General features: G+C 43.5%; 3 protein-coding genes across 8 annotated transcripts in view; 2 read left to right on the top strand and 1 right to left on the bottom strand.

The window, feature by feature from the left end:
* The window catches only part of LOC121576528 (receptor-type tyrosine-protein phosphatase S), a 391,473-nt gene extending 380,347 nt beyond the window's left edge, over positions 1–11,126 (top strand). For all 6 annotated transcript variants that reach the window (XM_041889743.2, XM_041889739.2, XM_041889745.2 and 3 more), the window contains 3 exons: positions 724–878; positions 6,629–6,764; positions 7,006–11,126. In XM_041889743.2, coding sequence (XP_041745677.2) covers positions 724–878; positions 6,629–6,764; positions 7,006–7,074 — 360 coding nt within the window. In that variant the 3' untranslated portion in view covers positions 7,075–11,126. The remainder of the gene's footprint in view (positions 1–723; positions 879–6,628; positions 6,765–7,005) is intronic.
* A 45,984-nt stretch (positions 11,127–57,110) lies between these two features.
* LOC121577251 (thromboxane A2 receptor-like) lies at positions 57,111–72,433 on the top strand. The gene is made up of 3 exons (XM_041891015.2): positions 57,111–57,194; positions 62,577–63,455; positions 71,363–72,433. The coding sequence occupies exons 2-3, from the start codon at positions 62,670–62,672 to the stop codon at positions 71,681–71,683; spliced, it is 1,107 nt and encodes a 368-aa protein (XP_041746949.1). The 5' UTR covers positions 57,111–57,194; positions 62,577–62,669; the 3' UTR covers positions 71,684–72,433.
* Positions 72,434–77,914: 5,481 nt separating this feature from the next.
* LOC121577436 (PDZ domain-containing protein GIPC3-like) lies at positions 77,915–119,455 on the bottom strand. The gene is made up of 6 exons (XM_041891188.2): positions 119,165–119,455; positions 116,174–116,359; positions 114,985–115,165; positions 85,394–85,503; positions 82,001–82,082; positions 77,915–80,165 (listed from the first exon to the last, which is right to left on the bottom strand). The coding sequence occupies exons 1-6, from the start codon at positions 119,453–119,455 to the stop codon at positions 80,014–80,016; spliced, it is 1,002 nt and encodes a 333-aa protein (XP_041747122.2). The 3' UTR covers positions 77,915–80,013.
* Between the last annotated feature and the right edge of the window lie 4,775 nt (positions 119,456–124,230).

Here is a 124,230-nt window from a genome sequence, read left to right as displayed (position 1 = left end):
CTCCTCCTTCACTCCACTCATCCGTCAGGTCCCTCCATCGATCAGTCCTCTGTCCAGGATTACCTCATTTAACACGGTGTCCAGAAGAAGACGCTTGTCACGCCAGACTCCCTATTGATTTCCTCTAACCGGAACTTAGTCCACAGGACAAACTACAAGCTAAAACGGATTGAGAGAGTAGAGGGAGGGAGGGGGAGAGAGGGAGAGAGAGAGAGAGAGAGAGAGAGAGAGAGAGAGAGAGAGAGAGAGAGAGAGAGAGAGAGAGAGAGAGAGAGAGAGAGAGAGAGAGAGAGAGAGAGAGAGAGAGAGAGAGAGAGAGAGAGAGAGAGAGAGAGAGAGAGAGAGAGAGAGAGAGAGAGAGAGAGAGGACTGTCAGAGAGTTTGAGAAAGAAAGGGAGAAATAGTGATAGCCTGTCAGATGGATGTCAGGGGAGACAGGTCATTGTATTGTTGTATGAGAGTGAAGTTGAACTGGTCTGTTGTTGTTGTTGTTGTTGAGCGTTCTATCAGACATAGATTGGGACCTGGCAGTTCGCTGACCTCACATCAGTTTCTCTCTGCAGTGTGTAATGAAACTGTTATTGTTTCTCAATGTTGATTTTTATTGACCCATCTTTCTCTTCTTTTTCCTCTCCCTCTCTCTTCTTCTGTTGCCATCCGTCCTCCCTTACCTCTCTCTTCCTCTTTCCATCCGTTCTTTTTCCTCTCCTTCCACACCCTCAGGATGGGCAGTCCAGGACAGTGCGGCAGTTCCAGTTCACTGATTGGCCGGAGCAGGGGGTGCCCAAGTCAGGGGAGGGATTCATAGACTTCATAGGCCAGGTGCACAAAACCAAGGAGCAGTTTGGCCAGGATGGACCCATCTCTGTCCACTGCAGGTGAGGACCTTCTGTGTGTGTGTGTGTGTGTGTGTGTATACGTGCATGCCCACCATGTGTGTGTTCTCAACAATGTTGATGGGTGTGAGACATTGTTGCTTGTGCTCCTTATAATTCAAACTGACACCATTGTATGTAGCTAACAATGTCAGCATGTAACCCAGTATCCTGAGTCTGTAGGTCTGGGTAAAAGTGTGTAGGCGTCCGGCTCCCAGACTGATACCTTGTGATGTTAAGGGGATTACAACCAGCCTCCCACAGTGCTGGTCTTAATGTTCTCCACAGACATGATGCATGTTTCTCTCGCTCTCTCTCTCTTTCACCCTATCACTCTCTCTCTTTCTCTCTCTTTCTCTCCCCCCTCACCCCCTCTCTCTCACTCTCTCTCTCTTCCCTCTCTCTCTCTCCCCCTCTCTCTCTCTTCTCTCTCTCTCCCCCTCTCTCTCTTCTCTCTCTCTCCCCCTCTCCCCCTTCTCTCTCTCCCCCCTCTCTCTTCTCCCCCCTCTCTTCTCCCCCCACCCCCCCACCCCCCACCCCCTCCCCCCACTCTCTTCTCCCCCCCCCCCCCCCCCACCCTCCCCCACCCCCACCCCCCCCTCCCCCACCACCCCCCTCTCTCCTTACTGCCACTGCAGTGGCCTGGTGTTACAACACCATAGGCTCAGCTCATTCATAATTGATCACTCTGAGAGGCAGCCTCCTGGCATTTGTAAAGGGGAAGCCATTTTTGTTTTATGATTCCCCCCGTGATACATATTTTTTCAAGGTAACCTTTGTCATTATTTTGTCAAGCCATATTCATAATCAGCTAATATATTTGTTTGGCTAGCACCGAAAAAGGAATAGGTGCTTATTGGAGTAATGTTGGCACCAGGGCACCACTGAACTGTGTTAGTTAGTATGTTGATGGTTGAAGACAAGAAGTCCCTCAACGCTGCTTTACTTTCTAAATGTCATTATTATTTTTGAAACACCATGTCGTCACTATCCTGTTCTCAGATCTGTTTGTACTGTATAGCCAACTCCTGTGGTCGCATTAACAGATCTGGGACCAGGCTAGCCAAACACCAGATCTACCAATATAGACATTGTTTTGATGTCACCAGACTTTCACCACCAGACTCCCGTTGGGAAAGTATGATTTCACCACCATACTCCCATTGGGAAAGTATGATATCCCCACCAGACATTGACTATAACCTTTAAGAGCTCGGTCATCTCGGTTAACCCATAACTAAAGTATTGCGTAATTGTTCAGATGCTTGATTAAGTTCTGGGTCCATACGTGTTAATAGAAGAGATAGAACTACGATCGGAACCGGAACGAAGAGCTCCACTCCCCAAGTTACGGGCAAGTCTATGGGCCAAATGTCCCCTCCCCTTCTGAAATTTGAAAGATGCTAACACCTGCAAAATCGTGATTTGTCTAAATAACCAGTGAGGAAAAACCCAAAGCACCAGAACTAATGCTGCTCATTACCTCACGCAGCCCGATGTATCATGACAGCTCTACAGTACCATTTATGTTTACGTAGTCTGTCAACAAGAGATTAAGAGAGAGGGCTGTGTCTAAGGAAGCTTTAATAAAGCAGAGTTATTCTCTCTCTCTCTCTCTCTCTCTCTCTCTCTCTCTCTCTCTCTCTCTCTCTCTCTCTCTCTCTCTCTCTCTCTCTCTCTCTCTCTCTCTCTCTCTCTCTCTCTCTCTCTCTCTCTCTCTCTCTCTCTCTCTCTCTCTCTCTCTCTCTCTCTCTCTCTCTCTCTCTCTCTCTCTCTCTCTCTCTCTCTCTCTCTCTCTCTCTCTCTCTCTCTCTCTCTCTCTCTCTCTCTCTCTCTCTCTCTCTCTCTCTCTCTCTCTCTCTCTCTCTCTCTCTCTCTCTCTCTCTCTCTCTCTCTCTCTCTCTCTCTCTCTCTCTCTCTCTCTCTCTCTCTCTCTCTCTCTCTCTCTCTCTCAAATTAGTGTCAAAAGTTGAACATTTTAGCTAACCCTTTTCCTAACCTTAACCTAATTCTTCTAACCTGCTACTGCACGTTAATTCTCCTAACCTGCTGTGTAAGTTCTCCTAACCTGCTACGAAAACGTTTATTCAGAAAAAAGCTGTATCCCATCTAGTCAAAACCCCATGTGACAAGCTGTGACCAGCTCACAGGGAATAGCTTTCTGGTGTGGAGGGGTTGGAGGGGTGGAGGCATAGAAGGGGGGTGGGGTGGAAGGGTTGTTGAGAGGACTGAAGAGGGACAGACTTTGCAGTGACACAAGGAGGTGAGGAGGCAAGGACTCTGTAGGGCTGCTCAACTCTTTGTCCTTCGTTCCAGAAGTCCATAGGCGTGTTTTTTTAGTGTTGGGGTTTTGTCATTGGTCTTTATTTTGGCCAACCTACTGTCAAAAGTTTTCCAGGTAGTCAATAGTTATCTTTGGCGAAATGAAAAAGTAACCTTTCAACTCCAGTCCACTCCCACCTTTTGCAACCCCTGTCTTCTCCTCTTCCGTCTCTGTCAGAAACTGTCATGGGGTGGGTAGGAGAAAAATTAATACATCTGTTGTCAGATCAATTATTGTTCCATTGGTGAAGTGGAAGTCATTTCACACCAAAGCAGCTTATGTAGACAGCCCTCAAGTATTTCAGGATCAGACTTAAGACTCACCCTATTTCGGGGGACTGTTGCAGGGAAAGGTTTGCAATGGGGACTTAATGAGGCGGAGTTTGTGTGTGTGTGTGTGTGTGTGTGTGTGTGTGTGTGTGTGTGTGCGTTCACGTGTGTTCGAGATTTTGTACGTTCATGCGCGTGTATTCATTTTGTGTTGTGTCAGCGCGTGGGTGGGCATCAAAGTGAATTGTGGACATGCATCACATCAAGATTACCTCTGACATGATCATCTTAGTCAGGTGTTACATTGTGTAGCGACGGCACATGATGACTGGTATCCAGGGGCAGGATAAATAACAACCTTGATGATTATAGCTGGTATCCAGGGGCAGGATAAATAACAACCTTGATGATGATAGCTGGTATCCAGGGGCAGGATAAATAACAACCTTGATGATGATAGCTGGTATCCAGGGGCAGGATAAATAACAACCTTGGTGATGATAACTGGTATCCAGGGGCAGGATAAATAACAACCTTGGTGATGATATACTGGTATCCAGGGGCAGGATAAATAACAACCTTGGTGATGATAGCTGGTATCCAGGGGCAGGATAAATAACAACCTTGGTGATGATGACTGGTATCCAGGGGCAGGATAAATAACAACCTTGGTGATGATAGCTGGTATCCAGGGGCAGGATAAATAACAACCTTGGTGATGATAGCTGGTATCCAGGGGCAGGATAAATAACAACCTTGGTGATGATAACTGGTATCCAGGGGCAGGATAAATAACAACCTTGATGATGATAACTGGTATCCAGGGGCAGGATAAATAACAACCTTGGTGATGATAGCTGGTATCCAGGGGCAGGATAAATAACAACCTTGGTGATGATAGCTGGTATCCAGGGGCAGGATAAATAACAACCTTGGTGATGATAGCTGGTATCCAGGGGCAGGATAAATAACAACCTTGATGATTATAGCTGGTATCCAGGGGCAGGATAAATAACAACCTTGATGATGATAGCTGGTATCCAGGGGCAGGATAAATAACAACCTTGGTGATGATAACTGGTATCCAGGGGCAGGATAAATAACAACCTTGGTGATGATAACTGGTATCCAGGGGCAGGATAAATAACAACCTTGGTGATGATAGCTGGTATCCAGGGGCAGGATAAATAACAACCTTGGTGATGATAGCTGGTATCCAGGGGCAGGATAAATAACAACCTTGGTGATGATAGCTGGTATCCAGGGGCAGGATAAATAACAACCTTGGTGACGATAACTGGTAATCAGGGGCAGGATAAATAACAACCTTGGTGATGATAACTGGTATCCAGGGGCAGGATAAATAACAACCTTGGTGATGATAACTGGTATCCAGGGGCAGGATAAATAACAACCTTGATGATGATAGCTGGTATCCAGGGGCAGGATAAATAACAACCTTGATGATGATGACTGGGATCCAGGGGCAGGATAAATAACAACCTTGATGATGATAGCTGGTATCCAGGGGCAGGATAAATAACAGCCTTGATGATGATAGCTGGTATCCAGGGGCAGGATAAATAACAACCTTGTCATAAAAATGTAAATAACAGAATGGACACATGATAGCTTGTACTAGAAATTGATGTCTCCAGACACAGACAGATTGATTAATAAGTCTAGCCCTAGACTAAGAAGTATGTTCAATGGAGATTCTCCATTCATTCATACTTCTCAGTCCAGGACATAGGCTTCATCTGTGCCCGGGAACCGGCCCATATACACTACCTGTCAAAGGTTTGGACACACCTACTCATTCAAGGGTTGTTCTTTATTTTTACTATTTTCTACATTGTAGAATAATAGTGAAGACATCAAAACTATGAAATAACACATATGGAATCATGTAGTAACCAAAAAAGTGTTCAACAAATTTTAGATTCTTTAAAGTAGCCACCCTTTGCCTTGATGACAGCTTTGCACACTCTTGGCATTCTCTCAACCAGCTTCACCTGTAATGCTTTTCCAACAGTCTTGAAGGAGTTCCCACATATGCTGAGCACTTGTTGGCTGCTTTTCCTTCACTCTGCGGTCAAACTCATCCTAAACCATCTCAATTGGGTTGAGGTTGGGTGATTATGTAGGCCAGGTCATCTGATGCAGCACTTCATCACTCTCCTTCTTGGTCAAATAGCCCTTACACAGCCTGGAGGTGTGTTGGGTCATTGTCCTGTTGAAAACAAATGATATTCCCACTAAGCGCATACTAGATGGCATGACGTATCGCTGTAGAATGCTGTGGTAGCCATGCTGCTTAAGTGTGCCGTGCCTTAAATCACCAACAGTGTCACCATCAAAGCACCCCCCACACCATCACACCTCCTCCTCCATGCTTCACGGTGGGAACCACACATGCGGAGATCATCCGTTCACCTACTCTGTGTCTCACAAAGACACAGCGGTTGGAACCAAAAATCTCAAATTTGGACTCATCAGACCACAGGACAGATTTCCACTGGTCTAATGTCCATTGCTCGTTTTTCTTTTTCCAAGCAAGTCTCTTCTTCTTATTGGTGTCCTTTAGTAGTGGTTTCTTTACAGCAATTCGACCATGAAGGCCTGATTCATGCAGTCTCCTCTGAACAGTTGATGTTGAGATGTGTCTGTTACTTGGGCTGCAATCTGAGGTGCAGTTAACTCTAATGAACTTATCCTCTGCAGCAGAGGTAACTCTGGGTCTTCCATTCCTGTGGCAGTCCTCATGAGAGCCAGTTTCATCATAGCGCTTGATAGTTTTTGCGACTGCACTTGAAGAAACTTTAAAAGTTATTGAAATTTTCCGGATTGACTGAGTAGGTGTGTCCAAACTTTTGACTGGTACTGTACTTCAGACATCTTTCCAAATGGACGCCTGATAGAGCTGTTTGCATGAATGTTGGACTTCAACTGTTATAAAAAATATAATAATAATCATTATAATAATAATAATTTCGTGGGTGCTTATATTTGTTACATTTCACACATGAACAAGTGTGTAGTAATATGCATGTGTGAATTGGAAATGTATTTTTTGCATATCCCAACATATCCCAACATATCCCAACATATCCCAACATATCCCGGCATATCCCCTGAGACTGGTGTGTGTGTGTTTCCAGTGCGGGGGTTGGCCGGACCGGTGTCTTCACCACGCTCAGCATCGTGCTGGAGAGGATGCGCTACGAAGGCGTGGTAGACATCTTTCAGACGGTCAAGATGCTGCGGACACAGAGGCCGGCCATGGTCCAGACAGAGGTGAGAGGTCACTCCGGCCCCACAGGCCTTCATGGATGTTGTAGGTTTTGTGTTGAACATGTAGTTTAGCCATGAGTGCGACGAATACGCATCAGCATTGTGTTGGCGTTGGTACTGGCTGTAAGTCTTAGAGCTGCTGCTAAGTTTGGCTTGTAGTACTATATTGAACAGTGAATTATCTCCTGTTTGCTGCTGAAAAACGTGTTTTTCATGTTTAATGTTATTTATTTTGTCTATGCAGGATGAATATCAGTTTTGCTACCAGGCGGGTCTGGAGTACCTAGGAAGCTTTGATCACTATGCAACGTAAAAATCCATCTCGTCCCCGAATCCTGTGTCCCCCTCAACAGTCTCCTGAGCCATAGAAATGACAACAACAACAATAACAGCAGCCAGAAAACTAAATTCAACCAACAGAAAAGCAAACTAATTGTAGATTATTATTTTTTTAACACCAACAAGAGTGCAATTCCAATTGGACCCAATGGACTTTGATGCCGGTGAGGAAACCGTAAATGATTCCATCAGCAGAAATAACTGACGCCCTCACTCGGAAAAAAGGAAACAAAAGTGGTGGCTCAAGCTGTGGGGTGGGAATAATCAAAGTGTCGGACTGCTAACCTTACCTCATGTGTTCAGATGTGGAGGTGGACATTGTAAACATTTCGTGGACATCTATAAAAAAAAAAAAAGAACTACGTTACAAACAATACAAAGATAACAGTGAATTAAGGAAAAAACGACTAGGCGAACTTGACTGAGGTAAAAAAGGGATTGCTAAAAACTGAGAAAATGGTGGAGTGAATGTAGCTTAGATGGGGGAAGCGTTCGCCTTTTTTACCATGTAAGGGCAGAGGTTCAGAGTTCCTAGTTGTTTATAAACACTTCTGATGGCAAAACTGTGGTTGCCTGTGTACACAGATGATTGTCCCCAAAACGTCGGACACCTCTGATGAGACAAACACACTGAGTTAACGGTAAGGTACTGGCAAGAGAAGTCAACCCCCATTCGGTACCCCCTACCACACTCATCCTTCTCTCTAAGTAAGATAACTTCTACTGCCCATAGTTCTGTTACAACCTTTGAAACTCAACTCCCAACTCGACACGTGTCCATCATACATACAAAGGGCACCCCTATATCCCTTCAACTCTTTGGGCTAAGAGGAGCTTCTGCAGTACAGAATATTCTGGGGGAAAAGTGATGACGGCGTCTTAAAGTGACTGCCAGCAGTGGATTTCGTCAAATACCAATTCAATCAACTTACCTGCTTCAGCTTCTCCAGCACTTAATGTGCGGTGCGTTTTTTGTTGTTGTTGTGCTGTTGAGGACAAACCCCAACATGTTTATACAGTAACCACTGATATAGCTCTCTTAGCCTCAGTCACCATGGAAACTGGGTAAAAGACAGCTCTTGCAAGACCAGATAAATGACAACGAAGTTCCTTTACTTTTTACTGTCACTCTTTGTTCAGGACTAGTTTTTACTGGTGCGGTTCCCAACATTTTGAACGAGTGGAATCACCACATGAGAACTTGACATGGTGAATGGCGGCAACTGGGCTCTCTCTGCAAACGTGTACAGTGACCAACAACCCATTGTAATCATTTACTTGTATTTCTGGGGGGGGTTCTGTCAATACCAAACCTGCTGCTTATTCTCCTGTATGCTGTAAGTGTGACTCTGATATGCGATGACAATGGAGGTGTCTGGGCTGGCGGTGGCAGTTTGCGCTCAGTCGGCTGCGACTGAAAGCGCATCCACACGTTATTGGTTCACCCCCCTCCCTCATCAACTCCTCTCAGCCTCCTCTGTACTCACCGTCTCACTCGACATTCATGTCCCAAGCTTGACAGAGAGAGAGACTAGTCCTCTACTAACAGTGGAAGGACAGTGGTTCAAAGTTGTGAGGAACTGAGTTGATAACCCAGAGAAAAGCTCCTGTCTTTTCTCTTCCAGCTATAGGCCAAAGGTCACTTTGGATGACTGGCCAAGGGCCACTGTGGATTACTGGGGAAGATGTGGCCATGTTGTATTTGAATGTCGTGATGTGAAAGTTATGTCCACGATACAAATGACTTTCACATTACTAAACTTGAAACCTAAACAATAGCAGGGCCGATTCTACGCACTATGTACACGTGTCTGATAAAAACAAGCCCTCAAAGCCCACCATTTTCTTTTTTCTCAGAGGTCTGTGCTTTGGTATACCCAGGAGCTTTTACAATGGATTTTGTGAAGGTGTTTTTGATTGGTATGTACACTAACAGAGTGATGAAAGGAACTGTTTGTAGTCTTTCTTATTTCCAAAAAGCCTTACAGTTATTGTAACATTATGGAAACATTAATGTTGTATTATTGGTGACTGTTGTTATTTTACTTTACATAGCTGACTTTTTATTGTAGTTTTAGTTTCGTTTTTTAACAGAGATATTGTATCGCATTTTTTTTAATTAGCAGGAAAAAAATAAATGCTTATTTGTTCGTATTACGTTAAAAGACATTCTATTTTTTCACTATAGAAATGTTATGTATAACACATGTTTGTGTGTGTGCCTATGTAGGTATATAAGCACACATACATATATATTTAAATGCAGAATATAAAGATGTATCCAAATGTATTTTGTTCTGTTTCTTATTTTTATTTAATTTTTTAGCACCCATAAACTTAGAATTGCTCATGTAAAATTATGACGGATTTTTTTTTTTTTGTAACCATAAACTTAACCTTGGGAAATATTGTGTTTTTCTCTGGAAACAATGAGGTGAGGTGTCTGGCCGGGCGTCGCTCCTACAACCCTTTTTAATTCCTGCCACTTGGTAGACGTGTGCCGATAAGGTGACGGTGTCTTTAATTGTTGTTGAAATTACTATTATCATTAGCTAACAATAGTCATAAGTATTCGTTTGACTATTATTTTCATAAGTAGTAGATTAAATAGTCTACAAAGCTTTCAATTAGAGGAAAGTTATTACTAATTGCAGAAGGTACTGTACTTTTTGACCATGTACAGACCATCCTCTCCCTCTTTCTCAAAGTCAATTTTTTCCCCCTCTTTATTTTGTCTTTCTTTTCAGACACAACATGATCATCCCTTTGTTAGATATCAACTATGATCTCGAATATAACACCTGTAAATAAACAAATATATAGAGTATATGTATTTGTATAATTTGACCCTCATCGCTCTCTTACTTCAAATCAAAGACTGAACTACAAAGATAAGGTTTCTGCTCATTGCAAACTTCCTGGTGTAAAGTGTACTTTCTCCCTTTGTAACATTTGTAGTCCACTCTGCTCTCTGTTCTTAAGTCCCCTCTTTCTTTGTCATATCTGCCATGTTAGCAATATCCCCTGCTAGCCACCCACAGCTAACTCTGTTATGAGACAGGTCAGTGAGGACCGACCTATAACCTTTGCCTCAGCACAGGCTTCTTGCAACCAAAATGGAGCCTGCTCTCTGGCCCCAAAGTGAACAGGGCTTCCTTCTCCAGAGATGGGACATGATGGCAACCAAAGGACTATTCCTTTCCTAAACAAAAAGCTCTATCCTTCCATCCCAAAAAAAAGAAGAATTGCTAGTTCCCAACAGCCTAAAAAGCCAAGAAGTGGACTGTCCATTGGCAGTCATAGAGAGAAACAGGAGATCGTTTTGCTACTTAGCAGCTGGCCATAGTGCAATGACACAGCCATTAGGAGCAAAGTACTACAGTACCACTGACCCTGAATCATGGTATGATGTAAGAGGGTGTTTCCTGCTCTCACATTATAAGAACCTAGTACCATAGTGTGTTCATTCTTTATTTTATTTTATATATTTTGTTACGGGATGCAGAATGAATCAGGACTGAATGAGAAGGAGCCGTGTGACGCAAAGACCAGGAAGAAGGAAGACGAAACAACAAAAGACTCATTTCCAGCATTTCCTTTTCAAGTGGGAATCGCAAACCGTTTCATATGAACAAAATCTTGAAATGAGGACTTTTTTTGTGACTGAATTCAAAGACTGGTTAAGGGCCCATGCCAAAAACCAAGACCGTGGACGTCTTTGGAAGTTTGTGCGATGTGTTACTCTTTGACCAGACTTTTGACAACAACGGCAGCCAAATCTACTGGAATATTCCACAGAGGGGGGAAATTAACAAAAGAGAAAAATTACTACAAAAGATTAGAACCTATATGTACAACAGCCAACAAAAAGATAAAGAACCCTAAAATCAATCTAAATAGTTTTTCTTTGTATGAGGGCCAAGTACTATCGCTTTCAAACTGTTACTTCTAACTAAAACAATAATTCGTTTAAAACCACTGTGTATGTAGATATGTTGACTTTGTATTAAAGAAATGTTGTCTGAATGCCGTTTTATTAATCTCTGCCCAATTATTACCCAGGTTAAAGTACAGTGAATTAGACCATCTGTGTTTTTTATTTAACCTTTATTTAACCAGGTAAGCCAGTTGAGAACAAGTTCTCATTTACAACTGCGACCTGGCCAAGATAAAGCAAAGCAGTGCGATAAAAACAACAACAACAACACAGAGTTACATATGGGGTAAACAAAATATAAAGTCAAAAATACAACAGAAAATATATATACAGTGTATGCGAATGTAGTAAATTATGGAGGTAAGGCAATACATAGGCCATAGTGCAAAATAGTTACAATTTCGTATTAACACTGGAATGATAGATGTGCAAAAGACGATGTGCAAATAGAGATACTGGGGTGCAAATTAGCAAAATAAATAACAATATGGGGATGAGGTAGTTGGATGGGCTAATTACAGATGGGCTGTGTACAGGTGCAGTGATCGGTAAGCTGCTCTGACAACTGACGCCTAAAGTTAGTGAGGGAGATAAGAGTCTCCAGCTTCAGAGATTTTTGCAGTTCGTTCCAGTCATTGGCAGCAGAGAACTGGAAGGAATGGCGGCCAAAGGAGGTGTTGGCTTTGGGGATGACCAGTGAGATATACCTGCTGGAGCGCAGACTACGGGTGGGTGTTGCTATGGTGACCAGTGAGCTAAGATAAGACTGGGATTTTCCTAGGAGTGATTTATAGATGACCTGGAGCCAGTGGGTTTGGCGATGAATATGTAGTGAGGGCCAGCCAACAAGAGCGTACAGGTCACAATGGTGGGTATTATATGGGGCTTTGGTGACAAAACGGATGGCACTGTGATAGACTACATCCAATTTGCTGAGTAGAGTGTTGGAGGCTATTTTGTAAATTACATCGCCGAACTCAAGGATCGGTAGGATAGTCAGTTTTACGAGGGCATGTTTGGCAGCATGAGTGAAGGAGGCTTTGTTGCGAAATAGGAAGCAGATTCTAGATCTAACTTTTGATTGGGCGGCAGGTAGCTTAGTGGGTAAGAGCGTTGTGCCAGTAACCAAAAGGTCGCTGGTTCTAATCCCCGAGCCGACTATGTGAAAAATCTGTCGATGTGCCCTTAAGCAAGGCACTTAACCCTAATTGCTCCTGTAAGTCGCTCTGGATAAGAGCGTCTGCTAAATGACTAAAATGTAAAATGATTGGAGATGCTTAATGTGAGTCTGGAAGGAGAGTTTACAGTCTAACCAGATACCTAGGTATTTGTAGTTGTCCACATACTCTAGGTCAGACCCGCCGAGAGTAGTGATTCTAGTCGGGTGGGTGGGTGCAAGCAGCGTTCGGTTGAAGAGCATGCATTTAGTTTTACTAGTGTTTTAGAGCAGTTGGAGGCTACGGAAGGAGTGTATGGCGTTGAAGCTCGTTTGGAGGTTTGTTAACACAGTGTCCAATGAAGGGCCAGATGTATACAAAATGGTGTCGTCCGCATAGAGGTGGACCAGAGCGTCACCAGCAGCAAGAGCAACATCATTGATATACACAGAGAATAGAGTCTGCCCGAGAATTTAACCCTGTGGCACCCCCATAGAGACTGCCAGAGGTCCAGACAACAGGCCCTCCGATTTGACACATTGAACTCTATCTGAGAAGTAGTTGGTGAACCAGGCGAGGCAGTCATTTGAGAAACCAAGGCTATTTAGTCTGACAATAAGAATGCAGTGGTTGACAGAGTCGAAAGCCTTGGCCAGGTCGATGAAGACGGCTGCGCAGTACTGTCTTTTATCGATCGCAGTTCTAATATCGTTTAGGACCTTGAGCGTGGCTGAGGTGCACCCATGACCAGCTCGGAAACCGGATTGCATAGTGGATAAGGGACGGTGGGATTCGAAATGGTCGGTGATCTGTTTGTTAACTTGGCTTTCAAAAACTTTCGAAAGGCAGGGCAGGATGGATATAGGTCTGTAACAGTTTGGATCTAGAGTGTCACCCCTTTTGAAGAGGGGGATGACCGCAGCAGCTTTCCAATCTCTGCGGATCTCAGACGTTACGAAAGAGAGGTTGAACAGGCTAGTAATAGGGGTTGCAACAATTTCGGCGGCTAATTTGAGAAAGAAAGGATTGTCTAGCCCAGCTGATTTGTAGGGGTCCAGATTTTTCAGCTCTTTCAGAACATCAGCTGTCTGAATTTGTGTAAAGGAGAAGCGGGGGGGGCATGGGCAAGTTGCAGCGGAGGGTGCAGAGCTGGTGGCCGGGGTAGTGGTAGCCAGGTGGAAAGAATGGCCAGCCATAGCAAAATGCCTGTTGAAATTCTTGATTATTGTAGATTTATCGGTGGTGACAGTGTTTCCTAGCCTCAGTGCAGTGGGCAGTTGGGAGGAGGTGCTCTTATTCTCCATGGACTTTACAGTGTCCCAAAACTTTTGGAGTTAGTGCTACAGGATGCAAATTTCTGTTTGAAAAAGCTAGCCTTTGCTTTCCTAACTGATTGTGTATATTGGTTTCTGACTTCCCTGAAAAGTTGCATATCGCGGGGGCTGTTCGATGCTAATGCAGTACGCCACAGGATGTTTTTGTGCTGGTCAAGGGCAGTCAAGTCTGAGGAGAACCAGGGGCTATATCTGTTCTTAGTTATACATTTTTTGAATGGGCATGCTTATTTAAGATTGAGAGGAAAGCACTTTTAAAGAACAACCAGGCATCCTCTACTGACGGAATGAGGTCAATATCCATCCATGATACAAGGGCCAGGTCAATTATAAAGGCCTGCTCGCTAAAGTGTTTTAGGGAGCGTTTGACAGTGATGAGGGGTGGTTGTTTGACCGCGGACCCGTTACGGATGCAGGCAATAAGGCAGTGATCGCTGAGATCCTGGTTGAAGACAGCGGAGGTGTATTTAGAGGGTAAATTTGTCAGGATGATATCTGGTAGGTTTGTTGATAATTTGTGAGATTGAGGGCATCTAGTTTAGATTGTAGGTTGGCCAGGGTGTTAAGCATATCCCAGTTTAGGTCACCAAGCAGTACGAACTCTGAGGATAGATGGGGGGCAATCAGTTCACATATGTTGTCCAGGGCACAGCTCGGGCTGAGGGGGGTCTGTAGCAAGCGGCAACATTGAGAGACTTATTTCTGGAAAGGTGGATTTTTAGAAGAACTAGCTCAAACTGTTTGGGCACAGACCTGGATAGTATGATAGAGCTCTGCAGGCTTTCTCTACAGTAGATTGCATCCCCACCCCCTTTGGCAGTTCTATCGAGACGGAAAATGTTGTAGTTGGGGATGGACATTTCTGAATTTTTGGTGGCCTTCCTAAGCCAGAATTCAGACACTGCTAGAACATCAGGGTTGGCGGAGTGTGCTAACGCAGTGAATAACTCAAAATTAGGGTGGAGGCTTCGGATGGTAACGTGCAAGAAACCAAGGCTTTTACGGTTACAGAAGTCAACAAATGATAACGCCTGTGAAGTAGGAGTGATACTGGGGGCTACGGGGCCTGGGTTAGCCTCTACATCACCAGAGGAACAGAGGAGGAGTAGAATAAGGATATGGCTAAAGGCTTTAAGAACTGGTGTTCTAGTGCGTTGGGTACAGAGAAAAAAAGGGGCAGATTTCCGGGCGTTGTAGAAAAGATTCAGGGCATTATGTACAGACAAGGATATGAGTACAGTGGAGGTAAACCTATGCGTTGGGTAACAATTAAAGAGATAGCATCACTGGAGGCACCGATTGAGTCGGTCTCCGCATGTATGGGGGGTGGGACAGAGGAGCTGTCTAAGGCAGGTTGAGCTGGGCTGGGGGATCTACAGTTAATAGTACAATAAGAAATAACCGAAACAGCAATAAGCAAGGCATATTGACATGGGAGAGAGGCATAAAGCAATCACAGGTGTTTTTCGAGAGAGCTGAGACAACAGCTGGTAATGGCGACAAAGTTTGGGCTGAGGCTAAACATAAACAGGATGCGGTACCGTATAAAGGAACAGTCCAGCAGGCATCAGCTGTATAGCTGAGTTATCATAAGGTCCGGTGAACAGCAATAGGAGAGTTCGGAGGTAGTTCGGGGGCTGCTACAGCACTGGCGAGCAAGAGGCCCGGCTTGCGTGTGCTAGCGGGCTGGGGCTAGCAGATGGATCTTCGTGGTCGACGTCGTAACGGGAAGCCTGTTGAACCCACATCAGACGATTTCGTCGGCAAACCAGTCGTGTTGGATCGGCGGGGCTCCGTGTCAACACTAGGAGGTCCCGTCCGGTTGACAGAGAGGTAGATAGCCGGGAGATGGGCCTGGCTCGAGGCTAGCTCAAGGCTAACTGGTGCTTGCTAAGGGGCAATGGTAATTAGCCAACGACAACAGCCATTTGGTTGCAGCTAGCTGGTTGTGATGATCCGGCGCTAGGGTCCAGTGATTCCGGCAGAAAATCCAATATGCTCTGGGTCGATAGCACGCTGTGCAGACTGGCCGACAAATTGTCCAGGCTAGAGCTAGAGCTGGCTGGTGGGTAGTGCAGGCCACGGACAATGGTGAAGATGCTAACAGTGGCTAATAGCAAGTAGCCATTCGGTTGCAGCTAGACTAGTTTCAGCTTAAGGTTCTTGATAAAAGTTATAAAGAAATAATAGAATCATTTCCACGTTGGGTGAGGCGGGTTGCAGGAAAGTATATTTAGTTAAAGAATGAAAAGTAAAATTGAGAAATATATACAAAATAGACAAAAAACTAAATAAACTGGCTATTTACACAAGGACACAGAAAAAAACACGACCGCACTGCTACGCCATCTTGGATCTGAATGCCATTCAAGCCAATCAGAAATGAGTATTCAACAATGCCATGGTATAAATAGATTTACAATGTGAACACCCATTACATTTGAAAACCCCACTTTTAAGTGTAAAATTGACCACTTAATGGTAATTTAAATCAATTAGTCTCCATACAGATCCATAATTATCCTGTAAATCACTTGGTTTTGTGTTTTCCAAATATTTGCTCATGTCCTAATTTAGAAACAGAGAAGTTGATATAGTGCCTTCAGAAATGATTCATACCCCCTGACTTTTTCCACATTTTGTTGTGTTACAGCCTGAATTTTAAATCGATTAAATTGAGAATGTTTGTGTCACTTGCCTACACACAATACCACATAACGTCAAAGTGTAATTATGTTTTTAGAAATTGTTTGAAATTATTTAAAAAGAAAAGCTGAAATGTCTCTAGTAAATAAGTATTCAACCCCTTCATTATGGCAAGTCTAAATAAATTCAGGAGGAAAAATGTGCTTAACAAGTCACATAATAAGTTGCATGGACTCACTCTGTGTGTAATAATCATGTTTAACATGAATGGCTACCTCATCTCTGTACCCCACACACACAATTATCTGTAAGGTCCCTCAGTCGAGCAGTGAATTACAAACACAGATTCAACCACAAAGACCAGGGATGTTTTCCAATGCCTCACAAAGAAGGGCACCTATTGGTAGATGGGTAACAATTTAAAAAAGCAGACATTGAATATGCCTTTGAGCATGGTGAAGTTATTAATTACACTTTGGATGGTGTATCAATACACCCAGTCACTACAAAGCTACAGGCGTCCTTCCTAACTCAGTTGACGGAGATGATGTAACCGCTCAGGGATTTCACCATGAGGCCAACGGTGACTTTAAAGAGTTTAATGGCTGTGATAGGAGAAAACTGAGGATGGATCAACAACATTGTAGTTACTCCCCAATACTAACCTAATTGACAGAGTGAAACGAAGGAAGCCTGTACAGAATAAAAATATTCCAAAACATGCATCCTGTTTGCAATAAGGAATTAAAGTAAAACTGCCAAAAATGTGGCAAAGAAATGAACTTAAGATCCTGAATACAAAGCATTATGTTTGGGGCAAATCCAATACAACATATCACTGAGTACCACTCTTGTGGGTATGCTTGTTATGCGCATGCTTGTCATCAGCAAGGACTAGGGAGTTGTTTTTGGGATTGAAAATAAACAGAATAGAGCTAAGCACAGGCAAAATTCTAGAGGAACACCTGGTTCGGTCTGCTTTCCAACAGACACTGGGAGACAAATTCACCTTTCAGCAGGACAGTAACCCAAAACACGAGGCCAAATATACACTGGATTTGCTTACCAAGAGTGGCCTAGTTACAGTTTTGACTTAAATCGGCTTGAAAATGTATGGCAAGACTTGAAAATGGCTGTCTAGCAATGATCAACAACCAACTTGACAGAGCTTGAATAATTCTAAATAGAATAATGTGCAAATATTGTACAATCCAGTTGTGCAAAGCTCTTAGAGTCTTACCCAGAAAGACTCACAGCTGTAATCGCTGCCGAAGGTGATTCTAACATGTATTGACTTAGGGGGTTGAATACTTATGTAATCAAGATATATTAGTGTTTTATTTTTCATGAATTTTTTACTAATGTTTCTTCCACTTTGACATTACAGACTATTTTATGTAAATCGTTGACAAAAAAAGACAATAAATCCATTTTAATCCCACCTTGTAACACAACAAATTGTGGAAGAGGTCAAGGGGTGGGAATACTTTCTGAAGGCACTGTATACAGTATATACAGTGAGCTCCAAAAGTGTTGGGAAAGTGACACATTTTTTGATGTTTTGGCTCTGTACTCCAGCACTTTCGATTTGAAATGATACAATGACAATGAGGTTAAAGTGCAGACTGTATAAAAACATATTCCTTAAAGTACTAATAATACTGTCCTCAATACAACAAAGAAATACCAAAAGATGTAATATTTCTTCCTTGAAACATTTTATTGAATTACTGTAGAATTCGATTCATTCATATGGAGGACTGCTCCTTCTAAGGAGTACTAAAATGGCGTCCGGTGGCTTCAAAGCCTCTCATTAACCATTACATAGCATCAGCAATCCAGGGTTTATATACATCACTGGTTGTGCCCCAATGCAAATGACGGTGTGTCAGTGAGTTTCATTATAAGATGACAGATATAAGATCTATTTTAACAAGTCATGATGACAGCATTCACACAAAAATGACCTTTTATGAAAAAATGAAAATGTCCGTCAAGACTGAAATGTTTAACTGTTTTAATGATTCATTCAGGAAATACTATAGGCCTTCTTGTAATAAGACATGGTAATCAGTTATGCCTGTCATAAGAAAGATCAGTCTGTTGGAACACGGAGTATGTTAATCCAACATTATTGTTAGAGAAATCTCCTAGAGAAGTATAATACAGTCAATATAATACAGTTAATATGACACACCACTTCAAGTATAATGTTAAGTAATTGTCTTATTCAACAGAAGTGGCTGCTGAAGTCAATGACAAGCCCAGAGACAGCCGAGCTAGGAAAGTAATAATAATAATAATATGCCATTTAGCAGACGCTTTTATCCAAAGCGACTTACAGTCATGCGTGCATACATTTTTTGTGTATGGGTGGTCCCGGGGATCGAACCCACTACCTTGGCGTTACAAGCGCCGTGCTCTACCAGCTGAGCTACAGAGGACCAAGTAGGATGGTAATTACGCAGCGGTTCAAACGAAAGCTTGTTAGGACCCAAATGATCAAAGAATCGATGTGACAAAAGCGGGAGAAATGTGTAATAAATTGGATTATCCACAGCCCCGTGGCCGAGCTCTCTGTTGCAAATGACAAATCAATCCAATTAGGCCTGGGAAAAAGGACCAACCGGAAAAGGTCTCGTGTCGTGCAATTTTTTTGTGAGGTTATCTATTTGCCAAGGCTTTTAGAATGCTGCATTATGGGGTTTTCTCTGTAGTAGGCCTATGTGGTAGCATGATATTCAGAATTGTAAAAAAAATAAAATAACTTGCCATTAGATGTTCATGTATGATCACCTTTATTGGCAGAATTGTATTAATTTGACAGCCCGGTCTCATAGACTAGACATAACATAGTAAATGTCAATCCTGGACACTCAAATTAGTATGATATGTTACAATAAGACAGCTGGTTACTAATGGCAAAAACGAAAAGGAGGGTGGTTGGTCGAGATAGAATGCGAACATCTAGCAACCCAAAGATTGTGAGTTCAAATGTCATCACGGGCAGCTTTAGCATTTGAGATAATTAGCAACTTTTCAACTTCTTACTACTTTCTAGCTACTTTGCAACTACTTAGCATGTTAGCTAACCTTAACCTTAACCCTTTTAGCTAACCCTTCCCCTAACCCTAACCATAACCCTTTAACATAACTCCTAAACTTAAACCTAACCCCTAACCCCTAGCCTAGCTAACCTTTGCCAGCTAGCTAGCGTAAGCCACCTAGCTAGAATTCGTAACATATCATATGTTTTGTAAATCCGTAACATATAGTACATTTGCAAATTCGTAACATATTATACATTTTGCAAATTCGTAACATATAATACGAATTGTAATTCATAACATCTCATATTAAATGGGTGATGGACATCCACAAATTAATACATACTGTACGAAACGTAACATTTCATACTAAATGGCTGGTACACTTTACGTACATAATAATACAAAATGCGCTGAGACAATGTTGAATTTGATGTAGATTTTGAACTAAATCAAATCATTTGACAGGGCCACACTGCCACTGGTGCTCAAATTCGACTGAAAACAAAGTGATGGTGGTGGTCATTGCAGTAAAGTGAAAAATCTATAGCTCAACGATATCAACATTTCACCTCTGGTTGTTGTCAGTTTATTTATTTATTTCTTTTTATTTCTTTTTTACACAGTTTGATGGAGAGTGTGACTGTCCTTAACATGAGGGATGGGACGTTAACTTTCATTCCATAGGCTACATGTGGTAAATTGTCTCATACTGTGCATAATCATATTACTCCTATAGACTGTGGAGAGACAATCCTAAAGTAAAACAGATCGCTATTGGATGATATACTTAAAACGTTTTGTGGCTTGAAATCACCTAATGTCAGAGGGCATTTGTTTTATAACCTGGTAGTTTTGATTGTTATGTGGTTCCCACATAATGTTTAATATGTGAAGCAAGCGATTAGCTATCTCTCACTAGATCTCTCATGCATCAGTAACATCAGCAAGGGGGAAACTCATCAGCGGCCTTTAACATGAGAAGAGCTCTCTCACATCCACATGGCTTTGCTGCCATCTCCTGGATATACTATAGAATAGACTTGCATCATTCTGACTTACGTTCCCAACAGTACTGTTGAAATCCCTATGATATTTACATTTCTTACTGAACAGATGGTAAATCAGATTTGGTTATGTTAGTCTGCAAAGACTGAAGACGCATTATGTAAGAAATTACACATTTAAGGACATTATTGTACAGTGCATTGTGATAGACCATCACCATTATATTAATTGATAAGACAGTAGTCTGTAGTCAGAAACTTTCATTGAATGTATGGCTACGTATCTATACTGAACAAAAATATAAACGCAACATGTAAAGTGTTGGTCCCATGTTTCATGAGCTGAAATAAAAGATCCCAGCAATCTTCCATACTCATAAAAAGCTTATTTCTCTCAAATGTTGTGCTCAAATGTGTTTACATCCCTGTTAGTGAGCATTTCTCCTTTGCCAAGATAATCCAGCCACCTGACAGGCGTGGATCAAGAAACTGATTAAAACAGCATGATCATTACACAGGTGCACCTTGTGCTGGGGACAATAAAAGGCCATTCTAAAATGTGCAGTTTTGTCACACAACACAATAACACAGATGTCTCAAGTTTTGATGGAGCGTGTAATTGGCATGCTGACTGCAGGAATGTCCACCAGAGCTGTTGTCAGAGAATTGAATGTTCATTTCTCTACCATAAGCCATAATGTCGTTTTAGAGAATTTGGAAGTACGTCCAACCAGCCTCAAAACCGCAGACCACGTGTAACCACACCAGCCCAGGACCTCCACATCTGGCTTCTTCACTTACGGGATCATCTGAGACCAGCCACCCAGACAGCTGATGAAAATGATGAGTATTTCTGTCTGTAATAAAGCCCTTTTGTGTGGAAAAACTAATTCTGACTGGCTGGGCCTGGCTCCCAAGTGGGTGGGCCTATGAGTGTGTCCGAGTGTCTCCCAGCAGTTAAGGGAAGAGCAGTTTGTCTGTCTCCCAGCAGTTAAGGGAAGAGCAGTTTGTCTGTCTCCCAGCAGTTAAGGGGAAGAGCAGTTTGTCTGTCCCCAGCAGTCAAGGGCAACAAAATGAATCTGTATCTTCTCCATGTCAGTACTGTTTATGTATCCTTGCTGCTGCTTGCTGCATCAATCTGTCTCCTCCTCCTCCTCCCTCCCTCCCTCATCCCTCCTTCCTCTGTCTGTGTCCAGGCTCAGCGACGCAACTGACTGATGGCTCCCATTAAAGTTGAATTATGTTAGAGAGAGAGGGCCATCGGTATCTCTCTCTCTCTCTCTCTCTCTCTCTCTCTGTACCCCTCTCTCTCTACCCCTCTACCTCTACCTCTCTACCTCTCTCTCTACCTCTCACTCTCTCTCTCTCTACCTCTCTCTCTCTCTCTACCTCTCTACCGCTCTTTCTCCCCTCAACACCTCTCAATAGACTGAGGCTTTCCCTACCTCTCAGTGTACACTCTCTCCTTTCCCTCCCCTGCTCTTGATGTGTGAGAATAATAGTAACTGCATTAGTGTTGTCTCAAGTGTGAGTGTATATTTCCAGTGCTACTATATAACTTAACAACCTGAAGTACAGTGTGTGTATATATATGCAGTACCAGTCAAAAGTGTGGACACACCTACTCATTCAAGGATTTTTATTTCTTTTTACTATTTTTGACATTGTGGAATAATAGCGAAGACATCAAAACTATGAAATAACACATGTAACCAAAAAGTGCTAAACAAATGAAAATATATTTTATATTTGAGATTCTTCAAAGTAACCACCCTTTTCCTTGATGACAGCTTTGCACACTCTTGGCATTCTCTCAACCAGCTTCATGAGGTAGTCACCTGGAATGAATTTCACTTAACAGGTGTGCCTTCTTAAAAGTTAATTTGTGGAATTTCTTTCCTTCTTAATGCGTTTGAGCCAATCAGGGCTATACAGAAGTGCAGTTGCAAAAACCATCAAGCGCTATGATGAAACTGGCTCTCATGAGGACCGCCACAGGAATGGAATACCCAGAGTTACCTCTGCTGCAGAGGATAAGTTCATTAGAGTTACCAGCCTCAGATATTGCAGCCCAAATAAACGCTTCACAGAGTTCTAGTCATAGACACATCTCAACATCAACTGTTCAGAGGTGACTGTGTGAATCAGGCCTTCATGGTCAAATTGCTGCAAAGAAACCACTACTAAAGGACACCAATAAGAATAAGAGACCTGCTTGGGCCATGAAACACGAGCAATGGACATTAGATCAGTGGAAATTTGTCCTTCGGTCTGGAGTCCAAATTTGAGATATTTGGTTCCAACCGCCATGTCTTTGTGAGATGCATCTTGGGTGAACAGATCAAATCAAATCAAATTGTATTTGCCACATGCACCGAATACAACAGGTGTAGACATTACAGTGAAGTGCTTACAAGCCCTTAAACAATAATGCAGTTTTAAGAAAAATAAAAAAAGTTAAGTAAAAAATAGATAAATAAAAAGAGCAAATAATTAAAGAGCAGCAGTAAAATAAAATAACAGTAGGGAGGTTATATACAGGGGGGTACTGGTACAGAGTCTATGTGCGGGGGCACCGGTTAGTAGAGGTAATTGAGGTAATATGTACATGTGGGTAGAGTTAAAGTGACTATGCATAAATAGTAAACAGAGTAGCAGCAGCGTAAAAAGAGGGGGTGGGGGTGAGGTGAGATGGGGTGAGGGTGCAATGCAAATAATCCGGGTAGCCATGATTAGCGGTTAAGAAGCCATTTCGACCTAGACTTGGCGCTCCGGTACCGCTTGCCGTACAGTAGCAGAGAGAACAGACTATGACTAGGGTGGCTGGAGAATTTTTAGGGCCTTCCTCTGACACCGCCTGGTATAGAGGTCCTGGATGGCAGGAAGCTTGGCCCCAGTGATGTACTTGGCCGTACGCACTACCCTCTGTAGTGCCTTGAAGTCGGAGGCTGAGCAGTTGCCATACCAGGCGGTGATGCAACCAGTCAGGATGCTCTCGATGGTGCAGCTGTATAACTTTTTGAGGATCTGAGGACCCATGCCAAATCTTTTCAGTCTCCTGAGGGGGAATAGGCTTTGTCGTGTTCTCTTCACGACTGTCTTGGTGTGTTTGGACCATGATAGTTAGTTGGTAATGTGGACACCAAGGAACTTGAAGCTCTCAACCTGTTCCACTACAGCCCCGTCAATGAGAATGGGGGCATGCTCAGTCCTCTTTTTTTTCCTCTATCCGCAATCATCTCCTTTGTCTTGATCACGTTGAGGGAGAGGTTGTTATCCTGGCACCACACGACCAGGTCTCTGACCTCCTCCCTATAGGCTGTCTCATCGTTGTCGATGATCAGGCCTACCACTGTTGTGTCGTCGGCAAACTTAATGATGGTGTTGGAGTCGTGCCTGGCCATGCAGTCATGGGTGAACAGAGAGTACAGGAGGGGACTGAACGCGCACCTCTGAGGGGCCCCCGTGTTGAGGATCAGCGTGGCAGATGTGTTGTTACCTACCCTTACCACATTGGTGCGACCCGTCAGGAAGTCCAGGATCCAGTTGCAGAGGGAGGTGTTTAGTCCCAGGGTCCTTAGCTTAGTGATGAGCTTTGAGGGCACTATGGTGTTGAACGCTGAGCTCTAGTCAAGGAATATAATTCTCACGTAGGTGTTCCTCTTGTCCAGGTGGGAAAGGTCAGTGTGGAGTGCAATAGAGATTGCATCATCTGTGGATCTGTTAGGGCGGTATACAAATTGGAGTGGGTCTAGGGTTTCTGGGATAATGGTGTTGATGTGAGCCATGACCAGCCTTTCAAAGCACTTCATGGCTACAGACGTGAGTGCTACGGGTCTGTAGTCATTTATGCAGGTTATCTTAGTGTTCTTGGACACAGGGACTATGGTGGTCTGCTTGAAACATGTTGGTATTACAGACTCAGTCAGGGACATGTTGAAAATGTCAGTGAAGACACTTGCCAGTTGGTCAGCGCATGCTCGGAGTACACGTCCTGGTAATCCGTCTCACCCTTTGTCCTTGTGAATGTTGACCTGCATAAAAGTCTTACTCACATCGGCTACGAAGAGTATGATCGCCTAGTCATCCAGAACAGCTGATGCTCTCATGCATGCTTCAGTGTTGCTTGCCTCGAAGCGAGCATAGAAGTGATTTAGCTCGTCTGATAGGCTTGTGTCACTGGGCAACTCACGGCTGTGCTTCCCTTTGTAGTCTGTAATAGTTTTCAAGCCCTGCCACATCCGACGAGCGTCGGAGCCGGTGTAGTACAATTAAATCTTAGTCCTATATTGACTCTTTGCCTGTTTGATGGTTCGTCGGAGGGCATAGCGGGATTTCTTATAAGCGTCTGGGTTAGAGTCCCGCTCCTATGAAATTTGAAATATATTTTGATTTGTTTAACACTTTTTTGGTTATTACATGATTCCATATGTGTTATTTCATAGTTTTGATGTCTTCACTATTATTCTACAATGTAGAAAATAGTATAAATAAAGAAAAACCCTTGAATGAGTATGTGTGTCCAAACTTCTGACTGGTAGTGTATATAGTGTATACAAGGCCCTCCCCCGCCCGCCTTTCGGCAAATCTGACCACGACTCCATTTTGCTCCTCCCTTCCTATAAGCAGAAACTCAAACAGGAAGCACCCGTGCAAAGGACTATTCGACGCTGGTCTGACCAATCGGAATCCACACTTCAAGATTGTTTTGATCACGCGGACTGGGATATGTTCCGGGTAGCCTCTGAAAATAATATAGACGTATATGCTGATTCGGTGAGTGGGTTTATAAGGAAGTGTATAGGAGATGTTGTACCCACTGTGACTATTAAAACATACCCTAACCAGAAACCGTGGATAGATGGCAGCATTCGCGAAAAACAGAAAGCACGAACCACCGCGTTTAACCATGGTAAGGTGACAGGGAATATGGCAGAATACAAACAGAGTGGTCATTCCCTCCGCAAGGCAATCAAACAGGCAAAACGTCAATATCGAGACAAAGTGAAGTCCAAATTCAACGGCTCAGACACGAGACGTGTGTGGCAGGATTTACAGACAATCACGGACTACAATAGGAAAACCAGCCATGTCGCGGACACCGACATCTTGCAGCCAGACAAGCTAAACAAATTATTTGCCCACTTTGAGGATAACATATTGCTACCGATGCGGTCAGCTACCAAGGACTGTGGGCCCTCCTTCTCCGTGGCCAACGTGAGTAAGACATTTAAACGTGTTAACCCTTGCAAGGCTGCCGCCAGACGGCATTCCTAGCCACGTCTTCCTGACGTGCCGCCCCCAGGTGGTGAAGGTAGGAAACATAATCTCCACTTCACTGATCCTCAACACTGGGGCCCCACAAGGGTGTGTGCTCAGCCCCCTCCTGTACTCCATGTTCACCCATGACTGCATAGCCATGCACGCCTCCAACTCAATCATCAAGTTCAGAGACAACACAACAGTAGTAGGCTTGATTACCAACAACAATGAGACAGCCTAAAGGGAGGAGGTGAGGGCTCTCGGAGTGTGGTGTCAGGAAAATAACCTGTCAATCAACGTCAAGAAAACAAAGGAGATGATCGTGGACTTCAGGAAACAGCAGACGGAGTACCCCCCTATCCACATCGACAGGACCGCAGTGGAGAAGGTGGAAAAAGCTTCCTCTGTGTACATATCACTGACAAACTGAAATTGTCCACCCACACAGACAGTGTGGTGAAGAAGGCGCAACAGCGTCTCTTCAACCTCAGGAGGCTGAAGAAATTTGGCCTGTCACCTAAAACCCTCACAATCTTTTACAGATGCACAATTGAGAGCATCCTGTCGGGCTGTATCACCGCCTGTTACAGCAGCTGCACCGCCCACAACCGCAGGGCTCTCCAGAGGGTGGTGCGGTCTGCACAACGCATCACCGGGGGCAAACTACTTGCCCTCCAGGACACCTACAGCACCCGATGTCAGAGGAAGGCCAAAAAGACAACTACCACCCGAGCTACTGCTCGTTCACCCCGCTGTCATCCAGAAGGCGAGGTCAGTACAGGTGCATCAAAGCTGGGACCGAGAGACTGAAAAACAGCTTCTATCTCAAGGCCATCAGACGTTTAAACAGCCATCACTAGCACAGAGAGGATGCTGCCTACATACAGACTTGAAAATCACTGGCCACTTAAATAAATGGAACACTAGTCACTTTAATAATGCCACTTTAATAATGTTTACATATCTTGCATTACCCATCTCATATGTATATACTGTATTCTATACTATCTATTGCATCTTAGCCTATGGCGCTCTGACAATGACATTGCTCATTCATATTGTGATCATTTTGACCCCACGGGGTGAGATCTTGCGTGGAGCCCCAGATCGAGGGAGATTATCAGTGGTCTTGTATGTCTTCCATTTCCTAATAATTGCTTCCACAGTTGATTTATTCAAACCAAGCTGCTTACCTATTGCAGATTCAGTCTTCCCAGCCTGGTGCAGGTCTACAATTTTGTTTCTGGTGTCCTTTGACAGCTCTTTGGTCTTGGCCATAGTGGAGTTTGGAGTGTGACTGTTTGAGGTTGTGGACAGGTGTCTTTTTATACTGATAACAAGTTCAAACAGGTGCCATTAATACAGGTAACGAGTGGAGGACAGAGGAGCCTCTTAAAGAAGAAGTTACAGGTCTGTGAGAGCCAGAAATCTTGCTTGTTTGTAGGTGACCAAATACTTATTTTCCACCATAGTTTGCAAATAAATTCATAAAAAATCCTACAATGTGATTTTCTGGAAATTAAAATCTCAATTTGTCTGTCATAGTTGACGTGTACCTATGATGAAAATTACAGGCCTCTCTCATCTTTTTAAGTGGGAGAACTTGCACAATTGGTGGCTGACTAAATATTTTTTTTCCCCACTGTATATATATATATATATATATATGTATATATATATATATATATATACATACATACACATATACATATCTTTTTTTTATATATATATATATGTCCCTTTATTACTTTCCAACCACACCACCCCTTCCCTAATTGGAGTAAACTAGTGAACAACAACGCTTAGGCCTCTACTTCCAGCTTATACATACCATATACATTTTATGGACACATTGCTTTAACTGTTACTGTAATTCTAGATCCAAGCCTGAACACGATAAATAATTTCCTACAGTGAAGAGTCTGTTTCCCTTTAACAATCCCATTATTAGTACAGCAGAGAGTGACAATGATTTGTAGCTGTAGTAAAAAACAAAGTTTCAGTGGTGTCTTTGAAGGGTCTGAGACAAATGGGTTGTCTTGGTGAGGTAACTATATTGATGCTGTGTGTTTCTAGTGGGTTCTAGTCCTTTTGAAACTCATCACAGTGTGAAATGTCATGGTGTTTAGGTGCTGCTCCTGTGTTTGTTTGTGGATTGTGTTTGTTTGTTTGTGGATTGTGTTTGTTTGTGGATTATGTTTGTTTGTTTGTGGGTTGCGGAAAAAAACATGTTGACTACTTTGACTTTGTGTCTGTATTCTGTTTGGGGCCGATTCAGACTAGAGTAACGCACTCCTAAATGGAACTCAATCCCTTTTTATGGACTTTTCTCTCTACGTGTATTCTGACCTTGAACATGAAACATGAGGTAACACGTTTCAAATCAAATCAAATCAAATGTATTGGTCACATACACATGGTTAGCAGATGTTATTGTGAGTGTTGTGAAATGCTTGTGCTTCTAGTTCCAACAGTGCAGCAATATCTAGCAAGTAACATCTAACAGTTCCACAACAAAAACCTAATACACATAAATCTAAGTAAAGGAATGGAAAAATAATATATAAATACAGTGGGGGAAAAAAGTATTTAGTCAGCCACCAATTGTGCAAGTTCTCCCACTTAAAAAGATGAGAGAGGCCTGTAATTTTCATCATAGGTACACGTCAACTATGACAGACAAATTGAAAAAAATAAAATTGAATTTTATTTTCCAGAAAATCACATTGTAGGATTTTTTATGAATTTATTTGCAAATTATGGTGGAAAATAAGTATTTGGTCACCTACAAACAAGCAAGATTTCTGGCTCTCACAGACCTGTAACTTCTTCTTTAAGAGGCTCCTCTGTCCTCCACTGTACCTGTATTAATGGCACCTGTTTGAACTTGTTATCAGTATAAAAGACACCTGTCCACAACCTCAAACAGTCACACTCCAAACTCCACTATGGCCAAGACCAAAGAGCTGTCAAAGGACACCAGAAACAAAATTGTAGACCTGCACCAGGCTGGGAAGACTGAATCTGCAATAGGTAAGCAGCTTGGTTTGAAGAAATCAATTGTGGGAGCAATTATTAGGAAATGGAAGACATACAAGACCACTGATAATCTCCCTCGATCTGGGGCTCCACGCAAGATCTCACCCCGTGGGGTCAAAATGATCACAAGAATGGTGAGTAAAAATCCCAGAACCACACGGGGGGACCTAGTGAATGACCTGCAGAGAGCTGGGACCAAAGTAACAAAGCCTACCATCAGTAACACACTACGCCGCCAGGGACTCAAATCCTGCAGTGCCAGACGTGTCCCCCTGCTTAAGCCAGTACATGTCCAGGCCCGTCTGAAGTTTGCTAGAGTGCATTTGGATGATCCAGAAGAGGATTGGGAGAATGTCATATGGTCAGATGAAACCAAAATAGAACTTTTTGGTAAAAACTCAACTCGTCGTGTTTGGAGGACAAAGAATGCTGAGTTGCATCCAAAGAACACCATACCTACTGTGAAGCATGGGGGTGGAAACATCATGCTTTGGGGCTGTTTTTCTGCAAAGGGACCAGGACGACTGATCCGTGTAAAGGAAAGAATGAATGGGGCCATGTATCGTGAGATTTTGAGTGAAAACCTCCTTCCATCAGCAAGGGCATTGAAGATGAAACGTGGCTGGGTCTTTCAGCATGACAATGATCCCAAACACACCGCCCGGGCAACGAAGGAGTGGCTTCGTAAGAAGCAGTTCAAAGTCCTGTAGTGGCCTAGCCAGTCTCCAGATCTCAACCCCATAGAAAATCTTTGGAGGGAGTTGAAAGTCCGTGTTGCCCAGTGACAGCCCCAAAACATCACTGCTCTAGAGGAGATCTGCATGGAGGAATGGGCCAAAATACCAGCAACAGTGTGTGAAAACCTTGTGAAGACATACAGAAAACGTTTGACCTGTGTCATTGCCAACAAAGGGTATATAACAAAGTATTGAGAAACTTTTGTTATTGACCAAATACTTATTTTCCACCATAATTTGCAAATAAATTCATTAAAAATCCTACAATGTGATTTTCTGGAGAAAAAAAAATCTCATTTTGTCTGTCATAGTTGACGTGTACCTATGATGAAAATTACAGGCCTCTCTCATCTTTTTAAGTGGGAGAACCTGCACAATTGGTGTCTGACTAAATACTTTTTTCCCCCACTGTACCTGTAAATGTATTTCAAGGCCTACCTTCAAACTCAGTGCCTCTTTGCTTGACATCATGGGAAAATCAAAAGAAATCAGCCAAGCCCTCAGAAAACAATTGTAGACCTCCACAAGTCTGGTTCATCCTTGGGAGCAATTTCCAAATGCCTGAAGGTACAATGTTCATCTGTACAAACAATAGTACGCAAGTATAAACACCATGGGACAACGCAGCCGTCATACCGCTCAGGAAGGAGACGCGTTCTTTCTCCTAGAGATGAACCTACTTTGGTGCGAAAAGTGCAAATCAATCCCAGAACAACAGCAAAGGACCTTGTGAAGATGCTGGAGGAAACAGGTACAAAAGTATATATATCCACAGTAAAACGAGTCCTATATCGACATAACCTTAAAGGCCGCTCAACAAGGAAGAAGCCACTGCTTCAAACCACCATAAAAAAGCCAGACTACGGTTTGCAACTGCACATGGGGACAAAGATCGTACTTTTTGGAGAACTGTCCTCTGGTCTGATGAAACAAAAATAGAACTGTTCGATGCTGACCCCCAAAAAGAGGGTCGTTTGCAAGACGAAGAACACCATTCCAACCGTGAAGCACGGGGATGGCAGCATCATGCTGTGGGGGTGCTTTGCTGCAGGAGGGACTGGTGCACTTCACAAAATAGATGGCATCATGAGGAAGGACAATTATGTGGATATATTGAAGCAACATCACAAGACATCAGTCAGGAAGTTAAAGCTTGGTCGCAAATGGGTCTTCCACATGGACAATGACCCCAACCATACTTCCAAAGTTGTGGCAAAATGGCTCAAGGACAACAAAGTCAAGGTATTGGAGTGGCCATCACAAAGCCCTGATCTCAATCCTATAGAAAATGTGTAGGCAGAACTGAAAAAACGGTGGCCGTGGAGGGCACACCGCGGCTAGGTGCTGGGGAGGGTCTCCTGGAGGACGAGACGGCAGGTCACACATTGGGGAGTCCTCCCAGGTGAGTAGGCGCCCCACGTACCCAGAGCTTTCTGTCGTGCACATAACCATACCTGTTTGTTTTTCACAGGTTGCACCTCGTTCCCAGCATAAGGCGCTAGTAGATTCAGGCGCAGCTGGGAATTTTGTAGATCGTACATTTTGTATAGAGTTAGGGATCCCTCTCCTTCCGGTTAATAATCCCTTCCCTGTACATGCCCTAGATAGCCGTCCGTTAGGATCCGGGTTGATTAGGGAGGTCACAGTGCCACTTAGGATGGAGACGCAGGGGGGTCATGAGGAGACGATTCAGCTATATCTGATCGACTCTCCTACGTATCCGGTGGTGCTGGGGCTTCCCTGGTTGGTTACTCATGACCCTACCATTTCGTGACGAGAGAGGGCTCTTAAGGGGTGGTCTGCCCAGTGTGTGGGGCTATGTCTGGGTGTTTCCGTAGGGGCGACCTCGGTGGAGAGTCCAAACCAAATGCCCGCAATGCACGTTCCCCCCGAGTATGAGGATTTAGCACTCGTGTTTAGCAAGGCGAGGGCGGCGCGATTGCCACCTCATAGACAGGGGGATTGTGCGATAGACCTCCAGGCAGGAGCTGCGCTCCCGCGGAGCCATGTGTATCCTTTGTCACAAGAGGAGAAGAGGGCGATGGAGACATACATTGCCGAGTCTCTGAGACAGGGATACATACGGCCCTCCACTTCCCCTGCGTCCTCGAGCTTCTTTTTTTGTGAAGAAAAAAGATGGAGGTTTGCGCCCGTGTATTGATTACCGCGGTCTCAATCAGATTACTGTGAAATATAGTTATCCACTCCCTCTGATTGCGACTATGACGGAGTCATTACACGGGGCACGGTTCTTCACAAAATTGGACCTCAGGAGCGCATACAACTTGGTGCGCATTAGAGAGGGCGATGAATGGAAGACAGCATTTAGTACTACCTCGGGTCATTACGAGTATCTCGTCATGCCATACGGGTTAATGAATGCTCCATCAGTCTTCCAATCCTTTGTGGATGAGATTTTCCGGGACATGCAGGGGCAGGGAGTGGTCGTGTACATAGACAATATTCTGGTGTACAGTTCTACCCGAGCCGAGCATGTAGCCCTGGTGCGCCGAGTGTTGAGGAGGCTGTTGGAGCATGACCTGTATGTCAAGGCAGAGAAATGTCTGTTCTTCCAGGAGTCGGTCTCCTTTTTGGGTTATCAGTTGTCCGCGTCAGGGGTGAAGATGGAGGTTGACCGTGTGTCAGCCGTGCGTAATTGGCAAACCCCAACCACGGTTAAAGAGGTGCAGCAGTTCTTGGGCTTTGCGAATTACTACCGGAGGTTTATCCGGGGTTTTGGACAGGTGGCAGCTCCCATAACGTCCCTTCTGAAGGGGGGTCCGGTGCGCTTGCGGTGGTCAGCTGAGGCGAACAGGGCTTTTGGGAGACTGAAGGACCTGTTTACTTCGGCTCCGGTGCTGGCGCATCCGGATCCCGCTTTACCATTCCAAGTGGAGGTGGACGCGTCAGAATCCGGTATTGGGGCCGTTCTCTCGCAACGGTCTGGCACACCACCTAAACTCCGCCCCTGTGCTTTTTACTCGAAAAAGCTGAGTCCGGTGGTGCGAAATTATGACGTAGGGGACAGGGAGCTGTTAGCCGTGGTACAGGCCCTAAAGGTGTGGAGGCATTGGCTTGAGGGGGCTCAACACCCTTTCCTCATTTTGACTGACCACCGTAACCTGGAATACATTCGGGCAGCTAGGAGACTAAATCCTCGCCAGGCTCGGTGGACTATGTTTCTAGCCCGGTTCGTGTTTAAGATCACTTACATCCCTGGGTCCCAGAACGGAAAGGCAGACGCCCTGTCTCGGCGGTATGACACAGAGGAGAGGTCCGCTGAGCCCACTCCCATACTACCGAAGTCTTGTCTGGTGGCACCGGTGGTGTGGGAGGTCGATACGGAGATCGAGCGGGCGTTACGCACCGACCCTAGCCCTCCACAGTGTCCGGTGGGTCGGACGTACGTTCCGCTCGAGGTTCGGGATCGACTCATTTATTGGGCTCACACGTCACCCTCCTCTGGGCATCCAGGTATTGGCCGGACAGTGCACTGCCTTAGCACAAAGTACTGGTGGCCAACGTTAGCCAGGGATGTGAGGGTTTATGTCTCCTCCTGCTCGGTGTGTGCCCAGTGTAAGGCGCCCAGACACTTGCCCAGGGGTAAGTTACAACCCCTGCCCGTTCCACAACGACCCTGGTCTCACCTCTCGGTGGATTTTGTTACAGACCTTCCCCCCTCACAGGGGAATACCACCATCCTGGTCGTTGTGGATCGGTTCTTGAAGGCCTGTCGTCTCCTTCCCATGCCGGGTCTTCCTACTGCCCTACAGACCGCTGAGGCACTATTCACCCACGTCTTCCGGCATTACGGGGTACCCGAGGATATACCGAGGATTTACCTCCAGAGTCTGGAGAGCGTTCATGGAGCGTTTGGGGGTTTCGGTGAGCCTTACCTCGGGTTACCACCCGGAGAGCAATGGGCAGGTCGAACGTGTAAACCAGGATGTGGGTAGGTTTCTGAGGTCGTATTGCCAGGGCCGGCCGGAGGAGTGGGCGAGGTATGTTCCCTGGGCCGAGATGGCACAGAACTCTCTCCGCCACTCCTCCACTAAACTAACTCCTTTCCAGTGTGTGTTAGGGTAACAGCTGGCTCTGGCACCTTGGCATCAGAGCCAGATCGAGGCCCCTGCGGTGGATGAGTGGGTGCGGCGCTCGGAGGAGACGTGGAACGCTGCACACGTCCATCTGCAGCGGGCCATCCGTCGACATAAGACGAGCGCCGATCTCTACCGCAGTGAGGGGCCGGTGTACACACCGGGAGATCGAGTCTGGCTCTCGACCAGAAACCTGCCCCTCCGCCTGCCCTGCCGGAAGCTGGGTCTGCGGTTTGTGGGGCCTTTTAAAGTCCTGAGGAGATTGAACGAGGTGTGTTACAGGTTACAACTGCCAATTGATTACAAGAATATTAACCCCTCGTTCCATGTGTCTCTCCTCAGGCCGGTGGTAGCTGGTCCACTCCAGGACTATGAGATAGAAGAGACTCTTCCGGCCCCGCTGGACATCGAGGGGGCTCCGGCGTACACTGTTCGGTCCATCCTGGATTCGAGACGCCGGATGGGGGGTCTCCAATATCTCGTGGAGTGGGAGGGGTACGGCCCGGAGGAGCGGTGCTGGGTGCCGAGGAGGGACATCCTAGACCCGTCTCTTCTGACCGAGTTCCATCGTGGTCATCCCACGCGCCCTGCTCCGCGTCTTCCTGGTCGTCCTCGAGGCCGGGGTCGGCGCACGGCTGGGGCCGTGCGTCAGGGGGGGGGTACTGTCACGGTTTCGGCCGAGGCTGCTCCTTCTCCTTGTTCGGGCAGGCTTCGGCGGTCGTCGTCCCCGGAGTACTAGCTGCCACCGTTCTATGTTTCGATGTTTGTTTGGTTTTGTCACACCTGTTCCTTGTTAGTGTTAATTATGCGTCCTATAAGTTCTCTTGGGTTTTGTCATGTGTTGTGTGTAATTGTTCGTTGTCATTTTGGGATGCTAGTTCGTTTATCTCTCTGTATTGTTTTTGAAGAGAGTTCTGCACTGTGTGTGCCTTTTGTTTGTACTATACCGGTGTGCGTAAAGTTCGCTTGCCTGCCAGGTTGTATTTAGCCGTGTTTGGCTTGTTCTTTTTGTCTTCACTAAAGACGTTAGTACGAAGCCTCTGTGTGTCCTGCGCTTGATTCCACACCACATCTACATTTACATTTACATTTTAGTCATTTAGCAGACGCTCTTATCCAGAGCGACTTACAGTTAGTGAATACATATATATTTTTTTTTTATACTGTCCCCCCGTGGGAATCGAACCCACAACCCTGCCGTTGCAAACGCCATGCTCTATCAACTGAGCTACATCCCTGCCGGCCATTCCCTCCCCTACCCTGGACGACGCTGGGCCAATTGTGCGCCGCCCATCTACACTCAACCTTGACACTCTGTCAGGAGGAATGGGCCAAAATTCACCCAACTTATTGTGGGAAGCTTGTGGAAGGCTACCCGAAACGTTTGACCCAAGTTAAACAATTTAAAGGCAATGCTACCAAATACTAATTGAGTGTATGTAAACTTCTGACCCACTGGGAATGTGATGAAATAAATAAAAGCTTAAATAAATAATTCTCTCTACTATTATTCTGACATTTCACATTCTTAAAATAAAGTGGTGATCCTAACTGACCTAAAACAGGGAATTTTTGTTAGGATTAAATGTCAGGAATTGTGAAAAACTGGGGGATTGGAAGTTACAATCTATCTGCAATATTAAAGCGGTTTTTCTTTTTTCTTTTTTTTTTGTTGCAATAAGCATGTCACCATGAAAGCTTTCAAGGAAGAGATTGTTTTTGACCACACTTCAAACTCTGGGAGAAAAAAACACACAACACATCCCTCATCCACTCAGACTTATCCAGAAATGTGTTTAACTGAAAGAGGAAAAATTCATTGTGAGGGATGTTCCCAGTGCGACACTGCGTGGGAGGAAGAGCCAGCCAAAGCAAACAAACAGATACAGTATACACAAGCTCAAGTAAAGCCAGACCCAGTGGTATCTATGTTTTATGAGTGTTGCTGGCTACGTGAGGAGTTGAAGCTTCTCAAATAGGCTTTTTTTTTTTTTTTTTTGCATACTCATACTTAGAATGAGAAACAGACCTGATGGAGGAATTACACAACTGTACAGGGATTACTATGGGTGAGAAGGACGCATACTCAGGCTCTGTGCGGATGACGTCTTCAATGCATAATGCAGCTTTTTCCTGCAGTTCGATTTTGAGTTTCTGCACTAGTACTAAAGCATAGGATACCCTTCGGCTCGATAGGCCTACTTCTATTTACGTTAACATTAAGGTATGAGGTTTCTGCTTTAGGATGGAATACAATTTGCTTTCTTTCCCAGAATGATCCTGGTTGAGATTGAATTGTGTTCAAATGGACCTGCTCATATTTGTGTGGTGGACGGTGATTACATTTGTTTGGTGTAAGTGTAGCACTTAAAGAAAACCAGTAAAACCCCAAAGAACCGTTGCATGGCTGTTTACACAGCTAGAAACAGTGCAGCCTAGCAACAACAGAAGGAATGAGCAATGTGGTCAGCTCCAATAGCAGAATGACACAATGTGTAGAGTATGTGTTGTACTTAAGACATATCAATGGGAAACAGTCCAATCCAGTGGCTTTCAGGAAAAAGGCCTGAAATGGAGATGTCCCTGCGATGTGATCTTGAAGTCATACATATATGTGTTTCACATGCACCAGTTCTTCAGAAATGGATCACGAGTGATGTGGAACCAGCCACGCAAATGAGGTAGTTATTTTTCCGGCTCAATGGTCAGGAACTTCATCAGAAATATGAAATGAACATATCATCCCAGCAGAAATTCCTCTCCCAAATGTCTCATGTCCTTGTATGGACATTATCAAAGCCTAAGCAACAGGATTAAATAAAACATGTTTGTTTAAACAAAGGGCCAAATACTTTTCATCCCATTACAGGATGAGCACTTGGTGCGTGTTATAATGCAAACACCACTGTTTGGCACTGTTTGGCTCTGTTTGGCTCTGTTTGGCACTAGTTGGCTCTGTTTGGCTCTGTTTGGCTATATTTGGCTATATTTGGCTCTATTTGGCTCTGATAGGCTCTGTCTGGCACTGTTTGGCTCTGTTTGGCTATATTTGGCTATATTTGGCTTTGTTTGGCTCTGTTTGGCTCTGTTTGGCTCTGTTTGGCACTACAATACAAGGTATTAACATTTACAGAAAATATAGAAATGCCAATGGTGGACGTGTTGCTGTATATATTCAGAACCACATTCCTGTGAAGATTAGAGAGGATCTCATGTTAAATACTGTTGAAGTAATATGGCTACAGGTTCATCTGCCTCACCTAAAGCCCATTCTGGTGGGAAGCTGCTACAGACCACCAAGTGCTCCCGAGTGGGGCAGTGGTCTAAGGCACTGCATCGCAGTGCTAGCTGTGCCACTAGAGATCCTGGTTCGAGTCCAGGCTCTGTCGCAGCCGGCCGCGACCGGGAGACCCATGGGCGGTGCACAATTGGTCCAGTGTCGTCCAAGGTAGGGGAGGGTTTGGCCGGCAGGGATGTGGGTTTGTTTCCCCCCCCAAAAAAAAAAAAACATGTATGCATTCACTAACTGTAAGTCGCTCTGGATAAGAGCGTCTGCTAAATGACTAAAATGTAAAATTCTATCAGTCAGTATCTGGATAACATGTGTGAAATGCTTGATAATGTATGTGATATCAACAAAGAGGTATACTTTCAGGGTGATTAAAATATTGACTGGCTTTCATCAGGCTGCCCACTCAAGAGAAAGCTTCAAAGTGTATACAGTGCCTGCAACCTGGTTCAGGTTATCAGTCAACCTACCAGGGTATTTACAAACAGTACAGGAATTAAATCATCAACATGTATTGATCATACCTTTACTAATGCTGCAGAGATTTGTTTGAAAGCAGTATCCAAATCCATTGGATGTAGTGATCACAATATAGCAGCCATATCTAGGAAAACCAAAGTTCCAAAGGCTGGGCCTAATATAGTGTATAAGAGGTCATAGAATAAGTTTTGTAGTGATTCCTATGTTGTCAATGTAAAGAATGTATGTTGGTCCGTGGTGTGTAATGAGGAGCAAACAGACACTGCACTTGTCACGGTTCAGACAGACGACAAGAGGACCACAATTGCGTCACACCAGAAAGTTTATTTAAACTTAAGGGGAAAGGGATGTAGGGAGTGAGTGAGGGCTCCAGGGGTTATCCCGTCCGATGTGCTGGGTCTGTGCCTCCCCCCAGTGGCAGCGATGCGTCCGATGACGCCGGTGGTTGGTGGTCCAGAAGTCCTGGGGGGGGGGGAGGAAACACAGACACAACGGGGCGGATGAAAACAGGCAGAAGTACAGTTCAAGGGAAATCCAAATACGTTGTAGCAAGGCAGAAGGCTGGTCAGAGTTACCGGGGTCGAAGAGTAGTCAGGAGTCGTAATGGCAGAAGCAGGTCTGGATCTCCTGAGGCAGAAGAGTATCCAGGAATCAGGCAGGTCCGGGGTCACAAAACAGGGGTGAGCCAGAAGCGCGAGCACACAGGTTCCGGGTGTGAGCTTAGCAGACGATCTGACAAAGGAGAGCTGAAAGACAGGGCTATAAATACTGGGAGAGGTTAGTGGGTAATGCAGCGCAGCTGGCAGAGTAATTAGAGCCGAGCAGAGCAGGGACAGGTGGAGCTAGTTAGGCTGAGTAGAGAGAGAGTGGTGAGCAGAGTGGAAACAAATTAAGGTGGTAACCCGGTGGAGTGAGAGGGCTCATGACAGAACCCCCCCCCCAAGGGACGGCCCCAGAAGTCCCAAGAGCAACACCACGCCGGGCGGGAGGAGGGGACCGGAGGAGGGCTAGAACTCCTCCGAACGGTCGAGCGAACGTCCTCATCCTCGGAGGAAGCCGGAGGGCCGTGGTCGGGAGATGGGACAGGTCCCGAGACAGGATCAGGCACAGGACAGGAAGCCGAGCGGGCAGGACGGTTAGGGATCCCTCTGGGGCGGCCCCCTACGGATTGCAGGTTGATCAGGATGCCGTTGGTGGAAAGCGGTGATGAGAGTCCTATCCACAATCCGACTAGCTGGCACCCAGGTCCTTTCCTCAGGTCCATAGCCCTCCCAGTCAATGAGGTACTGGAGACCCCTACCCTTCCGTCTGGACCGAAGCAGGCGGCGGACGGTGTAAACCAGACCACCATCGACTTGAGCCGTGGAGGAGGAGGACAAGGCGCAGCAGGGACCAGCGGACTCTCATGGATGGGCTTAATCTTAGACACATGGAAAGTGGGGTGCACCCTCAGGGAATTAGGCAGTTGGAGCCGGACAGCAGTTGGGCTAATCACTCTTATGATAGGGAATGGGCCAATGAACCGAGGTGCCAGCTTCTGCGACTCCACCCTGAGTGGCAGGTTCTTCGATGACAACCACACCCTTTGACCAACATGGTAGGTGGGAGCAGGAATTCTCCGACGGTTGGCCCCGGTAGTGTAGCTGGCAACGGATCTGAGGAGTGTGGCTCTAGCTTTGTTAAACCCCTCTCTGAGACCATGGTAGCATTCTGGGACATTGGAGAGGTCAGGAGCGGAGTTAGTAGGTACTGGCCGAGGGGGTAGTGCGGCAGCAAGCAGGCAGGTTCGGTGGCAGTCCTCTCCCCACTCCCTGATCACCCCGGTCACCCAGTCGAGCTGAGGTTGTGCCGGCGGAGCCATGGGTAACCCAGGATGAGGGGTTGGCCTGGAGAGGGGAGCAGGTGAAACTGGATAGTTTCTTGATGGTTTCCGGACAGACCCATCGAGACCGGGGGCCGTGACATGAGTGACCGATCCGAGTAAGTGTCCGTCCAGTGCCCGGGCAGGAATAGGAGGTGTCAAACGGAGGTTCTCCAGTCCCAGTTGGCGTGCCAGCTTGATGTCCATTATGTTGGCTTCGGCGCCAGAATCCACCAGAGCAGCCAGGGTGTGAGTTGAGTCAGAGAGGCGGAGGTGAACTTGCAGCAGGGGTTTGCGGTCGGAGGACTGGATGGTCATTGAACTCAACCGGACTCCCCCTATGCCCGGTGAGCTTCGGCCCTTTAAAGGGCAGGTTACCACACGATGTCCATCACCTCCACAATAGAGGCAGAGGTTTGAGGTGAGCGTCGCTGGCGCTCTGCAGGAGTGAGAGAGGCTCGCCCAATCTCCATAGGCTCAGACTGATCAAGCTGACCTGGGTGAGTGGCAGTAGATGACAGGAACCCAGTCGGATCTCTCCGAATGCCGGTAGTAGGTGGACCTTGGCGCCCCCTCTCACGACGACGGGTCTGTATCCTTCTGTCGATCCTGACAGTCAGTGCGATGGCTTCATCAAGAGTGGAAGGCAGTTCCTGGGAGACCAACTCGTCCTTGATATAGTCAGCCAAACTATGGAAGAACGCGTCCACCAACGATGGTGTGTTCCAAGAACTTCGTCTAGCCAGGGTTCGGAAGTCGATGGAATGGTCTGCGACTGTACGTCTGCCTTGTCGAATACTGAACAGTTCACGAGACGCCTCTGCGGTTGGTGAATCCAGGTCAAACACCTTCAGCATCTCCTCAGCAAACAGGTCGAAGGTTCCACATGCGGGGGTTTGACGTTCGAACTCTGCTGTTCCCCAGAGTCGAGCTCGGCCCGTCAGGTGAGTGATGGCATACCCAACTTTAGCCCCCTCCGTGGCGAAGGTCCTTGGCTGCAAGGAGAACTGAAGTCGGCAGCTAGTCAGGAATGGCCGGACCTGGGTTGAATCGCCGTTGAACCGCTCGGGGTTTCCAATCTTGGGTTCCGGAGCAGCGGCTGCAATGACCGGGGCAGGTAACTCGGGGGCAGGGCTGGTGGGCAGACTGGCTGGGGTCAGGTTGGTGAGGAGTTGAATGATCATGGCGAGTTGTTGTTGCTGCTGCTGGGACTGCTGCTGGTGCTGCTGGAACTGCTGATGCTGTTGGTGGCCGACCTGAAGCAGAGAGGGAGATGACGCCGCTCATGCGGCCTAGCTCTCTCTCAGTGTGTTCCAGGCGTAGCATGGCGGTGGGTTGCTCAGGCTCTTCGGTTTCCATGTCGGGGGAAGTGTGCGCTGAGTCCATGATGGTCAGATCGTACTGTCACGGTTCAGACAGACGACAAGAGGACCACAATTGCGTCACACCAGAAAGTTTATTTAAACTTAAGGGGAAAGGGATGTAGGGAGTGAGTGAGGGCTCCAGGGGTTATCCCGTCCGATGTGCTGGGTCTGTGCCTCCCCCCAGTGGCAGCGATGCGTCCGATGACGCCGGTGGTTGGTGGTCCAGAAGTCCTGGGGGGGGGGGAGGAAACACAGACACAACGGGGCGGATGAAAACAGGCAGAAGTACAGTTCAAGGGAAATCCAAATACGTTGTAGCAAGGCAGAAGGCTGGTCAGAGTTACCGGGGTCGAAGAGTAGTCAGGAGTCGTAATGGCAGAAGCAGGTCTGGATCTCCTGAGGCAGAAGAGTATCCAGGAATCAGGCAGGTCCGGGGTCACAAAACAGGGGTGAGCCAGAAGCGCGAGCACACAGGTTCCGGGTGTGAGCTTAGCAGACGATCTGACAAAGGAGAGCTGAAAGACAGGGCTATAAATACTGGGAGAGGTTAGTGGGTAATGCAGCGCAGCTGGCAGAGTAATTAGAGCCGAGCAGAGCAGGGACAGGTGGAGCTAGTTAGGCTGAGTAGAGAGAGAGTGGTGAGCAGAGTGGAAACAAATTAAGGTGGTAACCCGGTGGAGTGAGAGGGCTCATGACAGCACTTGACACATTTATGAAATTGCTTATCCCAGTTACTAATAAGCATGCACCCATTAAGAAAATGACTGTAAAAACTGTTATTTTGAAATGGAAAAATTGTATGGTTGAGATGGATGAGGCAAAAGGAATGGCAAATAAGTCTGGCTGCACAACCGATTGGCAAACGTATTGCAAATTGAGAAATCATAAAACTAAACTGAATAAAAATAAGAAAAAACTACACTATGAAACAAGGATAAATGACATAAATGAAATTTTGGGAAAAAAATGTGGGAAAAAACTCAGCTCCATCATTCATTGAATCAGATGGCTCATTCATCACAAAACCAACTGATAATGCCAACTACTAATTTTTTCATTGGCAAGATTAGCAAAATTAGGATAGACATGCCAGCAACAATTGCTGACACTACACATCCAAGTATATCTGACCAAATTATGAAAGACAAGAATTGTAATTTTGAATTCCGTAAAGTGAGTGTGGAAGAGGTGAAAAAAATATTGTTGTCTATCGACAGTGACAAGCCACCGGGGTCTGACAACTTGGATGGAAAATTACTGAGGATAATAGTGGATGATATTGCCACTCCTATTTGCCATTTTTTTCAATTTAAGCCTACTAGAATGTGTGTGCCCCCAGGCTTGGAGGGAAGCTAGTCATTCCGCTAAGTAAGAATAGTAAAGCCCCCTTTACGGGCTCAAATAGCCGACCAATCAGCCTGTTACCAACACTTAGTAAACTATTGGGAAAAATTGTGTTTGACCAGATACAATGCTACTTTACATTTTAGTCATGCTACTTACGCTCTTATCCAGAGCGACTTACAGTTAGTGAGTGCATACATTTTCAAACTGGCCCCCCGTGGGAAACGAACCCACAACCCTGGCATTGCAAGCGCCATGCTCTACCAACTGAGCTACACGGGGACTTTACAATAAACAAATTGACGACAAACTTTCAGCATGCTTATAGAGAAGGACATTCAACAAGCACTTAAACAAATGACTGATGATTGGCTGAGAGAAATTGATGATAAAAAGATTGTGGGGGCTGTTTTATTAGGTTTCAGTGCGGCTTTTGACATTATCGATCATACTGTCACGCCTGCTCCCGCTCCCCGACCCTGGCGCTCGAGGGCGCCAGGCTGCCCATCATTACGCACACCTGTCACCATCGTCATTGGACTCACCTGAACTTCATCACTGCTTGGTTACCTCCCCTATATCTGTCTGTTCCTCAGTTTGGTCCCGGTGTCTGTATTAATGTTGTTATGTTTCCCCTGTCCAGACTCTGTCCGTGTTTTGTTTCATGTCTGTTTATATTAAATATTCACTCCCTGTACCTGCTTCTCGTCTCCCAGCGTCTGTCGTCACATAGTCTGCTGCTGGAAAAACGTACGTGTTATGGCTTTACTCACCCTGCTATTTTGTGGATAAAGAGTTACCTGTCTAACAGAACACAGAGGGTGTTCTTTAATGGAAGCCTCTCCAACATTATCCAGGTAGAATCAGGATTTCCCCAGGGCAGCTGTTTAGGCCCATTACATTTTTTAATCTTTACTAATGACATGCCACTGGCTTTGAGTAAAGCCAGAGTGTCCATGTATGCGGATGACTCAACACTATACATGTCAGCTACTACAGCGACTGAAATGACTGCAACATTTAACAAAGAGTTGCAGTTAGTTTCAGAGTGGGTGGCAAGGAATAAATTAGTCCTAAATATTTATAAAACTAAATGCATTGTATTTGGGACAAATCATTCACTAAACCCTCAACCTCAACTGAATTATGTCCATAATAAAGCGTTACTCTACCTTCTTAACAGCACTGTCAACAAGCAGGTCCTACAGGCCCTAGTTTTGTCACACCTGGACTACCGTTCAGTCGTGTGGTCAGGTGCCAGAAAAAAGGATTTAGGAAAATTGCAATTGGCTCAGAACAGGGCAGCACAGCTGGCCCTTGGATGTACACAGAGCGCTAACATTAATAATATGCATGTCAATCTCTCCTGGCTCAAAGTGGAGGAGAGATTGACTTCATCACTACTTTTATTTATGAGAGGTATTGACATGTTGAATGCTCCGAGCTGTCTGTTTGAACTACTGGCGCACAGCTGGGACACCCATGCATACCCCACAAGACATACCACCAGAGGTCTCTTCACAGTCTCCAAGTCTAGAACAGACTATGGGGAGGCGCACAGTACTACATAGAGCCATGACTACATGGAACTCTATTCCACATCAAGTAACTGACGCAAGTAGTAAAATTAGATTTAAAAAACAGATAACAAAACACCTCATGGAACAGCGGGGACTGTGAAGCAACACAAACATAGGCACAGACACATGCATACACAAACAAGATAACATACGCACTATACAGTCGTGGTCAAAAGTTTTGAGAATGACACAAGTATTGGTCTTCACAATGTTCGCTGCTTCAGTGTTTTTAGATATTTTTGTCAGATGTTACTATGGTATACTGAAGTATAATTACAAGCATTCCATAAGTGTCAAAGGTTTTTATTGACAATTACATTAAGTTTATGCAAAGAGTCAATATTTGCAGTGTTGACCCTTCTTTTTCAAGACCTCTGCAATCCGCCCTGGCATGCTGTCAATTAACTTCTGGGCCACATCCTGACTGATGGCAGCCCATTCTTGCATAATCGATGCTTGGAGTTTGTCAGAATTTGTGGGTTTTTTTTTGTCCACCCGCCTCTTGAGGATCGACAATATATTCTCAATGGGATTAAGTCTGGGGAGTTTCCTGGCCATGGACCCAAAATGTCGATGTTTTGTTCCCCGAGCCACTTAGTTATCACTTTTGCCTTATGGCAAGGTGCTCCATCATGCTGGAAAAGGCATTGGTCATCACCAAACTTTTCTTGGATGGTTGGGAGAAGGATTGCTCTCGGAGGATGTGTTGGTACCATTCTTTATTCATGGCTGTGTTCTTAGGCAAAATTGTGAGTGAGCCCACTCCCTTGGCTGAGAAGCAACCCCACACATGAATGGTCTCAGGATGCTTTACTGTTGGCATGACACAAGACTGATGGTAGCGCTCACCTTGTCTTCTCCGGACAAGGTGTTTTCCGGATGCCCCAAACAATCGGAAAGGGGATTCATCAGAGAAAATGACTTTACCCCAGTGCTCAGCAGTCCAATCCCTGTAGCTTTTGCAGAATATCTGTCTGTCTCTGATGTTTTTCCTGGAGAGAAGTGGCTTCCTCGCTGCCCTTCTTGACACCAGGCCATCCACCAAAAGTCTTTGCCTCACTGTGCGTGCAGATGCACTCACACCTGCCTGCTGCCATCGCTGAGCAAGCTCTGCACTGGTGGTGCCCCGATCCCGCAACTGAATCAGCTTTAGGAGACGGTCCTGGCGCTTGCTGGACTTTCTTGGGCGCCCTAAAGCCTTCTTCACAACAATTGAACCTCTCTCCTTGAAGTTCTTGATGATCCGATAAATGGTTGATTTAGGTGCAATCTTACTAGCAGCAATATCCTTGCCTGTGAAGCCTTTTTTGTGCAAAGCAATGATGATGGCACGTGTTTCCTTGCAGGTAACCATGGTTAACAGAGGAAGAACAATGATTTCAACCACCACCCTCCTTTTAAAGCTTCCAGTCTGTTATTTTAACTCAATCAGCATGACAGAGTGATCTCCAGACTTGTCCTCGTCAACACTCTCACCTGTGTTAACGAGAGAATCACTGACATGATGGCAGCTGGTCCTTTTGTGGCAGGGTTGAAATGCATTGGAAATGTTTTTTGGGGATTAAGTTCATTTTCATGGCAAAGAGGGACTTTGCAATTAATTGCAATTCATCTGATCACTCTTCATGACATTCTGGAGTATATGCAAATTGACATAATCAAAACTGAGGCAGCTGACTTTGTGAAAATTAGTATTTGTGTCATTCTCAAAACTTTTGACCACGACTGTACACACACGTGCATATGGATTTTGTACTGTAGATATGTGGTAGTGGTTGAGAAGGGGCCTGAGGGCACACAGTGTGTTGTGAAATTAGTGAATGTATTATAATGTTTTAAATATTGTATGAACTGCCTTAATTTTACTGTACCCCAGGAAGAGTAGCAGCTGCCTTGGCAGCAGCTAAAGGGGATCCATAATAAATACAAATACACATTTGGCAGTCTTTATTTGTACTATTTTCACCCTTGTAGAATAATAGTGAAGACATCAAAACTATGAAATAACACATATGGAGTCATGTAGTAACCAAGAATGCCAAGAGTGTGCAAAGCTGCCTTGATGACAGCTTTGCACACTCTTGGCATTCTCTCAACCAGCTTTACCTGGAATGCTTTTCCAACAGTCTTGAAGGAGTTTCCACATATGCTGAGCGCTTGTTGGCTGCATTTCCTTCACTCTGCCGCCCGACTCATCCCAAACCATCTCAATTGGGTTGAGGTCGGGGGATTGTGGAGGCCAGGTCATCTGATGCAGCACTCCATCACTCTCCTTCTTGGTAAAATAGACCTTACACAGCCTGGTGTGTTGGGTCATTGTCCTGTTGAAAAACAAATGATAGTCCCACTAAGCCCAAACCAGATGGGATGCCGTATCGCTGCAAAATGCCATGCTGGTTAAGTGTGCCTTGAATTCTAAATAAATCACAGACAACCCCCACACCATAACACCTCCTCCTCCATGCTTTACGGTGGGAACTGCACATGCGGAGATCATCCTTTCACCCACACCGCGTCTTACAAACACACGGCGGTTGGAACCAAAAATCACCAATTTGGTCTCCAGACCAAAGGACAAATTTCCACTGGTCTAATGTCCATTGCTCGTGTTTCTTGGCCCAAGCAGGTCTCTTCTTGTTATTGGTGTCCTTTAGTAGTGGTTTCTTTGCAGCAATTCGACCATGAAGGCCTGATTCACACAGTCCCCTCTGCACAGTTGATGTTGAGATGTGTCTGTGACTTAAACTCTGTGAAGCATTTATTTGGGCTGCAATTTCTGAGGCTGGTAACTCTAATGAACTTATCCTCTGTAGCAGAGGTAACTCTGGATCTTACATTCCTGTGGCAGTCCTCATGAGAGCCAGTTTCCTCATAGCGCTTGATGGTTTTTGCGACTGCACTTGAAGAAACTTTCAAAGTTCTTGAACTGTTCCGTATTGACTGACCTTCATGTCTTAAAGTAATGATGGACTGTCATTTCTCTTTGCTTATTTGAGCTGTTCTTGCCATAATATGGACTTGGTCTTTTACCAAATAGAGCTATCTTCTGTATATTCCTGGGAGTGTGTAAACTTACATTTTGTATTACCACATCATTTTTGTATGTTCTCTATAGTTATACTTGAAAATGTATCAATTGACCAATTCGGCACATTTGGGCAGACTTGATTCAAAATAGTCCAGTATTGCAATGCTTCACTGGATCAATCTGAAACTTTGTACACACACTGCTGCCATCTAGTGGCCGAAATCTAAATTGCGCCTAAACTGCAATATTATCTTGTGGCCTTTCTCTTGCATTTCAAAGATGATGGAACAAAAATAATAATAGAAAACACATGTTTATTTGTTTGTATTATCTTTTACCAGATCTATTGTGTTATATTCTCCTACATTCATTTCACATTTCCACAAACTTCAAAGTGTTTCCTTTTAAATGGTATCAGGAATATGCATATCCTTGCTTCAGGTCCTGAAATACAGGCAGTTAGATTTGGGTATGTCATTTTAGGTGAACATTTTTAAAAAGTGTCCGATCCTTAAGAGGTTAATTGAAATGCATTCCAGAAGACTACCTCATGAAGCTGGTTGAGAGAATGCCAAGAGTGTGCAAAGCTGTCATCAAGGCAAAGGGTGCCTATTTGAAGAATCTAAAATCTAAAATATATTTTGATTTTTCAACACATTTTTGGTTACTACATGATTCCATATGTGTTATTTCATAGTTTTGATGTCTTCACTATTATTTTACAATGTCAAAATGTAAAAAATAAAGAAAACACTTCAATGAGTAGGTGTGTCCAAACTTTTGTCTGGTAGTGTATGTACTGAAAACAACATTGAATGAAAACTCCCAGAGAAAATCTGTTGGCCAGTGAGTGGGAGGGTTTTCAGCGGTTTAATTAAATGTATTCAGTGTGCGCAAGGGAACCACGCCTGCAAAGCCCGCTATGCACCTGCATAAGAGAAGTCTGAATTCCAACTACTGAGAATTGTGTTGGAAAGGCGTTTGTGGGAAAGGCATACATTTCATACGTCTGAATCGGGCCCTTGAGAATAAAGTGATTCTCGTCTGAATCGGGCCCTTGAGAATAAAGTGATTCTGATTCTGATGATGCCTCTTAATTGGCTGCTTCGGTTCTGTTTGAACATGCCTCCTGTAGGTGGTTGAAATTAAATCAGCCTGCAGACGTTTCTGTATCTCCTCTTTCATGCATTTTTCAAGAGCGGCATATTGCACATTCCTGCCTCAAGGAGACAGAGTAATTAGTCTCTGCTTTTCAATTGTTTCCTGGTTGTTTATCTGCACAGTGAGACAAGGAATGTATGTTCACCCAACCTTGAAGGGGCTCAGTCTTATAACATAAACAAGTTTGTTTTGACTGTAATGATGGGAGACTTGCCCCTGGTATGATCTTAATGTGTAGGGTTCAAGGGGCGTTTGTGAACTCACCTCTCTGGTGGAGGTACACGCCTCTGTTTCTGCTCTGCAATTCTACAGCTCCTCATGGCCAACAACAACAACAACAACATGCCGCTGGGTTGGTTTCAGCTGAATGCATCCACCAGTATGATAAGGTATTAAAGTTTGGTCGCACTTCCTCTGTCATGCTGTGTTTGTGTGTGTGTGTGTGTGTGTGTGTGTGTGTGTGTGTGTGTGTGTGTGTGTGTGTGTGGGTGTGCCCATGTGTATAACAATGCTATAAATACGCTAACAAAGCCCTCTACTCATGTCTGGGCACGTCTCACTTGAACTTTGACCCCTCACCTCTAACCTCTGCCTCCTACCATCAGGTATTGTTTTCTATGCCCCAGGTAACTTCATTACTAACCTTTAGACATACAGTGGGGGAAAAAAGTATTTAGTCAGCCACCAATTGTGCAAGTTCTCCCACTTAAAAAGATGAGAGAGGCCTGTAATTTTCATCATAGGTACACGTCAACTATGACAGACAAAATGAGAAAAGAAAATCCAGAAAATCACATTGTAGGATTTTTAATGAATTTATTTGCAAATTATGGTGGAAAATAAGTATTTGGTCAATAACAAAAGTTTCTCAATAGTTTGTTATATACCCTTTGTTGGCAATGACACAGGTCAAACGTTTTCTGTAAGTCTTCGCAAGGTTTTCACACACTGTTGCTGGTATTTTGGCCCATTCCTCAATGCAGATCTCCTCTAGAGCAGTGATGTTTTGGGGCTGTCGCTGGGCAACACGGACTTTCAACTCCCTCCAAAGATTTTCTATGGGGTTGAGATCTGGAGACTGGGCCACTCCAGGACCTTGAAATGCTTCTTACGAAGCCACTCCTTCGTTGCCCGGGCGGTGTGTTTGGGATCATTGTCATGCTGAAAGACCCAGCCACGTTTCATCTTCAATGCCCTTGCTGATGGAAGGAGGTTTTCACTCAAAATCTCACGATACATGGCCCCATTCATTCTTTCCTTTACACGGATCAGTCGTCCTGGTCCCTTTGCAGAAAAACAGCCCCAAAGCATGATGTTTCCACCCCCATGCTTCACAGTAGGTATGGTGTTGTTTGGATGCAACTCAGCATTCTTTGTCCTCCAAACACGACGAGTTGAGTTTTTACCAAAAAGTTATATTTTGGTTTCATCTGACCATATGACATTCTCCCAATCCTCTTCTGGATCATCCAAATGCACTCTAGCAAACTTCAGACGGGCCTGGACATGTACTGGCTTAAGCAGGGGGACACGTCTGGCACTGCAGGATTTGAGTCCCTTGCGGCGTAGTGTGTTACTGATGGTAGGCTTTGTTACTTTGGTCCCAGCTCTCTGCAGGTCATTCACTAGGTCCCCCCCGTGTGGTTCTGGGATTTTTGCTCACCGTTCTTGTGATCATTTTGACCCCCACGGGGTGAGATCTTGCGTGGAGCCCCAGATCGAGGGGAGATTATCAGTGGTCTTGTATGTCTTCCATTTCCTAATAATTGCTCCCACAGTTGATTTCTTCAAACCAAGCTGCTTACCTATTGCAGATTCAGTCTTCCCAGCCTGGTGCAGGTCTACAATTTTGTTTCTGGTGTCCTTTGACAGCTCTTTGGTCTTGGCCATTGTGGAGTTTGGAGTGTGACTGTTTGATGTTGTGGACAGATGTCTTTTATACTGATAACAAGTTCAAACAGGTGCCATTAATACAGGTAACGAGTGGAGGACAGAGGAGCCTCTTAAAGAAGAAGTTACAGGTCTGTGAGAGCCAGAAATCTTGCTTGTTTGTAGGTGACCAAATACTTATTTTCCACCATAATTTGCAAATAAATTCATTAAAAATCCTACAATGTGATTTTCTGGATTTTTTTTCTCTCAATTTGTCTGTCATAGTTGACGTGTACCTATGATGAAAATTACAGGCCTCTCTCATCTTTTTAAGTGGGAGAACTTGCACAATTGGTGGCTGACTAAATACATTTTTTCCCCACTGTATGAGTTACCATACCGGTCTCAGGGATGGCCAACTCTTGAAATCTCTTCAGTCCTCTCAGAGTTATGTAAATCAGCTTTTAGTTACTTTGCACCCCATGTATGGAACAATCTACAAAGTTCCCTACAACAGGATGTCCATGTATGGAACAATCTACAAAGTTCCCTACAACAGGATGTCCATGTATGGAACAATCTACAAAGTTCCCTACAACAGGATGTCCATGTATGGAACAATCTACAAAGTTCCCTACAACAGGATGTCCATGTATGGAACAATCTACAAAGTTCCCTACAACAGGATGTCCATGTATGGAACAATCTACAGAGTTCCCTACAACAGGATGTCCATGTATGGAACAATCTACATTAAATGTAGCATGTTGTGGTGCCTCTCGTGCAGTCCAACATGTTGATTGGGGACTTCTTTGCTGATGAATGTGTTTATTTTTCTTCAATGTATTTGTAATTTGTATTATAAAGTATTTAGTAAATTATGTGTGTGCAGGGCTGCCTTGTGAAAGAGACATTTGGACTCAATGGGACTATAATAAAGGTTAAAAATAAAATACATAAATAAATTAAATAAATAAGGTATCCAGCCAGCTCCCAGTGAAGGGGGTGAGAGGGTTGGCATACCAGCTTGTGGGCTCTGTCACTAGGCCCTTAATGTAATTAACAGGCAAATGGGACAATTAGTAGGGAAACCAAGCAGAACCTGTCTGTTTGTTCGTACTGGCCGGCAGCCCTGCTTGAGTGACGGACGGGCTGAAGATCCAGGTGTCACTCAATAGTGTAACTGTCATGTCCATGCTGGATTGTACAGATGTGAAAGGTAGTGTGTGATTAGGATATGCTACAGGGACTTAACGTCTTTAGTACATTGTAAACAGCAGTGTCTGTGGAGCTGGTTGGAGAGATATCCACCTTTTGTTTGTTTTCCATTCAAACATGCCATCATTTCATAAGGACGGGGGCACAGCATTTGTTGGGTTTTTAAATCACTTGTAAATACTGGCCCAGCACAGCCCATCATAAAACGAAGTAAATTGTAGAGATACCTTATACAGTGCCTTCAGAAATTATTCACACCCCTTGACTTTTTCCAAATTGTGTTGTGTTAGCCTGAATTCAAAATGGATTACATTGTGATTTTTTTTCGCTGGCCTACAGACAATACCCCATAATGTCAAAGTGGAATTATGTTTTTAGAAATGTTTATAAATTCATTCAAAATGAAAAGCTGAAATGTCTTGAGTCAATAAGTATTCAACCCCTTTGTTATGGCAAACCCTAAATAAGTTCAGGAGTAAACATTTACTGAAACAGTCACATAATAAGTTGCATGGAATCACTCTGTGTGCAATAATTGTGTTTAACATGATTTTTGAATGACTACCTAATCTCTGTACCCCACACATACAATAATCTGTAAGGTCCCTCAGTCGAGCAGTGAATTTCAAACACAGATTCAACCACAAAGACCAGGGAGGTTTTTCCAATGCCTCGGGTAACAATAAAAAAGAAAACATTGAATATCCCTTTGAGCATGGTGAAGTTATTAATTACACGTTGAATGGTGTATCAATACACCCAGCCACTATAAGAGTACATTGCCAAAATTATAAATATATTTGATTGAATTTGATTGATTGTAGTTACTCCACAATACTAACCTAAATGATAGAGTGAAAAGAAGGAAGCCTGTACAGAGTACAAATATTCCAAAAAACATGAATCCTGTGTTTTACTAAAGTAAAACTGCCAAAAAATGTGGCAAAGAAATGAACTTTATGTCCTGAATACAAAGCGTTATGTTTGGGGCAAATCCAACAGAACACATCGCTGAGTACCGCTCTTCATATTTTCAAGCATGGTGGTGGATGCATCATGTTATGGCAGTGGAGGCTGGTGGGAGGAGCTATAGGAGGACGGGCTCATTGTAATGGCTGGAATGGAATTAATGGAACGGTATCAAACATATCGAAACCACAATTGACTCAATTACATTTATTCCATTCCACCGATTACAATGAGCCCGTCCTCCTATAGCCTGTCATCAGTGGAGGCTGCTGAGGGGAGGACGGCTCATAATAATGTCTGGAATGGAGTCAATGGAATGGTATCAAACACATGGAAACCACGTATTTGATGTGTTTGGTACCAACACTGCTTGTCATCGGCAAGGACTATATATTTTTATATATTATTTTCAATTTATATTTTAGCTTATGGCACCTGGTATTCCCAGGCGGTCTCCCGTCCCAGTGCTAACCAGGCCCGACCCTGAACAGGCGTATTAATGGTGGTATGGCCACAAACATTATTATTTTTTTAATTAGGTCCCTTGGCTCATCTCTGCAACTCCTCAATGGGCTCGGGAGAGGCGAAGGTCGAGTCATGCGTCCTCTGAAACATGACCCGCCTGGCTGCCTACTTCTTATCACACTGCTCGCTTGACCCGGATGTCAGCCGCACCAATGTGTCGGAGGAAACACTGTTCGACTGACGATTGGAGTCAGCTTGTAGGCGCCCAGCCCTGTCACAAGGAGTCATTAGAGCACCATGAGCCAAGGAAAGCCTCTAAGAACTTGGCATCCCTGGATTGTATAATTTTTGCACAGTGTTCTTTTAAACATTCTTCAAGCTCTGTCAAGATGGTTGTTGATCATTGCTAGACAGACATTTTAAAGTCTTGCCATAGCTTTTCAAAGCAACTAAGAGGACAAATCCTCTCCTCTTTCCCATCATATACAGTGCCTTCAGAAAGTTTGTTTTACACAAGTATTCACACTCAGGGATGCTGACCTTCTAGGCAGAGTTGCAAAGAAAAAGCCATATCTCAGACTGCCCATCTTTCTCTTTTATTTTTATTGGCCAGTCTGAGATATGGCTTTAGTAGTAGTAGTAGTACACAGCGTTGTATGAGATCTTCAGTTTCTTGGCAATTTCTCGCATGGAATAGCCTTCATTTCTCAGAACAAGAATAGTCTGACGAGTTTTAGAAGAAGGTTATTTGTTTCTGGACATTTTGAGCCTGTAATCGAACCAACAATTGCTGATGCTCCAGATACTCAACTAGTCTCAAAAAGCCCGTTTTATTGCTTCTTTAATCAGCACAACCGTTTTCAGCTGTGCTAACATAATTGCAAAAGGGTTTTCTAATGATCAATTAACCTTTTAAAATGATAAACTTGGATTAGCAAACACAACGTGACATTGGAACACAGGACTGATGGTTGCTGATAATGGGCCTCTGTACGCCTATGTAGATATTCCATTAAAAATCTGCAGTTTCCAGCTACAATAGCCATTTACAACATTAACAATGTCTACACTGTATTTCTGATCAATTTGATATTATTTTAATGGTCAAAAAAATTGCTTTTCTTTAGAAAACAAGGACATTTCTAAGTGACCCCAAACTTTTGAACGGTAGTGTACGTAAATGAGATATTTCTGTATTTAATTTTCAATCAAATCTAAAACAATATAGTTTAGCTGTAGCAGCTAATGACGATGACAGTCATGATACTGGTGGTAGAGCTGATGGCAGAGCTGGGTGTCCCATCCACCCGCTTCAGGATGTCTTTCTCCCTGTGGTACTTGGCCAGGAGCCATATTTGGTAGTGAGTGGAAACACCAAGCGGATGCTTTACATTTATACATCTGGTGAAATATCTGTCCCATTGTTCTATCTGTGTCTAAACAAACCATCAGTCCTCCTACACTAGCTTGCTATTATGCAAAATCGAATTCAACTATGCCAATAATGTTTTCCATTTGACTTTTGCTTTCAAAAGCAGCTCAAATAAAGAACATGTAAGAATTAACTTCATAGCCATTTTGATATTATTATAGGGAAATAATGCACACTTTAGAATGCCCTTCAAACCAAACAGAAGTGAGTATTCAACAATGCTGTGGTATAAATAAGATTAGAAACCAGTTAGTTTGTGTCCTGGATACTGATTGGCTGAAACCTGTGGTATATCAGACATTATAAACTGGGTGGTTCGAGCCCTGAATGCTGATTGGCTGACAGCCGTGGTACATCAAACGGTATACCACGGGTATGACAAAACATGTATTTTTACTGCTCTAATTACGTTGGTAACCAGTTTCTAATAACAATAAGGCACCTCAGGGGTTTGTGATATATGGCCAATATATCACGGCTAAGGGCTGTATCCAGGCACTCCGCGTTGCGTTGTGCATAAGAACAGCCCTTAGCCGTGGTATATTGGCAATATACCACACCACCTCGGGCCTTATTTCTTACATATACCACCGGTTATGATGCAAAATTACTTGTTTACTGTTGTAATAATGTTGGTAACCTGTTTATAATAGCAATAAGGCACCTCGAGGGTTTGTGGTAAATGTCCATTATATCAAGGCTGTAAGAACAGCACTTAGCCGTGGTATAATGGACATATACCACACCTCCTTGGGTCTTATTGCCTTAATATTACCCACTGGAAGAGGACTGTCAGTTGTCCGGCCCCCGAGCAACCACCTGACCTTAGCAACCTTTCAGTGGACACAGGCCTGGTTCCTGGCCGTTCTGCCCCCATCCTCCCCCCAATACTAGAATAGTGTAGCCTACACTGTTGGCCCACAATGGAATGTTATGAATGCCCATCAATGTAACAGGCCTACCGTTTGTAAAACAGACAGTTGCATTGGCTTTATTAGTCCTGATTTCTGTGACTGATCATTTAGGCTATTTAAGCTCTGAATATCAGATGACAAAGTGGGCATGGACAAGCTAAATACTTTGAGCCCCTGACTTTGGCAAAGTGGGCACTGCATATCACGGGGTGGCATCAGCGCTCACCTAAAAAGCCCATATGCCACTGGGTGAGAGACATTTTGATTTTTTGGGGGCAGAATTATATGTGAGGTGTTATGTGTTGATGGATGTGCATCTGGGTCACTTTAGCTCGGAAAATGCCTCCCTGGTCAATCTACCGCACTAGGCAGCTGCCTAATCCTGCCTAATGGCCAGGTCACAGAGGTCACTTGGATTTTGGGGAGCCAGTTTATGATCCCCCGGTCTCTCTGGCACCGTCAGGGCAGGGGATGGGTGGAGTGATATAACAGAGGAACATCACCACTGGGAATTCTCTACAATCCCACTTTTGGATTGGTCCACCGAAATGGTATGCCCGTCATCATCCACTAAAAGGAAGATTCATCTACAACCACTGGAACCACTTTGAGTAATCTAACGTGGAATTGTAAATGTATGCACTGGAACATTTTGTACATTGTACATTCCTATTGTGGGAACAGAAAATCCTGTACGTGATAAAAGATGGGTGCTGTACCAGGGAGATTTAACCGTGGTGAGACCAACATGTTAGACCAATATAAATGTTGTGAATCTGTATGGTTGTGTACACGCAAGGCTCCCTTGTAAAATAAGCCTTAGTCTCAATGGGATCTCCCTGTTTAAATAAAGGTTAAATAAAAATAAAAATATATTGTAACATCTTACAGTCCATCTACAGACATAATGGTTGTACAGGATGTCTAGTTTTCTTGCCGTAATGCTTATTGGCCTTATCTAAAGTATGCAGCAGGTCATTAAGATGTATATAATATGACAACATTCAACTGCATGTAGTCAGGGTCTATTAGAAGCAGGAAGGCAGTAAACATTGATGAAGGATTCTCTATTCCACTTTACAGCATAAGACGATGGAGCCTGGCAGCAGGAGTATCTCCCTTTGAAGATATCAGGTGTAACGCCTCATCGGAATGATGCCTGTTTAAGAGGACACACCTGGATGAGATTTAGGAAAGACAGACTGTAGGACCCTTTTTTACAGACGGTTCTACATGGAACCCAAAAGAGTTCTACCTGGTACCAAAAAGGGTTCTACCTGGACCCATTAAGGGTTCTTCTATGGGTCAGCCGAATAACCTTTTTCAAACCCTTTTTCTAAGAGTGGTAGCCTATATTGGGAAGTTGTTTGACCCAAGAGGATGGCCTCCTGTCAAAATGGCAGTTCAATGTGATCTTCAAAGGAAGACTGAGGAAGTACAGTACAGTACATTACATTACATTACAGTACAGTAGATACATATGGCCTTTGAAATAGCTTCCAGCTGTAACATTTCAACTGGAAACCCAGAAGTTAATCTGCCCATTAATCATCTGGCAATGTCTGGTACCTCAGGCCATCCCTGTCTCGTTCGAAGGCGTCGCCCTCCTCTTATCACGAGAGAGTGTTTTAATTCACTCACAGTCACTACTCATGGATGGTGTTCAGATTAAATGTTGCCTTGTGTACATCCTCTTGTTCCCGGACTGGAGCAGCAGTGCTGAACACTGTTGCAGCTAAATGCTACTTATGTTGAGCATTGATGTAACTGCCAGCGTTAAAATGTCTCATATTAGTGACATAATGTTGTCTATATGGTTCTGCGTTTCCTTCAGACTAATGGTCTCCCTCATTGACCAGTGAAATAGGCTTCTATATTTCACACTTAGGCTATTGTAATGTACCTAGTCATCATTGACCTGTGTGTAGAGTTTATTCCACTTGCGGGGACTCTAATGGAGCTTGTCTAATGGGAAATTATTTAGAAAATATAAATATTATGCAAAAAGAACTAATACTTAAAGGGGCAATCAGTGGTTGAAAAAATAAATAAATAAAAAATTCTGTAAAAAAAAGCTAAGGGATGGGGCTGGAGAAATGTAACCACTCTCAAATTCATAGACAGAGCTATGGATGCAAGGACTGGCCATCCATGAAAATGATAGTGTTAACCATGTTTTGAGACTATACAGTGTTTGTTTACATTTACATTGTTTATAAACATTGGAGTGAGACAAGCTTTATATGTTGGGTTCTGATGGAGTATGACAGTTGAACTAAGCTCATGAGACATTTAAAAATGGTATTCTTCAAGAATCAATGGGTACATATTATAAATGTATACGTTTAAAAAAAAAATCGATGTAGCAACTGCAGATTGCCCCTGATCAACTTTTTTTCTGAAAGTCACATTTCACAGCTGTAAACATATTATGATCATTATATTTTTATCTATAAGAAGTTTAAATGATTCAATCATCGATTTTGCATCCTCTAGCTGCCTATTCTAGAAATTTGCTGAGTAGCTACATTTGCATTTGGATGCTCCACACTGTCAATCCCCCTTTCTTCCGGGGACGAAAACAATTTACGTTTTAACTGCGGCAGATGGGGATTTTTCAGAGGCTTTTTGCAATCAATTATGTATGTTTTCTATTACCGATGTCACTCATGAGGTCCATTCCCGTAGGCTACAGCTGTTATAACGTCATAAGCATACTCTCGTGTGGACACGGTGGACTAGACTACTAACCAGAACACAACTGAGGCGCGCGCACAATAACAGGCTGAAGACGCAGGCAACTTCGCCCTGATGTTTGAGTGACTGTTTGACAGCGACGCTCTGCTGTAAAAAGGTAGGCTACATGTCACTTTTTTCCTTCCAAAATAGACAGGTCATTCTAGGCTTTTCTATTTATATAATTTTCAGATATTCACTCTTTACAAAGTTGCTATGCCTCTAACATATTCAAGGATGATAGGGGAGAGTGGGGTAAGTTGAGCCCTTTTTTCACATTCAGCATTACTCCTTCAAGGGGAAATATAGCATTAATTCTAACAAAGATATCTACATATATTTCAGGATGTTGTGTATCCCTGGAAATAATGAGAATTTCATGTAAACATTACAGTTCTGAAAACATAGCTTGTTTTTGTATCGGGTAAGTTGATCCTCAGTACAGGGTAAGTTAAGCCACCTACAAATGTCTGTACTGAATGAAATATTACCACTACCTTTTTAAAACCATGTCTATCTTTATTTCTCAAACACAATTCAACACAATCACAATCACTTTTTTGTATTCTAATAATTGTTAGCATATTTTAACATAGGCTTAACACCTAACAAATACTTTATACTTTTTAAAACACTTTTTTCATAATCCAGGCCCTTTTGTTACCTCATATCCCATCTATAATGCCTTGCATTACGCCTGGGAAGAAAACATTTACATTTGCTCAACTTGCCATTGGCGCAACCATTGGCTCAACTTACCCCAAAGCAAACATTTTGACTATATTAGCCCACACAGCTACAAGGATGCACTTTCATGCAAAGTTTAGGACCTCATATTGAAGCTTATAGAGACCCCAACTGATGTATAAAACAATCTTAAAAGTATCTACTTTGTTTTAGATACACACATCATGAAACCTCTGAAACAATAAATTCATTTGACTTGGTGAAAATCAATTTTTGGACCTAACTTACTAACCACTTTTTCCATGTGGTTTCTTCCTTCACAAACTCCATGAAATGATAACCTCTTCCTAAATATTTGGTCAAATAATACATTTTGTGTATGGTTTCCTACAAACAAGGGATGCTGAACTTACCCCACGCTTCCCTACCAGGAGTCGCTCCCCTACAGCTTCTTTTAGCATAGAAAATAGTTGAGGTGTTAGTTCCCCCTTCTGTTTGAGCGACATTATTTGGTTTTCTTGCTGGTGAACGTAACAATGATATTGTAGAGTTCTATAATATTGTAGAGTTCTATGATATTGTAGAGTTCTATGATATTGTGTGTGATATTATAGGTAGCATTAGTTAGTGCTGTACTGGCTGTGCCTGAACAAAAACTATAGCTTGTTTTCCATATTTTTTTTACATAGTGAGCCAACAGTTGCGAGGTCAAGCCATATGGAAATTAACTAGCCTTTATGCTCAGTTGGGGATGGTTATATACAAAAAGTTATACTTATAAAGTACAAACTGTTTAATTTTGTGGAGAGTATTGTTCATAATAATAATATGCTAAATGGCATATCATTATTATTATAATAAATAGCCCGGCTATTTCTAAGACTCTGTAGGCTACAGTAATTTGTTAATTTCAAGTTGACAGTGTTTTTGGATTAAGTTATGATAATTAAAGGGAACCCATTTCAACCCAAGACCTTCGTCTTTCTAATAATGTTGACAAAAGTCTCATAAGATAGTGAAAAGTGACACACAGCCCCGGTCTCCCCTAATGATGAATTGTGCTGTTACCCACAGTGCATGCGCTTTCTATCATGGGTACCAAAAATATGCATTGGGAACGCCCTGCGTTCTGCGGTGATCGGCTCGTGATTTGCTAGTGTCAAAGGAGATCGACCTGACGGGACAATCAGATTCTCAACCAACAGCCTCCACCACACTCGGGACATGCTCAGAATTAATTCACATGTACAGCGCATTCGGAAAGTATTCAGACCCATTTACTTTTTCCACATTTTGTTATGTTAGTCTTATTCTAAAATGGATTAAATCGTTTTTTCCCCCTCATCAATCTACACACAATACCCCATAATGACAAAGCAAAACAGTTTTTCCTGAACATTTTCCAAATTTATAAAAATTAAACTGAAATATGACATTTACATAAGTATTCAGACCCTTTAGTATTTTGTTGAAGCACCTTTGGCAGCGATTACAGCCTCAAGTCTTCTTGGGTATGACGCTACAAGCTTGGCACACCTGTATTTGCGGAGTTGCTCCCATTCTTCTCTGCAGATCCTCTCAAGCTCTGTCAGGTTGGATGGGGAGCGTCGCTGCACAGCTATTTTCAGGTCTCTCCAGAGATTCGATCGGGTTCAAGTACGGGCTCTGGCTGGGCCACTCAAGGACATTCAGCGACTTGTCCCGAAGCCACTCCTGCGTTGTCTTGGCTGTGTGCATAGGGTCGTTGTCCTGTTGGAAGGTGAACCTTCGCCCCAGTCTGAGGTCCTGAGCGCTCTGGTGCAGGTTTTCATCAAGGATCTCTCTGTACATTGCACCGTTCATCTTTCCCTCGATCCTGACTAGTCTCCCAGTCACTGCCTCTGAAAAACTTTCCCACAGCATGATGTTGCCACCACCATGCCTCACAGTAGGGATGGTGTCAGGTTTCCTCCAGATGTGATGCTTGGCTTTCAGGCCAAAGAGTTCAATCTTGGTTTCATCAAACAGGAGAATCTTGTTTCTCATGGTCTGAGAGTCTTTAGTTGCCTTTTGGCAAACTCCAAGCGGGCTGCCTTACCTTTTACTGAGGAGTGGCTTCCGTCTGGCCACTCTACCGTAAAGGCCTGATTGGTGGAGTGCTGCAGAGATGGTTGTCCTTCTGAAAGATTCTACCATCTCCACAGAGGAACTCTGGAGCTCTGTCAGAGTGACCATCTGGTTCTTGGGCACCTCCCTGACCAAGGCCTTTCTCCCCCGATTGTTCAGTTTGGCCGGGCGGCCAGCTCTAGGAAGAGTCTTGGTGGTTCCAAACTTTTCCCATTTAAGAATGATGGAGGCCTCTGTGTTCTGTGGGCCTTCAATGTTGCAGACATTTTTTGGTATCCTTCCCCAGATCTGTGCCTCGACACAATCCTGTCTCGATGCTCTACGGACAATTCCTTCGACCTCATGGCTTGGTTTTTGCTCTGACATGCACTGTCAACTGTGGGACCTTATATAGACAGGTGTGTGCCTTTCCAAATCATGTCCAATAAATTTAATTTACCACAGATGGACTCCAATCCAGTTGTAGAAACATCTCAAGGATGATCAGTGGAAACAGGATGCACCTGAGCTCATTCTCGAGTCTCTTAGCAAAGGGTTTGAATACTTATGTAAATAAGGTATTTCAGTTTTTTATTATTAATAAATGTGCAAACATTTCTAAAACCCTGTTTTTGCTTTGTCATTATGGGTTATTGTGTGTAGATTGATGAGGGAAAAAAATAATTTTATCAATTTTAGAATGGCTGTAACGTAACAAAATGTGGAAAAGGTCAAGGGGTCTGAATACTTTCCGAATGCACTGTAAGCGATGGTACTTAAGGTGGCTTTACTTCTGGCATTTGCCTTCAGTTCCCAGCATCCCCAGCCCCCATGTTCAGCAAAAATGAAGATATCAATTTGATATCATGATAATATGCCATTTATCAGACGCTTTTATCTAAAATGACTTATAGTACAGTAAGTGCATACATTTTTTGTAAACGTGATCCCTGTGGGAATTTCTAACACCATGGTCTTACCAATTGAGCCACATTGGAGCACGTAGACTATTTCAACTGCAATATGGATGTTATACAGGTTTGAGATTACAGTTGTATTTCAGCAGAAGGCTAAGGATCAACACCACCTAGGTTTCTATCCATACATCTTTCATTTCTCTTGTCCTCTCTGTTTTCCGTGTATTTATCCGGTGGTTATCCACTCTCATTAGTTGGAAAACAAAAATTGAATGAGTATAGAAATTATACTTATGTTGGCTGAGTGCTTAAGTGTAATTAGACTTGTGATTGTGTAGTCAAATCATGCAGGGAGACGGGGAAGTCTGGAGCCTGATTGCAACATCTCCCTCGTAATGCATGCCATTCCTCCAAGGAACACAGGTGAAATTTGACCTGATATCTGTTCCCAGCCTGGTCCCAGAAAGACTGGGGATGGGAGGGGCTCAAACAGTAAACACAAAATCAATAACTACATCTTAGCAACTACATCCTTAGCAACTACATCTTAGCTACCCCAACGATCTACTAAGCTACTAATATTGAGTGGAACCCTTCTCTCTCTCTCTCTGTCTCTCTCTCTCTCTCTCTGTGTGTAACATTTCTGCTTCGTGAACTTCTCTGATTATTTTGTTGAAATGAGAGCATATGATGTTCTGGCCTCAGGGATTTGGGTACATACCTTCATTGCATTTAGCACAAGTTCCTCAGTGAAAACAATGTAGGGATGGCATTTGGAGAATCTGTTTCCTGTATATCCTCCCCTGTCATGTCCCCATTATATAGTCTCTAATTTTACCAGTAGGCTATGTGATCTCCATTTAGTTTGATGGCAGAAGTGAATTACTAGTCAACTGACCTCTGACCTCTGTGAAAAGTCAGTTTTGCTTAAAGACATCATAACGTTGACATAATGTTGATGCAACTGCATTTCCTGCCAAGAGATACAGTTGTGTGTTTTTACCGTCTCCCGCACTTTGGAATCCATGGGGTCAAAGTCTCTATCCACCATTGAGTCTAGTCCTCTAGATAGGCTTGATTAAGTCTGCTGTTTAAACATTGTCAACATGTAAAGATGAGCCTGGTGGAACCAGCCTTATCGCTGTGTTCAATAGAATGGTAAACGTAGCAATCAGACTGGTTCCAACAGGCTATGTAGACAATGACACTATGGCAGACAAAAGTTTTCAGTCAGTTTCCATGAAAATGTTTGAAAGCTGTATGTAGTTTTTAGTCAGTTTCCATTAAAATGTTTGAAAGCTGTATGTCATTTTCAGTCAGTTTCCATGAAAATATTTGAAAGCTGTATGTAGTTTTCAGTCAGTTTCCATGAAAATGTTTGAAAGCTGAATGTAGTTTGCAGTCAGTTTCCATGAAAATGTTTGAAAGCTGTATGTCGTTTTCAGTCAGTTTCCATGAAAATGTTTGAAAGCTGTATGTAGTTTTCAGTCAGTTTCCATGAAAATGTTTGAAAGCTGTATGTAGTTTTCAATCAGTTTCCATGAAAATGTTTGAAAGCTGTATGTAGTTTTCAGTCAGTTTCCATTAAAATGTTTCAAAGCTGTATGTAGTTTTCAGTCAGTTTCCATTAAAATGTTTGAAAGCTGTATGTAGTTTTCGAGGTCAGTCGAGTGTAAGCGTTCCAGTTTTGTCAAGTAATAAACAGTCCAACATATCATATAGTCTCTGTCCTGTGAGCTAAACCAAAAAGTCGTTAAAAGTCTTGTTGAAATGTTTCTGTTACTAATGCAGAGTTCTGTCCCGTTTGTCAGGGTGAAGAATAAAGACAACGGAAATCTTAAATGGACTAGTTCCTCCTCTTCTGAAGTGTGTTGGGATTAGCCGAACCTCCTCAATCCGCCACCATGAACCTCTTCAACGAGACGACTCCACTGTGCTTCTCCATCAACAGTCCCCCCTTCAACTACAACCATACCATTGCTTCCCGCAACTTCTCCACTGTGTTCAGCTCTCTGGGCCTCACCTTCAACCTCATCGCCTTTGTGGTCCTCCTCAAGTCCTTCCAGCGCACGCACAGCCGCTCGCGCTCCTCCTTCCTCATCTTCCTCTGCGGCCTGGTGGTCACCGACTTCATGGGCCTCCTGGTCACCGGCATTATCGTGGTCTCCTTCCACTTCACCCAGTTCAACTGGCGCCGCCTGGACCCGCACTGCCACTTCTGCAACTACATGGGCATGTCCATGGTCTTCTACGGCCTGTGCCCGCTGCTGCTGGGCGCCACCATGGCCGTGGAGCGCTTCGTGGGCATCAACCGGCCGTTCGCCCGCTCGACCAGCATGCCCAAGTCGCGGGCCATGTGCATAGTGCTGATGGTGTGGACGGTAGCGGGGTGCATCTCACTGCTGCCCCTGGTGGGCGTGGGGAGCTATCACATGCAGATACCGGGCTCCTGGTGCTTCTTCAACATTGGCTCGGAGGCTAGCGACATGGCCTTCTGCCTGCTCTTCTCACTGGTGGGGCTGCTGTGCATCGCCGTGTCCTTCCTGCTCAACACGGTGAGCGTGGTGACCCTGGTCAAGGTGTGCTGCGGCCAGGACGCTACGCAGCGTCGCCGCGACTACGAGGTGGAGATGATGGTGCAGCTCATCTGGATCATGATGATCGCTTCCATCTGCTGGTGCCCCCTGCTGGTGAGTAGTGGCGGCCTATCAAAACACGCACACACACATACACACAATACCAAGCACATACAGGACATATGCCCCTAGGTCAGGAGGACACAATATCCGCTCAAACACATCGTTATATTCATCACTCAGTATTGATATGTATGAAATTCGGACATTTGTTGTTTGTAACATATTTAAGCAATATGTGGTATATGGCCAATATAACATGGCTAAGAGCTGATCTTAGGCACGACGCAACGCGAAGTGCCTGGACACAGCCCTTAGCCGTGGTATATTGGCCGTATATCACAAACCCCTGAGGTGCCTTATTGCTATTATAAACTGGTTACCAACGTAATTAGAGCAGTAAAAATACATGTTTTGTCATCATACCTGTGGTATACGGTCTTATATACCACGGCTGTCAGCCAATCAGCATTCAGGGCTAGAACCACCCAGATTATAAAATGCAATATACCATCATTGTCCACTGCTGCATACTTACTGCATTTGAATGGCAAATGAAGTCAAGAGATAATGATCAACTCGCACTTGATACAGGCCCCAATACATGTGTATCAATATGTGCACACACAAATCTCTGCCTATTGAGGTTGCTCTCTCGACCCTCCGCTAACAGAACTCTCTTTGGCTAACTCTCCGGTACCACTGCTGCCTTGTCTCTAAAGCTAAGCAGGGTTGTCCCTGGATGGGAGACCAGCTGCTACTGGAAGTGGTGTTGGAAGTCCAGAAGGGGGCCCTCTTCCCTCTGGTCTAGGGAGATTCCAATGCCCCAGGGCAGTGAAGGGGACATTGCCCTGCCGTCTTTCGGATGGGACGTTAAAACGAGTGTCCTGACTCTCTGTGGTCACTAAAGATCCCATGGCACTTATCGTAAGAGTAGGGGTGTTAACCCCAGTGTCCTGGCTAAATTCCCAACCTGACCCTCATGGCCACCTAATCATCTCCAGCTTCCAATTGGTGCATTTATCCCCTCTTCTCCCCCCTGTAACTCATACTTAGGTTGTTGCAATGATACGTTCTCAGTCAACTTACCTGGTAAAATAAGGCTAAATAACTGGCTGAACAGCATAAACTGTGGGCGTCTTTATAAGCAGTGTGCATTGCATACAGCCCAGGTCAAGTTCAGGAAGTGGAATTGTCCCTGTATTAGGGAGTATGGCTGTATGCTGCCTGGTGATAAGGCCTGTAAGAGGGGGCCATCTCCGGCTGCAGACAGAGGGGGATATCCGGGCCAGAGTGGACTCCCTGTCCCTTTCCTAGATCTGCCTCTGTTGCTCTGTCTCTTTACGTTCAATCGATTCAATTCAAAACCGATGCAACGTTTTCAATCGCACAGTGAATGAGTTCAGTTGATAAAAGTACTAACAAATACAGAAATGTTATATTACATTACGCAAACAGTCTCTGACATGTAATGCACAGTGCATTCAGAAAGTATTCAGACCTCCTCCTTTTTCCACATTTTGTTACGTTACAGCCTTATTCTAAAATAGAATTTAAAAAAAAATAAATCCTCATCAATCTACACACAATACCCAATAATAACAAAGCGAAAACAGGTTTTTAAGAAATTTTAGCAAATGTATTAAATAGAAAAAAACAGAAATACCTTATTTACATAGTATTAAAATCAAATCACATTTTATTTGTCACATACACGAGTTTAGCAGATGTTATAGCGGGTGTAGCGAAATGCTTGTGCTTCTAGCTCCGACAGTGCAGTAATATCTAACAATTACACAACATATACCCAATACACACAAAAAAGTAAGGAATGGGATTTAAGAATATATACATATATGGACAAGCAATGACAGAGTGGCATGGACTAGGATACAGTAGAATATTATAGAATAGAATGCAGTATATACATATGAGATGAGTAGTGCAAGATATGTAAACATTATTAAAGTGACTAGTGTTCCATTTCTTAAAGTGGCCAGTGATTTCAATAGGCAGCAGCAGCAGCCTCTAATGTGCTAGTGATGGCTATTTTTTTATTTATTTTTGATAGCCTGGTGAACTGGCAGTGACTCGGGTGGTTGATGTCCTTGATGATATTTTTGGCCTTCCTGTGACATCGGGTGCTGTATGTGTATTGGAGGGCGGGTATTTTTTATTTTTTTTACAGACGCTCTTATCCAGAGCTGATGTGTACGCCAAGGAACTTGAAGCTTCCCACCTTCTCCACTGCGGTCCTGTTGATGTGGATAGGGGGGTGCACCCTCTGCTGTTTCTTGAAGTCCACGATCATCTCCTTTGTTTTGTTGATGTTGAGTGAGAGGTTATTTTCCTGGCACCACACTCCCAGAGCCCTCACCTCCTCCCTGTAGGCGGTCTCGTCATTGTTGGTAATCAAGCCTCCTACTGTTGTGTCGTCTGCAAACTTGATGATTGAGTTGGAGGCGTGCTTGGCCACGCAGTCATGGGTGAACAGGGAGTACAGGAGGGGGCTGAGCACGGACCCTTGTGGGGCCCCAGTGTTGAGGATCAGCGAAGTGGAGATGTTGTTTCCTACCTTCACCACCTGGGGGCGGCCCGTCAGGAAGTCCAGGACCCAGTTGCACATGGCGGGGTTCAGACCCAGGGCCTTGAGCTTAATGATGAGCTTGGAGGGTACTATGGTGTTGAATGCTGAGCTATAGTCAATGAACAGCATTCTTACATAGGTATTCCTCTTGTCCAGATGGGATAGGGCAGTGTGCAGTGTGATGGCAATAGCATCGTCTGTGGATCTATTGGGGCGTTAAGCAAATTTAAGTGGGTCTAGGGTGACAGGTAGGTAGAGGTGATATTATCCTTGACTAGTCTCTCAAAGCACTTCATGATGACAGAGGTGAGTGCTACAGGGCGATAGTCATTTAGTTCAGTTACCTTTGTTTTCTTGGGTACAGGAACAATGGTGGCCATCTTGAAGCATGTGGGAACAGCAGACTGGGAAAGGGAGAGATTGAATATGTCCATGAACACACCAGCCAGCTGGTCTGCGCATGCGCATGCTCTGAGGACGCGGCTAGGGATGTCGTCTGGGCCGGCAGCCTTGCGGGGGTTAACATGCTTAAATGTCTTAATCATGTCGGCCATGAAGAAGGAGAGGCCACAGTCCTTGGTAGTGGGCCTCGTCAGTGGCACTGTGTTATCCTCAAAGCGGGCAAAGAAGGTGTTTAGCTTGTCTGGAAGCGAGACGTCGGTGTCGGTGACGTGGCTGGTTTTCTTTTTGTAGTCCGTGATTGTCTGTAGACCCTGCCACATACGTCTCGTGTCTGAGCCGTTGAATTGCGACTCCACTTTGTCTCTATACTGATGTTTTGCTAGTTTAATTGCCTTGCGGAGTGAGTAGCTACACTGTTTGTATTCTGCCATATTCCCAGTCACCTTGCCATGGTTGAATGTGGTGGTTTGCACTTTCAGATTTGCGCGAATGCTGCCGTCTATCCACGGTTTCTGGTTAGGGTAGGTTTTAATAGTCACAGTGGGCACAACATCACCTATACACTTCCTGATAAACTCCGTCACCGGCGCCAGGTACTATCTCTTTGTCGGCGCCAGGTACTATTCAGACCCTTTGCTATGAAACAGTGCATGTCAGAGCAAAAACCAAGCCATGAGGTTGAAGGAATTGTCCGTAGAGCTCCGAGACAGGATTGTGTTGAGGCACAGATCTGGGGAAGGGTACCAACATATTTCTGCAGCATTGAAGGTCCCCAAGAACACAGTGGCCTCCATCATTCTTAAATGGAAGAAGTTTGAAACCACCAAGACTCTTCCTAGAGGCTGGCCGCCCGGCCAAACTGAGCAATCGGGGGAGAAGGGCCTTGGTCGGGAGGTGACCAAGAACCTGATGGTCACTCTGACAGAGCTCCAGAGTTCCTCTGTGGAGATGGGAGAACCTTCCAGAAGGACAACCATCTCTACACCACTCCACCAATCAGGCCTTTATGGTAGAGTGGCCAGACAGAAGCCACTCCTCAGTCAAAAGCACATGACAGCCTGCTTGGAGTTTGCCAAAAGGCACCTAAAGGACTCTCAGACCATGAGAAACAAAATACTCTGGTCTGATGAAACCAAGATTGAACTCTTTGGCATAAATGCCAAGTATGGAGGAAACCTGGCACCATCCCTACGGTGAAGCATGCTGTGGGAATGTTTTTCAGCTGCAAGGGACTGGGAGACTATTCAGGATCATTAATCTTTCCCTCGATCCTGACTAGTCTCCCAGTCCCAGAAAAACATCCCCACAGCATGATGCTGATCCTTGATGACAACCTGCTCCAGAGCGCTCAGGACCTCAGACTGGGGCGAAGGTTCACCTTCCAACAGGACAATGACCCTAAGCACACAGCCAAGACAATGCAGGAGTGGCTTCAGGACAAGTCTCTGGACAAATCAATTTTAGATTAAGACTGTAACGTAACAAAATGTGGAAAACGTCAAGGGGTCTGAATACTTTCCCAATGCACTGTAGACACATTTCTCCTTCTCTCAAAAAATGGGGCTTGGTCTGGTCTAAGCTACCAGTCTACCCCTCTACATGCCTAATTTCTCCTAAATAATGCAGGCAAAATTAGCTGACCTCAAAGTCCTGGTATGCTTCTGGACCATACCCATTCAAGGCTCTTTGTAATCAATCTCGTGGCTTAAATAGATGGGAGGCCAAAAACCACATCAACTCACATCACAGCCTCACTACTACTCCCCTGATTCTGTGTGTGTTCTGTAACACTTTATTTTGAATACATTTGAGCATCTATAAATCTACACGGTACCTACCATCAAAATAAAGTGTTGCTATATTTACATTTGACATTTTAGTCATTTAGCAGATGCTCTTATCCAGAGCGACTTACAGGAGCAATTAGGGTTAAGTGCCTTGCTCAAGGGCACATCGACAGATTTTTCACCTAGTCGGCTCGGGGATTAGAACCAGCGACCTTTCTATATGTCAGTGTTTCCGCTAGATTATTTTTGAGGTGCCACCAAATCGACATCGAAGGCCTTTTTAAGCAACATTTTCATTTAAAACCTAAAAGGGGTACAATTGAAGCCTAATTCTTTTAGGAATGAAAGGAAAGAGGTAGGTTAGGTTTACACCTTTCATTATATAATGGTAACACTACCGTATGTTCTTCAGCACTTCTGGAGCCCTTTATCCAGTCTAACCTCCTGACTGTCCTGCACAGATATATATTCTGAAAGGTGCTGTGTACGGCAAACCCGTAGAGCCTGGCTTCATGTTACTCGGCCTGCGGATGGCCACCTTCAATCAGTTATGTGACCCCTGGGTTTACATCGTATGTCAGGAGTTCAGACTAATGCGAGTAAAAACAGCTAATGTTTATAGCGCCCCCTATCTTCACTCACCGCACATTGCTTTGGGCTGTGGCTGTCCGGACTGTCCGGACCTCATCCATAGCCAGACCATCCGAATGACTGCATCATTCGTGCCACAACTATGGACTCATCCGCTTTGGACAGCCATCTTAGCTGCTTCACGTCCCCTTAACAGCTTCTGAACTACATTAACCATAACCCCCAACTGGAGCATGCTCAGTCCAAAGGATACTCGAAGTCATGAGCTGGTTTACCATTGCCCCTCCACTTAGTTTCCGTTCTATTCCATGTCAGGCAGGCAATAAGCCATTCACTTGCAATCTCTGCTTTTGCCAGTGCCCACCCCCTCCTCCCCCAAAAAATGTATGCCAATGGACCAATGATGGTGACATCTAAACAAAACGATGATCATTCCACATTATAAGCAATGTTTTGGATATGTGGTCATTGTGTATCTGTGTACTCTATGCGTGTGTACTCCGTTTTTAATGATGCGTGTGTTTGTGTTTGACCACAGCAACTCACTGTCTGCCAGCTGCGATCCTGAGACACTAAGGGCCTGTTAGCATTTTTTTGAAGCATCTGGAAAACGCTAATTATTTGCTAAACATTTTACATTACATTTTAGTCATTTAGCAGACGCTCTTATCCAGAGCGACTTACAGGAGCAATTAGGGTTAAGTGCCTTGCTCAAGGGCACATTTACGTCATTTAGCAGACGCTCTTAAACAGAGTGACTCACAAATTGGTGCATTCACCCTATAGGCAGTGGGATAACCACTTTACAATTTTTTTTGTGGGGGGTAGAAGGATTACTTTATCCTATCCCAGGTATTCCTTAAAGAGGTGGGGTTTCAAATGTCTCCGGAAGGTGGTGAGTGACTCCGCTGTCCTGGCGTCGTGAGGGAGCTTGTTCCACCATTGGGGTGCCAGAGCAGCGAACAGTTTTGACTGGGCTGAGCGGGAACTATGCTTCCGCAGAGGAAGGGGAGCCAGCAGGCCAGAGGTGGATGAACGCAATGCCCTCGTTTGGGTGTAGGGACTGATCAAAGCCCGAAGGTACAGAGGTGCCGTTCCCCTCACTGCTCCATAGGCAAGCACCATGGTCTTGTAGCGGATGCGAGCTTCAACTGGAAGCCAGTGGAGTGTGTGGAGGAGGGGGGTGACGTGAGAAAACTTGGGAAGGTTGAACACCAGACGGGCTGCGGCATTCTGGATGAGTTGTAGGGGTTTAATGGCACAGGCAGGGGAGGCCAGCCAACAGCGAGTTGCAGTAGTCCAGACGGGAGATGACAAGTGCCTGGATTAGGACCTGTGCCGCTTCCTGTGTAAGGCAGGGTCGTACTCTCCGAATGTTGTAGAGCATGAACCTGCAGGAGCGGGTCACCGCCTTGATGTTAGCGGAGAACGACAGGGTGTTGTCCAGGGTCACGCCAAGGCTCTTCGCACTCTGGGAGGAGGACACAACGGAGTTGTCAACCGTGATGGCGAGATCATGGAACGGGCAGTCCTTCCCCGGGAGGAAGAGCAGCTCCGTCTTGCCAGGGTTCAGCTTTAGGTGGTGATCCGTCATCCATACTGATATGTCTGCCAGACATGCAGAGATGCGATTCGCCACCTGGTTATCAGAAGGGGGAAAGGAGAAGATTAGTTGTGTATCGTCAGCGTAGCAATGATAGGAGAGGCCATGTGAGGATATGACAGAGCCAAGTGACTTGGTGTATAGGGAGAAAAGGAGAGGGCCTAGAACTGAGCCCTGGGGACACCAGTGGTGAGAGCACGTGGTGCGGAGACAGCTTCTCGCCACGCCACTTGGTAGGAGCGACCGGTCAGGTAGGACGCAATCCAGGAGTGAGCCGCGCCGGAGATGCCCAGCTCGGAGAGGGTGGAGAGGAGGATCTGATGGTTCACAGTATCAAAGGCAGCAGACAGGTCTAGAAGGACAAGAGCAGAGGAGAGAGAGTTAGCTTTAGCAGTGCGGAGAGCCTCCGTGACACAGAGAAGAGCAGTCTCAGTTGAATGACCAGTCCTGAAACCTAAACACAAGCGCGTATGTCATTCCTGAGGAGTAGAGCTTATTTGTGTGTGTGTGTATGTGTGTGTGTGTGTGTGTGTGTGTGTGCCTGTATGAATGTGTGTGAGAAGGCCAAAACTGCTGCACTTATGTGTTCAAACTACTGATGACAACTCTCTCTATCTGTTGTTCTTATTTTTCCTCTCATCTACATCTCTCCCTCTCTCTCTCTCTCTCTCCCTCCCTCCCTCCCTCTCTCTCTCTCTCTCTCTCTCTCTCTCTCTCTCTCTCTCTCTCTCTCTCTCTCTCTCTCTCTCTCTCTCTCTCCCTCTCTCTCTCTCTCTCTCTCTCTCTCTCTCTCTCTCTCTCTCTCTCTCTCTCTCTCTCTCTCTCTCTCTCTCTCTCTCTCTCTCTCTCTCTCTCTCTCCTCCTCTCTCTCTCTCTCTCTCTCTCTCTCTCTCTCTCTCTCTCTCTCTCTCTCTCTCTCTCTCTCTCTCTCCCTCTCTCCCTCTCTCCCTCCCTCCCTCCCTCCTTCTCTCCTTCCCCTTACACTCTACAGGTGTTTATTGCGGAGACTGTGTTGTCAGGGAGCCCACCTAGGATTCGCTACCTGCTACTCTTCATCCGCTTCGCCACCTGGAACCAGATCCTGGACCCCTGGGTGTACATACTGTTTCGCCGCGCCGTCCTCAAGCGCCTCTACCCAAGTTGGGACTGGTCCCGGGGTTCCATAAGGACCCTGTACCCCGCCTCCTTTGTCGGCACCATCCGCCGGTTCACCCGCGCCTCCCTGGGCGGCGACTTCCAGGGGGGTAGCGAAAGGGCCATGTCAGTCGAACCCCAGTCGTTTAACGTGAAGGCTCCACCTTCATCGCCTTGACTGTTTCCTGTTGTTGTGCATTGGTGCACATCCTCGTAGGGGACATTTTTATTTATATGGTTTTTAGGTGCTGTTTAGACAGTTCTTAAAAGAGACTGAACATGGATACGGCTGTGGCATCCCACTGGGCACAAACTGGTTGAATCAACGTTGTTTCAATGTAATTTGTCAATGTATTGTGACGTGGAATCTATGTGGAAAATACATTGGATTTGAAAAAAGTAATCAACGTAAACTGTTTTGAGGGTGAAATTAGATTATGTCATAATTGTAACCAATTTTCCACATAGACTAACCTTGTATGAAATATGTTACATTTGTACCTTTGAAACAACGGCAGATCTTCAACGTTATATCAACTATCAGAAGATAAAAAACTATAGGCTGAGCAGCACCTCTTACTGGAGAGTCGATCTATCTACAGCTATTCATGTGGGCTCTCATCCAGGGTTTTAACCAAGCTCAGCCTTTATACTTGTCACTGACTACCACCAATGTGCCGTCGTGAGAATTATTATTGAGAGATCTCTTAATAACTAAATATATTCACCGTTGCTATCGAAGTCATTCCAAAGGGTAGGTTTAACAGAGCAAATGAAATGTAACCATACTTTATGTCATATATCATCAATTATACTATTTTAGGCCTATGTAGCATTTGCAAAGACATCAACAGCTGTTGTTTCAATTCAACCCAGAAAAAATATATATATACAGTACCAGTGAAAAGTTTGGACACACCTATTCATTCAAGGGTTTTTCTATATTGTAGAAAAATTGTGAAGACATCACAACTATGAAATAACACATATGGAATCATGTAGTAACCAAAAAAAGTGCAAAAGAAATCAACATATATTTTAGATTTTAGATTCTTCAAAGTAGCCACCCTTTGCCATGATGACAGCTTTGCACATTATTGGCATTCTCTCAACCAGCTTCATGAGGTAGTCACCTGAAATGCATTTCAATTAACAGGTATGCCTTCTTAAAAGTTAATTTGTGGAATTTCTTTCCTTCTTAATGCGTTTGAGCCACTCAGTTGTGTTGTGACAAGGTAGGGGTGGTATACAGAAGATAGCCCTATTTGGTAAAAGACCAAGTCCATATTATGGCAAGAACAGCTCAAATAAGCAAAGAGAAAAGACAGTCCATCATTACTTTAAGACATGAAGGTCATTCAATATGGAACATTTCAAGAACTTTGAAAGTTTCTTCAAGTGCAGTCGCAAAAACCATCAAGCGCTATGATGAAACTGGCTCTCATGAGGACCGCCACAGGAATGAAAGACCCAGAGATACCTCTGCTGCAGAGGATAAGTTCATTCGAGTTACCAGCCGCAGAAATTGCAGCCCAAATAAATGCTTCACAAAGTTCAAGTAACAGAAACATCTCAACATCAACTGTTCAGAGGAGACTGCATGAATCAGGCCTTCATGGTCTAATTGCTGCAAAGACACCACTACTAAAGGACACCAATAAGAAGAAGAGACTTGCTTGGGCCAAGAAACACGAGCAATGGACATTAGACCGGTGGAAATCTGTCCTTTGGTCTGATGAGTCCAAATTATAGATTTTTGGTTTGCGCTTAGTGGGATTATCATTTGTTTTTCAACTGGACAACGACCCAAAACATACCTCCAGGCTGCGTAAGGGCTATTTGAACAAGGAGAATGATGGAATGCTGCATCAAATGACCTGGCCTCCACAATCCCCCGACCTCAACCCAATTGAGATGGTTTGGGATGAGTTGGATCGCAGAGTGAAGGAAAAGCAGCCAACAAGTGCTCAGCATATGTGGGAACTCCTTCAAGACTGTTGGAAAAGCATTCCTCATGAAGCTGGTTGAGAGAATGCCAAGAGTTTGCAAAGCTGTCATCAAGGCAAAGGGTGGCTACTTTGAAGAATCTCAAATATAAAATATATTTTGATTTGTTTAACAATTTTTTTGTTACTACATGATTCCATATCAGTTATTTCATAGTTTGATGTCTTCACTATTATTCTACAATGTAGAAAATAGTAAAAAATTAAGAAAAATCCTTGAATGAGTAGGTGTGTCCAAGCTTTTGACTGGTACTGTATATAAACTGGGTGGTTCGAGTCCTGAATGCTGATCGTTGACACGGGAATGACAAAATATTAAGTTTTACTGCTCTAAAAGGCACCTTGGGGATTTGTGGTATATGGCCAATATACCACACCCCCTCGGGCCGTATTGCTTAAATAGACAATACATATAGGCCTAGGGTTTCAAGCTTTGGTTCATTTCAAATGTACTTTTCAAGGTAATTATTAATATGTTGGATTCATGTCTCTATCTCAACCAAAAATCTAAGTTAAAGAATGGGATTAAATCAAATCAAACTTTATTTAAATTGCATTTAAAGTTTGATTTGATTTAATTTAGTCCTATTCTTTAAGTTAGATTTTGGTTGCAATGGAGACGTTAATATGTTGGATTGATGTCTCCATGTTTCTTTATTTAAAGTGCATTTTAAGTTTGATTAGATTTAGTTATATTCTTTAAATTAGAGTTTTGGTTGTGATGGAGACATGACTCCAACATATTGGATAGTTCCATCTATGCCACTGACTTAGTCTGGCTTTAATTCTAGTGTGTCTACAAATTAATTATTGATATGATGGATTCACGTCTCCATCGCAACCAAAAATCTAACTTAAAGAATAGGACTAAATTAAATCAATTTTTAAATGCACTTTAAATAAGGTTTGATTTGATTTAGTTATATTCTTTCAATTTGATTATTGGTTGAGATGGAGATGTGAATTCAACATATCAATTATTTGTTTGTAGACAAACTGGAATTAAAGCCTGACTAAGTCAGTGGAACAAAAGATACAACTACTTCAAATGTTAATATTTGGTTGAGTTGACAACCAAACACAATTCAATTACAGTTTTGCAATGGAGTAAAAAGCCTATTAACTTGTCGACAAGTTAACAAATGATATGTTGGATTTACGTCTCCAACTAAACCAAAAATAAAAATTCAAGAATAGGATTAAAACAGTGGCTCAGATGAAACTATCCATTCATTAGATATCCTTTAAATCTTGATATTTGGTTGCGTTGTCAACCAAACACAATTCAATAATACTTTTGTATCACGGTAAATAGCCTAAAGTTAAGGCTATCTTATAAACTAATGTAACAGTATTTATTCAACCTTAAAATGAGTAACACGGCCACATTATTTAGGTTAGCCTACAATAACTATAAATCTCTTCTTCTGCAATCATAGAAAGCGTGCATGTTCAAGATGGCGTTCAAAGGTCGCAGGTCTGAGGAAATCGGGTGGATGGGACACCCAGCTCTGCCATCAGCTCTACCACCAGTATCATGACTGTCATCGTCATTAGCTGCTACAGCTAAACTATATCATTTTAGATTTGATTGAAAATGTACAGAATTATTCACACCCTTGATTCAATACTTTGTAGAAGCACATTTGGCAGCGATTACAGCTGCACTTTAGTTTCTAGGCCAAACTGTTCGGACGCTACAGACATTTTCGTGAGAAGACAGGTTTTTTCTGACAAACACACCTGTAGCTCTGACATTTTACACCGCAGATGCTGAAGGCCGACATAGGCGGATGCGGTGGATTGAGACGCATCCGTAATCATAGAAAGCTCAACATAGCATGCAAAGGTCGCAGGTCTGAGAAAATCTTCCCAATTGCTATAATAATCTGCGCAGAATCTCAAACAGCATTGATCACTTGCGCTATGTACTTTTAATATAATCTCAACTGCAATCCAGGTCATTTGGTTGTGCTATTAGATGAAGCACAGTGATAACACATTAAGTTGTTGTTGTATAAATACAAAATATCTGCCATTGTATTCCCATTTTGAATTTGGTTGTGCTTTTAGATGGCTGAAAGCATAGTGAAAACACATTGGGAATTCAATAAACTTCTGGCTGTCTTTTAGAGTGGGTGAATAAAGGTTGAAATCTCATTGATCAACATCTCAACCAAATATGACCAAAAATGTCCAAGTTGAAATGAGATGGTGTGCCGAGTGGGATGGCATTGGAGCTCGGAGCTGGCTTTTCCTTTGCCCTAAGCACATGGTGTTGCCAGTGGGATGATATTGTGTGATGGTATTAATTAAGCATTGTTTAGTAGAGACCAAGAAAATGTAAGCAGAGGCTGACAGCAGCATCTGGTTTAGATCTAGACTGTGTGAGGTATCGCTGTGCTCATCAGTCACAAAAAAACACTGCCTGGTCAGATTCCATGCCAAAGACCACAAGGCCGTGGTATGTTTCTGTGAGTGTACGTGACTATATGTATGAGTTTTTTGTGTTCATGTGAAAGTGTGGGGATGTCACTGTGGTTAAGTGTATGCGTGTCGTGTGTGTGTATGCGTGTGTGCGTGCGTGCGTGTATGCGTGCGTGTGTGCGTGTGCTAACTTTCTCCTGTTGCTATGCAGCTGCTCCACCTGAGATAACTAAAAGGACAACTGTCATTGGCTCTGGTGAGGTATCTGGCCTCCGCTGGCACAGTGCCCTCGGTTGGCTGGCTGACTGCCCTTCAGACAGTGTCCATCACCTGTGTAGGTTCTGACACAACACTCCTTATCTGCTTTATGAGTCCTATGATCCTCTGTTCTGTCCTCATGTTCAACTCTGGTTGACTTTTTTTTTTTACAATGATGCATGGATGGGCCAAAGAGGAAGTGTTGCTATGTAGAGTCATGTAAACACTTCCAAAGAGAGATGAGGAGAGATGTTCCTTAGTGATATGCACATGAATGCATCAATATTTATATGTTAATCATAAGCATGTAAACCGATACACTCTTCATTCATACAGTGTTACAAATTCAAGTGATCAAGTTTCTCTTACAAAGTCAATCCAAAGCTATGAAAAGTGTTAAAGACAGTGTTTATGTTGAAATTATGCGAGGAAGAATCTATGTCATGCTGCATGTTAGTTCACTATGTACAGTTGAAGTCGGAAGTTTACATACACCTTAGCCAAATACATTTAAACTCAGTTTTTCACAATTCCTGACGTTTAATCCTAGTAAAAATTCCCTGTCTTAGGTTAGTTAGGATCACCACTTTATTTCAAGAATGTGAAATGTCAGAATAATAGTAGAGAGAATGATTTATTTCAGATTGTATTTCTTTCATCACATTCCCAGTGGGTCAGAAGTTTACATACACTCAATTAGTATTTGGTAGCATTGCCTTTAAATTGTTTAACTTGGGTCAAACGTTTCGGGTAGCCTTCCACAAGCTTCCCACAATAAGTTGGGTGAATTCTGGCCCATTCCTCCTGACAGAGCTGGTGTAACTGAGTCAGGTTTGTAGGCTCGCACACGCTTTTTCAGTTCTGCCCACACATTTTCTATAGGATTGAGGTCAGAGCTTTGTGATGGCCACTCCAATACCTTGACTATGTTGTCCTTAAGCCATTTTGCCACAACTTTGGAAGTATGCTTGGGGTCATTGTCTATTTGGAAGACCCATTTGCGACCAAGCTTTAACTTCCTGACTGATGTCTTGAGATGTTGCTTCAATATATCCACATTATTTTCCTTCCTCATGATGCCATCTATTTTGTGAAGTGCACCAGTCTCTCCTGCAGCAAAGCACCCCCACAGCATGATGCTGCCACCCCCATGCTTCAGGGTTGGGATGGTGTTCTTCAGCTTGCAGGTACGTTCATCTCTAGGAGACAGAACGCGTCTCCTTCCTGAGCGATATGACGGCTGCGTGGTCCCATGGTGTTTATACTTGCGTACTATTGTTTGTACAGATGAACGTGGTACCTTCAGGCATTTGGAAATTGCTCCCAAGGATGAACCAGACTTGTGGAGGTCTACAGTTTTTTTCTGAGGTCTTGGCTGATTTCTTTTGATTTTCCCATGATGTCAAGCAAAGAGCCACTGAGTTTGAAGGTAGATCTTGAAATACATCCACAGGTACATCTCCAATTGACTCAAATGATGTCAATTAGCCAATCAGAAGCTTCTAAAGCCATAACATCATTTTCTGGAATTTTCCAAGCTGTTTAAAGGCACAGTCAACTTAGTGTATGTAAACTTCTGACCCACTGGAATTGTGATACAGTGAATTATAAGTGAAATAATCTATCTGTAAACAATTGTTGGAAAAATAACTTTTCATGCACAAAGTAGATGTCCTAACCGACTTGCCAAAACTATAGTTTGTTAACAAGAAATGTGTGGATTGGTTGAAAAACAAGTTTTAATGACTCCAACCTAAGCGAATGTAAACTTCCGACTTCAACTGTATGTGTGTAATGTATCTTAGCTTTTGCAAGTCTTATTTTTTTAAGGAAAACCGATGGGACAACGTAATATCTGGCTGTGTATGGTGCAGATATTTTTAGAGTTTGATGTATGTCATGATGACGCAGGTGTAGTGTCTGAGCATGTGCAATGCAGATGTAAAGTTTATAAAGTCAATGGAAGTTGGCATGTGTTTTCTCCCAGGGAAAATAAAACCTGAAAGGTTCAACTAAAAGTCAGCTTTGTTTATGGTTTGTTTTTGTTACCCTTCGATTCAAACACTGCACTGATCCAAACATTTAAATACATATATTTTCTACTTGAAGTTTGAACAAATTTGACTTTTAAGTTGGTGTTGAAATACTGAATAACAGTGTTAGGTACTTCCTAAGAATAATAATTTATAACAAGCACATAGTATAAACTTTTATTGATAGTGTAGTTGCTCTAGGAAGCACACAATAACATTTGACCTTGAGAATGAGTTATAACATTTGTATTGGTAATTGCAAAACAACACACATTAAATATGCCTTACATTTTCAGGTCTCAATAGAGCGATTTATCAATACACATCAGACATCAAGTCTGAACCTACCACACAACAACATACAAATCAAGATTACATGATGTCATTTTGTTTATACATGATTCAAAACGTACTTATTTCTGAACTTTTCGCACATATTTGACAATTCAAATAACTCTTATTTACATTCCGTTTCTAAAACAACACTGAATCATAATATAAAAGTTGTGTTTGATGAAGAAAATGCTGTATTATGAATACTTGAAATGAAATGGAAAGCGAGAACAAAACATGTTGATAGGTCATGTACAAAGAATATGAAGACCTTCATTTTTCAGGCAAACAACAAGAGGAAGTTTTCAAACATGTTTTTCTAACTGTCTTCACCATTCATCTTGAAATCATGTTGTTTTCCCATTTGTATTATAAAGTCTGCACAATGAAAGTCCCGGTTGTGAGTCAAAGTAGCCTTTATATGCCAAATATGTTGACTCAAGTTCCTTCACCGTGGGAAATGTAGGGGTTGTGTTTCCTATAAGATGACGTTGGAATTCTTGGTATGGCCGTAGAACGACTTTAGGGAATTCTAGCAAATCAGTATGCATTTTAGAGATCTTTCCAAGGGTCATTTCTGAAAAAAAGATACACTTGACCTATACTCTTTCTCAGATGACAAGAAGATCACTCTATTTACCTCCAAATTACCAGTTGCTGGAGAGATATTATGGGTGAGTCTGTAGAGGGCACTCATACATTTGGATCAAATGAATGACAACACTGGTCGGGATACTGTGTAATGGGGTGCTGTTCTCAAGATGAGGCATTATACTGAACTCTTACATTACTCTGGTTATTTGAGATTACCATGCAAATACTTATTGTATAAGGATGCACCTTGATGTCTTGGCCAAATACCCAATTTAGCACTCCAGCCATTCCTTTGTTAACAAGGCGAAATCAATCTACAGCTCACTATTGCATAACTAATGTATGGGGAGTGCTTTGATTTAAAATGGCCGCCATGGTGGTTTCTCAACCGTGGTGGTGGAATATGAAACGTCGCACTAATGGTGCCGCCCATGGGTCAACTCTTTGATCTCTGAACTTATCCTGGTCCCTCTGTGACAGGAAACAAACAAGCTCTTATCTCACTTCCTGGTTTCAGAGATGGATGGACGACAGTAATTGGGTTTTGTACTCATTAATGACATAACAGGGATATTTCCCTTTAGTATGGTGAGCCCTGAGCAGTATCCAAGAACACAATAACCAAAATGCCCACTGCAAAGATTACGTAACCCACTAACCTTATGCAATGTAATTCTAAACTTAACGTATTCGGGAGGAACTTGTTTCATAACAAAGCAATATAAATAAATAGAAAATAGTTTGGGGAAGAATGGCTGAGTAGGCCTACGTTAACCATCTAATACGGCCATTGAGATGACAGTTGTAAAATATAAATGTTTGAAAGACATGAAAACAGTAATAACTGACTGACACCTCTACATTCTGCCGTTCTTCACGTCTCCAATGGCACCCCACACGTCAAACAAGAAGACATCTGGGAAGGCAAAGTCCCCCAGCACTGAATCCAGAGCCTCAGCAAAGTCATCTGGGTTCTTCTTGCCTTTGCCAGCCTCCACGATGGTGGTCGCTGCAAGAGAGAGTTCCCACATGAATGGAAAATAGTAATTCATCTCTTTTTGGTTTCACACAGTTATTAGATACAGGCCTAGTCTTGTGTTGCTTCACTTCCAAGTCTTATTCACTCAGCTATTGAAACTCATCTATTTCTGAACGAACGGCAAAAAGCCTGAAATCAATGTTTAATATAGGCCTAACTAGGGTCCAGAGTTTTCACTGGCCAGGTCACTTGGTCAGGAAAAAGTATTGGTCCTAGATATTACCAACTGCACACTTTAGACACCTGGCTTCTGTCTGGAACATGAAATGGTCAACATTCAGATGTTGGTAAATCATGCTCGATGCTTTTCCTTGGATTTGTTGATGTTTCATGGCACGTCATGTTATTATGTCAGTTGCCAATAGCGTTCTGTCTATGTCACTCGCTAGCCACTATCCTCTGTACAACTGTACTGGAAGTCTGACTAAATAGAAAAAGTATTCAACTGAGTGTTTCAGAAAAGCCTGGCAAATGTTTCTTGGTTTATGATTAGAGGCGAGCTCTCCTCTTTTCCCGAAAATTCGTTCGACTTAAGAGTCTTCCAATTCCCTCTGATTTATCTTACTGCCAAGAAGAAGAAAGGGTCCCAGGGAAAAGTACAAAAATACCAAAAAAGCACTGCAACATCTATGTAGATTAGGATCTAAAAGGTAATAGGTATTTTTTACTTGGAACTCATGGAACACAGCTAACTCATGTTTCTGGTATGTAACCTTTAAGATGTTGGGTTACTCTGTATAGTGTCTCACTCTCTGACAGATGTCTTTGATATGAAGGCTTTGTATCAACAACCCGTAACCTCAGATCGAGTGATAGCCTGCTCCTCCACGTCCCCAGGACCGAGATTTGCTCCATGGGGGATCTGGCTTTCTGCCCCCCCACCTCTGGAACGCACTCCCGGACCACCTGAAGGCACCACAGACTCTAGGTTCCTTTAAAAATGGCCTAAAAACCCTCTATAGTAAGGCCTTCCATTAGATATAGATGTTGTAGAGTCAGCTGTGTTCTTCGGGTCAGTGTCCCTATCTAGTTGTGTCCTCTGTTTGTCTGTCTAGTTGTGTCCTTCTCTTATTTTGATTTATTTAAATGCACTTTGAGATAGTTTTTCAATGAAAAGCGCATTATAAATTCAATGCATTATTATTATTGTTATAGCTCTGCTACAGTAGTTACGACATTATCTTGTGGGAGCAGTAAAAAGTGAGCAGACATTAATTTTATCTCTTATTTTTCTCCAGCATCTGTGCAAAGTTGGATGTGCCTAAAACCTTCTCCTTTCAACTGTGGTGAGTTTTTCCCCCATTGCAGTCATAGACTTCATCCTACAGATGTAGGATCTTAATTTGACCTATATTGTCCCAGCAAAAACACGGTTTGAACGTTTAGTCCATAATGTTGCTTGATCAGGGGTTAGGATATTAGCTGGCCAAAAGTAAGCTACATGAAAAGTGCAATACTTTTAATATAATCGTGTGCTAGTGTGGGTTTTCTGTGAGTTTGTGTAAATCACAAAGCTCATCTGCATTTCCTGCGTTGCAGGAAGATTCTCAGCAAATAAAGAGTGATCAAATTAAGATCCTACATATGTATAGTTCACAAATAGGATCGAAAACCCAAATCTGACCCTAGACCTTTGCTATGGCCATTTTGACCAACCCTAACCCTAACCCTGTGGCTCAATGGCTTATAAGGTTATAGCTAATACTGTTTTCTTAAAACGGTGAGCAGCCATCTTACCTAACTGGAGGTCTCAGATGAGCAGCCATCTTACCTAACTGGAGGTCTCAGATGAGCAGCCATCTTACCTAAGTCGAGGTCTCGGATACCCATGTAGCTCTCCAGTAGATCATCCACTTTCTTGGTGGCTCTCTCCTCAATCTCATTCGGCTGGTGGGGAGAAGGCAAGTGTGTTCAGGTAACTGCATTGAGGGTAATGCAGTACATCATGCAGTACATCAACAAGATTATCACTGGCATATTGACACTAGACATTCATTAGACTCACATGCCAGGCGTCTGCCTGTAAAAAAGCCAAAGGCATGTCGACCACCAGCACACACATGTTTGGTATGTATGTACTGTCATAAGTATACTACAGATCAGTGGCGGTTGGTTCCATTTAAGATGAGGGAGGATTATCATTTTTTTTATGAACATGGCCTTATTTCTATTACAGCATATTGGATGACTTTCATTCATATTCCATTCACCCAGCTCAATGTAACATCGATTGGTTTATGCTACTAATTCATATACTAATGTTCCCTATACCCATCATGAGGTTACTACAACCTAGCCTATGAATTAAAGTTTACATCGTAGGTGCACAGTGCACTGTACACTGTACCTCATGATTGTAGCGGGTTTACTAACACGTTAGTTCTAGTAGCTTTGTTGACTATGACTGACAAATGATGTAGGCTGTGTGTAGCGTTTAGCGGTTATGATATGAAGGTTTGCCTTGAAAAAGTTTTTTCGCCTGGTCACAGACAGCTGATGTGTTGTGCACTGAAGTCCACAAGCGAAGGGAAAAGGTGAGAGGAGGAGAGAACGTAGATAGATGCGAGAAGGAATTATATATACAACGAGCTGTTTGTATGTGGCTACTATGAAAGTGAAACAGGTTGATTGGGTGGACAACATGTCAGTTCATGCTGCAAGAGCTCTGATAGGTTGGAGGACGTCCTCTGGAAGTTGTCATAACTACTGTGTAAGTCTATGGAAGGGGTTGAGAACCATGAGTCTCCTAGGTCTTGTATTGCTACCCTACAGAGTGCTGATGAGGCAACTGTAGACCTTCATTGCAAAACAGTGTGTTTGAATCAATTATTTGGTGACATGTGAATGTATTTAGTATAGTTATATCTAACAAGGATAACTTTAATGTTTTACTACTTTGATTTTTCTGAATTTCATTGAGGAGGATGGTCCTCCTCTTCCTCCTCTGAGGAGCCTCCACTGACACAGACCCATGGCTGGTAAAATAAACGTATCGGTATACCATCATAACAGGTTGGGATGTATTTAGTATTTTGTGTGGAATAGATACATATTCCGTACCCCTATTTTATACTGTGTACAGTCGTGGTCAAAAGTTTTGAGAATGACACAAGTATTGGTCTTCACAAAATTTGCTGCTTCAGTGTTTTATATATTTTTGTCAGATGTTACTATGGTATACTGAAGTATAATTACAAGCATTCCATAAGTGTCAAAGGCTTTTATTGACAATTACATTAAGCTTATGCAAAGAGTCAATATTTGCAGTGTTGACCCTTCTTTTTCAAGACCAACTTCTGGGCCACATCCTGACTGATGGCAGCCCATTCTTGCATAATCTATGCTTGGAGTTTGTCAGACTTTGTGGGTTTTTGTTTGTCCACCCGCCTCTTGAGGATCGACCACAAGTTCTCAATTGGATTAAGGTCTGGGGAGTTTCCTGGCCATGGACCCAAAATTCCGATGTTTTGTTCCCCGAGCCACATAGTTATGACTTTTGCCTTATGGCAAGGTGCTCCATCATGCTGGAAACATGACTGTTCTTGGATGGTTGGGAGAAGCTTGTCTCGGAGGATGTGTTGGTACCATTCTTTATTCATGGCTGTGTTCTTAGACAAAAATGTGAGTGAGCCCACTCCCTTGGCTGAGAAGCAACCCCACACATGAATGGTCTCAGGATGCTTTATTGTTGGCATGACACAGGACTGATGGTAGCGCTCACCTTGTCTTCTCCGGACAAGGTGTTTTCCAGATGCCCCAAACAATCGGAAAGGAAAATGACTTTACCCCAGTCCTCAGCATTCCAATCCTTGTACCTTTTGCAGAATATCAATCTGTCCCTGATGTTTTTCCTGGAGTGAAGTGGCTTCCTCGCTGCCCTTCTTGACACCAGGCCATCCTCCAAAAGTCTTCGCCTCACTGTGCGTGCAGATGCATTCACACCTGCCTGCTGCCATTCCTGAGCAAGCTCTGCACTGGTGGTGCCCCAATCCCGCAGCTGAATCAACTTTAGGAGATGGTCCTGGCGCTTGCTGGACTTTCTTGGGCGCCCTGAAGCCTTCTTCACAACAATTGAACCTCTCTCCTTGAAGTTCTTGATGATCCGATAAATGGTTGATTTAGGTGCAATCTTACTAGCAGCAATATCCTTGCCTTTGAAGCCCTTTTTGTGCAAAGCAATGATGATGGCACGTGTTTCCTTGCAGGTAACCAGAGGAAGAACAATGATTTCAAGCACCACCCTCCTTTTAAAGCTTCCAGTCTGTTATTCTAACTCAATCAGCATGACAGAGTGATCTCCAGCCTTGTCCTCGTCAACACTCTCACCTGTGTTAACGAGAGAATCACTGACATGATGTCAGCTGGTCCTTTTGTGGCAGGGTTGAAATGCAGTGGAAGTGTTTTTTGGGGGATTAAGTTCATTTTCATGGCAAAGAGGGACTTTGCAATTAATTGCAATTCATCTGATCACTCTTCATAACATTCTGGAGTATATGCTAATTGCCATCATAAAAACTGAGGCAGCAGACTTCGTGAAAATTAATATTTGTGTCATTCTCAAAACTTTTGACCACAACTGTCTAGTCTGTGTATAGTCTGTGGTGTCAGTGATTTGACCATATACTGTACATAAAACGTATTAGGCTTTTTTTATGTCTACCAATATTCTAACTCTGGACAAGGCTCGACTCTTGGTTCATCAGCCTCCACTGACCCTGACAGCTTGTTGGCTGTGTTCTGTAGATTAGAGATTGATGAACAATCTAGAACATTCATTGAGAGTGTTCGATTCTACATTCTCACACGGGGGGGGGGGTCATTGACAGAGTTAGATCAGCACTAGTGTGTGGCCGTTGACATTGTGTGTGTTATGTGTATGTGTGTTCATTGTGTGTGTGTTCTGTGTATGTGTGTTCATTGTGTGTGTGTTCTGTGTGTGTGTGTGTTCATTGTGTGTGTGTTCTGTGTGTGTGTTCATTGTGTGTGTTCATTGTGTGTGTGTTCTGTGTGTGTGTTTTTTTTGTGTGTGTGTGTTCACTGTGTGTGTGTTTTGTGTGTGTGTGTTCATTGTGTGTGTTCTGTGGTCATGCATTCATTCGTGAATGTCTGCATGCGTATGTGCATGTTTAAGCTGCTCTGGGGTGGTCAGACGGCCAGAGAAGGTCATTGGCCAGTGGAACGTGTGAATTGAAACTCACCACTTCCTGGACGGAAGCTGACCCCTTGGAGCGCAGACGCAGGGTCTCCTTCCCATTCACAATCTTACCCTCGCTCGACTTGGGCGCCCTGGTCCTCATTCCGATCATGTCTGACAAACACACAAACACACACACACACACACACACAAACAGAAAAACACACATACACGCAACAATTCTTATGAGCACAAAAAACATATTTCACAAATCTCTCCCAGCTGAGATCCAGATGGCATATCAAGACAAAGCCAATACCCTAATCAGTGTGCCCTGTGAGGATGCCCATGTGTTGAGGGTGGTGAACGATTGCTCTGATTCTATGAGAAATGACGTAATTAAAATGCTGTGACTAATATGACCTCTGCTGAGGGTAGAAGAAGTGAATCAGAGTTTCCTGCTTTGCTCCTGTCTGTTATGATTCTGGTCGTGTAGCTCAGTTGGTAGAACGTGGCGCGTGCAACACCAGGGCTGTGGGTTCGATGGCCAGGGGGGCCAGTATGAAAATGTATGCACTCACTAACTGTAAGTCGCTCTGGATAAGAGCGTCTGCTAAATGACAAAAATGTCAGGAAAACAAGGCACACACTTCCTGTCTGTTATGACTCTGGTCAGTAAAACAAGGCACACACTTCCTGTCTGTTATGACTCTGGTCAGTAAAACAAGGCACACACAATTGTTTTTGTCCAGATCTGTATACAATGTGGTGTTATTAGGCCTGCTGCTATTGAAGGGTTACAGAGAAACGTGAGGGTGGAGTGAGAGAGACTATGGCAAAGGTGGACACCGGACAGACTTTTTGACAAGTCATGTCAGCTGACCACAAATTCTCAGCTCTAAAGTCTAATCCACACTTAGTTATCCAGGTAGCGTACTATTCACGCGTTAGCTAATATCAGTCAAACAGAGTTGGCCCATTGAAAAGCCTAAAAACGTTTGCCTACTAATGGCAGGCCACAAGAGTTGACAAGAATACCCATATCTTTTCCAGTCACGGTTCACCTCTGGCCAGTGCCTACCCAGCCACCCATCCCACAGCACACCACCGTTATCCATATCAATCAACAAATTACCAGATTAAGTTAATGTGTCCTCTGAGGTGTTCCGAGTGCACTCAGCAGTGTAATAAAGCATTTTGAGCATGAAACGTAATCCATCATTCTCTACCATCCATTTAGCTAATGTTATAATGGTAAGCAAAGGCTATTCAATTATTAACAGCCCTCATTTACTGCCACAGACGATGGAAACAATGAACTGGCAGCCTCTTATGATGTGCATGGATGCATGTTTGCTTAGTTTATCAACCATGGTGGGATCATTTGATCAAGTGCACCTGTAAGATAAATAGTCATTCTGCCTCAGCTACTGATGGGAACTATAGGTATGGTAATAATCATTAAGTTAGTTGATTATTTTCCTCTGACACCTATTTCTCATGTTATAAAACAGGCTGGAATGATGTCAGAATACATGGTTTCATTATTAAAACCATCATTATTATTTTCCCCTCTCAACCAGATGAGATGACCAATGTTTAAGCAACAGTGGCAATTTTAAAGGGGAAAATAGATAGATAGATAGATAGATAGATAGATGGACAGGCAGGCAGACAGACAGGCAGGCAGGCAGGCAGACAGGCAAACAGACATTGTCATAGCGTAGAGCATTACATACAGATATAAATGCTATTGCTCGATCATTAGCCAGCTTTTGACATTCTTTTAAAAAGTTATGATCAGCATGGCTTTGAGTTGCTGTGGTAGTTTGATAACTCAACAGCGCCGGTATACTAAAATGTATTCTTTTTTTTTCTTCTTTTTTTTTCTAGGGGGTAGATCAGCTTTAATATTGCAGATAGATTGTAACTTCCATCAATGTAATTGTCTGCATCACTTCCAATCCCCAATATGTTTTTTTTCTCTCGCAAATACATACATACACATACATATACACATACATACACATAAATACATATACATACAGTACATATATATACATATCCTTTTTTTAAACATATTTCCCTTTATTACTTTCCAACCCCACCACCCCTTCCCTAATTGGAGTAAACTAGTGAACAACAATGCTTAGGCCTCAACTTCCAGCTTATACATACTATATACAATTTTACAATATTTCTATTTTGTTTGTTTTTACTCCTGAACTTCCTCTACCCTCACCCTCTCCGATCATTTTCATGATGTCCATGTCATGAATCCCGCTTCCTGAGTCTGTTTCTGCCCGAGTTGCCTGTTTTCTGTCCTGGAGTCTGTTTTCCTGAGGTTCCTGAACGCACCCTGTCTGGTTGCCGGGCGATGAAGCTAGGCGGGAGATCTCTCTATTACCCGCACCTGCATCTCATCAGCTATCTGCACACCTGGTCCTGATCATCACCTCTCCACTTCATAAGCTCTGACCTGACATCCATTCCCTGCCGGATCGTTAGCCATGAACAGTATGTTGTGCCAGCGTATCAGCCTCAAGTTTGCTAGAGTTAGTTTTGCTGTTCTGTACTTTTTGCTTGCCGTGTACTCACCTCCGTTTACTCTGTCTACAGTTACTCTCCCGGAACATTCACTCCACCCTTGCCTGGTCGTCGGTGGCTTCTGTGTCATCATTGGATCTGCCTATTCACTTCCACCAACTCACCTCCGCTGCCCGTCCCGTCTCCTGGATTCTCCTGCTTCCACATTTGAGTCTGTTAATAAATACTCACCTGCATTCTACTCACCTTGTCCTGGTCTGCTTCTGGGTTCTGCTTTAGAGAGTCGTGACAGTCCATCTGGTTTGCTTCTATATGCCATATCTTTCTAACTGTGCTCTTTCACAAAAGCTCTTGTGGTATCTGAGGAATTTATGACTTTGCTAATGGTTTCAAATGGTTTTAGAGGATGTTGACTAAGCTTAAAGGGAGCATCTGGGGAGTAGTTCTATAGGGGCACCCTAAAGCCGAGGAAGTCTGTTAGGTGGCCTCCTGGGATTGGTCTGTAGGGAAAACACCCATATTATGTTACATAGGGCATAGGATATAAATACCACAGTTAAGACAAAGGAGGACAGAATAATCATATTTGAGATTGGGCGATTATTCTCCAGATGTCTGCAGATATCTGTAAATTGAAGCTGTAACCCTTTGATATAAATAAACCTTTATAATCAAAGTACAGCGTCAGCGGATTTCCTTGGTCTCACAGCATAATTAGCAACGTTTTCTCGACACCACAAAATGGCGACGAGGAATTGGTCATGTTGCGTCTTTTCTCAGCGTTCCATTCATGGGCGCCGAGCTGACTCTAGCTCCAGAGTCCGGCAGATAAGGGTGAGTTTTCTCACTACTTTGGGCACTGGTCAGTTCGTGTGTCTGTGTGTGTGCGTTGAATGAATGCACCGTTAAGAACTTGCGTGTGTGCTTTGCTGTTATTTGCTGTGGGATATGAGTCCGTTCTAAATTTGTTAGGATGGGCCGAAAAATCCTAAAAGCACGTTAGGTGTATTTAGGTAAGTCCTAGGGGACTTGAGGTTGTGGTATATATATTCGGTTGCAAGTTACCGCTCAACATATAGTTGACGAAGTATATGATTGATGTGACCGCTCATCGGATGTCCGCGGAACTCGTGGTAGCAGAAATGTAGGAACAATGGAATTATACGGCGCAATGGAGGTAGCATACTGCCTTAGGGGTCCATAGGAATGGGATAAGCCTCTTAAACTGTATGTATGTATGTGTATGTGTGTAGAAGAAAGTAAGATTTGTGTTCTATGGTTTGTGAGCTCTGTTAAAGTGTTACTGTTTGTCTATGGGGGGTAAAAGAGAGGAAGTACAGCGGGACTGTCTACTTTCTGTTGTTTAGGCTTGGAGAGAGCTGGGGGAGAGCTCCCTCCACTCTGAAATCGCACTGGTAAATGTACTTCGCATGCGTGTGATTTTATGACTTTAGAGTTACGTAGGGCAAATGTGCCACTCCTCTGCCTGCACTGAGTTGCTGGGAGACGCAGACTCAGAACAGAGCGGACAAAGGGGAGTGGGGGATTTGAACACGAATAGAATGTTCTGTTTGTTAAATAGGCTGTTGCTTAATGATGAAACTATTTGTTGAGATCTATTGAATTGATAAATGAGAGAGAGAGAAAGTGCTGACGTGTACATCACGCGACAGAATGTGCTGCAACAGGATCAAGTCAAATCAAGGCCAGTACTGTTCTATTTACAAAACGTACCTTCCCATAGAGGATATTTTGGTTGCCTAGCATATTTGATGTTATGACAATTTGACAAGGACTTGGCAACAGACTGATCAATTGATGAAATTAAGAATTGCATTTTGGAGTTTTTGTGCATGAGTGGGTTTGATTAGAGATGAGGGGGAATCGAGAACTGACATTATTCTGTAAAATTAAGGTCATTGGGTGCTTATTAAGCAATGGGGTTTGTGAGTGCTGTAGTGTTGCAGGATTATAGGTCTTTATTTTTGGGTTGCTCTGAAGTTGACTACTTTCATTTATTTTCCTGACTGGATGTGGTAAGATTGCCACTAATCAATAATTTGGTAAAATAAAATACATTGAATAAATAAGTAAATTGATGAATAAATTAATGAATGAATTGATTAATTAATTAATTTGGGGAAGAGAAAAAAAAAGAGGGAACTATAGGCTATATAGTCTAAAATAATGAAATAATTTACAATAAAGGAATATAAAAGAGTTGTTACAAGGGGGGAAAAGGACATAAAAACTATGAAAGTAATTACTCCTGTTGATGTAGTAGAGAATAGTAATCCTCTAGTTAATGGTATTGCAAGGTAATCTGGAAAAGGGAATAAACGTTGGCCTGACATTGAACAACCACAGCTAGTGGAAGGGACTTTTAACCCTGACATCATCAACATGATGAAAGTGATTGAATAATAGAGAGAGGAAAAGCAGAAACGACCATAAAGATGAATCAAAAACTCCAAAAGTAAGAAGAAAACGAGATGTCTGGAAACTAAGGGTGGAGTGAGGTTTAGGAAGATGGAAGTTGAAGGAAGAAGAAGGATACTAGAGATTCGATCTCTGATGAAGGTGAAGATGGAAACAGCGATGAAGATTTGGAGATTAAAGGTGCTTTATGTTCAAGAGGATTTTATCCTACAATGATTAGTAAAGAAGAAATAGAAAGAGATATAGACTGATGCGTATCATGGCTGGATAAAGGGGAATAATTTAGAAGAGACAAAGAGAACTGGAAGAACAACTCAAGAAGCTGAAGATACAGAAGAGAAGAAAAAAACTGCTGAGAAAAGGATCCCAAGAATTGGAGGAGAAGAATAATACATTGAGGAAAGGAAAGAGAGCACAAGTAAGAAGATGATGCCAGTGATCATTCGAGGACAGAACTTAGAATATAAGCCTTTGAAGAATACCGATATGTCAACAACTAGAAAGAACAGGACCAAGAAACTCTCAGAAAACTTGATGAAATACAACTGGGGGGAGAATAAGAAGGAGAAGAAAAGCTTTGGTTATGAAGAATCAGTGTGCACCAAATCAACAATCACTGCCACAGCTTCAACTGAACAAGGTCAAATGCAATTGTGCCAGCCACAACTAGTGGTACAAGTTGTTTCATATCCATAGATAGTTTCTGGACTGAAAGTATTGGAGAGGAAGAGGACGAGAAGGCTTAGAAAGAGGAAGAGGAGGAAGATTTAAGCCATACTTCCAGCAATCTTAAGAAGTGTGTTATGATTGTGGACAGGTTGGTGACTTTGCTGTGAGTGTAATGGGCCAGAAGGAAACACAAGAAAGAATTTCAGAGGAAGATACAGGAGCAAGTGAAGATCATCTGGAGGACAGGTGAACCCTTATAGGGGCAAGAAGCAAGGATTCTAGGGGTGCCTAGAAGATCCGAAAGGGGGGTGTCAGCTGGTAGCACCAGTTAAGGGGAAAAAGATCCAACAATTGAAGTGAAAATAAACAATGGACTATGGGAAGTGATGATGGATAGCGGAACTGCTTTTATCTGTGTTCAGCCTGAAGAGGTTACACATCTCACTATGTAAAATCAACTAATTAGGACAGGGATTTGAGGGAGTGAAGCAGTTGATTATGCTTAAGGAACCAATTGAGCTCTGCTATGAAAATGAGAAAATTACAATACCCATACTGGTATCAGAACATACACCTATTGCGTTGTTGGGAAGAGATGCATTGTGGAAATTGAACTGTACAATAAGATGTACACCAGACGGCTGTCTGGTAGAAGTGCCAAAGGAGAAGGTTTACCAATGGTTGATGATGACAGAGATGGATTTATATTCTGGATTGGAAATCTCAGTGAAGATTTTTAGGAGGAAGACCTCCTTGGAAGAATCAGTATCCATTGAAAGATTAAGCAATTCAAGGGATTGAACCAGAAATTGAAGAACTTTCAAAAGCAGGTGTTTTGAAGACAATAGAAAAAATCCTTAGAGTAGGAATCAATTGTTGTCTTGGGAGAAACCATGAGGGGTTGATAGTAGCGCCTCTGGACCTTTTAGGTCTGATGATTTAGGATGCTAGGAGTTAGCTAATGTTGCAAGGGGGGAGATTAGGAGAAAGATTACAAAGGAGTAGGGTTTTTGAGAATCATATTTGCTTGAAAAGATTGACTATATCATAGGAAGGAGGACAATCTGTCTGGAAAATGATGTTTACAGGGGGTGACTGTTATTCTTGGTTACATTCCTACACCAAGAGGGGAATAAGATTTCAAACTAAGCTAAAAGATGCTCAATCGTTTGCCAAGTTTTTGTGTAAAGAAGTCATAAGCAGGTGGGGACTTCCCGATCACATATCCTAAAACTAGAGGGAAAGGAATTTGTGGATAAATCAGTTAAATGGTTTTTGGGAAAAATTAAGGAGAAAAGTCAGACTAAAAAAAGTTATGAAAACTAGGGTTGAAGGAACTCTAGGACAGTCAGCTAAGCTTCAATGTTAGTAGTAAGAGAGAGAGATAGATATGGTAGGAGTTTAGATCTGTAAGGAGCAGATGCATTGAGAAAGTATGCGTTGCTGAATGATAAGAGAAGAATGAAGATTGAGGGTGATTGCAGTATCTATATTTACAATTCCCAGCAGGAAGATCAAGGTGATTATAAATGTATTTTTTATAATGAACAGTTTGAAAGTGAGGGATTAGAGTTGGGACTGAGAGTTTATGTAGTGACACTAGTGGTGATAGATGGAAATACAAGTAAAGAGTTCAAAGCTTTAGGGAGAATGGATGAATCAACAACAATGACATCAACACTTCAGCATATTATAACAATAGTGAGAAGCAATTCAACTCTTTCAACATTGACAGTTATTAAAGCTATAAATATATCACTTTTGATTACAAGGGAGCCAATTGCTCCAGCACCAATTTTAGAGGAAAAGACTGTCATTAGGGTTAGGATGGGTGGTACAGCTCATCTTCCTTGTAGATGTGAGAGAAGGAATGTGTAGAGGTGAGATTCCACTCATGTGGAGAGATAATTATGGAGAAGAAGCGTTGTTATGAGGATAAGAAGTAGAAGCTGTTTCACCTAGTGAAAGGAAGTATATTTTGTAAAATGATATGAAGTGAAAGAGGGTTATGAGTGATTGCTAACTTATTTTGAGTAATGTTAGAGGAAGAATACTATCATGGAGGTACAGGATGAGTTGTTTGATTTTAATGGAAGACAAGAAGATATATCTGATCAATACAGTTCGTTAGGGAAGAGAGAAACTAAATGGAAGGCATTTGGATTTGATTCTTCTGTTTTGGAAATTAAAGATGGATGGGCAGGTAGGAATCTTTAGTTCAAGAAGTTAACTCATACTGTAAGATCAGTGAGGAATCTTGAGGGTAAATGTCTGTTGAGAATTTCAGCATAAGGAACATGGGGTTGAATTTTAGAAAAGGTAGCTAAACCTCTATCAAGTATGTGTCAATCTTATGTTTTATAAGGGCTGTTGTATCAGCAACAATCATTAAGAGAGAAAATAATGTTGTTGTGGAAACATTTGTTTAGGCCTAGGTTTAAGTGTTATTGGTTAAGTGAATTAACCTATGTGAATTTGTTAGATAGGAAGGAAAATCAGTTAACAGCGCTTCATGAAGCTATGGAGGGGAAACCAGTGAGGGCTAAAAGCTGTTTTTGTTGAAATAAAACATATGATGGAAAGAGGATGTTTAGGGGAATCTCAGATGGTGATGATTATATGATGATTTATTTTTTTTATTTTTTTTTTATTTCACCTTTATTTAACCAGGTAAACCAGTTGAGAACAAGTTCTCATTTACAACTGCGACCTGGCCAAGATAAAGCATAGCAGTGCGATAAAAACAACAACACAGAGTTACATATGGGGTAAAACAAAACAAAAATCAAAAAAATACAACAGAAATACAATTAATATACAGTGTGCAAATTTAGCAAGTTATGGAGGTAAGGCAATAAAATAGGCTATAGTGCAAAATAATTACAATTTAGTATTAACACTGGAATGATGTGCAAGAGATGATGTGCAAATAGAGATACTGGGGGTACAGATGAGCAAAATAAATAACAATATAGGGATGAGGTAGTTGGGCGGGCTAATTTCAGATGGGCTGTGTACAGGTGCAGTGATCGGTAAGGTGCTCTGACAACTGATGCCTAAAGTTAGTGAGGGAGATAAGCGTCTCCAGCTTCAGAGATTTTTGCAGTTTGTTCCAGTCATTGGCAGCAGAGAACTGGAAGGAATTGCGGCCAAAGGAGGTGTTGGCTTTGGGGATGATCAGTGAGATATACCCGCTGGAGCGCAGACTACGGGTGGGTGTTGCTATGGTGACCAATGAGCTAAGATAAGGCGGGGATTTGCCTAGCAGTGATTTATAGATGGCCTGGAGCCAGTGGGTTTGGCGACGAATATGTAGTGAGGACCAGCCAACAAGAGCGTACAGGTCACAGTGGTGGGTATTATATGGGGCTTTGGAGACAAAATGGATGGCACTGTGATAGACAACATCCAATTTGCTGAGTAGAGTGTTGGAGGCTATTTTGTAAATGACATCGCGAAGTCAAGGATCGGTAGGATAGTCAGTTTTACAAGGGCATGTTTGGCAGCATGAGTGAAGGAGGCTTTGTTGCGAAATAGGAAACCGATTCTAGATTTAACTTTGGATTGGAGATTCTTAATGTGAGTCTGGAAGGAGAGTTTACAGTCTAACCAGACACCTAGATATTTGTAGTTGTCCACGCACTCTAGGTCAGACCCGTCTAGAGTAGTGATTCTAGTCGGGTGGGCGGGTGCAAGCAGCGTTCGGTTGAAGAGCATGCATTTTGTTTTACTAGTGTTTAAGAGCAGTTGGAGGCTACTGAAGGAGTGTTGTATGGAATTGAAGCTCGTTTGGAGGTTTGTTAACACAGTGTCCAATGAAGGGCCAGATGTATACAAAATGGTGTCGTCTGCGTAGAGGTGGATCTGAGAGTCACCAGCAGCAAGAGCGACGTCATTGATATACACAGAGAAAAGAGTTGGCCCAAGAATTGAACCCTGTGGCACCCCCATAGAGACTGCCATAGGTCCAGACAACAGGCCCTCCGATTTGACACATTGAACTCTATCTGAGAAGTAGTTGGTGAACCAGGCGAGGCAGTCATTAGAGAAACCAAGGCTATTTAGTCTGCCAATAAGAATGCGGTGGTTGACAGAGTCGAAAGCCTTGGCCAGGTCAATGAAAACGGCTGCACAGTACTGTCTATTATCGATCGCGGTTATAATATCATTTAGGACCTTGAGCGTGGCTGAAGTGCACCCATGACCAGCTCGGAAACCGGATTGCATAGCAGAGAAGGTACAGTGGGATTCGAAATGGTTGGTGATCTGTTTGTTGACTTGGCTTTCAAAAACTTTTGAAAGGCAGGGCAGGATGGATATGGGTCTTTAACAGTTTGGATCTAGAGTGTCACCCCCTGATTTGGGGTAAGCAGGAACATAAGGTTAGTAATGAGAAATATAATGTAACTTTTGATGTTTAATTTAGTAAGGAGAGAAGTTTTTGCATGGTAATGTGACTATTGGGTATTTTAGAAACATCTGGGGTTTGTGGTGAGAGAATATATATTCTTACCCTATGGATGGATAGGATGTTGTTACATGTTGAAGTTGAAGCTTCCATATGAGGTTTTAAAATTAAAAGAGGGGAAGCAAGGGGAAAGAGAGAAATCTGATTCTGAAAGAGAGAAGTTTCATAGTCTGGGAAGCCTACCATTGGAGGATAAGTCTAGGAGAGAAGTGGGGAATTTTTCCATGGTATGGTGTAAAATTTTGGGAAGATAACATAGATAATATTACCTATACTTTGAAGGGTTTTGCAAATGAAACGATAAGAGGGTTTAACCTTCTGTCAAGACTCAAAGGAGTATTGATGGATAGATATCAATTTAGAATTTTTTAAATGTTTTTAAATATTATGGTGATTTTAGTATGTTGTGATGAATCAAAGGGGGGGAAATGGTATGTGATTCATTTTATATAATAATAATAATAATATGCCATTTAGCAGACGCTTTTATCCAAAGCGACTTACAGTCATGTGTGCATACATTTTTTTTTTGTGTGTATGGGTGGTCCCGGGGATCGAACCCACTACCTTGGCATTACAAGCGCCGTGCTCTACCAGCTGAGCTACAGAGGACCATCAACTATTTTTTAGTTGATATTGATGTTTTAATTTGAGTGTGTTGTTTTGCAAAATATACTGTTTGGTCTATTCTTTTCTTCCAGAAGCATATGGGGGAATGTGTAGAGGGGATTCAAATACTCAAACAAGGACAATATGAAAGGACAATATGAAGGGACAATATGAAAGGACAATATGAAGGGACTGGAGGAAGTGGAACAAGGAAGGTGTGGAAAGGTTCAGATTCCATCATCGAAGTTGCATTGGAAGTCGACACTGCTGAGGAGAAGAATTGTAGTGGACTACATTCCAATGTCTGCAATGATATATAGACATATTTGCATGTGTAATACATAATTTGTGTCATATTCTTTCTGTATTAATTTTTGTAGAATGATATTTGCTGTTATTGGGTACATGTGGGGATCTCAGATGTTTTTGTTTATTTTGTTGAAGCTTAGGGATATTGGGTCTAGGCAGGGATAGAGAGAATCCACAGGAGGGTCCGATGGGTTGACCAGCCTGAATGTGGACATTTTTGATTGTATTTTGTTTGCTGAGGCTTTCATATGTATTCAAATTGCATCATAGTTTCAAATGCATTGATAAAGATGTATGAATTGATCTGGAGTACTTAGGTGGTTGCCTGGGGCAGAGGGGCCGTGAGAGAATTTTACTGTCTTGATTGATGGATGGATATTTGGAAAGAAAACTGCCAGACAGGTTTTTCGCTCTCACACTCCATAAAGATTTGTTCATATTTCATAGAAATGTTTTCACACTCCATAGAGATTTGTTCATATTTCATAGAAAGTTATTTACACTCCATAGAAAAATATGTTTTTGGTTTATTGTAAAAGATACTCAATAAGAGAAATTGTTATTTGTCATAATCCTATTATTTTTGTTTTCGAGACTTAATTCGTCTCGAAGGGGGGAATATGTGGTATCTGAGGAATGTATGACTTTGCTAATGGTTTCAAATGGTTTTAGAGGATGTTGACTCAGCTTAAAGGGAGCATCTGGGGAGTAGTTCTATAGGGGCACCCTAAAGCCGAGGAAGTCTGTTAGGTGGCCTCCTGGGAATGGTCTGTAGGGGAAAACACCCATATTATGTTACATAGGGCATAGGATATAAATACCACAGTTAAGACAAAGGAGGAGAGAATAATCATATTTGAGATTGGGCGATTATTCTCCAGATGTCTGCAGATATCTGTAAATTGACGCTGGAACCCTTTGATATAAATAAACCTTTATAATCAAAGTACAGTGTCAGCGGATTTCCTTGGTCTCACAGCATAATTAGCAACGTTTTCTCGACACCACACTCTCAACCTATAACCTATATACGTATTATGGACACAGTATGCTTTACATTAGTTATCTTGTTGTTATTATTTGTTGTTAGTTGTTATTAGTCCCATCCTTCAAATCCATTCAACACCACCCATCTATCTCTTAACACCATCCATATTGGATTTCTATTTGCCATATATTTTTCAACTGTACTGTGTGGTTTTACAAATGTTCTGAACCCTTCTATTCTCATTGTTTCTACAGATTGTAAATTGAAAATAAACATTTTTGCTAAAAGTATTATTATATTATTGATCAATTGTCTATGATTATTCAGATCACCTAGTAGTGCTATCTGCAGGGTTAGCTCCAGGTAAATATTGCAATCCTTTAGCCATTCCTGGACCTGTGTCCAAAAACAAGCTACAAATGGACAGTACCAAAACAAATTATCTAATGATTCTGTCTCTTCGCAGCAAAATCTGCAGAGGTGGGAAGATTGTTTCCCCCATATTAATAGCATTCTATTGGTATTAATAATTTAAATTGAAAAATTCGAAGTTTTGAATCTGGCGTTGTTTTGCGTATCAGTTCATAAACACTATGCCATGGAATCGGTACGTCAAATCTCTTCCCAACTATTTTGCAATCTATATTGGAAGACTGTCAATCCTTTGGTCCTGAAATGAAACTGGTATACTTTTTTATTTATCATAATTTTCTTTAACAAATTACGTTCTTTAATGCAGGGCCGACAGACAAGTTCCTTACTTTTTACCTCTTCCACTTTCCTCTTTCATTTTTGCGGTAATGCTGCAATTATTTGGTTGTACTTTTGGGTAGAGCAGACATTTCCATATGTTTTTGTTAGCTGTCCTACCTATGATATTATTTACGAAGATGATACTTTTTTTTTTTATTATTCAAAAAGTAATGTTTTTTTATCTCATAATAAAAAAAACTGTTTGCCAGGCATAGGCAAGACCATAAGCAAATAGGTAAACTGGGATAATACTAAAGAGTTAATCAGGGTGATTTTTTCACAAATTGACAGGTATTTACCTTTCCATGGTAGCAAGATCTTATCTATTTTTGCTAACTTTCTATTAAAATGTATTGGAGTGAGATCATTTATTTCATTTGGGATATGTATTCCGAGAATATCCACATCACCATCAGACCATTTTATTGGTAAACTACACGGTAACGTAAAATTTTTATTTTTTAGTAATCCAATACGTAATATAGTACATTTATCATAATTTGGTTGTAATCCAGAGAGGTTAGAAAATGTATCTAGTTGTGGATTTAAAAGAAAACATGATTCATCAGCGTATTTGAGCTACAGAGGATCACATATTAAAATCAGATCTAATCCCTTGATATTATTGTTGGATCTGATTTTAATATGTGGTCCACTTCTTTAAAAAAGTAATTTCGTCTCAATCTTAAATAAACATGACCCATTCAAAAAATACAGAACTAAGAACAGATATAGCCCCTGGTTCTCCTCGGACTTGACTGCCCTTGACCAGCACAAAAACATCCTGTGGTGTACTGCATTAGCATCAAATAGCCCCCGCGATATGCAACTTTTCAGGGAAGTTAGGAACCAATATACACAAGCAGTTAGGAAAGCAAAGGCTAACTTTTTCAAACAGAAATGTGCATCCTGTAGCACTAATTCCAAAAAGTTTTGGGACACTGTAAAGTCCATGGAGAATAAGAGCACTTCCTCCCAGCTGCCCACTGCACTGAGGCTAGGAAACACTATCACCACCGATAAATCTACAATAATCGAGAATTTCAACAAGCATTTTGCTACGGCTGGCCATGCTTTCCACCTGGCTACCACTACCCAAGCCACCAGCTCTGCACCCTCCGCTGCAACTTGCCCATGCCCCCGCTTCTCCTTCACACAAATTCAGACAGCTGATGTTCTGAAAGAGCTGCAATATCTGGACCCCTACAAATCATCTGGGCTAGACAATCTGGACCCTTTCTTTCTAAAACTTTCTTTCTAAAACTTTCTAAAACCCCTATTACTAGCCTGTTCAACCTCTCTTTCGTAACGTCTGAGATCCCCAGAGATTGGAAAGCTGCCGCTGTCATCCCCCTCTTCAAAGGGGGTGACACTAGATCCAAACTGTTACAGACCTATACCCATCCTGCCCTGCCTTTCGAAAGTTTTTGAAAGCCAAGTTAACAAACAGATCATCAACCATTTCGAATCCCACCGTACCTTCTCCGCTATGTAATCCGGTTTCCGAGCTGGTCATGGGTGCACCTCAGCCACGCTCAAGGTCCTAAACGATATTATAACCGCGATCGATAATAGACAGTATTGTGTAGCCATCTTCATCGACCTGGCCAAGGCTTTCGACTCTGTCAACCACCGCATTCTTATTGGCAGACTAAATACCCTTGGTTTCTCAAATGACTGCCTCGCCTGGTTCACCAACTACTTCTCAGATAGAGTTCAATGTGTCAAATCGGAGGGCCTGTTGTCTGGACCTCTGGCAGTCTCTATGGGGGTGCCACAGGGTTCAATTCTTGGGCAGACTCTTTTCTCTGTGTATTTCAATGATGTCGCTCTTGCTGCTGGTGACTCTCAGATCCACCTCTACGCAGACGACACCATTTTGTATACATCTGGCCCTTCATTGGACACTGTGTTAACAAATCTCCAAACAAGCTTCAATGCCATACAACACTCCTTCAGTAGCCTCCAACTGCTCTTAAACACTAGTAAAACTAAATGCATGCTCTTCAATTGAATGCTGCTGCCACCCGCCCACCCGACTAGAATCACTACTCTCGACGGGTCTGACCTAGAGTATGTGGGCAACTACAAATACCTAGGTGTCTGGTCTCCAATCCAAAGTTAAATCTAGAATCGGCTTCCTATTTCGCAACAAAGCCTCCTTCACTCATGCTGCCAAACATGCCCTCGTAAAACTGACTATCCTACCGATCCTTGACTTTGGCGATGTCATTTACAAAATAGCCTCCAACACTCTTCTCAGCAAATTGGATGTAGTCTATCACAGTGCCATCCATTTTGTCACCAAAGCCCCATATACAACCCACCACTGTGACCTGTACGCTCTTGTTGGCTGGTCCTCACTACATATTCATCGCCAAACCCACTGGCCATCTATAAATCACTGCTAGGCAAATCCCCGCCTTATCTTAGCTCATTGGTCACCATAGCAACACCCACCCGTAGTATGCGCCAGAGCGACTTACAGGAGCAATTAGGGTTAAGTGCCTTGCTCAAGGGCACAGACATATTTTTCACCTAGTCAGCTCGGGGATTAGAACCAGCGACCTTTCGGTTACTGGCACAACGCTCTTAACCACTAAGCTACCTGCCGCCCCTTGTTAACAAACTATAGTTTTGGCAAGTCGGTTAGGACATCTACTTTGTGCATGATACAAGTACTTTTTCCAACAATTGTTTACAGACAGATTATTTCACTTATAATTCACTGTATCACAATTCCAGTGGGTCAGAAGTTTACATACACTAAGTTGACTGTGCCTATAAACAGCTTGGAAAATTCCAGAAAATGATGTAATGGCGTTACAAGCTTCTGATAGGCTAATTGACATCATTTGAGTCAATTGGAGGTGTACCTGTGGATGTATTTCAAAGCCTACCTTCAAACTCAGTGCCTCTTTGCTTGACATCATGGGAAAATCAAAAGAAATCAGCCAAGACCTCAGACATTTTTTGTAGACCTCCACAAGTCTGGTTCATCCTTGGGAGCAATTTCCAAACGCCTGAAGGTACCACATTCATCTGTACAAAAAATAGTATGCAAGTATAAACACCATGGGACCACGCAGCCATCATAAAGCTCAGAAAGGAGACGCGTTCTGTCTCCTAGAGATGAACGTACTTTGGTGCGAAATGTGCAAATATCCCAGAACAACAGCAAAGGACCTTGTGAAGATGCTGGAGGAAACAGGTACAAAAGTATAGATGTCCACAGTAAAAGTCCTATATTGACATAACCTGAAAGGCTGCTCAGCAAGGAAGAAGCCACTGCTCCAAAACCGCCATAAAAAAGCCAGAATATGGTTTGCAACTGCACATGGGGACAAAGATCGTACTTTTTGAGAAATGTCTTCTGGTCTGATGAAACAAAAATATAACTGTTTGGCCATCATGACCATCGTTATGTTTGGAGGAAAAAGGGGGGTGATTGCAAGCCGAAAAACACCATCCCAACCGTGAAGCACGGGGGTGGCAGCATCATGCTGTGGGGTGCTTTTCTGCAGGAGGGACTGGTGCACTTCACAAAATAGATGGCATCATGAGGAAGGAAAATTATGTGGATATATTGAAGCAACATCTCAAAACATCAATCAGGAAGTTAAAGCTTGGTCGCAAGTTGGTCTTCCAAATGGACAATGCAATGCTCAAGCATACTTCCAAAGTTGTGGCAAAATGGCTTAAGGACAACATAGTCAAGGTATTGGAGTGGCCATCACAAAAGCGTGTGCGAGCAAAGAGGCCTACAAACCTGACTCAGTTACACCAGCTCTGTCAGGAGGAATGGGCCAAAATTCACCCAACTTATTGTGGGAAGCTTGTGGAAGGCTACCCGAAACGTTTGACCCAAGTTAAACAATTTAAAGGCAATGCTTCCAAATACTAATTGAGTGTATGTAAACTTCTGACCCACTGGGAATGTGATGAATGAAATTAAAGCTGAAATAAATCATTCTCTCTACTATTATTCTGACATTTCACATTCTTAAAATAAAGTGGTGATCCTAACTGACCTAAAACAGAGAATTGTTCCTGGGATTAAATGTCAGGAATTGTGAAAAACTGAGTTTAAATGTATTTGGCTAAGGTGTATGTAAACTTCCGACCAACTGTATGTTATGTTGGAAAAAATCAGTTATAAATTCCTCTGTCCTACTTAAAAACAAGTTATCATCCAATAGGCTTTGATTAAATTTCCAATATCCTCGCCCACGTGGAAATTCAGTAAGAGTAATGTATATGCCAATTATATGATCGTCCGACCGCATTCTGTCCCCTATCAACACTTTTTAAACGTTTGGTGGCAACGAGAATGACATAAGAAAGAAGTCAAGACGACAAGCTTGATTGAGTCTCCGCCATGTATATCTCACTAGATCAGGATATTTAAGACTCCATATATCTACTAGTTCTAATGTATCCATGACATTCACGATTTCCTTAAGAGCATGATGTCACATCTGCTCCTGCAACGCCCTCTACTGCTCATCCTGTGTCTCCTTGACCTGCCGCCACTCCCCCAGTACTCTCTCCCTCTCCTTCTCTCTCTTCGTGTGTGTGTGTGATTGTGTGGACGGAGACAGGTGTGCTGGAGTCAGAGCAGATCCCCACCAGCTGCAACCTGTTCCATAATCAAGACCTCTACAAATACTCAGTCCTGCCACTTCCACACTGCCAGATCGTAATCTCTGCTCAGTCAGTCTACGGTTCTAGCCGTGTGTTACTATTCAGATCCTGATATCCTGTTGTGCCTGTTTTCCTTGCCTGATGCTGTTTTCCTCTCAGCTACAGTTCTGCCCGCTCCGACTCTGGTCCCTGTCTCCAGTCCCATGCCTCGTCATCCTGCTACTCTGTCCTGGATTCCCCACTCTACTACTCCCTTGGATTCCCCTCCGGACCTGCTCACCCTGTCTCAACCCCCCTTGCTCCAGCCGCAGCCTCCACACCTGGTTTCTAGCAGTTTCCTCTGACCTGCACTCCATCTACCCCCCTGTGTTTCAATAAATACCTTGGTTACTTCATCCCAGTCTCCACGTCTGAGTCTGCTCTTGGGTTCCCCTGTTCCACTCAGCGTAACAGTACGGTCTGGCCAAAGAGATGAACCCGCCAGACTCTGCTACTCTCCACCAAACCCTCGTAGGCCAAGGCGGACTTCTTGAGCAACTTGACCAAGCCCTTAAGACCCTTCTGGATCACATCAAGGAGTTTTCACAGAGTCTGTCTGACCTACAAGGCCGACCCTTCACCCAGAGCTCACAACCAGTTCCAAGTCCTTCTCCTCCGCTCCGGAACCGTTTGTTCCAACTCCCGAAGCGTTATGATGGCAACCTCGGAGCCTGCAGAGCCTTTTTGGTACAATGTTCACTAGTATTTGAGCAACAGCCCTACTCTTATGCTAGCGAATGGGCCAAGATTTCCTTTCTGATTGGCTGCCTCCGTGGAACAGCGCTTTCCTGGGCCACGGTGGTTTGGGAGAGGCAGTCCCCCATCTGCTTCTCCTACTCCAGATTCACAGAGGAGATGAAGAAAGTCTTCGACCACCCGGTCTGCAGTAAGGATGCCGCTAAACAACTCCTGTCACTCTGTCAAGGCCCCCATAGTGTTGCTGAGATGGCATGTGAGTTCCACACCCTCGCCGCTGAGAGCGGCTAGAATGAGGAGGCCCTTCAGGGAGCATTCCGGAACGCACTCACTGAGACCCTCAAGGACGAGTTGGTGTCCAGGGATGAGCCTGATGGACTTGATGAACTCATCTCTCTCGCTATCTGCATCAACAACCGTCTCCGGGAGCATCGGAGGGAGAGGGTAGGTAGGGTTGCATGTCCCATAATATCTGCTTCAGTGCCATGTCCTCCTTCTCCGACTGCATCCCATCCCCAGGCTCGTCCAAATCCTGAACCCATGCAGCTCGGCCGGGCCCGTCTCTCTCCAGAGGAGAGGCAACAACGAATTGGCGCTAGGAGCTGCCTATACTGTGGCCAGGTTGGTCACTTTGTCTCCACTTGTTCCCTGCGTCCAGCAAAAGAGGGGTCTCGGCAGTAGTGTGGGATATACTGTTGAGCCAAATCGCCTGCCCATCTTCCCCCAGACCCCTGCTTGAAGGCAACCTTGTGTGGCAGAGCCAGGCTTTTCCTCTGTCTGCTCTCATCGATTCGGGCGCCGACGAGAGCTTCCTGGACCGAGGTGTCGTTACCCAGTTGGGCCTGGACACTGTCTCACTCGATTCACCCCTCGATGCCAACGCTCTCAATGGACAGCTCCTCACCCGTGTCTGTGAGAGAATCGTCCCAGTCATCCTGCGTCTCTCTGGAAATCACCAGGAAAAGATCAGTTTCCACATAATCAACTGTCCTTACTCTCCCCTGGTTCTTGGCCATCCATGGTTAAAGCTACACAACCCACAGATTGACTGGACCGCCGGAAAGGTAACCACTTGGAGTCACTCTAATTTTGTCACTCTAATTGTTTACATTCTGCCCTTCCCCCTGCCTTATCTGTGCCCCAGTTCATTCCAGAACCTCCGGACCTGTCATCAGTTCCTCCCGAGTATCACGATCTAGCTCCTGTGTTCAGCAAGCACCACGCCCTGTCGCTACCGCCTCATCGGCCGTACGACTGCGCCATTGACCTCCAGCCTGGAGCTCCTCTCCCCAGTAGCCGGTTGTTTAACCTCTCTCGATCCGAGCAAGAGGCAATGGAGAGGTACACCCAGGATTCTCTGGCTGCAGGACTTATCAAGCCATCTTCCTCCCCGGTGGGTGCTGGGTTTTTCTTTGTGAAGAAGAAGGATGGGTCACTGAGGCCGTGCATAGACTTCCGTGGGCTGAATAATATCACTGTTAAGAACAAGTACCCCTTGCCACTCATCAGCTCTGCTTTTGCCCCACTCCATGGTGCCACGGTGTTTACCAAACTCGACCTCCGGAATGCCTACCACCTTGTCCGCATAAGAGAGGAAGATGAGTGGAATACTGCGTTCAACATACCACTTATTTGGTCACTTTGAGTATTTGATCATGCCTTTTGGTCTTACTAACGCCCCTGCTGTTTTCCAGAACCTAGTCAATGACGTGCTGAGGGATGTGATTGGACGCTTCGTTTTTGTGTATTTAGATGACATCCTGATTTTTTCCAAGGACCCTGAGGCTCACCAGCAACACATTCACCAAGTTCTTCAACTGCTGTTGGAGAACAAGCTTTTTGTTAAAGCTGAAAAATGTGAGTTCTATGCTGCCACAGTGTCTTTCCTGGGTTATATTATTGCACAGGGACAGTTACGTATGGACCCCGCCAAGGTCATGGCAGTCACAGAATGGCCTGCACCCTCCAACCTGAAGCAGCTACAGCGTTTCCTGGGGTTTGCACATTTTTACAGACGTTTCATCCGCCACTACAGCCGTCTGGCAGCACCTCTCACCACTCTCACCTCCACCTCCACTCCGTTCCACTGGACTCCTGCGGCAGAGTCAGCATTCCTGGAACTCAAGCGTCGCTTCACCTCCGTTCCGGTCCTTACTCAGCCCGACCCAGAACTCCAGTTCATCGTTAAGGTGGCCGCCTCTGACACCGGGGTAGGTGCTGTTCTGTCTCAACGTTCCCCCTCTGATCAGAAGGTCCACCCATGTGCATTCTTTTCCCATAAGCTCTCACCTGCAGAGAGGAATTTTGACATCGGAAACCGGGAACTCCTGGCAGTTAAACTGGCTCTGGAGGAATGGCGTCACTGGCTGGAGGGCTCTGTAACCCCCTTCATCGTGTGGACTGACCATAAAAACCTGTCCTACATCCAGACCGCCAAACATCTGAACTCCCGGCAAGCCAGGTGGGCCTTGTTCTTTGGTAGATTCAATTTCACACTCACTTATCGCCCCGGTTCGAAGAATACCAAGCCTGATGCCCTCTCTCGCCAGTTTACCACCGACAACACGGGTACCGAGCCAGAAGCCATTGTGCCATCCACCTGCATCGTTGCCGCTGTCACCTGGGAGATCGTGTCCCGTATCCGCCAGACTCAGCAGAACCAGCCTGACCCGGGTCCTAGTAATGCTCTGATTGTCCCAGATTGTGTTCGCTCTGATATTCTTCAGTGGGGCCATTCTACCCACCTCACCAGTCACCCTGGTATGAACCGGACCCTCTCCTTCCTGCGTCAGTGCTTTTGGTGGCCCACCATGGAGAGAGATGTCCGGGAGTTTGTCTCAGCCTGTTCGGTTTGTGCCCGGAACAAAACCTCCACTAAATCCCACTTCCGGTCTGCTCCACCCCCTTCCCATACCTAGTCGCCCCTGGTCACACATAGCTCTGGACTTCGTCACTGGCCTTCCCCCGTCTAACGGTAACTCCGTCATCCTCACCATTATTGACAGGTTTTCCAAAATGGCTCACTTCATTCCCCTCTCCAAGCTCCCGTCCTCCAGGGAGACCGCAGACCTGTTAGTATCCCATGTGTTTCGTCTGCATGGCATCCCCACTGACATCGTTTCCGACAGAGGACCCCAGTTTACCTCCCAGGTATGGAGATCCTTCTGTCCAGCTCTTGGTATCAATGTCAGTCTTTCTTCTGGATATCACCCCCAGACCAACGGCCAGACAGAACGGGCCAACCAAGAGATGGAGACTGCCCTACGCTGCGTGACTTCTGCTTACCCTTCCTCCTGGAGCGCTCAACTACCCTGAGTTGAATATGCCCACAACACCCTCACCAACGCCTCGTCAGGTATGTCACCCTTCGAGTGTGCTCTGGGTTACCAACCCCACCTTGTTCCCCGCCCAAGAGGTTGAGGTTGCGGTTCCCTCTGTCCAGGACCATCTGCGCCGTTGTCACCATACCTGGAGGAAGGGCTGCCCTTCTTCGTGCCTCCGACAGACCCAGTCCCAAGCCAACCGTCGCCGGGCCTCAGCTCCAGTCTACACCCCGGGTCAAAAGGTATGGCTCTCATCGAAGGTGGCGTCAAATAAACTTTCCCCCCGATTCATTGGTCCCTTTGAAATTGACCGTGTCATTAACCCCTCTGCGGTGCGCCTGAAACTCCCAGCCTCTCTCAGGATCCATCCTAAACAATAGATATTATATTCCTTCTCTTTGAGCCATGTAAATATTGTTCTTCTTTTGTTATTATCTGCTAAGCCATTACAATTATAACTGGCTATACTTATTTCACCACATACCATAATGAGATACAAGTTTCAAATCTATTTATCATTATATACAGTGGGGGAAAAAAGTATTTAGTCAGCCACCAATTGTGCAAGTTCTCCCACTTAAAAAGATGAGAGAGGCCTGTAATTTTCATCATAGGTACACGTCAACTATGACAGACAAATTGAGGGGAAAAAATCCAGAAAATCACATTGTAGGATTTTTAATGAATTTATTTGCAAATTATGGTGGAAAATAAGTACAAGCAAGATTTCTGGCTCTCACAGACCTGTAACTTCTTCTTTAAGAGGCTCCTCTGTCCTCCACTCGTTACCTGTATTAATGGCACCTGTTTGAACTTGTTATCAGTATAAAAGACACCTGTCCACAACCTCAAACAGTCACACTCCAAACTCCACTATGGCCAAGACCAAAGAGCTGTCAAAGGACACCAGAAACAAAAATGTACACCTTCACCAGGCTGGGAAGACTGAATCTGCAATAGGTAAGCAGCTTGGTTTGAAGAAATCAACTGTGGGAGCAATTATTAAGAAATGGAAGACATACAAGACCACTGATTATCTCCCTCGATCTGGGGCTCCACGCAAGATCTCACCCTGTGGGGTCAAAATGATCACAAGAACGGTGAGCAAAAATCCCAGAACCACACGGGGGGACCTAGTGAATGACCTGCAGAGAGCTGGAACCAAAGTAACGAAGCCTACCATCAGTAACACACTACGCCGCCAAGGACTCAAATCCTGCAGTGCCAGACGTGTCCCCCTGCTTAAGCCAGTACATGTCCAGGCCCATCTGAAGTTTGCTAGAGTGCATTTGGATGATCCAGAAGAGGATTGGGAGAATGTCATATGGTCAGATGAAACCAAAATAGAACTTTTTGGTAAAAACTCAACTCGTCGTGTTTGGAGGACAAAGAATGCTGAGTTGCATCCAAAGAACACCATACCTACTGTGAAGCATGGGGGTGGAAACATCATGCTTTGGGGCTGTTTTTCTGCAAAGGGACCAGGACGACTGATCCGTGTAAAGGAAAGAATGAATGGGGCCATGTATCGTGAGATTTTGAGTGAAAACCTCCTTCCATCAGCAAGGGCATTGAAGATGAAACGTGGCTGGGTCTTTCAGCATGACAATGATCCCAAACACACCACCCGGCCAACGAAGGAGTGGCTTCGTAAGAAGCATTTCAAGGTCCTGGAGTGGCCTAGCCAGTCTCCAGATCTCAACCCCATAGAAAATCTTTGGAGGGAGTTGAAAGTCTGTGTTGCCCAGCGACCGCCCCAAAACATCACTGCTCTAGAGGAGATCTGCATGGAGGAATGGGCCAAAATACCAGCAACAGTGTGTGAAAACCTTGTGAAGACTTACAGAAAACGTTTGACCTGTGTCATTGCCAACAAAGGGTATATAACAAAGTATTGAGAAACTTTTGTTATTGACCAAATACTTATTTTCCACCATAATTTGCTAATAAATTCATAAAAAATCCTACAATGTGATTTTCTGGAGAAAAAAAATCTCGTTTTGTCTGTCATAGTTGACGTGTACCTATGATGAAAATTACAGGCCTCTCTCATCTTTTTAAGTGGGAGAACTTGCACAATTGGTGGCTGACTAAATACTTTTTTTTCCCACTGTATGTTTGTAAATTTACCAACAAAAAATACCATAGTGATTGTCCATACAGCTGTACCATGATATTTGCATTGCTACTAAGTAACCCTCCAATTGTTCTCCACTATTCCCCCCGCTAAAGCCCCTCCCCATCTCAAGTTGGGCCGTCATCCCAGTGATCGGCTTACCACCCCCGTCCCCCCGGATCCCTAGGCCCCCGAGAGGCCAGGACCCATCCTTCGAAAACAGCACACAGTGCCACCCACAAAACAGAAGCAGGTCAACCGCCAAAAGCATTTCCAATGCTGTCACCTCAATATATATCTTGCATATCTTAATTTCCATCATTATCAATTAATATGCGTAATAATGTTGGTGGTTCATGCGTAGGATTGTTACCTATAACCCGGATTGCCATTGTATTACATTACATTTTTGTCAAGCAATTATTACTTTAGCACATACTCTAACACACTCAACCTCTTTCCTCCACAATCAACCATAAGATCAGATGCTCAACGGTTGTTACATCCCAGAGCCCAACTCAAGAAAGGACCTGATTTACGAATGCATATACAGTTGCAGCTGTTTGAGAAAGCATGCAAGATTGAGCAAAAATTGACAACAAAGGTGATGGAGATCAGATCCACCCTCTTCCCCTGAGACACAAACACTCTGGTCCCTCATTGTAACCATTTTTCCCAAGCATCTCTGTGCAGTCAGACTTTTGATTATTCTCTGATTGTCCGAGTGTGACCCCATCCCCATGGGTTACTGCAGCCAGTGTTTCCAGCACTGCCACTTCCTGGGTGGGGGTACCCCAGCGGAATCCCCACCGGCTAGGTACAAGGTCGTCAAGGTTCTCATTAGCAGCTTTGAGAATTTCCTTGTATATTATGCTCTCCCATCTGGGGGCTCTGGCTTTGTAGGACCAACCCTGCCAGGCAGGTTCAGAATCTTGAGGGGGCGGTGCTGCTCTAGTAGGTCTCTGACCGCATTTATCTTTCTGTTTTGGCTGCATATAGGCAACTCACAGCAGCGCCATAAAACAGATGGGGACTTCTCTTTGGTGTATGGGTCGCTCAGGAGGGTGTCTAGGATATAGGGTTGGGGATCGTTCCATCATGATAGGACAATAAAAAAATAGATTAGATGTCCACTTTATTTTAAAATGTATATCCCTCATCTGCACAAAATTGAATCTCACAACCCCTGCTCACAGACACATGTTGGTCTGGGATATGCAACCATTTCCTTTCTCACTCACTTAATGCCACACTTTTTCAAACACAAAAACGCACACCACACCTTCCGTCACAATACATCCACACATACCCACATACTGTGCCTTCTATGTCTTCTGTTTGCTAAGTTTTTATCTCCACCATGTTGAATGAGTACTTGTGTTCTAATTAGTTGTAATTGAAGATGTATTATTTTGCTTGTTATCTTTTCTTGTAATACCGTCTTATCCCTTTATAAAATACTATAAATACTATAAATGTGCTTTATTATTACAATCCCTACCATGGCTAGTATTGGGTGTTCCATTATTCGACTCCTCTATTAAAACTTTCAGAATAGCCATGGAGCAGTCTTTGTGTCGCGGAACATTTGGTTGTCAATATACAGTTTATCGACAACGAGAGCAACACGCTTCCCTTTTAATCTATTTTCCTTGAAGATTGGGTACAGAACTTTGCGTCGTTCTGCAATCTCCCTCAGGAACTGATCATTCATGCCTATTTTCGTGCCAGCAAGTCTTTTACCTAGGCTTTTAACCATTACTTTACCCTTAAAGAAAGCAAATTTGGCAACGATTGGACGCTCATATCTCTGTCCTTTTGTCCGAAACGGTGTACACGTTCGAGTTGGATTTTATCGACAGGTATTCTTACCAGATAGACTCTTACATTTAAAACAGGCAATATCCAAGTCTCTGGCTCTGGTGTCATATTGGTGGACATCTCTATTATAAGTCAAATAATTTGATAGGTACCTGTGGGCTGAGTCAGTAATAATTCTATGGACCAGACCAAGTTGAATTAATATTACCCTTTTCTCTATAGATAGCCAGCCTAGCTGATTAAAATGCTCAACCTCCAGATGAGTACAAGGGGGGAGTTTCAGTACAACTCTCACCAGCTTGTTTTGGCTGGTCTGTAGCTTATTCTTTAGATGTTTGGGGCTGCTGGTGAACCATGATGTGCACGCATAATCAAAGTGACACTGGACTAGCGCACCTGACAGTCTTTAGGGTGTCACTATCAAGATATTTTTAGGTCCGAGCAAGAAATTAAATGTTATGGTTTATCTTTGTTAAATCCTTTAGGGCCATAGTCTCACCAGTAAGGTACCCATCCAATTCACACCCAAGGTAGGTAGCTGACTGAGGTCTTTGGTGTAACCTCTGAGTTGCCCACTTTGACACTAAAACCAGGGGACCTTGCAACCTTTACCCTGGAACCAAATGAGATGGATTCCGTTTTTTCCAAGATGCAGAGAAAGTTTGCTATCTGAAAGCCATTTTACTGATATTAGATAACTCTGCACTAAGGAGACTTGGTTCTTATGGGACACCAGTAGAGCGGAGTCATCCGCATACAAAAACTAATTATGAGAGCAGGCTGATTTCATATCGTTAATGTACAGTAGGAAGAGAAGTGGGCCAAGGACGCTCCCCTGTGGGACCCCACAGCTAATCCCCTTCACACTAGAATGTTTCCATTAACATCCACCATTTTGTCTCTACCTGTTGAGTAGGATTTAACCCAGTCAATGGCACCGCTGTTAAAACCAAGGGCTTTGAACTTTTAGAGAATGATACTATGATCAACTGTGTCAAACGTCTTCTGCAGATCCAGAATTACCATTCCACAGAAATTTCCCCGGTCAACTTCTCTCCTGATAAAGTCAGTTAAAAACAATAGATATACGTGTCAGTGGAGTGGGACTTTCTAAAACCAGACTGTAGTTCGTATAACATTTACATTTTAATAATTTAGCTGCTGCTCTTATCCAGAGCGACTTGCAGTTATAAAATAATAATTAATATTAAATTCAGCACCATCTCTTAAAAACCTGGCACGGATATTGTCAAGGCCTGCAGCTTCAGAGCAGTGTTCAGAAAGTATCTTGACCACTTCAGCCTGAGCCACTGCTTTAAAGGAATAGGCATCAGCTTGTGCACCCATCTTGGAGTAACAGCCTAGGACATTAACCCCCAAAGCCTGCGTCATGGGTAGTACGACACTACAGTTACACTGTGCAACACTCTAAATGTATCCCAAAATGTTAATTTCAGGACTAAATACAGTATTACTAGGCATACTTCTCACAGCATTTTAGCAATGGGCATACAAATAAATATAGCTGCCCATTTCAACAAGTTCAAGTTCACCTCACGGTAATTATGTTTCATAACAGTTTTATTTTGGATATGTGATGTGTTTACTCCTACAGAGTAGTTGAGTGTTACTGATTATTCACAGGAAGTGGCTTCAGGTTTTTTTTTTCCTCTCTGAACAGGATGTCGATAAGGAGGGGAAATGTACTGTAATCAGGTGTTGGCTCCAGACCACCTCAAGGCATTTCCCCTGTGAGTTAGTATGAAACCATTTGCCCATGGACTCATTTACTGGTAAATCTTGTTAAAAAGTGAAGTATGTGTTTTTCCAAGGTCCCAATGGGTAGATTGTGGACTGATCGTGTCTTTGTCGGTGGGCAGGGCTCCTCCTAATGCAAGACAATGCTAGACCTCATGTGGCTGGAGTGTGTCAGCAGTTCCTGCAAGAGGAAGGCATTGATGCTATGGACTGGCCCGCCCGTTCCCCAGACCTGAATCCAATTGAGCACATCTGGGACATCATGTCTCACTCCATCCACCAACGCCACGTTGCACCACAGACTGTCCAGGAGTTGGCGGATGCTTTAGTCCAGGTCTGGGAGGAGATCCCTCAGGAGACCATCCGCCACCTCATCAGGAGCATGCCCAGGCGTTGTAGGGAGGTCATACAGGCACGTGGAGGCCACACACACTACTGAGCCTCATTTTGACTTGTTTTAAGGACATTACATCAAAGTTGGATCAGCCTGTAGTGTGGTTTTCCACTTTAATTTTGAGGGTGACTCCAAATCCAGACCTCCATGGTTGATACATTTGATTTCCATTGATCATTTTTGTGTGATTTTGTTGTCAGCACATTCAACTATGTAAAGAAAAAAGTATTTAATAAGATTATTTCATTCATTCAGATCTAGGATGTGTTGTTTAAGTGTTCCCTTTATTTTTTTGAGCAGTGTACTTAAGTAGCTCCTACCCAGTTGTAACTAACCTTATTCAGCTTATCAACCAGCTAATTGTTAGAATCAGGTGCGCTAGATTAGGGTTGGAGTGAAACCCTACAGGATGGTAACTCTCCAGGAACAGGGTTGGAGAGAAACCCTACAGGATGGTAACTCTCCAGGAACAGGGTTGGAGAGAAACCCTACAGGATGGTAACTCTCCAGGAACAGGGTTGGAGAGAAACCCTACAGGATGGTAACTCTCCAGGAACAGGGTTGGAGAGAAACCCTACAGGATGGTAACTCTCCAGGAACAGGGTTGGAGAGAAACCCTACAGGATGGTAGCTATCCAGGAACAGGGTGGGAGAGAAACCCTACAGGATGGTAACTCTCCAGGAACAGGGTTGGAGAGAAACCCTACAGGATGGTAACTCTCCAGGAACATGGTTGGAGAGAAACCCTACAGGATGGTAGCTATCCAGGAACAGGGTTGGAGAGAAACCCTACAGGATGGTAACTCTCCAGGAACAGGGTTGGAGAGAAACCCTACAGGATGGTAGCTATCCAAGAACAGGGTTGGAGAGAAACCCTACAGGATGGTAGCTATCCAGGAACAGGGTTGGAGAGAAACCCTACAGGATGGTAACTCTCCAGGAACATGGTTGGAGAGAAACCCTACAGGATGGTAGCTATCCAGGAACAGGGTTGGAGAGAAACCCTACAGGATGGTAACTCTCCAGGAACAGGGTTGGAGAGAAACCCTACAGGATGGTAGCTATCCAAGAACAGGGTTGGAGAGAAACCCTACAGGATGGTAGCTATCCAGGAACAGGGTTGGAGAGAAACCCTACAGGATGGTAACTCTCCAGGAACAGGGTTGGAGAGAAACCCTACAGGATGGTAGCTATCCAAGAACAGGGTTGGAGAGAAACCCTACAGGATGGTAGCTATCCAGGAACAGGGTTGGAGAGAAACCCTACAGGATGGTAACTCTCCAGGAACATGGTTGGAGAGAAACCCTACAGGATGGTAGCTATCCAGGAACAGGGTTGGAGAGAAACCCTACAGGATGGTAACTCTCCAGGAACAGGGTTGGAGAGAAACCCTACAGGATGGTAGCTATCCAAGAACAGGGTTGGAGAGAAACCCTACAGGATGGTAGCTATCCAGGAACAGGGTTGGAGAGAAACCCTACAGGATGGTAACTCTCCAGGAACAGGGTTGGAGAGAAACCCTACAGGATGGTAACTCTCCAGGAACAGGGTTGGAGAGAAACCCTACAGGATGGTAACTCTCCAGGAACAGGGTTGGAGAGAAACCCTACAGGATGGTAGCTATCCAGGAACAGGGTTGGAGAGCCCTGAATTAGAGGTTACAGCTCCAGAGTCTACTCTCCAGATGTCTTTCCAGTACTTATCACTCCATATTCAGGAAATGCATAAACTGTACTGCAGCTGTTCATTAAAAACCTACTGAAACTACTAGTAATAATATGCCATTTAGCAGACGCGTTTATCCAAAGTGACTTACAGTCAAACATTTTCAGTACGGGTGGTCCCAGGAATCAAACCCACTATCCTGCCATTGCAAGCACCATGCTCTACCAACTGAGCTACAGACACAACTTCACAGGAAAGGGTCAAATACAAGGGAAGGAAAGTACACTCTTAAATTAATTATTCAGTTTAAACTTTATAGATTTTTTTTTTTACAAAGATCCTTCAAACAATCAATGAATGAGTATTGCCTCGGATTAATTGGTTATCTCAACAACACCCTATGAATTAGTTACTCACCAAAGGCTTTCTTGGGCCCCACCAATCGTAGAGTGAAGGGTGTTCCCCTTGGTTGTTCCTTTAGCATCTTAGCCACTTCGTAGTGCCGACACCCGACAATGCTCTGGTCATTGATGGCCTCAATGTGATCACCCACGCATACAGTCTTGAGCTGGTCAATGGTGCTATCTTCCTTTATCCTCTGCAGAAGAAACAGACAGGGTTTGGGTAGGAGGTAGTCCATCTACCTAATCCTATTCTATTAAATGTTGACATCTTGACAAGTATCTAGACTACACTGTTACATATTCATCATTATAAACTGGGTGGTTCGAGCCCTGAATGCTGATTGGCTGAAAGCCATGCTATATCAAACCGTATACCACGAGTATGACCCAAAAAATATTTTTACTCTTCTAATTACGTTGGTAACCAGTATATAATAGCAATAAGACACCTCGGGGGTTTGTGGTATATGGCCAATATGCCACGGTTAAGGACTCTGCGTTGCGTCGTGCGTAAGAACAGCCCATAGGCGTGGTATATTGGCCATATACCACATCCCCTCGGGCTTTATTACTTAAGCATAAGTCGGGAGAATGTTACAGGGAAACTTCAGTCAGGTGGGAAGCAAAATTATTTGACTGTTTTTCGTTGTTGTTTTGTGGTTAAAATGTGTAGAACAGATAGGCCTTTATCATGTAGGCTAAAATACAGTTCACCTCAAAGTCAACCTTGAGTCTGCTCTGTGAAAAATGTTACCATAGTTTGGAGGAAGGGTAAGGTAACAGAGCGTCATGGAAGCACAGCCACATCGTATTGGAATTTCCCTCTGCTAAAATATGTCACAATCCTTAAATGTTTCAATCTGGTTCTAGGTACTTCCTCTGCCCAGGCGCTGCTGACTCATGTCAGAACTTACAACGCCTGGATAGGAATTTTAAATATCAGCGAACCGCATCATGTTATAGCAATCTGGTGCCAGACTGCACAGTCGATGACGTGGCACATAACCATTGGTTGATACATGCAACGTCTGAGCAGGGGAACATGACCTCTCTCTTCACTTAAAAACTGGCCTTTTACTCTGACCTTTAAATTTAGCCTTTAGCCTTTAGCCTTTAGCCTTTAGCTCTGGCTTTTACGTCTATGGAACATTCTGACTCAGATAAGGTTTACTTTACTTACTTACTTTAGGTCTGGCTTTTACCTTAATGAAAGCATACCCTGCTCCGTTGTCAGTGATGGTCAGCCCGAGGGCGTCCTCCGTTTTGGTGACCTCCACCTCTTTGGTCTCGCCCCTGACGTGGGCGAAGATGAAGTCCTCCAGGCCGATCTGACCACCCAACAGCTTTTGCATGTCCACCTTGTGGGAGTTCAGAGTGCAGAAAAGGATCTATGCCCACAGAGAAGAGAGAGAGGAGCAATGGTCAGAAGGCAATACATGAGGGTAGTTTGGAACATGAATGATTGTCATCCCATTCAAATGAAGAATCATTAAAATGTTCATCTGTCATCCTCCTGAACTTGTTAAGTCACAGAAGTATGGAACAACCTGAAGTGGTGTGAATGAATGGAAATGGCTTTGATCTTAATTCAGTAAATATGCCTACTGTAGCTCCGCAAAATGTAATGACATCTAAAGAAGGGTCTTTAACATCACAGGAGATGACAGGGTCGTGTTCAGTAGGGAGAAAAGGTTTTAAACAGAGTGAAACGTTACTAACTGAACTTGCCCAATAAGAACAAAGATTTTTGTTTTCTTGTCAAACAATCAATCAATCACATGTATTTATAAACCCCTTTTTACATCAGTGGTCCTCTGTAGCTTAGCTGATAGAGCACGGCGCTTGTAATGCCAAGGTAGTGGGTTCGATCCCCGGGACCACCCATACACAAAAAAATGTATGCACTAAATGGCATATTATTATCAGCAGTTGTCATTAAGTCGTTTTTTACAGTGACCTGGCCTAGACCCCAAATAGCAAGCAAAAGCAGAAGCAGAGGAACATTGGCACAAAAACTTCCTAGAAGGAAGAAACCTTAGAGAGTAACCGTGCTCTGCGGGGTGGCCCATCCATCCTCTTCTGGCTGTATTGAAACCGTTCCGCAAACATTGTGTCCTACACTACACTCAACCTTTAACACGACTCACAAACCTCTCCTGATTCCCATGTCATACTTCTCAATCTCAACAGCAGAGGGCAGTGTTGCGACATAGATTCACCAAAGAGACTGCACTTCATGTGGCCATTTTGTGATCTTATCTGGACAGTACAATCCTGGTCCTGGAGAGCCACAGTATATTCAGGCTTATATCCAGCCCAGCACTAACACACTGGATTCACCTAGTGGTCAGCTAATCATAGTTTTCAATCTTGAACACTGTTAGTTTAATGCTGGTTTTGGGGACAGAAATAAAAACATGCACTCACTTCCTGGATCCTTCTGGATTTGCCACCCCTGCTCTTTTATACTCTCTCTCAGTTCTGCATTTGTTACCTGTACGTCATTTGTTACCTGTAGGTCATTTCTTACCTATATCAGTGGAGGCTGCTGAGGGGAGCACGGCTCATAATAATGGCTGGAATGGAGCAAATGGAATGGCATCAAACCATGTGATTGATGTATTTGATACCATTCCACTGATTCCTCTCACATTTACATTTACGTCATTTAGCAGACACTCTTATCCAGAGCGACTTACCACGAGCCCATCCTCCCCAATTAAGGTACAACCAACCTCCTGTGGTATAAACTCTTGTCTCAGCCTTGCTGGTTATCATTGACACTAGTTCAAGGACAGGCATAAATAAGCCTGGGTGGAAAGTGAGACAACAGCTTTATTGCAGGTTGTAATGTGAAATGCTGCCAGCTTGCTGACTTTTCTTTTTTTATGCCAAAGAGCACATGGTCTGTCCTGTCCAAAGCCCTAGAATTAGAAATATAATCAGAATATGATTAGAACATGATCAGAATATAATCAGAATATGATTAGAATATGATCTGAATAGAATCAGAATAGAATCAGAATATGATCAGAATATGATCAGAATATGATCAGAATATGATCAGAATATGATCAGAATAGAATCAGAATATGATCAGAATATAATCAGAATATGATCAGATAATGATTGTGCTCTTTTTCTACTGTTCACTTTTTTATTTGGCCTTTTTGCTGGAATGTGTTTAGCATTCAAGAGCACTGAGCAAAATACAACATTAAACCATCAACATGACATAAAACAGAAAGAGAGGCTGGTCTTACATAGTGTGATACTAGTTAGACAGATGTGACTTAGTCTTCATTAGCCTCTGAAGCTTTATAACCTAGTTAAATAATTCTGCATCATCAGTGGCCTACAGGGTACAAATGAAGACATTTCTGAACATTTCAGTGTACTCCCACTAATATGCCTTAAATACAAAGAGCCTGCTATAATATCACATATACAAAGTACAGAATTATTAGGAACACTGACAAACAACCCCTCCCCCCAAAAAAAGGAACCTTCTGTATTACGGTGTTATAGTATCAAATGTGTTCTTGAAACTATATTATATAATTCTACTGACCAACCTTAGATCACCCTTATCTTTCTGTCATCTGTGATGGCATTGAGACAGCAACAGGTTGCAGTGTGGACAGCCGTGACCCACTAAAAGGTTGTTCACTAGGCCAGATCAGTAGATTTCGCTCAAGGACAATTTGTGTGTGTCTTCCAACTGCTTTTACAACATTACTAGAAGGTCATCCTCACATTGGAGATGTTCGATGTTAAAAGCATGCATTAGTTACTAAAAAAACAACTCAGCAACCACTCATTTTGACAAACTCTGCACCTGTCACTCAGAATTCGGCTCTGGAATGTTCTGGAAATGTTTTATGAATTATTTTCAAACTGACTATTTGTATTTAATCCGTGACAGTTGATCAAAAGTCAAAATGATCAAAGTCCTTCAAACTCTGAACATAATCCGGAGCAAATGATTGCGTAGTACATCATGGAAACAGGTCTAATTTGAGACGAAAATTGTCAATCAACCTTAACCAAACAAGGAGAAACATTTAGATATTACATTTTCATTCAAACTGTCAGCATGACCTAAAAGCAGAACATCCAAATGATCAGATCTTATACTGTATTGGCCTAACAAGTCAGCAGAAATGAACAAAGAATACCCTAGCCTACCGTACCTCCGAGGGAGAGATATGAAACACCTCAGCGATCTTGGCATACAACTCCTTGACATTGGTGAAGCCATGGATGCGGCCTGTAGGGCTGCCATGGGCCAACTGGGTGTGGAAGACGAGCCTGGGCCTTGGGTACTCGGGTGGCCCAGGCGGAGGTGGGTCTGAGGGGGGCAGCGGCGGAGCTGAGGGCTCCACACCCCCACGTGTCTGGCTCTTTTCCTTTTCCTCCGCGGCCGGCCCTCCGGCGTTGTTGCTGTCCTGCGCTAGCGGGCTCATCTCTTCTCCGTTCTGCATCGGCCCCAGCTCTGGGTTGGTGGTCCTCTGTGAGTCCTGGTGTATGCTGCCCTAGCTGGCCAGAGAGAGAGAGTCTTTCCCCCTCTGAGCTGGGGCCCTAGGTGCAGCTGAATTAGTGATGAGAGTAGCCAGGTAACGGCAGCCCAAGGAGGCCTGCTCGGCCAGGTGGAAACCCAACACCCAGAAGAGGGGGATCGTATGTGTGACACCGGAGACCGAGGGCAGATAGGGAGAACAACATATAACACCACCACCGTCTGTCTGGGGGCGCTAGGTAAAGGGACTCACACATGACCCCAAGAGGATGGCACGTTTGTTGTAGGGGCTAAAAAAACGCTTACCATATCCATGATATCATGTGTCACCTGGAGTTGGCAGACAGACATTGTCAGAGTGTTGGTGGTAAGGAGACACTCTGTCCTGGGAGTAAAGTCCCTCCAGTCCTTATTAATGAAAATATATTAAAGTCAGGATGGATCCTCCTCAACTTGTTGGCCTTTTTAACCCTACAGCCAGCCCACGGATACACAAGAAGCCTACTTAGCCTGATAAATTGTTGTTTAATTCGACCCCATGCTGAAATATGTGCCAACAACTATTTAGAAGTTAACAAATATATTAGGATGTGATGATTGATCATAGTAAGACCTAGCTTTGATATGTATGTCTGCAGTTTTATAATTGTATTCACAAAACCCTGGACCAATCCTGCAACAGTATGTAGGCTACCTAAAGCACAGGGATTTCCTAGGTTTAGGAAACTAGAAGTAAAACATTTCCGGATAGTTGTGAAGTACAGAGAGAACCCCCCTGGCCAGGGGTCATGTGTTATCACCACAGCACACTGGAAATACACTGAGTCTACAAAACATCAAGAACACCTGCTCTTTCCATGACTTAGACTGACCAGGTGAATCCAGGTGAACACTGTGATCCCGTATTGATGTCACTTGTTAAATCCACTTAAAATAGTGCAGATGAAGGGGAGGAGACAGGTTAAAGAATAATTTTTAAGCCTTGAGACAATACAGACATGGATTGTGTGTGTGCCATTCAGAGGGTGAATGGGCAAGAGACAAAACATTTAAGTGCCTTTGAACGGGGTTTGGTAGTAGGGGCTAGGCACATCGGTTTTTGTCAAGAACTGCAACGCTGCTGTTTTTTTAACGCTCAACAGTTTCCTCTGTGTATCAAGAATGGTCCACCACCCAAAGGACATCCAGCCAACTTGATACAACTGTGGGGAGCATTCGAGTCAACATGGGCCAGCATCCCTGTGGAACGCTTTTAACACTTTGTAGAGTCCATGCCTTGACGAATTGAGGCTGTTCTGAAGGCAAAAGGGGGGTGGGAGGGTGCATCTCAATATTAGGAAGGTGTTCCTAATGTTTGGTATACTCAGTGTATATATATTTTTTACCATTAGTGGTGTATCCAATTAATTAATAAGCATTCTTTTAAAGGTGAATAAACATTTATATAAGTAGGATTAAGAGCGTGAATATGCCCCGGCATGTCCCGTGATCCCTGACGTCCGGGCTTTTCCCAAGACACAAAGGTCTTGTATCTCCCTCTTGAATATGGAAATACGAGCAAATGACTCTCGCTCTTGTTGATGATACTGTACTTGTACTTGTGTCGTATCTGTATGCTCTTGAATTGTGAGACCCACATTGATGTTGAAAACATTGATATGGAAAGCAATTGTGTGTCAGGAAGAATGCACTCTTTAACCATGATATACAGTATAAACTATACTTCTGTGTTTTGCTAGTCTTGTAACAATGTCCATCTAAGACATCCAGTTGCTCTTACGCATTACAATATGTATTTTCTGTACATTTGAACTATACTCTTAAATTAAGACTGGGATATATGTAACTTGAAACATGTTCCTGTTTAGCTCATCTTGGTGAGCGACTGAGGCTGCGTGTGCTGAGGCTGCGTGTGTACGTTGTTGTAGACGTGCTGAACCTGCAATTCTGCAGCTGCTGCGGCTTCACTGTGTCCTTAGGGGCTAATTGTGTCTTATCACAAGGTTAATGCTATTACTCAGAGAGACTGATAATGAGGAATGTTCTGACAAAACATACCCTTTTTACAACATCTGATATAATCTTCTCTAACCAAAGGACATCTTTTACTTTTCCTTGAAGAAAAAAACTGACAGACCATCTGTGAAATTTATACACATGGGACATCTTCTTACGTTTGCAACATATGCCACAAATAAATAGTTCCTTCTTGTGCTTTTCTTTCAAATAAAGTCTTGGCCTTCTCTAGGTCCCCATGATATTTCCTCCTTCTTTTGAGGTAGTGAATAATATTTGAACAGGCCAATGTTTGCCATAGCCTTTGTCAATAAAACCATATGAGCATATATAATTTTTATGAGTCATATGGTCAATATTGATAGATGATATAGTTAATACAGACCAAAGAAAGACAGGGCTGAAAGGATTTATTGATGTCAATCATTTATAGGCACTGACGATTTTTGTAGATGGTTCCCAATGTTTAGCGCCTTTTAAATGTTTATAATAAATGGAAATTATTCAACCTATTAACCTATTATAATTCTATCTGGTTTTGAACGTCAGTTCCTCAGTGTTCCTGGAACAATCCAATGCCTGGGATGAACTGTGGTCTGTCGACTGTTACTAGAATATAACTGGTGCTGTAGGAAAGATAGATATCAAAATGCTCTTTCAGTGTAAGCCACAAAACACTGAACAAGAATATAAATCTTTTTTTTTTTTTTTTATACAATCTATCCTCATGCTTCATTAAAACCGACTCCATTGAGTAATTAGGAAAAATAAAATAAAATAAAATGTTATTTGCCACATGCGCCGAATACAACAGGTGTAGACTTTACAGTGAAATGCTTACTTACAAGCCCTTAGCCAACAATGAAGTTTTATTTTTAAAGAAAAAAGTAAAATAAAAAAGTGTTAAGTAAAAAATAAAAAAGCAAATAACTTAAGAGCAGCAGTAAAGTAAAATAACAGTAGGGAGGCTATATACAGGGGGTACCGGTACAGAGTCAATGTGAAATAACAGTAGGGAGGCTATATACAGGGGGTACCAGTACAGAGTCAATGGGAAATAACAGTAGGGAGGCTATATACAGGGGGTACTGGTACAGAGTCAATGGGAAATAACAGTAGGGAGGCTATATACAGGGGGTACTGGTACAGAGTCAATGGGAAATAACAGTAGGGAGGCTATATACAGGGGGTACTGGTACAGAGTCAATGTGAAATAACAGTAGGGAGGCTATATACAGGGGGTACTGGTACAGAGTCAATGTGAAATAACAGTAGGGAGGCTCTATACAGGGGGTACCGGTACAGAGTCAATGTGAAATAACAGTAGGGAGGCTATATACAGGGGGGTACTGGTACAGAGTCAATGTGAAATAACAGTAGGGAGGCTATATACAGGGGGTACTGGTACAGAGTCAATGTGAAATAACAGTAGGGAGGCTATATACAGGGGGTACTGGTACAGAGTCAATGTGAAATAACAGTAGGGAGGCTATATACAGGGGTACCGGTACAGAGTCAATGTGAAATAACAGTAGGGAGGCTATATACAGGGGGTACTGGTACAGAGTCAATGTGAAATAACAGTAGGGAGGCTATATACAGGGGGTACTGGTACAGAGTCAATGTGAAATAACAGTAGGGAGGCTATATACAGGGGGTACCGGTACAGAGTCAATGTGAAATAACAGTAGGGAGGCTATATACAGGGGGTACTGGTACAGAGTCAATGTGAAATAACAGTAGGGAGGCTATATACAGGGGGTACTGGTACAGAGTCAATGGGAAATAACAGTAGGGAGGCTATATACAGGGGGTACTGGTACAGAGTCAATGTGAAATAACAGTAGGGAGGCTATATACAGGGGGTACTGGTACAGAGTCAATGTGAAATAACAGTAGGGAGGCTATATACAGGGGGTACCGGTACAGAGTCAATGTGAAATAACAGTAGGGAGGCTATATACAGGGGGTACTGGTACAGAGTCAATGTGAAATAACAGTAGGGAGGCTATATACAGGGGGTACTGGTACAGAGTCAATGTGAAATAACAGTAGGGAGGCTATATACAGGGGGTACTGGTACAGAGTCAATGTGAAATAACAGTAGGGAGGCTATATACAGGGGGTACCGTACAGAGTCAATGTGAAATAACAGTAGGGAGGCTATATACAGGGGGTACCGGTACAGAGTCAATGTGAAATAACAGTAGGGAGGCTATATACAGGGGTACTGGTACAGAGTCAATGGGAAATAACAGTAGGGAGGCTATATACAGGGGGTACTGGTACAGAGTCAATGTGAAATAACAGTAGGGAGGCTATATACAGGGGGTACTGGTACAGAGTCAATGTGAAATAACAGTAGGGAGGCTATATACAGGGGGTACCGGTACAGAGTCAATGTGAAATAACAGTAGGGAGGCTATATACAGGGGGGTACTGGTACAGAGTCAATGTGAAATAACAGTAGGGAGGCTATATACAGGGGGTACCGGTACAGAGTCAATGTGAAATAACAGTATGGAGGCTATATACAGGGGGGTACCAGTACAGAGTCAATGTGCGGGGGCACTGGCTAGTTGAGGTAATTGAGGTAATATGTACATGTGGGTAGAGTTAAAGTGACTATGCATAAATAATAAACAGAGTAGCAGCAACGTAAAAGAGGGGGATGGGGTGGGGTGGGGTGGGGGGGGCAGTGCAAATAGTCTGGGTAGCCATGAT

The sequence above is a fragment of the Coregonus clupeaformis genome, chromosome 11 (genome assembly GCF_020615455.1).
Source record: "Coregonus clupeaformis isolate EN_2021a chromosome 11, ASM2061545v1, whole genome shotgun sequence".
In the NCBI taxonomy this organism is placed as follows: domain Eukaryota; kingdom Metazoa; phylum Chordata; class Actinopteri; order Salmoniformes; family Salmonidae; genus Coregonus; species Coregonus clupeaformis.
This window is presented reverse-complemented; position numbering and strand designations above follow the sequence as displayed.

What these genes read in the sequence shown, in the direction of transcription:
- LOC121577251 (XM_041891015.2), top strand. Translation starts at nt 62,670, where the DNA reads ATGAACCTCTTCAACGAGACGACTCCACTGTGCTTCTCCATCAACAGT. An exon ending in TCTGCTGGTGCCCCCTGCTG is followed by an intron (nt 63,456 to 71,362) that starts GTGAGTAGTGGC and finishes TACACTCTACAG; the next exon opens with GTGTTTATTGCGGAGACTGT.
- LOC121577436 (XM_041891188.2), bottom strand. Translation starts at nt 119,455, where the DNA reads ATGCAGAACGGAGAAGAGATGAGCCCGCTAGCGCAGGACAGCAACAAC. An exon ending in CAGCTTCCGTCCAGGAAGTG is followed by an intron (nt 82,083 to 85,393) that starts GTGAGTTTCAAT and finishes TCTCCCCACCAG; the next exon opens with CCGAATGAGATTGAGGAGAG. An exon ending in TATCCGAGACCTCGACTTAG is followed by an intron (nt 80,166 to 82,000) that starts GTAAGATGGCTG and finishes TCTCTCTTGCAG; the next exon opens with CGACCACCATCGTGGAGGCT.